This window comes from Astatotilapia calliptera, chromosome 18 (assembly GCF_900246225.1).
Source record: "Astatotilapia calliptera chromosome 18, fAstCal1.2, whole genome shotgun sequence".
Classification (NCBI taxonomy): domain Eukaryota; kingdom Metazoa; phylum Chordata; class Actinopteri; order Cichliformes; family Cichlidae; genus Astatotilapia; species Astatotilapia calliptera.
The window spans coordinates 5,515,242-5,627,527 of NC_039319.1; the positions used below are offsets into that span (position 1 = coordinate 5,515,242).

At 39.7% G+C, this 112,286-nt stretch overlaps 1 protein-coding gene across 1 annotated transcript; it reads right to left on the bottom strand.

The window, feature by feature from the left end:
- Window positions 1–30,555: 30,555 nt before the first annotated feature.
- vipr2 (vasoactive intestinal peptide receptor 2) lies at window positions 30,556–101,875 on the bottom strand. The gene is made up of 13 exons (XM_026149467.1): window positions 101,573–101,875; window positions 71,136–71,241; window positions 60,356–60,469; window positions 55,221–55,312; window positions 42,767–42,864; window positions 42,517–42,649; window positions 40,146–40,296; window positions 39,127–39,187; window positions 36,864–36,933; window positions 35,192–35,283; window positions 33,206–33,335; window positions 33,066–33,107; window positions 30,556–31,907 (listed from the first exon to the last, which is right to left on the bottom strand). Exons 1-13 carry the CDS (start codon window positions 101,621–101,623, stop codon window positions 31,737–31,739), a joined length of 1,311 nt encoding a protein of 436 aa, XP_026005252.1. The 5' UTR covers window positions 101,624–101,875; the 3' UTR covers window positions 30,556–31,736.
- Between the last annotated feature and the right edge of the window lie 10,411 nt (window positions 101,876–112,286).

A 112,286-nucleotide genomic window follows, 5' to 3' on the forward strand; every position in this document is an offset into this window, starting at 1 on the left:
AGTGCATGCAAACTTATAAGGAACTCCAAGGAAAACACAACACAGCTTCACAGCCTGTATCACTGTCTCGTGCTTTGTGACCCACTTTTTCAAACTTCTTATGACCGCAGGGCAAAACAGTCTTCATGTTTCTGAACGTGTTGGAGTTTTAAAGAACAGCTTTGAAATTCTCATGAGCTGTTCGCACAAAAGAAAAACCACCATCATAATGTGGCTATCCTTTTGGCGCCAGCTGTGGGCTCATAGCTGGAGCTGAACAAAACTCCCTGATAACAACTGTGTTTAGACTGTTCTTCCCACTCTATGCAAGGTCACCTGGGTTGGCTGGTAGACTGCTTACTTAGCCTGGCAGGGCGAAGGACACTATCTCAGCTGAACTATGGACACGCACACACATATACTTACACTGATAAGCACTCACTCATCCCCCCTCCCCTTCCAACGCCTTCGATGCTTGTATCCTCCTGGGGAACACGGTCGGGTTTGGGCCCCCGCTGGAGAGTCGGCGCACTGGCAGGATGGCTGCTGTTGCCTAGGATTACTCCTCATCCCCTACCCACCCCTGTTGCTGGTCACGTGCTCTATAATGTTGTACTGTGGACATTTATGTGCTTTCTGTGCAGAGGAGTTTTTTTGTTTCCTGTTCTCATGCTGTCCTCCTATAGCCCTTTTTTCCCTCTTGTACTTTCCCATTGTAGTGTACATTTCAGTGGTTTTTCTGTAATGCAACCGTTCTCTGACTTGTATCCCCATGTGATGTCTGTGTTGTGTGTGTAAGGTCGGGGGCGGGTTCATTCCACTGCAGGGCCACCTGCCACTGCATGTGGCGAATAAAAATTTGAACTTGAACATGACACACTTTTGTGTTCTATTTTTCAGTGGAAGCACTTTTATGGAAATTAAGATATTTTAAAGCCAAATAGCAGCTACTTTTAGCCATGCTGGCATGGCGGTGTCAGTCAGTTGGTCTGCCACTTTCACCACGACAGTTGTGCAGACTTTTGTGCTGCCCAGAGAATTTAGCGGGTTTTTGTTCTGTCAAAAAACTTGAAGGTGAATGGGTGCAAATATCGACAATTTTATCTTTTAACAATTTTTGATGCATTTCCTGCATTATTGTTGAGTTTGTATTCACAGCTGAAATCCATCCCTGGATGCTGTGGTTGCAAGGTAAGTGTCATATCTCCCAAAAAGCCCACCGAAAACATCTTTGTATAACCTACTGAGCATTCAACACATCTGTCAGCTGCTGATAAACAGTTAGAAACTACATTCAAAAAGTTGAGGCCCCAGAAACACAGGATGGAACAAGTACAGTTTTTAAGAAGAAGAAGCAGCTAAAAACACAGCCCGTAAACCTGCCCCGAGTTCGTACTGTGAACAGTTTTTGTCATTTTAACATAAAACCTCTTATAAAACTACAGCAACTGTTTATTGTTACCAATTAGGTTAATTTGTTGCAGTCTAAGGCAGATGTGTATTTCAAGAGTGTGGAAGGCAACACGATGAGCTAAATAACCTACATTATATTTTAAAAAGGAGACAAATATTAGCTTGGAGGCCTGTCTGATGAGATCTGTAATGTGCAAACTGGGACTTGGAAAATGAGATCATTTACTTTAAACTCATAAAAAGAAATATGCAACTTGTGACTTATTTAGGTCGTTGTCATTCCCAGGGCATGAGTTAATACAGTTAATAATGTTTTGTTAAAGCAATTGGTGTCGATCATTTACCCACAAAATGTTTTTTGGTGGAAATGCTTCATGCACAAGTATTATTATACCATATATTAATATTTATGTCAGTTTTCCAGTGTGAAGTGGTACCGATGAGAAACTGATATTTTTAATTCAGTAGTTTCTATAGATTCAATCTAATAGCTGTTAGCTCTTTGACCTAGCCAGAAGGTAAAGAAAGTAAAAAGCAAGTGAAAATAAAATGAAATAAATCCGCAACTGGACAAAAAAAGCAAAACATAAAATCAAGGTCTCCTGGCGGACCAGTTTATTTCTTTGTGGTCAGTATCATCATGTTTGACATGTCAAGGCACCAAACTAAGACAGAGGTGGCTTATAAAACACTACACTACATCAGCTTATATGGACCTGTGCACGCTCATTAATAAGAAAAAATGTTTCTACATTGTGAACAAATGTGACAACGTTGTCAGCTTTTACCAACTCAGATGTCTTCAGTCTGAACTTACTGTTATTACACTTTAGAAAGTTGCCTTTGAGCAAATGTACCACCCCACAAGTCTCGACCTGGATGGACCGAACTGGAAGCTGTTTCTCCATCTTGCTTTGAAGTTGTGTTTGTTTCAGACACCCCCTGAAAACTGCCCACCTATACTGTTTCTTTCTTCCCCCTTTTCTCCTGTTTAATTCATGTACAGCGGGACACTTTTGTCTTTGGGGATGAGCTGAATGGTGATGTGTTCTTCCTCTGGGTTGTCCCAATTTTGGTTATTTGGAGAGACTGCAGACCATTTTGACTGCATACCACCCTTCTTTTCAGCAAACAATATAAGTTGAGAGTGCTCAAGAATATGGGAGAATATAGAGGATGTAACCTTAAAAAGGCTTCCAGCCAGTTGTGTTGAAATAGTGATTTAACCTTGAGAGACCACATTACTTTAGAGGCAGAGCAGGGACGTTTGTGACTTCATGGCTCTGTTTGCATTCATCATACCAAAACAGTGCTTACCTTAATGTAAGCACTTTTGATTTTTCATTTTTATGTTAAAACAAGCTTCATCATCACACTTCAAACTGATCTTTGTGCCATGTTTGGCTGCCTGAGAAAGGACTTATCCCTTGAAACTGGACTTGCTGGACACTTCATTGTTTACCAGAGATCAGTACCAGAGATATAGTATTTGGGTACATGTTTATTTGTCTTTTTATAAGGAACCCCATTAGCTTCCACAACAGTGGTTGCTAGTCTTTCTGGGGCCCAAACTATCAAATACAATCAAATAAGATATTACACAATAAAGTGGATACTAAATATCCGCATAACTTGACTCTTACATCCACAGTAAGGTTTTACAGTTGTGAAGCATATAAATATTTATATTTATATAATAATAACAAGTTTCCATTACAAATGACATTGCCCTTTTACAGTATTTCTAATAAATTAAATTTAAAAGCTGCCTAAATAGGCTTTTAAGTGATTTTTAAAATTATGAATAGAAGCCAATTCTCTAATTGCATAAGGCAACTCATTCCAGTGAAAAGATGCTCTAAATATAACAGAGTTTTTCAAAAAGTTACTTTTAACTCGAGGAGTTAGTAAATTGCGGTTTGTTGAAAATCGTGTACTGATTATGTATTTCATCTGGATGCTGCGACTGAGCAGAAAAACAATATGGTGTGTTTAACAGTATTGCTTTCTTTAAAAATACAAGTAAGCCATAGTATAATTTAGCTTGTACAGAAAGCCAAGAAAGTTTATCATGGATTTTATTGATATTTGTATAATATGAACACCTTAACACTAATCTGGCCGCCTTGTTCTGGACTAACTGAAGTCTGTTCAGATCGGTCTTATTAGCTGCTGACCAAATGATTGAACAGTACTCTAGATGAGATAATACTAGTGCATTAATGACATTTTTCATAACTGAAGAAGTAATATAAAAGCTTTTCCTGGCCATAGCTATGCCCTGTGCAGGAACTCCAGCAACACTTGAGGTAAGATGAACACTTTAATAATTGACCAACGCGTTTCGGCTTGTGGCCTTCATCAGGGTCATAATAGCTATGCCCTGCCCCAATTTTAATAGTCAATGTGCTGCGACCATGAAAGGTGGTGGTTTATGGTATGATAAGTAATTTAATCTGGGTGACCTGTTCTAATACCGATCCAGCTATGGAAAGATTTAGTTGTGGGCTGCTGACTAAGCGTACTCTACTTCCTATGAACATATATTTGGATTTGGATACATTTAAGCAAATCGTGTTGTAATACACTTGTCATTTCGACACAGTTGCCACATGGTAGAATCATCAGCATACATTACAAGATGAGATTTATCCAGGACATACGGCAAATCATTCGTGAAAACTGAATAGAGAAATGGACCGAGACAGCAAACATAGATCAAAATATAGTTCAGCCATTTTCTTATTCAGCATTGTTAGAAAACAAACAAACTCTGCTGGTTCTGGAAAAATTCTGAAAGTTTCAAACACCTTAAACTTTTCATAAATAGCTGAAGGAATTAGGAAATGTGCTAGACTTAGAGAAAATTAAATACACAACGTTAAACAAAGCAAAGCTTAAACAAAGCTTTCCAAAAATCTGGTTACCCATCAGCAGTCTGATTGAAACATTGAAATTAATTTAATGACGTTACAGATTAATGATGTCATACAGTATGAACACTTAAAAGTAATGATGTAATTTAGTCTGTCAGTCCATCACTGTTCTGTTTAACAATCAATGTGTTTTTATATATTTGTATTTTAGACCCATTTTGTTCACTTGAACTTCAAACCAGGTTTTTAATCCAGCTGTATGTCAGGAGTCAAATGCAGAACATTTAATTACAATGAGTGTTTTATTTCTCGCCATTGTTGTTCTGGGCTGTGGAAAGTGACTTTGTTTTGCGTGCATGTCAAAGCTTTTTGTGTTTTTTGTTTGCTGAAATCATTGACATTTTTGCTTTCACCCCAATGCAATGGTGGCGAGTCGAGTTCAGTTTGTGAAACTGCACAGCAAAAATAAATGACATTCAACCATTCAAAAGCAACACCTCTCTCTAAAAAGATCATGCATGTTAATGAATAATCCTCTGAACCCACTGCCACAAGTACGAAGCTCCCCATTCGGTTAAATCTATTAACATTCAATATAAAGAAATGAGACCATCAACGATTGTCAGGTTCACTCGGTGTGTTCACAAAGCCAAAAACAAAACGTGATCAGTTTTTGACACAGTGCGAAAAAAATGATGTGATGCTAATGTAGAAATGATCCTTTTCAGTTTGCAAGTCTGCATTTGAGTTCACTGACTATGTCAGGGTGTGCTGAAAGAAGACCCAAATGATGGACACAAAGAGGTTAAAGAAAACAATCCTTTTATTGGCTGATACAAAAGCCCTTCAAAAAGAAAGAAATGAACAAAAAGAAAGAGAAAAGAGTGGCAGATATTATTATCTGTCTAACCCTGGAAACAGCGAAGAAGACTCAAAGAGGAAGATGTGCATCCTTCCTTTTTTTCCTTTTTTAAAATTAGTTTTTAATTTTGTTTTAGCTTACTATAAATACCTTGGCAACTAGTCTGTCACATAGGTGAGACACCTAATGCATAATAACCAGAGATTAACTTACAGAATCTAACAAAATTAGATTTTCATGTGACTTCAATAAGGAAGATGTGTTCCATCATTTTCATTTCTCATTTCTCTCCGTGCACTACAGACCCTCTGACAAAAACACCCAAACACACACTGTGCCTGCAGCGAGGAGCACTCAGACCTTTACATTGGCAAAACCAGACAACCACTCCATGAATGCATGGCTCAACATAGGAAAACTAAATTAACCCTTGTGTGGTGTTCGTATTTTTGTTACTCAGCCAGTGTTCATGGGTCTGGTGGACCCGCTAGAGTTTTGGCTTTCCAAATTAACACTATCAAACAATTTTATGTTAAATTACTCAACAGATGTTTACTTCATCCCAATTACAAGACATATGAACAGCAAACATGGTTAATTTTTTCCCTTTACCTTTGTTAGATCACATTTATGAATTAATGTGCTTCTCGTTTTTCTTTTATATAAAATGTTATAAATAAATCAGTTATAATCAAGTGGAGTGAGTGGAAAGACACAACACATTTACACGTGAAAAAATAATTAATTGTTTAATTTTTCTTTTGAAAAAAACTGAACACGGGTCTCACAGACCCGAACACCATACAAGGGTTAAACAGAGCAAAACTAACTTTCATATTATCTCACATTTTCACATTATGTTATAACTCCTCCACTGAACCAACAACATCGCGACCAAAGCTGTCAGACTACAGAGTAGCAGTACCTCAATAGTTTGGCTCTGCCCACAGCTGACAACAGACTCTGTGCAGGTAGAAGTCCACACCTGTTAGTGGACCTTTAACATGCTATGACCACTGAACCCTTTCCCCTTCAGCTAGAAACCTGCACTTAAAAGAGAAATGACATTATTTAGAGGATGTAAGGGTTGATAGATGGTTTAAGAGAGGGCATCTGTGTCCACCATCGTTGAAAGGAACTGGTTGGTTACAGCATCAACTATCAGCCATCTACGATGAAGTCTTGAGATACTTTTCCAGGTCTTTCAACCCCCACTCACATCAGTTGACCTCAAAAGCTGGCATAAAGTCTTACAGAGGCTTCACATGTTTGCCCCGGTGATGGTGACCTAACATTTTTCCCATCCTGGCACTTGACGACTAACATGATTGATAGTGGGTCACTCACCCTCAGGACAATCTCAGGGCTCCCCATGAGCTGTTTTACAAGTGAAAAAACATATTGATGAACCTACAGATGCATAGTTCTCTTTTTAAAGCACTCAAGATGACTGCGACCTGGATGACTGAGAACCTACACAGACACGCTCCATCATCTTCTGTCTCCATTAGTTGTGGTGATGTGGGCTATTCTTAGTGTGCTTTTTTTCTTCATCCCGTCCATTTAGCCATGCTTTCAGAGGAATCTCATTCAAACTTTTTTGTCCAATCAGCTATCTGAAGACATTCTTAGAGCCAATCAGCCCCCTTCTTTGAATGCATCATATCTGTCTGCGCTGTGCCTGTCACTCCTTCTCAGGCGTCTGTCTGTGCAGCCTCGCTGGTCTCCACCTTTGCTCCCTTTGGGTTATTTCCAAAATCTCAATCAGCCATCTGCTTATGCCGCTCCATCACCACCCACATGTAGACTGTGGGGAGTCTCATCACCATCTCCTGCCTTCATCTGTGATTCTGTTCTATGATGCTGCTTCTCACAGGAGTCTAACCACAAAATGTAGCGTTTTGCATCTTCTCATTTTTAATTTACATTTTAACCTTTTCTTATAAATGATAGATTCAAACCAGCATCTAACATTTCCTATATAATCTGCACAGCTCGGGGGTGGTCATATGAAACATTGAAACCGCACAGAAGTTTCAAGAGAGTTTAATTAAAAAACAAAAACTGGTATTTATAAAAAATACTTTAATGTGAGGGATATTCATATCTCAGAAATTATTGCTCATTTCAATTATTTAGCATTCTTTGATCACTGATGTTGTTTACCTGCAGACTTTTAAGCCTAACGTGCAGATTAATGCTGTCGCTGTGTTCTCACTGCAGGTTTTCTGACAAAAGGTGGACAAAGAAATGAGAATTTCAAGAGCGAGGAACATTTGTTAGTAATTCATCCTTTGATAATACATATTGCGCTTGTTCTTTCATGTGCGTTGTCTCTCTCTGGGTTGTATTTTTCACATTGTTATGCATTTTATTGTAAGTATCATTTATAGAATAGCAGAAGAATTCAGAGAAAAAATTTTATAATTGTAAGTGGCAACTATAATAAACTCTCGATGTTATTAAATGTTAGATACAGTCTGTCTTGTACTTATTAAATCAGCAATGATAGACTAAAGGCACCTTCAGAAGCTTTATAGGGCACATCTTTCCACAGAGAACAGAATCTCCTCTTTTTCTCAGAGCTCCCTGCCAGGAGGTACTAATTTGCTGTCAGACAGCTCTGAGGGACCATCCATAATCAGAGAAAAAAGATTCTTTCATGTGTGACAGCGACAGTGAGTGGTGATGTTATCCTGAGGACGCCAGCCAGGCCTGTGTGTGTGTGGTGTGTGTGTCTACCAAAGACATATTGACTCTAACGCAGTCTGACATGAGAATCCAGCAGGCTTCACTGCAGTTACAACACAGACTTCCCATCTATCACTGAAATGTTTGATAGCCAATTTGGACTGAGTGTTTGATGCCTTTTCCATAATCTGTCCTCATCTTTATGGGAAGTACACAACCAGAGACAGGCTGCAGCTCATTTTCATCCTGAGGCATTCGTCGATGTTTTTAGTTTTACTGTTACGTACAGCGCCTTTACATATTGACCACCAAGAGATACAGGCCGTGTTTCAGAAGTCTGCAAAGGCTCTTTCACAGGAGGTGGTGGCAGGTTTGTCAGCCAGCTGAGTTTGGTTTGCATCACATTTGGACAGTTTGTGTTTTCACTTAGGTTCATCTTCTTCCACTTCCTTTTTTACTTGTGTCAACAACACTTTTACTAGCTGACTAGATCTTGGCATTAAAATGAGTTGGATAAGGTTAGAGAAAAAAACAAAAACAAAGCAATAGCATTCACTGACGTGTAAAAGCTGGAGATATTCACTCATGCTATAACGTCACATGCTGCCATGCTTCTCAGAATCTTATTCTATCTTACATTTATCTCATTTAGCCTATAGGAACACCTCATGATCCCACAGGAGGCACCGGAAAACTTTGCAGTTCTTTAGATGTTGTTCTGGGTTCTTTTGTGGCCTCCTGGATGAGCTTGTTGATTATTCAAAGTACTTTCGAACTGTTTGTCAAGGAACAGAATTTAGATTTTAAAAAATGCTCACACAAACTGTGGGGAAATTATAACTAATATGGTTAAAAATACGTTTTTATGTGAGAACTTTTGGCTTCATCACGTTATGTACAAAAAGTGAAAGACCTGGAGGAAGTACAATCACATCAGCAGTGTGATGATGCTGTGGTTAGCTCTTGTGCTGCACAGCAAGAAGGTCCTGGGTTCTCCTCCCACTGCATAAATAGGCTGTTTTGCTTATACATACATGTTGCAGTTTCATTTAAAACAATTTTAAAGATGCAAATTTAACAGATTCTGCATGCAAATGGCTTAATTTAGAGCTCAGCAAACCAAATGGACAGTCTCTTTTTTTTTTTTCCCTTTTTCCCCTTTCATCGATGTCCAAGATACACCGAATAGAAATGAGACTAAAATTGAAAAATCAGTATTACTCTCTTTCCTCTGCATACAAAATATGTATTTCACTGCTGTTCCAAAAGAAGCTAAATTTAAATCTAAAAAGCCTTTTTGCCGTTTTCACTGCACTTGATGCTTGTTCATTTGAATTTCTGTTCACTTTGCAAAAGGCTCACAGAGATCCTTGAAGAAAAGGATGTAACAGCCCCATTTGTTGACAGGGCCAAGGTCAACAGAAACACAGAGAACAAATCTGACTTTCATTTGAATCGATTGGTTTGAACTTGCTGCAAGGTGATGAGGTAGAGTGTTGACTCAAATGATTGACAGTCGCCTGATAGTTGCAGGTTTGGCCACGGTCTCAGACACTTCTCAGCTGTCATTGGCTGAAACAGAGTGACAGCTCACCCTACGACCCCTCTGGTCTTTACCATAACAACGTGTTCCCGCACGTGACCTTTGAACCCTGGCAATGTCAAGCGTCCACCAGCCAGGGACTGCCCACGCCGGGCTGTCAGACTTATCAACCATTCACTGTTGCATGCTCAAATACATGCCATCTCGTCCCCTCAGAGCTCTCTTAGACTCACATTATTCAAGTGACATGCAGAGATCACATCAGAGAAAAGAGCGCTGGCTGAAACGTCTCCTTTTCTTAAGTGTTATTTCCGGTGTTCCAGTGTGACCGGGAGTGAGAGTGCTCTCAAACCAGCACTGCAAATTTTAAACCCTAACCTCATATTTTTGGCCTGTTGTTCTAATTTTACAAACTAAACATGCCTGCTGGGTTTGAAATATTATCTTACTGCTTGCTGATCAAAACAAATGCAGCCGTGCATTGATAAATAAAAGTCTGGCTGAAGGCTGTGTAGAAAAGAAAGAGATTGGCAGAATTTCAAGAAGTCACAGGCATCTAATATCCGCTCCCTGCACCTGCTTATGCAGTGGAAATGATGCATTTTGAGAGATAATGGCATCCATCACATCACGTCCTCTCTCATTACATCCTGTCAGTTCATGTTAACAGATACCAACACAGAGATAAAGCTGTAAGTGTATAAAACACTATTACAACTTACAAAAATAAATGACCTGGTTTTACTGAACAGTAGGTGACAGCAGATGACTCATAACTCATAACAGTTATATGGATGCATGAGTGTTTTTTTATGATCGTTTTCAAGCACATGTTGCTTTCATTTCACAGACACAATAGAGAAATACTGGATTTACAGAGAGTCTAAACTGTATGATAGCCATCACAGAATAAATGGAGAAAATGATCCTAATGTAAAACTTTTGTAAAGTTAGAAAACAAGGAAATGATCATTTCTCTACAAATCTCTTATATTTTGCAAAACATCAGTTACTCCAAAGTTACAACTGAGGTTATTATTAATCTTTGTAATAAATATGATGTAGTGCATCTAATAAAAATTATTTATATGCTATTATAAAATTGAAACCAATCTTTTAATACCAGTTTTGAATAAACATGTATATGCAAGCAGGTGGGATGACGGCAGGGGCAAAACTGAAGTGAAGACCAAAAATGCACGCTGTTTTGTTTCATTCTTATTTCTCCGACTGTTTCTAACATTTAGAGATCAAGACTGTGTTTGAACTAGTTTTCAGGAGAAAATGTTGATTTGGGTCAAAATATGAAGGGTTTGGGAGTGAAACTGGTCTCATTATTGCCACAATGAATATGCTACATGATCCTAACTAAAGGACGACCTGTCTTTATCTCTGAAACTGAATTATTGCTGTTGCTGTTGTTTATTAAGTCAGCAGCATCACAGCCATTGATGTGTTTCACAAGAGCTCCATAAAGTCATTGAAATGTGTTGTTAATTTGCAGTGGATTTATTTATATTATTTAACTGGAGTGGCCTATATGGGCCCTTTAAAAAAATGTACTTACATCAAATTCCCAATGAATTTACAGTCAGTAAATACAGACTAAAGATCTCTTCAATGTAGCTGTGACTTGACAAATCCCGGTTGAAGATATATTCTTAAATGTGCAAAGTTCCTTTTGTATATCTCAACTAAAAATACAAATCAAAACGTATATAAAGTGGAGACAAGTCCCAATTTGATCATCCAGAAGACTGTGGTTCATGTTCATTTTTCCATTTTGTTTTGTTTTCTTCTCTTTATGCAGATTCATTTTTATTTTCACCTGATTTTTACCTTTGCTTTCACTGGCTCTTTGGTTAGATTCAAAGAAAGGAAACTACGTGGATAGGTTTAGTAAAACAGTGTGGTTTGGGTTAAAATGGTAAAACCAAGGAGAATAAAAATGCTTTTTATATAGTCAAATAAAACCGTTCAGTATCAGAACGTTTAAGTTTTATAAATGCTGTTTTATATAATGCTATAATTCTAAATGAATCCCTGAGCATGCAGGGAAAAATAGCTGAAATAACATCAGTACATACTGATGCAAACTCATACTTGCAGTGTGGAAACAGTTAAAATGTTTATGAGCAGTCAGCACTCAGCTACAATGCTGCATTTCATGCAGGGGTTTTCTGCACTGTGGGTGAACCTATGGACATGTAAACATGAAATGTCCTAGCTGACCTAAAAGTGTCAGAGCAGCTTACACAAACAAATGAGACGCAGTGACCTTGAACCACGAAGGACAAGAATTTTTCTGCCACTGTTTTTAATCATTTTATTCTTAGTTTTCTCTTATGAATCAAATATTTACCCTAAACCTCCTGAGATGTACGTGAAATTCAAAGACATACAGCTGCTTGTTGGACCTAGCCTGGAGCTCATTGTGAAGTGTTTATTCTATGTAGGCATGTCCAGCACAAATAATTAAAATCAAGGGGTTCAAGTAGTTAAAATGTATGAGGTGTTAGCCGGAATATAATAAGAAATTAGGATCTGAATAGTGATGTATTCTGAAATGCAACAGTAACAGCTGATGTGGCAAATTCAGAATATGTGGCCCACAGCAACAATTCATTTTTTTAAAAGTAAGGAAAGCAAACTTTGAGTGTGTAATGTTTGGTTTCTTTCCAGTTGGAATTATCTGCACAAGTGCTACAAGCAAAAAAAATAAAACCCCCAAACTGCAATTCCTTTCTGTCTGATCTGCAGAGTATGCAGCAAAAATATTGAGGTTTGTGAGGACCCAAGCACAGATTTATGCAGATGCAAACTGGAGTAAACGAAACAACCAATTTAGTAGGCAGTAAAAAATAAAGGATGTAAGGGTTAATAATTCCTAGTAACAGAAACCTACACAGGAGAAAGAAATGTAGGAAACACGACCACTGACATACAGGATACACTAGGAACAACACACAGACACAAGAGTAAGTTGAACAGGACACAAGAGAAAACTAAATAAGACAAGAGACTAACTAGAAACATGAATAACAGAACTTTGGGAAACAGACGCAGGACCAGGACACTTTCATCTTAATATGGTACATTACTATCAGCACCAGCAGACTTCAGGTGGATTAGCTTTTATGGGAAAAATTCAGATTCCTCTCACATGGAACTGACAAGACTCCTATTTGCAATAATGAAGGTTTTTACTATGAAAACTGGAAAGTAGTTATTTTCTAACACAATCAGTAAAAGCTGTAATCAAAGCAAGTTGCTTTAAAAGTCAAGAGCGTGTCTCCCTGTAAGAAGAAATTCTTATTAAAAGTCACAAAAAAATGGTACTTCTAAAATACAAAAACCTCTAAAAAAGATACCTGTATTTCTAGACTCAGTGGGATTTGATGTTTCCCAGAATACTTTTGTTATTTGTGTTTATTGTAAAATAAAATCAGTAAAATTAGCTTTAAATCATTAAGAATTGCAAACTTTGCCCTTGAGTAATCATGCTTTTAAACTCAGTATCAAAGTAATTCATCAGTAATTATCAGTACATTCAAATGTAATGGAGCTTATGGAAGAACATGACAAAAACAACCTGACACAGAGTTGAGCAGCAAAATCCAAATTAAGTTCTGCATAAAAAATCCAACAAGTAAATATAATTAATGCAAAAAGATAAATAAAAGGCAAAAAGACTCACAAGGAGATCAGACCCATATGGAAAAGAAATAAAATAAAAAAAACAACTTAAAAAAACTTATAAAAAGACTTGCATCAGCTTTAGCTTGCTTCATATAGTGATTCATATAAGGCTTATATGATTTACTCATGAAAGTGGCCACTTCCCAGTTAAACAGATGTTTGGTGCAGACAGATGGAGCAGCCAGATGGCTGACTCCTCATGCGCACTGATCTGTTTCTCACTAGTTAACCAACTGCTAATTTGAAAACATGCCGTTTGAAATGTGGCCACGGGATAATTCAAGTGGATCGCTGAGTGAAGGAACTGAATGAGAAAGTGACACCATCTTACTACAGTGATTCCATCCATGAGGAATAACGTTTTCATGCATTATACAATTGTAGGACAACATAGCAGAATAATGATCCAAATAACAGAGCACAAAAAGCAGCAGATGTGTTTAAACAGGAATGATCCATATTCACACAAGACGTGAGAAAAGGCCAAGCCTGCACATGTCTGAGTTTTCATTAAGTGGCATAAATTATCTGTCAAGAAAGTTAAATATGGATTTGAAAGGGTTTTAAAGTTATGCACTATGATGGCGTTTTAAGCTTGAATTTGGCTGAAGACCAGGGGTTATCAGAATAAGGGGTAGATTGTATGGTGTGTAAAAGATGGATACAGCCAGTGTGATGCCAGCCATCAAGCTGAGCATTTCTTCTGTCATCATCATGTTTTGAAACTACATGTGATGAATGAGGGGCAGTTCTTACTGGGAAACCAAGAACCACTTATTTATGAGATAGGTCCACCCTAAAACATGCCCTCCGAAAGCGTTTAGTCCAGTCACAGTTCAAGGCAGCACAGAATCATTTTCCCATTGATTTGTAATACCAGGTGATAGTGGGGAAGTAGAACTCAATAAGAAATAAAAACAGAATCGAATGCAATCTCACAGACTTGCATTTCATATACAATAGAACACAGAAAACAGAACAAAAGTGAGAAATTGCACCATTTTAAAAAAAGACTGGTGCATTTAAAAAGAAAGTAAATGGTACAAAAAAAGAAACAATTTGCAACTAATTAGATTGATTGTTAACTTGTCATTAACATGATTGGATATAAAAAGAGCTTTTTAAAAGAGGCAGTTTCTCAGAAGTAAAGATGGTAAAAGGCTCAACTATTCACAATGTGGGCTAAATATATATATTACACTTAATATATATATTAAAATTACACTGTGACAGTTAAACATCTGTATCAGTTACAGTTTATTAAATGTCAGGAGTCAGTTAAATATCTTCAGGGTTGAATGTTTTTGACATTTACGTTACAGCCTTGATTAACACTGTTCACTTCCTCAGTCTCCTATTTTCATTTTTGCCAGCTAAAGAAAATGTTATAAAGAGTCAGTTTCCCCCTCTGGAAGACCGTAGTTTTCATACACAACAACCAGCGATGTGAAGTGCTCAGTCATCACCCTAACAGGGACCCCCTCATCCAGCCAGCCTGTTCCCTCTCAATTAGCAGCATCTTTGCCTCAAGTGACTCTGTCAGCTCCAATCAAGGCAGCCCGTCTTCTCAGAGATGACTGAACATCCAGCTCGCCTCCTCAAGGCTGGGCTCCAAGGACAAAAGAGCCAGCACGTCAAGAAGACATGAGAATGGATAAAAGTGAAGAAAACACGGGGAAATTACTAAAAGCCTAAATATGTTTCTTTTTATGCATGCATGTTCCATCTCTGATGCTAAGAGTCATTCATTTTTAATAGGACTGGGATTTTTGGAAGTTATAGTTGTAAAACTGTAGTTCGTTATCTTTTTAACACTGGTGTTTTGTTAGACATGATGCTCACGGTAAATTAAATCAGTGTTGTGGCATGTTTGCACATGTAGTTTAAGTAGCATACAGGGGAAATTAGCTTTAAAATATCTGGAACAAAGTTTCCAGACTTCTAACACAGTTTCAATCAGATTTGATTAATGCTGTTTTTAAGCAGTTATGTTCCTGTGACAGTTAAGATGAAAATTATGGGTCCTGCTCTGTTTATTTCGCTATTAGCACAGTCTAATCACCAAAGGATGTCCACAATGGCTTCTGAGTGCTGAGACGTGCTTCAAGAAGGACTTTGGTATATACAAATGCAATATTTATGATAACTCTGTTTACCCTCATAGCCAGGTATTAGAGTGGGATTTGGCAGGTTGGGGAATCCTGAAGCTGTTTTTAAAATTTGAGAAAATCATGCCTGGATGCTTTTCATGGCTGCCCTTTCTCATACTGCACGGAACATCTGGCTTCAGATGCTTTCTCATTACTGGAAATACTCTCCCACTCACTAGGTGCAAATGAACCACATAATCAGCAGCGCTACTCACATATCGACACAATCCAACATCACACTGGCTTTTTACTATGGTTAAGGGGAAATTAATCTTCCTCCAACATTTACAGTCTGATGTATAAAGTATAAAGTTTGGCACGCTTTATAATCAAAACCATTAACAGACTAAAACTCAGACTGATGACTACTAACCTAACAGTAGCCCACTCTGCATTAGGTCAAGTTATATTTATTTTAAAGTACAACACCGTATGTCAAACAAAAAAAATTGTTCCCTATTCTCACAGAGAAAGAAACACACTAATAAAGTGGCTGGCTTATTAAAAATCTAAACTTACACCATTGCTTTTTCAATTTTTGTTCTTTTTTCCATCTTCAGGATTAAAGTTGTCAGACTATGTTAAGGTTCTCCGTCATCCAGGTCATGGTAGTCTAACAAGCTTGGAAAGAAAAGCGTCTGGACTAACTTAAGTTTCTTGAAGACGTTTCACCTCTCATCTGAGAAGCTTCTTCAGTTCTAAGAGCAACTGAGACAGAGATGTTCACATGTTGGACAGAGAGACAGATGGTGTGAAAGACTGTGAATGACCATCTTTGAACAGAGGCGGAGGCTTACGACACCAACTGTCTGACATCTATAATCCAGTTTTGGGATCCTGTTACGTCTGGTTCGGTTTGGGTAAGACGGAAAAACAGCCGAGTCCGTGTAGGTGACAAACATAGTGATTTTATTGCACACTTCTAAGACAGAAGCATGGGAAGACAAGCGTACAGCCACAGATCTCCAAAGAGTGGACCGCTCCCCATCCTTATATAACCCATGATCCCATGATGACGTAACACAGTCAGACCTTACTGGAAATGATAACAGTTTTGGGCCTGTTCAGAGAGTTTACCTAATATGGACATCAACTGCTAGTTGTTAGAGAAAACAAGTGTGTATTACATTCGTGCCTTTTGTGAAAGTATATCTGTCAGAAAACTGTCCTCAGACAACCCTCCTATTCTTACTAAGGGTGTGTGTACACATTCATGTGTTGTATAAGAGCGTGCATGTACTTTCAAGGCCTGTGTACGTGCAGAACGGAACATGGAACCAAGGCAGGGTCCAGCAGGCCCCACAGGCTTCTGAGTGATTACAGAACTGTGAAACAGCTTTAAGCAAATAACATGAATAGTACAGAACAACAATAGACTGATTAGAGTACTGATAATCTGTGTAGATTAATGTTAACCTAGATATGGTTCAAAGATTATTCTGTCAACTGGTTCAACAATGGTAAATGATTGATGATTGATACTTCTGATTATAACTGTGATCATAAGAATACAAAATAAAATATCTCCTGGTCACATTCCTCCTCTTTGGGCTGGCTTGCCAGCCCAACTCACACCAGGATTTATTTCCAAACCAAACAAACACGTTATGACACTTATCAATCCCAACGCCTCCGTTGTTTTCCAATTTTCCCACAACCCAGCTGTTCTTTTAGCTTCGGACTCGAGTTTCAGGCTGACACGCTTCAGGCCCCTTTACCACCTCCTCTTGGAGTGAAGAAACGCCCTCGGATTCTTCTTTCTTCGACTTCCGGGGTTATACCACCCTTCAGTCGCTACACAAATCTGTGTGTTTGTTGTCCGTTGTCACCGCCGTGTCCCCCTTTTTGCCAAAAGCCTCTCGAACCACGTTGGTCTCTGGTGTTCCTAGTTTTAGCCAACCCCTTCCTGGTTATTGCTGTGGTTATGGGATCCATCTTCCCAAGGAGCCCCAAGGCCATGACACTTGACCCCAGTTGCTGTGAAGGGTCCCCATATCTCCGTGTCCCCGTCTGGCGTCTGTTCCCTTCTCTGCAAGAGACAGAAAGCCAACACCTCTCCTGCGCTGGCTCTCCTAACCTAATGTCGTTGACTTTGTTTATTCCAATCCTATGCCATGCTTATGTGTGTAAGCGTGCATGCATTTAACCCTCTGCACGTGAAGTCAATAGCTCCAATATATCAATCCGATCCGTTGTCGGATGAAGCTTTTGACCTTCCCAGACTACGTGCCAGCTCCTTATAAGCACATTTGCAAGGTGTGTATAAAAACGAACAACAGACCTCAAACAAATTGGGCATTCTCAATTCTAACATGAGTGTAGTACTCAGTTTCTGATCATCTAATTATGCTTCTCACTCGTTCCCTAAATTGTCTAGAAACCTTTTAATTTTGCCATACCTAAATTATTAAAACACAGACCAAATGATATACCCCCTATATAGCTTTTGGCCTTTATGAGCACACTTCAATAATGAGCAACAACCTGCAATCCGTACCAAAAAATCTTCATGGTCCCACCTGCAATTAAAGATCAGATGCATTTTATACCTGTTTTAATTCCTCCTTATATAGAACCTCCTCAGTTTCAGGTTAGTAGCGATTAGTCTCAATCAATCGTTCTAGTTGTATTTTGCAATTCAGCTAAAAAGCAAACCTGTTAAAGTAAACAGCTTATTTACAACCACCTGCAAATCATAAGAGTAATAAACGGTTCAGCACAACAGACAAGTATCATGTTCAGGTTTCCCCAATCATTAAACCACTATTATTGCCAGAATTTGCTTTATTCACCCTTTGGGCAATGTTATTCCAAGAGAGAGAGAGCCCCTAATGGCCAGTTAGTGGGCTCTAGGTCAAACTGTCCCCAAATTTGTTATTTGTTATTATTACTTGTTTCCATGTCACTTGTCTGTTTTCTACTGCACCCCTCTCACCAAAGCAAAGCAAACATCAGCAGCACATTGACCGTAGTCAGCCATCCTCATTCCATAGGTGCTATAAAACATTTCCTGTAAAAGAATCACAGTTTTCAAGACAGGGTGTGTCTCCCCCAACACTCTCACCAGAATACAGTGTAATAGCATCCCCCACTCCTAACCCATAAACACCGTTTCTTCACACATCCGCCCAGAAATCCTGTAATAGAAAAACATTAAAACTGTAACCCTGTAGGGAAGAAAATGTAAATGGTAACGCTGCGCAGTTACCTCTGTAAACAACACAAGACACAAAAATGGCATTTAAAGGTTCACTCATCCTCGAATATTTTGTCATCCTTCTACTCCTGTAAAAGAAACACACATAAATTCATCCACCCTTTTATCCTATCTAGGTGGAGGTGGTTAACCTTGAGTCATGGTCAAGTCTTGTCATCTTTTACCAGTCAGTCCGTTTGTTTTTATTCCCAGTCTTTCATCCATTCATCCATTCTTTCTTTCTTTGCTGATAGTGAAACCTGTCGTCGCATTTAGTTTCCACACTCAGCAAAATGACGTCATCTCAAAAAGAAAACAAGAACTTGAATTTGGATTACCTCGCTGAATCCTTTTTTAGACAGGGACTCTCGTTTCTAATTGTCCCCACAAGTGTTTCCTCCAGAACCCATTTCAATGCGGAGAAACTCACTTACAACAATTTTCTCGCCGACGTGTAATGCTTGTAATTTCCGTTGTGCAGATCTGCTTAAAGAAAAGATTCACAAACAAAAATCAGTGCACTGTTCAAAATATAAAACAAAATAAAATGAAAAATAACAAAAACAAAATGCAGACGCCCGGGTCTTAGGACTTGTCACTGAATATTCCTCCCATCAATAAAAATACCAAACCTAAACCTACACAGAGTCAAATCAACACCACCTCAACCTTTTCATATTCATAAACCTATATGTTTTGCGTTCGTGAAACAAAATTGAACCATTAAGTAATTTGAGCTCTTGAAATGTTTTAATTCTCTTAATTCTGCCAGTTTATTTCAACACTTATTCAATGACTTTTATTCAACTGCTACTTGGTCACTCGAATTTTACCTGTTCAAATTGCCTAGGGTTCAACAAAGTCTAGATCCCCGTTATCATGAACCTTGAACGGTGTACGATGATTTACTTACAGTATTTTAGAATCATCACTCAACCTAGCTCTACTACTGGCACTGCGTGACTTTTTCTCACACTGGAAACCAGAATTTAGTACAGAACTTTAATGCCTCAGGCAATCGTGCTCAAAGGCTGTCCCCCCTTCTCTTCTTCTTTGTCCGTGTGTTCCTCCTTTATTAAATCTCCATCACAATGACGTGGCGCTCTGAAATAAAACTCACACTGTTAGTTCCTCGTTTTCACTCTGCACCACTGCTCAGAGTGTTTTCTTTTCTTTTTAGTGTACAGTAAACAATTAAGTCGAGGCCTTAAGCCCCAGATATCTCGCACGGGCATCGTTTTCATAACCAAACCGCTCCGGACTCTGCTCCCCAGACCACACAAATGCCCTCTGGACTTATTATTATAGCAAATTCTGTATTTGACGTTGTCGTGTGCAGCATTGAGCCTTTGTCAGTAAAGCATTCTTCATTGCAGCAGCTGGAGCATTGTGTGTCACTTCTTAGTAAATTAAATCAACATTTTGATTTTAGTGCATGGGTATGTATCAGTTTTTACTCCCTTAGCGAGTGCATAAGTGTTCATGTGTGTGTTTCTCTTCATTCTAAGTAGGCGCATGCAGAAGTGTGTATTCGTGTGTTGGTGTATGTTTGTGTTCATCACCTTCCTGTTCTGTAGTTTAGGTAAACCAGCGGCCTGACGCATGGCCTAGGGTCCTCCCCTCCTCTTAGGGTCTGTTTTCATCCGTTGTTGCAGCTGCCTGCATCTTCTCCTTGTACCTTGACCCTTTTGCTTCTGTATGGTCTTTCAGGGTTTACTCCTGCTGTTGGAGCTTTGCGTCAAGTCTGACGACCTCCTGCTCCAGCAAGCTTCCGCCTGATTACAAGTCCTGTACGTGAAGCTCCAAGTCTGACTGATGAGTTCAATTAGCAGCCAGCTCCTCCGGAGCCATGCTCAATTTCTGTTCTGATGCCTTGAGCTCTTACTGAGGGCAAACACCTCAGAGTCTTTCCTTCCACGTCAGATTGGAGTCTGTTTATGTTGTCCTTACTCTGCTCCACGGCCTTCTGCAGCTCTTCCGTTCGGCTCTTCTCAGAGGTCAGCATTCTTTTGCTCACCGCCCCTTTTCCTCCGGGCTTAATGCGCGTCTCGTCACAGCTCTGTCAGCTGACGCAGCCTGGGAATTTCCCCCGTGTAGTGAAACGGGCTTTAGGTTTAGTGCTCTCCGTCTCTGCTGCATGAGATCGCTCTTTTGCAGCACTGTTGACATCCTCAAATTGTTGTTGTGAGTCCAGCTGCTGTGGCCTTCAGGGGTCAAAGGGTCAAAAATGGTCGCGGAGAGGGCAACGATGGTAGAGGGGAGGGTAGGAGTCCAGGTCAGCTTCGGCTTTCAGAAAAAACAAAAACAAAACAAAACAGGCGAACAGGAAAATGATGTTGTGTTGGCTGAGATCTCGTCTCCCCCCTTTTTTGTTTTTTTTTTTTTCACCATATAATCAACTCATAACCCCTCAAGTTGACAGGACAACACAGGTACGTGTTAAAATTCTTAAGATCCTGCTTAGAAACCTAAAAAAGGAATTTCCTATCATTCAGTAGTCATTTGTCTTAAACAATCAACAAAAACATGTCCCAATTCGACCCTCTTAACCACTAAATTTGTCGTGTCCTCACTTAATCATCAGACCAATGTCTTTCTCTTTTGACGTTACGTCGTTGTCCTGCAACCCAAAGGGTTTATTTGTCAGTAATGTATAAACTATATCATTTAAAAACAGGTGTATGTTAAGTGTCGCTACTTTAACCTTGCATGTACGTGCACATGTATGTAAGCTGTTTCTTCATTGCATGTATGGGTGCGTCTGTATATGGGTTAATTTAACTTTTTCTCAAACGAGGCATTTCTCTAACACGCACATGTGTCTGTTCCACACACTTCTCATACCTTTCTCTGGTTGTGTGTGGTTTTATTTGTTTCAGTGATTTACCAGGAACATCTTTTCCTTTTCTCCATGTCTTCCGCCAGAGGTTAACACTGGTGAGATTCAGGGACACAGCACCCAGAGCAGTTCAGCGAGAAAAACCTGCCTCAAACTACATTCTCTCTTTTTTGTTTTTCCGGGAGGGGTGAGGACAACTCTGGTGTCCAGCCGTGAATTTTAGCCAAAGCTTGGCCTGTCTTCTGCTGCCGCACTCAGGTTTCCAGGTTAAGAAAAAACACCTGTATGAAGACACTAAACATACATTTAGTATTTGTATAAACATAACTGCCTAAATCATTGAACTCTTGAGGAGGGTGGATTTCAGAATCAGAATCAAAATCAAAAACTTTATTGTCATTGTCTTGAGACCAACGAAATTAAGAATGGTCCCCGATCATTGCATCCTCCCTAGCAATATCAAAAAATAAACAAAACAATAAAATTCAATAAATAAAATAGATAGAATACTTAACATACTAAGTATTCCCACAGTCATGCTCCAGACCGTGCATAGATTAACACAAGAGTGGCATGGTGGACATTTTTGTAGTATTCAGATGTGTTATTGCAGTTGGGTAACAGCTGTGTTTGAGTCTATTAGTCCTTGCTCTGATTGCCCTGTACCGTCTGACTTAGGGCAACAGTTCGAACATGGAGTGGCCAGGATGTAAGGTGTCTTTTATGATGTTTTGGGCCTTTCTAAAACAGTGGGCGTTGTTTGACTCTTTACTAACTTTAAACCCCACCATAACAATTTCTCACTCACAAACTTCTGTGCATCCATTTAATCATGCGAAGCCAGCACAAAATCACACACATACCCCTACAGCAAAGCTTTAACATAACCACAATGCAACTCCTCCCTTAAACGGGAGAAATCACCCTAATTCACCCAACTCTATATAAAACGTCAAACAAAGATAAACCACAAACATTTCTACACTTCTGTGTCTTCCACGCAGCACAATAGGCAGAAAAACACCGATTACTCACAGTCTACAACAAAAGAAAAACCTGCTCTTTTCACAACTCTCACAGCTAAAGTCAAAACTCTTACCCAGTGCCTCTGAAATAATAAAAAAATCACCTAATACTCGGTTACTCTTTTCACTCGCTCCCTCTCACTCCCTTCTTCCTCATACAGCATACACGCTCGCTCCCGCGGACCCGCTCGGCCCCGCGGGCTCACTCGGCCCCCACCTTTTTTTCTCTCACAGAGACAGAGAGAGAGACCCTTTTCCTTTTTTTTATTTCTCCAGCACACATACACACACAGAATCCCAACTGAGAGAAAGAGGGAGAGAAGAGAAAAGAGTTGTAGAGAGGAAGTTTTTTAGCAGGAGTTTCAGATCTAACAGATTTATACAACTTATTTACACACACCGGTAATTTATAATCTATATACACACGGGCCCGCATAGACGTCATACCAGAAGAGGTTACTCCTATCTTTTTTGACTAATTTAAAAGCACCTATAGCCCAGGCCTCGCCTTGCTGGTCAATACACGCCTCGGGAACGCCCTCCCGATAGCGCTCAAATTCCTAAAAAACACCATATGCCAGAACAACTTTATCTCAGTTCTCTATTTCTCTGCTGGTGTTGCTAAATTTTTTGACTAATTTAAAAGCATCTTTCAGCCCAGAGCCTCGCTCTTGCTGATCAATTACCCGTTTCAAGTACGCCGCCTTGAAAACGGCCTCATTACTAAGTTCTAGTACTTTAAAACTGCTTCCCCGCCCGGACACCCGGAACTCCACCAGCTGCGTGAAAGGCAATGAAATCCTGGCTCACGCTTTTGGCTATACTTAAAGTTCACAAGCTCCTGACGTTTAAATAGGAGGCAGCCGGTCCGCGACTCTACCTGCCAATTAATGCAGTAGAAGGCAATCACTCATAGATTACCTGGCCATTAAGGGCGTCCCAACATTCCCTCGGTAGGCCAACCGAGCTTAAACATACAACGCGTCCGTTGCATGTGGCGTCTGCCAAAACGCTGAACAACTGCATTCCTAGGGGCCGCGCCCCAGTCCTAAATTAAATTTACTTATTTTAAAAGCCTCACTGTGGGTACCCTGCCCTCCAGCTTAATTACCTGAGACCCAAAACCGCGTTTTTGCTACTCAATCAAAACCAAATTAACCCTACACTACCGATTGACTGGCTGGCATTCCCAGTCAACCCACATTTAACCTCTTAAACCGTATTTATTTATTTCCACACACCTTAAACCGTATTAACTCAAACACATAACTTCTTAACTCAAAATTCACCCCCAAAATGAACAACAATGAATTTAGTCAGACTACTATGCCCTATTTTACAACTAATTAGTCAAGATCACTATGGACCAACGCCAGAAGCCCAGACTGAGTGAATATTATTTAATTAAATTTAGTTTTAACTTCCAATATAGCGCCTTTGGATAAAAATCAACAGGTGGCACTCACCTTTTCTTATGACGCCTGGCGTCACTCAGACAGGCTGCTGGCCTCCGCCCCTGTTTGTCACCCACACGATAGCTGCAAGCTCCCCTCCTCTCCAACCGGAGTTTCGGCACCAAGTTGTTACGTCTGGTTCGGTTTGGGTAAGACGGAAAAACAGCCGAGTCCGTGTAGGTGACAAACATAGTGATTTTATTGCACACTTCTAAGACAGAAGCATGGGAAGACAAGCGTACAGCCACAGATCTCCAAAGAGTGGACCGCTCCCCATCCTTATATAACCCATGATCCCATGATGACGTAACACAGTCAGACCTTACTGGAAATGATAACAGTTTTGGGCCTGTTCAGAGAGTTTACCTAATATGGACATCAACTGCTAGTTGTTAGAGAAAACAAGTGTGTATTACATTCGTGCCTTTTGTGAAAGTATATCTGTCAGAAAACTGTCCTCAGACAACCCTCCTATTCTTACTAAGGGTGTGTGTACACATTCATGTGTTGTATAAGAGCGTGCATGTACTTTCAAGGCCTGTGTACGTGCAGAACGGAACATGGAACCAAGGCAGGGTCCAGCAGGCCCCACAGGCTTCTGAGTGATTACAGAACTGTGAAACAGCTTTAAGCAAATAACATGAATAGTACAGAACAACAATAGACTGATTAGAGTACTGATAATCTGTGTAGATTAATGTTAACCTAGATATGGTTCAAAGATTATTCTGTCAACTGGTTCAACAATGGTAAATGATTGATGATTGATACTTCTGATTATAACTGTGATCATAAGAATACAAAATAAAATATCTCCTGGTCACAATCCCTTCCCAGACGCCTTTACAACCGCTCACATCCTGGGTCATTTGATCTCAGGAAATCACATGATAGGGTGGGGCTAGGTTTTACCAATTGGTTCACCTGAATCCTTGGCTGATTGTGACCTACACCCGTTTTCACACCTTGGTTTGTGTGATTAGGTAGAGGATCAGCAGGTCTATGACCCTCTAGGGGACACTCCCATAGGCTTAAAATCTGGGACTTTCCACCAATAGCTCTTAGAACTGAAGAAGCTTCTCAGATGACAGCTGAAACGTCTTCAAGTTACTTAAATAAGTCCTAACACTTTTCTTTCTAAGCTCCTTAGAAAAGTTTTCAGGCATTTAACTGTGTTAATAAAGTTTTTTGACATTATTTTGGACAAAACTATCAGATTTTTGTGTCTATTCATCAAAGGTCTTGAGCCCACATTAAATCATAGCTCCTTAATGCCTAGTCCAGTTTGCATAAAGCAACAGTGCCATCTTTGTGACTTTGCTTTTATTTAACTCACAGACATGAATGCATGTCTGGTCCTGCATGTTGGATTGTTAATTGAAACCGGCAGCACTTATCGGAAAACCTCATCGGGGCTCAGGCAGCACAGCTGCAGGGCATTTAATAGTTTGTAAATGTAGCTGCAGACGTCATTTTGGCCCAGTCGATGTTTCATACTGCTGTGGTGTTTATTCTTCATTACCACCCAGACAAATATATATAAGCTATTTAGTCATCCAAACATGATCAATAGATCCAGTTTGGTGAGTGAAATCAGCTGAAAAGACTTTAGCGCACGGCACTTGTATTCACGACTAGTTTCTTCGACTAAAGCGTGTAATCTACACACTAATTAGTTCAAAAAGTCCTTAAAGCAGAACATTCGGACTTTTCTTCAGTTGAATTTTAAACCTTTTAAGCAATGTTAAAAAAATCGAATCAATGCAACACGGCTCTTTACTCTGACTGTAAGCAACCACATATTGGTAGAAATTTTATTCACGACTGTTCCTCAAACACAATATACAATATATTACAAGTCATGGCAAAGATCATGTCATTTGCATAATATGTCTCTTCCATTTTATTGATCTAATATTTCTATTTCTTTGAAAGAATTCAGTATTTGTGTCTGAAGCATGAGATGAAATCCATGATGCATTACTCTAATTAAAATCTGTTACATGTGAACTTCAGCTAAGGAGTCAGAGTGACCACAGTTCACTGCCCATGCTGTTTTTCTCTTATCTGATGAGAGGAATTCATCCTAATTAGAGGGCAGATAAAGGACATTTGTTAGACAGCATTGTGTAAGATGATTGGACCACCGATACAGTCTGTTTGTTTTGACAATAATATCATTACTCAAACAAACATTCATCTTCATTGCAGCTTTCAGATTTTAGCAACGTATAAAAGAGCAGTTCGAGACTACATACCTTCACCAACACGAGGCAGGAACTGAGTCCGTCAGTCTGGATTAGCTTCTGATATTTCCAAGACATCAAGACAGTGTGCCCAATTAGAATTTTAATAACCCTTGCACTAAATATATATATGAAAAAGAGTGTAACCCAGGATTTCATAAGCTTGTTATGATGTGTTTACTTGATAGGTTAGTAAGCGTCCACTGTGAGAAACCAAAGTTGTTTTAAACAACTTTTGCTTTGTTCTGATCAACCTTCAACCGCTGAAACTTTATAAAAGACTAAATAAACCAGAAGCAACAAAAGCAGTGCACAGAATCTGTTTATTTTTTTAATTTTCATTCAAGCTGTGCTTCCATTTCAATGTCCTTGTCACATGTTCGGATGTCTTTTAAAAGAAAACAGTCACTAATTTCCAACCACATCAATCAACAATGAGCTGCAAAAGAGTTTTCAACAGGCTAAAAATAATAATAATTGCAACATTTGAAATGTGCTGAAGGAGAGACTGCTTTAACACATTTTAGGAATCTTCTTTTGGGCTTTGTGAACCACAATGGAGAACTGCCTGCTTATTTGGGTACCAAATAAGAAAACAGGTAAAGGTAAAGACCAATTCATGGTTTCTGCGGACTAAACTCAAACAAGCAGATCTGAACATGTTATGTGCACTAGCAAAGGAGTCTATCGTGAATATGGTGAAGGCTGGATATTTTTAAAGTTCATTATAAAATGTAGTATTCCATAAATGGATACCATAAAGTACACTCTTTGTGTGAGCTGAAGAAGCCAACACATCAAATTTTAACCTTTGATGGTGTAACGGTGCACAACCTGTTTTTTATGTGCAATATTGCTAGAAGAGACAGACACAACCACACACACAAATAGCAACCAAAAACAAGATGTGGAAGTGTCATCAATAAAATATACATGGTGGAAATTTATGTGGTGCAAAAACCAGGTTTTTATGTAAGTTTTTTGGCACATATTCCGTTGTTTCCCTCTGAGGACCCAAAATTTGGGCTGTGCATGAATTTCCTCACAGCTGGCTATGTGGCCTCTTCAACATGGAAACCATGAACTGGCCTTGAGTCAGACTCTAAAATGAATAAATTATAATAAGGCCAGTAGCTACTGTTCTCAGGTGGAATAAAAGCTTCCACGACATTTATACAGCTAGGCTCATTCCTGTTTGAGATGAAGACAGTATCAGCACTGAAGGGGCCACCAACTGCTGGGATACGCTTTAGATTGTGTAGATCAGGAGTCTCCAACTCCAGTCCTCGAGAGCTACTCTCCTTCAGCTTTAAGATGCATCCCTTTTCCAACACAACTGAATCGAATGATTGGCTTGTTACCAGGCCTTTGCTAAACTTGATGGCCTGCTGAAGAGGTAATTCAACCATTTCATTCAGCTGTGTTGGAGCAGGGATGCATCTAAAATCTGCAGGACCAAAGCTCTCGAGGTCTGGGCTGGTGTAGATACTATAATGGGTTCAAAGATTTTAAAAGTAGTTTTCAGAGTCTTTGAATCACTTGAGGCTATTAGTAATGATGATAATTACACAATTTGCAAGCTTTTGAATGGTTTTGGTTCAGATTAGTTTAAGGAAGAAATGGATAAAACCAACCCCAGTGACTTCAAATGATTTTGAACTGCAAACAAGTTTGGCCCAAGTGTCTAGAATTTTCAATGTAATAAATGTTACCACCCAGAAATCATGTTCCTATCATTGAGGGGACAGACAAACAAGCAATATTAAATAAAATGCAAATTTCCAGAGAGTTACATTCACACAGTGCAATGCTTACAATGGTAGCCTTTATCAATCATCTTTTGCATGACATTCATGGTGTCTAAGTACAAATACATGTGTTCAGGCGACATGATTCGTAGCATCACGTCAGTCAACATTAAATATGAATTCACTCGGCAAGTCAACACTGTGTGGTGTATATGGTTTTGTAGACTCTCAATCATTTGTAGTCACATAGATGTTAAATGACACACTGAGTAACATAGTGACATCTTTTAAGGTACTTGGTAACACTTTCATTAAGGCAACAGCTTTGTTTTGAAATTACAACTGAAATTTCTGTACAATTAAACAAGTTGTTTAGTTAAATTAATCGACATTGATTTCAATAGATGATCACTTGTTTAAATCGTTATTTAAACATGACCAGGTACAGCTTGTTAAGTGGGAACATTTACTTATTTAGTTTCTGTTTAAGGACCAAATAATTTTTTGACAAAATCAGCAGCAGCTGAGCTAAAACCTTAGTATGGACACCTGTACCCACCTGCTACTAAAACTGTTAATAAATATCTTAGACTAAATGATTGCTGTGTTTTTGTTTTGGTGTGTGAGGACATTTCATCTCTCTTTCAAGACGCTTGTTGGGTTGAGTTGGGAGTGTGGGATGAATTGCCTGGTGGGGTTCTTAAGACTGCATTCTAGGTTACTGAGACCTGGTGTTTTAAGCCGCCACCTCTGTTTAGTGCTAACTGTTTACAGGAGATACAGACGGCCTATTTTACTCCTGTCACAGACACAGATGAGTCTGTCCTGTTGAGCTGGCTCTTTATGTTGTACCATGCATCTGACTGGTTGTAGGTGGATGACAATGACGAAACAGAGGGATGATATTTCTTCACAAACCAAAAAGTAATCCAGTAATCCAAGGTAACTAAATCCAAGTACTTAAAACTACCATGAAGTGGATTACTAAGAAACTACAAAGACATGTTACCATGAAGAACACAGTTGTCGTTATCTATACTATTCAAACATGCTTTATCTTTTTGCCCCCTCTTTTTTTGTCATTTCCTTTTCTGTCCCTTTCCAAATTTTTAACAAAGCACCATTTGCACCATAGACAGTGAATCCATGCTGCAAGTCTGCTCTTTAGGCATCTCCCTGTCTGTCTAATAAGTTCCCATAAAATAAAAGCATGAATAAAATCCCCAAAATAACTCTTGAAAGAGTAAAGCATCATACATTCCTAGTAACGTAATATATAGTATTTTGTATCATCTGCTGATATGCAGAGGATACCATAAAAATGTAATAAATAATAATCGCTTTAAAAACAAAACAGAAATTTCAAGACTCATCTCTGCCTCAGTGTTGTTCACCCTGCAAAACACATTGAAATAAGTTTGGACAAATATCTGATCTCCTTCTAAGTTCTTCAAATTTTATGGACCAGATTATTTGCTGCTGCAAGTATGACTTTACCTCGATGTTTATGTGTATTTTATTAACTATATTTTGTGACACAACGCAAGAACTGAATGCTGATTTAAAATATAGGGACACACACATACACTTAAATTAAAGGTTTGAAGAGGAAACTACTAAAAATAATTCTGTATGCCTTAAATCAAGTGTCACCAGAACTTTTTGTATTGTGCTGACCATTAAATACAACATGTTAAAGAAAAATATAGCACATTGCAAAAAGCAAAAGTTTTCATTTTTTCGCGTTTTGTCTTGACAAAATATACAATTAGAATCTACAAGAAATCACACGTTAACAGCCGTTTACCAAAAGCAATCAAAAAAAGTCAAACACTGAGGATTTCATGCAACTACCACAAAACACTGGTTGCATGAATAAAACCAACATAAAGTAAAACATTTCATAGTTACTTGTATCCACCAGGCACTTCTGCATTAAGTGGTGACGGCCTGGAGGTTCTTCTGCTGAAACACATTAAATGTGTTTTGAAGCGAATTTCTATCATATAAACCTCTTTTTATGTAAGTAATTTTAAAGACAACATTATTTCCCAACACAGGCTCTCACGAACACGTCATCTTGTTAATTAAATGACATCTTTAAAGTGCTCGTCTGTGTTGTGTCTTTAGAACAGGTCACCGAGCACTGTGCCAAAACCATCAGAGCATGGATGAAGAGTTTGGAGCATGCTCAGGACTTCTCAGTGACAGCAGTTTGTTGACTGTGCATTAAAATGAAAGTGTTTACCAATGGTTTTGTTTTGTTTTTAACCATAAGCCCAGAAACACTGAGCTCATGTGCTGACCTGGGTCAAAATTTCGACTTATTCTTACCAGTAATTTTAAGTATCAAATGGGTGGGTGTGGCCACTGTGGACTAGTAAATGATTCACTGAAGTGACAAGTTGTCACCTTTCCCTGTATATTTGTAAAAAATCAATCATTAAAACTGACCTTTATGTGAAATGGTTCGAAAAAAAAAAACTAGGAGAAGCTTATTAAAAGAACAGCTAGAGACACTAGAAGTAAAAACCTAATGTTTAAAAAAATATTTACAAATCAATTTTTACAACTTTATTTTTTTTTTAAATTTACATAACCAAGTTTTTCTATTTAAATGATAATAAATGTACTACCTATGGCCTCCAAAAGGGATAACATATGCCCAAATTTGGGTTTGGAGACAGCTGTGGTAAAAAGGCAACAACAATGACTTGGTACTGGAAGCAAATGCTGTGTTAAAGTTGGGTTTGGACACCAGCATTTCTCACAGATTTTTGGAAATATTCCCATTAGGACCCAGTATGCAAACACAACAGCAACTGACAGGAGGGTGGCGAAACACAAGAGGCTTTAATCAGGAATTTGATAACTTAAGGTGCTTTACAGAGTGACAGCCAGCTAGGAGCACCAAACAACAGGAGAACATTTGGAGGCTAAGAGTCTATTTTTCTAAGACAAACACCATGGAGAGGGAACAGATGGACTCAATCAAGACAATAATGAGAATAGGAAATTAAAAAAGATTGGAATTAAAATCGACCACATTAAGATCATTCTTTCAAAGCAGGGATTAAACTGAAACAGGGTGAGGAACAAACTCACACAGACACCTGTGATAAGGCTGGGAGAACACAGGAGGCACATGGAAAAGGATTGAAAACATATAAGAAAGAACTAAGGTGAGTAGTTTTGCGGGATTTAATGACAGGACTGTCACTTTGCTGCGTTATTGCATACAGCATGCACGTTCTGGAAACTAAATCCTGACACGGCTACCATGAATTTTAGGTCAGTATCAAACAAAAAAGTATTGCAAGGTTTCCCATAGCCAATCTATTATATTTTACAACATGGCTCCAAAATGACAGCTGGTAAGACTGCAGCACAGTATTACCAGCGGTGTTAAATCGCACAGCAGGCAACAGTTATATAAAGATTTGTATACTGAAACAATCACCTGTTTTGCTTTCTGTTAAAGACAGCAAAAATGGTTCTGTTTTTTTTTGCATTTTTTGCAAGAGCCAATTTAAAGTCTGCAGCACCTAGATCATGCTGTTTCTATTACACATATATGTTTGTTCAAAAATATAGATTTCAATGCATGCAACATTCAAGTATATACATTTTATATCTCATCTGTGCACAAAGTTCCAGGTAAAACAGTTTAAGGACGTTGCACATGTTTTTCTCTGCTCACGCAGCAGACATCATAGCATAAAGACTGCAAAAAAAAAAAAAAAAAGGCTCTTAGCAGCAAACACAGTAAACCTCACTGGACAGATCTGAAAAGTTTTTGATCCACTAATGAGAAACTTGAAGGCTTGCAGAGATTTGTAAAGCTAAAACCAAAATCTGCACTACAATGATGTGCAGGTCCCACCCTTGTGGTACTTCATCTCAAAGTACTACTTTTTTGTATTTTCCTAATAACTTTGTAAAACTATTGGACCCAGGTCAATCTTAAGACTGCATTTTTTTGTATGTTTGTTTGTGTGTCAAAGACCTCGTGTTCTCACAGCACCGAGGTCTCTGTCTGCAGAATGGACTGGGTTCTGGAGTTGCTGTGAAACTGCACCATGTGCTGTGAACCGTTTCTGGAGGCGAAGGTGTTGTTGTGGCGATTCCTGCTCAGACGACAGTTCAGATACATGCTCCGCCATTTTCTTTTTAGCTCACCTTGAACCTTCAGGAACAGGTAAAATAAAAAAAATTTAATAATTTGGATCACCTAAACACCAATATAGCTAAAAAACTTGATCCAGTTAGTCAATGCATCTCATCTGCCACTTCTGGGGGATACTAAAAAATGGGAGACACAGCCGTGTGTGTGTGTGTGTGTGTGTGTGTGTGTGTGTGTGTGTTTAAATAATTTGATCCATTTGGTCCAGCAACATTTGGCATGATTATGTCTGATTATCTGTGTGATCATCTTATATAAGCCAGGATAAATCAGCCTGCTTAGTTGGTGGAAAATTCAGTTTCCCATTCCCCAGTTTCAGTTGGAGCTCGGGGTTGCAGAATGGTGGCAAGAAGAATGCTGTGAGACCAAATTTAGAAAATCTTTCTCAGCATTTGCATCAATGAGCACCTTCCACTTTAGGAAAAGAACAAGGAAAAGATGCTTCCTTGTTATTTTGTATCCAGTTGATCAAATTGCCTGAGTGGCATCTTAAATCTATAAATACTTTCCTCCTTTTTGATATCTGCCATTCATCTTTGTTTTTCTTCATATTCTCCATGAGTATCTATGGAGAACATAAAACTTTGCTACAGTTCAATCACTACCTCATTCCAAATATTAATCACACATATCAGTTACATGCACAGTAATTATTTGGGATCCCGGGCAGCTTCTAACTGATTGAGCGGAACTTCCTCCATCTGTCAAATTCACCACTCACCAGTATTTATGATAATGTAATGGAACACATCATGATACATCCAATGATTTTACATAAAGTCAAAAGGTGTGACAAATTCAGCTAACACAGTGTAGCTAAGTTTATTAATGAATGGAGTCTGACTGGCAGATAGAAGGAGGACACTCAGCAATCAACACTTTGCAGATTTTAATTTTAAACACTTTTTAATAAACGAATATAAGGAAAACACGTTTTAGCTCCAACAAATGTAATTTATTAAATGTTTCTATGAAAGTTTGACAAAATTAAGCAAAACAGGCACACTATCAGTTGAGTATAGAAACATTCATGGATAGATTTTCTATTTTGCCTCACAGAAATCACTTTCATTCAAATGTTTTACTGTTTAATCAATTTGGCTGCTCATTAAAATGACTAAATCCATACTTTGTATTTTATCAGTTCACCTGATAACTTACCTCACTGTTCAGGAAACAGTAGAGAATGGCCACGACCAGACCCTAAAAAAACAAACACTTAATGAAGTAAAGTTTTTTCAGAAAAGTTTCAGCATCGCTGCTTTAAAGGATCAATAAGGTGAAAGACACTTGTTCAGCACCTGAAAAGATCCAAGGGCAAGGTCAAAAAATATTTTATAATCTTCTGCGATGGATTCACTGAGAGTCACGAAGACCACATAGTGGATGCCAAACAAAGGAATCAGCAGGAGTGTGGATTTGGCCAGCCTCCTGAGAGAGAAACAGTCATATACAATTATTTTATGATACAATTTAAGAATAAGACATGATGCAGTGTTTCTTTTAATTGTTAATTACAAGACCGATGCAATAAATCAGTTAAACATGGATGACTAGGGTGCCTAATTCGTCTGACACGGATTCTTTTGTAGGTGGTCCAAACATACTTCACCATACTCTGCTCACCTGGGCCTTGCAGCCTGTAAAAACAAGCATCTGTATTCACTCTTTCTGCTGTCTCAGTGTTAAACATAAAAATACACCCAATGGTAATGTGAGGCAGTGAAATAGTGGAAAGATCTAAGGAGCTTGGAAAGAAAAGCGTCTGGACTTATTGAAGTTGCTTGAAGACGTTTCATCTCTCACTGAAGTGTCTTCAGTTCAAAGCGCAAATGGAGGAAAGTCACAGATTTATGTGGACATAAACAAAGAAGCCTGTCGGACTTTTTTAAAACTGAGCTCGAACTGTTCTCTTGAATTGAGATAACTCGCTGCATCTGCTGTCCAGGGTTCTGCTGGGAGGCTCACACCATCAACAAATCTGATATCAGAAGTAATCTTTCCAAAAACCCTTTACATCCCACTGCAATCAGACTACTAAATGCACCCATCCATCTGTGCTCTAACACCACGCTTGCTCATGAGTATGGATTTATTTCCAGGGTGATACCAAAGTATTCCCAAGCCAATTAAGCCAGTCAGTTGTAGTGTTTCCCACTTCTGCTCCAGGGTCTCCTCCTGGCTGGACATGCTTGAAAGTCCTCTGCTAATTTGTCTTTATTTATTATTTTATTTATAATATATGTTATTCTATTTCTTTGTGTATTTATTGTATGCACATTCCTCTTTTTGACTTGTCACATTTTTGTAGGACTTTAATAAATTCTTAAAACTTTGCCATCAACCTTCTTTTGTGTTGACATCTTCAGCACTGCTGCTGCACGTAGATCAAGGATCTGTTCACTACACTTTGTTGGCTGTTTGGCATCAGTTTGGCTCATTTAAGGAACTTTCTTGGATACAATTCCTATTTGTCTCTTTCACACTGTGATTATGAGTTCATAGAAAACCCCATATAAAAATAAATTGACATTGTTGGGCAAAGCCTCTCAACAGTGGAAATCTCAAAAAGTAAGAAAGAAAAGTCGCACTTTTCCACGTGGCATCGGGATACAAGTGGACAATCAAACTGCTCATGCAGCACACTCCCAAAGAAAACGGTAAAATCCTCTTTTCCTTCATCACTCCCAAGCTGTCAAGTGTCAGCTCAGTCTTCACCTACACCAACAAGAGATCCTGCAGTGAAACAAATTGGGCTTACCCACCACCTCTCGCCACTAAATCGTGGATCCCTGTGGACATGAAGAATACCTGACAGCTCAGCACGAGTAAGATTTCACCGGAGAGGAAAACTGCCTGAAGATTAAACAAAGCAAAGCCTTAAACAGACACTAAACTGCAGAGAAAATGTGGCTCCATAAAGGAACAAAGGTTCCCCCCCGTTTCATAAGAGCAGCATCCTGAAACGCTGTCTTGTCGAATGAGCGTTAGCGTCACTCTTATCTCAGTCAGCAATACTAGAGGATAAAAAATGGTCTTGGTGTCTCAGATGATCATGTTTTATACTTTGAAGAATTTAGCTGACTCTTTTATCCACAGCAGCTTTTACTGACTGAGCAGGTGTCATTTACTTGATGACACAACAGTTGACACAACCTGTCACCTTTTGTTAACTTGGCTTCAAGTGCATGTTGGAAAAAAATGAAAATATAACAAAACGAGGATCCAGGAAGGCAGAGGTGCGGTTTCCTTTGTGCTCATGCTGAGAGCATCAAATCGAATCCTACCTGTACTGTGATTGGTCATTGCCGCCCACGTCAGGACACCTCAGCTTCTGAACCAAGATCCGAATGATGCAGATGAACTGAATGAAGTTTACCTTGGGGGGAGTGAAAAAATAACTTATAATCCATAAGGGGTGATTTTTATTTTGCTGTGTTCGATACTTTGCCACCCACCAAATCCAAGAAATAGGAGGTCATGATATAAACGCAATTTAAAACAGGAAGGCCTTGTTCTATATAAAAAGCAGCCTACTTTATTCTTTTTTTAAAAAATGAGGGATTTGTGTCTCATCATTGAACAGAGATTTTTTTTGCTTGTTAGGCAAATGTATAAAGTTCTTCCTTAAATACGTAAAAAAAAAACCCAGACTGAACTTGTTTTCTGTTACAGTTATTTTCTGTTGTTTCAGATCTTTTTTAAACATTACAAACTGAAATAATTTAGCAAAAATTAGCAAAATATCTCTATCGCTGCATAATGCCATCATTCTAATGTTTAGTGTTGTGTTTTTCCTGCTAGCTAAAAGGCGATCATCAGAGAACTTCTAATATAATCTAGAGCTCCTGTTCTCTGGACCTCTGGTTCCTTAGGCGAAACAGTCCAGAATGAATGGGATCCTATGGTGCTGTAGTCCAAACACAGACCTTTTGGCAGGCAAACATTTTCCTCTCACACTTCTCATCATGTCTGTGACAGAAGAAGGTGACAAAATATAGTCCTGAGGAAAGAAAATATTTTCACAAGACTCTGTGCAGAAATTAAGAGAGTAAGTATCTGCCAGCTGGTCTGACCACATCTATAAAAACAGAAGTTTTGCTACTTTGTTGGTCTGGTGTATTTGTGTGTTAACAATATGCCGCAATCTTCTCAGGGGTGGACGTCCCAGAAAATTGACTGTGCTGTACTCAGAAATTGCCCTGCACCCTACAACCATATAACATGGGTACTGGTCGCAGTTAAAATATTATGAATATATATGAACATTTAAGTTAGGCTACATCTTTGCAGTTGGCTGATACAAAGCACTGCATGCTGTAGGTCACTGATGCCTGAGACATACTGATTTAAAAAAATTTGAGGGAGGGAAGCTGATTTATTATCCTTTAGGATGTTGTAGAGTGGATAAAATGGTCTGTGAGCCACCTCTGTCCCTCGGGCCATATTATATCCATGTATGCCTTTAAAGGATGAAAGAGATTATGGTGGGCTGTCACTCAGCAGGGCAGCAGGAATGCACTCAGCGGGAATTCCTATGAAGTTAACACCTTGAGACATGAGGTACTAACACATCACACTGCTGTTTTTGGACATTACACAGAACGCTTGGTCATGAGTATGAACTTATTTAAGACTTTCTTTCAGGTTTTAAAAGATCTTAAAATCAAAAGGCTCACAAACTCTAACACTTTAGTGAAATATACCGGGAGAAACAACTGTAATATCATCCGGTAATGCTGTTTGCTGTCTTCTTGATACATTTTATTTTTCTTCAGATTTAAAAAATGTGAATAAGGTCAAAGACAGATATTGTTTCACATGACGGGCTTATTTGTTTTCCACTTTATGTTTTCAGTACTTGTTTTTTCTAATCAACCAGTTTTTCATTATAGGCAACTGAATGCTTTTTTAACCAATACGCAAAATCTGCAGGTAAAAATGAAAGCAATGGCTTACCATAATGGAGAATCCAATTGGTCCGTTGATCACCCAGTTGGGTATGGGTTGGTCATTTGTTTCCCAGCACCTGAAGGTCACACAAAAATATGAATGTAATAGTTATGTAAATATTATATATAACAGTAATAAAAAATGGGCATTTTAAAAAACAGAGGAAGTGCTAGTGGACCAATAAATGTTGAATCACTGCAAAAAGTACCATAAGATGGAAAGAACCTGGTCTTCACTGCTTAACTTGAGCACTAGTAATTTATCTACAAATTTGGAGGAAGCCAGATGGTAATAGATCCCATCTTACTGACTCCTTTTGTGAGAAAACATAATTCTAACTCTATGTTTGATCTCTACTAATGAAGCTCATTTCTGCTGCAGGCAATCCTGTGACCTTCACTTAAAGTCCAAACCTTTACGTGGGGCGTAGATCAGCTAATAAACATTCCAGTTTATAGTGACAGTGTCAATATTATAACTGAGCCCCCAATGTGCCAATCAATCTCTTTTGATTTCACCTATGTAAAAAGGTACAAGTTTGAAATCTCAAGGTTCTTTTAGATAGATCACAAGCCTGAATGACTACAGACGTGTCTCAAATCCCCACCACCACCACCACAACCATACCCCAATTAGGCAATGCTGTTAACATGGCACTGCACTTCATCCTCCAGCACATAGACCTCCAGTAACTTATGTCTGGTTATTTCCGTAGACTTTAATTCCTATCAGACTCTCAGATCTTTAGCAACAGATCTCCCCAAGGCTGTGTACACTCTCCCCTGCTTTTCTCCTTGCATACCAACCGCTGCACCTCCAGTCACCAGTCTGTCAAACACCCGAAGTTCACAATAGACACCACCCTCATCAAACTCATCTCAAGGATATGTGTGAGGGTGCACTGACAACCTTATGACCAATTCAGAGACAACAGCCAGGAGCTCTGTGCTGTTAAATCAGTGGGGATGATTGGGGTCTTCAGGAGGATCCCATGCCCAACATAAGCCTGCATGACTGCCTGGTGGATACTGTAGGTCTTGGGAGATGAAGACTTCAAAGTTGAGGCAAAACATCAGCTCCCTCATTACAAGACCACAGCAGAGGATGCACCTCCTGCAGCAGCTGAGGAAACCTAAACTCTGAAGTCAGTGGTGGGATACTCCAACTCCTCCTCCCTTGAATCACATCCTCTGGCAGGAGGCTGCGGTCCATCAGGACCAATACTGCATGGTACAGTTTCTTTCCATCTTTATCACTTTATTATTAATGTTAACACTCCCATAATCAGACCATTAAAATCTTCACAATGGACTCCATTGCATGCCGTAAATATTGAGTATTTTTACAAAATGTATATGTTCTTATGGTTCTTATGACCAAAACCATTTTGTTCATTTGGGTCAAACTCTTCACTCTCTTAAGGTCATCGTGTCTTTGGGGGTAAAATGACACATTTAAATATGACAGATTGTCCTAACAATTAAATATTTAAGCTTTCTGGATATTTGGATGGTATGGTTCAATGAAATAAAAGTCAAGGAAACTAAATGACTCACTGTTGTGACTTAGTCTCAGTCTTCTTCTTGGCTTTGGTAATGAACTTAAAACTTAACAAATTTCATTATCATTCTCCTCACACTCTGGAGTGATGTCCTTACTGTCCTTTGCTATCAGACCCTGCCTCAGTAATTGTTATAGACTTGTTTCAGAAGCTTGTTTTTATAGTTCGCCTACACGGCATGACTCATAGATAATGAGCTGCAGTGCCAGTTGCAATAACGTGCAACAAAAGCCAAACGCCACCAGGTTCCTGTGATGACATCTCAAAGCAAACCCTGTCAGCTAAGTTATCCAATAAAGTGCACTTTGACATGTGAGATATTTCTCTTATTAATTGAAAAACTGGGCCCCCTTCCTGCATGGTAATGAATAACAGTCTAATCAATAAAATGCAATTTGAGGCCCTAACGAAAAAACAGAGGCAGTGGCTGTTGAATACCAATGCATGCCTCTCTTTAATGTAACTGGAGCTGCCTAACTTCTGTCAACCTTTAAAGGAGAATATAATAAACAGCTCCAGAGAGAGCATGACACATAGACACATGTCAACTTGAAGAAAAACAAATTGCAGACAGACATTCAGTCAGAATGTAAATCTATTTAGTAAAATATAATCCATGTATGTTTAACAGACTTTATATAGTTCATAAATAACAAACCTGGACTGCGTTTCTATGGTGATAACTCACTCTCTGATTGTTACACTTACCCCGTGTCTTCCAGATAAATCCTCGTTATCACCCACGCAGACACAAACACAGTGGGGATTCCTGTCAACAACCATGAAGTATAGAAAATATTATCACATCGTGTTTGCATTTCTTATTTTTTTTATTGCTAGTTACGATTTAATCTTTCTGAGTAAAGTAATGTGAGTTCCATCCATGTATTAAGACTCTAAACAGATTGCTTCAGTGTATATTAAGGCTTTTAATTGTTTGTTGATAAATTCCATCTCAAGCTCAAAACTAGACGGTGTTATACTGTCTTTCAGAGGAGGAAAAATGGAAATAAAAGATGAACATTGCTTCTGGAAACTAACAACCAGCAGGGGAGAAATCCTCTGTTTGGGAAAAGATGTCCCATGGGGATTACCATGACAGTTTCTCAGTCAGACCTAATCTTTTCTAACATCTGGTTTTAAAATACCAAGAAGGCAACAGCAGAAAGGCTCAGTTCAGTTATTATGCAACTTCACTAAGGTCTCTTTTCCATTAGTACCTAATAGGATCGCCTCGCCACGACTCGACTCGGATTAGCTGGCTTTCCATTACCATCGAGTAGCAGCAGCACTGCAGACCACGCCCCACCGCAGTTAGCTTCAGCATTAATGCACAGCTTTTACTTTGTACTTTTTCCCTAGCAACCAGAGGTTGTTGGTGGTTTGCCAACCAGTCTGTGTCCTTGTTTAACTGAAGCCAAACCACGTTGAGCATATATGAAGTTTCTCCTTTTCCTTTACCTTGAGCCATTTGGTGAACTTGTAACTTTTCAGTCAAGCATTATATCAAGTTTGAATCCGTAGGATAACAAATGTAGCACGGTATTGTTGAATTTGAGGGAAAAAACATTTGGCTTATTTGCTTAAATAGCTGCCTAAAGTAATGAGAGCTCTGATATCTAATCAAAATCATAACTAAGCTGCTAAACCTGCAGCTATAACAGAGTGAAAGCTCCCACGTGGCCATTTGACTCAAAATCAAATAAAGAATAAGAAAATGTACCTACCCCAGCCGATGAACATGTAGACAATAAAGTGTCGATTTTCAGAGAAAATGACAACCAGCAGAGTGTGGAGGTACAAACCCTCCACCAGCAGCCAGAAGAAGTTGGCCATAATGAAATACTGGAAAAACACCAGGCTGGCTTTACATCCCACCTAAAGAGAACACAGAAAGAGTACAAAGATGTTAAATAGGCTTTGTGTATACTTAAACTATATAATATCAGCCTTGACTGTACATCGCTGACTGTATGTGGTTAATTGTAACCATGAGCACAGTGTAGGATAATCATGTATTTATACTTAGTATTCTGATATGTGGGTATACATTTCCATTTTTCCACTGGATCTGTCAGAGAGTTCACCCAGAGCAGATTATGACGTCACAAGCACCGAGCAGATGAGTGCATAAAGGTCAGAGTGCCCTGACAATCAGGGTGAGTGGAGGAGGAACGTCATGAGGGAAGAGTCAGGCAGCTACTGAGGCAAGGAGAGTATCAGATGTCAGCTTTCTGCTGTCAGTTTATTAGCTGAAACTAATACAACAGTCATGAATTAAAACCCGCCTTCATGAAGGTATAACTGGATGATACTTTTGTGGTGTTTCTGGTTTAAAGCTAGTGTGTTTATCAGTCTGTGTAAAGCGCATCAGTGAGCATACATACATACAGAAATAACAGAAACAGGTTGCAAATTTTGTCCTTTATCTTTTGCCCGCCACACTGCTCTGAACAAGCTGCGATCTTCCTAAGTCGGGATTTATAACGTATTGAAATGACGCAAAGGGTAATGGCGCAGATCGGTGAAATATCCACCCTGTTCTAATCCAAGAGTATGACTGTTGTTATCCTGTCAGATGCATTTGGTGCTTTTTGCATTGACAGAAATATTAGCGATAACAGACTTCATCTAGAGGCAGAGAAAGTTTGCATCGCCATAGAAGGTTCGGAGGTGGCAGTTTAAGTGCCAAGTTTGCCAGACAGAAAACTCAGTAAGGCATACTCCTTTCTGGAGAAAAACACCCCTTGTGCAACATCAGCCCTGCAGAATGAAAGACCTGCAGTAAACATACTAGGAGTAGGTCTAAAATTAGAGTTGGTTGTGTCAGCCTGGGAAAATTGACATTAACATCACTCAAGTGGGAAAAGGAACATGGAAAATAGGCAATAACAAAAAAGTTGCAGAGTTACTGATGCCACACTAAAACATTGCAGATAAATATTTGGTTGATTGCATGAAAAATTAGATCAGTGCCACAAATCTATTCAAATGTTGACTGTGCATTGTAATATGGTTTTAGGTCATAACAGTTAATTGCTATCCAAATAGAATGATCTAGTTTATAGTAATTCTAATAAATCAGGCAAAGCACCCGGTAAAATACAATATCCTTGTCTTTGTAATGTCCAGGTTATTTTCATGTTCCAATTTTTTAAAGTGTACTAACGCAACAAAGTCGGAAGAATCTCATTCCAAAATGGGAAATCCTACTATCCAAGGAGCACATGGATGCAAGGTTAGAGCACACCAGAGCACCAATGCCAGGGATACCGAGTATCTGTGAGACACCTGTAGCTTTGACAACATTGTATTATCAATGCTTTGGCAATGAAGCTGGGCAGCAATGCAGGCTTTTCTATACACATCAGTGCTGGGTAACTTATAAAAACAACAGTGTAACACTAGGGCATAGTTTCACATACTCTTGCTCACTCACTCAGCACAAAAGTGTCTATTACGCAGTGAAGATGGTGCACAGTTTGCCCCACGGAAGCTTTAAGGATTTTCAGGCTTTTGGATTTGCTCCCATGTTTGTGTGGCTCACTGTATATCCCGGGTGTATTAGGAGGACTGGGTACCAGATTACAACCTAACTCCTCGTGCGTTTAATGAAAGCTGCTCAGTGGTGCATGCAGTAAAGCTTTTTTTTCTTCTTGTCCACACTTCTTCCTTGATGTTCTGCATGCTTCCACAGTTTTAGGACCAGAAAGCACGCAGGCTACTGGCCCTCTCAGCTAAGCAGATAGGGAGCATGCGTGACTGGCTGTTGTCTCACCGAACACATGAATGGGCTAACTGCCAGAAAATTCTGCAGAGCCACCTTCAGAAAATGATTACTTGAATCTGAAGAACAAACTGTCACAGCAGAACGTTTGACAGTTTGAGATGTTAATTTCATATCTGAAGCATGCAGACCTAATTCCCATTTATTATTTCATGCTTTAAACTTTGTCAGGCTTTACGCTGAAACATTTTTCCCGTTGTGACAGTTCTGCTGTTAACACATGAGTGTGTAGCTTTCTGTACTCAGTGCTGCATTGTTGGCTTCCCTCGGGATATGACTCTGCTCGCTGAGGACAGAGGTGGTGACCTCACCAGTGATGGCTGGTTTGAGCAGTGCGAGTTTCGGTTGAAGAGGATGTCGTCTTTCACCAACACCGCCACGGCTCTCAGAATGAAGGAGAAGAAGAGATTGAGGTGGATGTAGTTTCTGGTGCAGTGGAGCTTCCTGCAAACATGTTGGTAATGAAAGAAATGTAGCATAGTGCAGTAAATGTTAAATAAAGATGCTACTTTTTTTTATCTTAATGTTCTGATTTAATAATATTTTAGTATTCAGTCTTACCTGAATAGGCAGAGGATGGCGCACCCTGTAGTGAGGGCAATTAAAGACAGACTGTGACCCAGAGTGTACAACGTCTGCACGACCACGTAGAAGACCAGCTGCAGACAAAGGGGGAAAAAGAGCTTTTGTTAAATTATTAATGCATGTATATCATCCTTAACATATCACTAAACTGGGCCTCAAATTGAGGTGAAGATTGTGAAGCATATTACATTGCCAAAAGTATTTGCTCGTCTGCCTTCATGTGCATGTGAACTCGAGTGACATTCCACTCTTAATCTGCAAGGTTTAATATATCAGCCCACCCTTTGCTGCTATAACAGTTTCAACTCTTCTGGGAAGCTTTTCCACAGGGGTTAGGAGTGTGTTTACTGGATGGCTCGCAGTCTTGGGGTTGAGGTCAAGCCTGTCATGCTCATCCACAGCTTTATGGACCTTGTTTTTTTGCACTGGGGCACAGTCATGTTGGAACAGAAATGAGCCATCTCCAATCTGTTCCCACAAAGTTGGGAGCATGAACTCCCAAAAAACAACCCCACATCATGATCCCCCATCCACCAAACTTTACGCTTGGAACAAGTGCAGTCAGACAAGTTTTGCATCCACCAAACCCAGACTCATCTTTGGACTGTCAAATGGAGAAGCACGATTGTCACTCCATTCTCCACTGCTCTAAAGTGCGTGGCAGCATGCTTCACATTGTTGCATCTGATGCTTAGCATAATGCCAGATGATGTAAGGCTTGGAATCAGGTGCTCAGCCATGAAATCTTATTTATAGAGCTTAAATATAACTATCCGTTGTGTTGCTGAATTATGAAAAATCAAAAATAACTGATGATTTCCAATGCACTTTTATGTAGTTTGAGGTCTTTTATGTAAGTAACACTTACATGTTTTTTATTACAAATACTAAAGCAACAGAAAAATAATCACATAATTCTTGAGGGTCAGATGGGAATGTTTTCCAGTTTTAGATGAAATGACTCTATTCAAAGGGAGATTTGTTTGGGCAGCGTGAGACAGAACCTAACACTCGGTGTCTCACACCAAAAATGTGAGAGTTGGCAATCCTGCATCAACAGCTGTCAAACTGCAGGCAAGTGTAATCACAATAAATCACTTTGATTTAACAGAAATTCTGGACAGAAACATACGCAGTATGTGGCTGAATAAACAATGATAAAAGTGCTTTAAACAAATCAGTGTTTTGAAATTTGGCGTAGACACAAGTACTGACTAAGTGTGTGTTTAATTTGAAGATAAGATAAGATGTGCTTTATTCCTGGGAAATTCCAAACTAGCTCAATAAGGAATGATTTACCATATCAGTGTTACCATTCCTGATATTTGCATGCTTCACATGTGTTGTACTTATTTGTGTTTGTTTGTTTATTTGTTTATTTATAAGGAACCCCAATTTGTAGCATTATTTCTGTTCTGTTTTAGAGAAACCTTAGACAAGATAAGAGTTAAGATAATATATCATATTACAGAAACAATAATTCTATTAAATTCAAACTTAATCTAATGCTGACTGCTTTTATTATTATTTCAACTTTATTAAAAACTGTAGATCTGATGATATCAAATTTGCTCTGAGGAAGATTTGTGTCTAAATCAAATGAAAAAGAGGACGTTAGTGACAAGAGGGGGTGTGGTGGAGAGAGCACGGGATTAATAGAGACAGAGTGAGAGAGGCAGGACAACACAATGGGCGATTCAGCTGCACTATTCGTGACCCAAAACGGGTCACGAATAACAAGTGAACAGGATGAAGCTGCGGTCACACAACAGTAGCCAAAATATATGAACACAATGGAGGACAGGTGTTTCAATTCACAGCTAAGTTGTTCTCCGTGTCAGGAAAAAAGGCACCAAAATTTAAAACTGAAAACTAATTTAGACTCTGTGATTTTTAGAATCTGCACTTGTCATCAGCTCACATGAACTGGTGCACAGTTTGATCCATACATTTGTAAGAGAAACTGAAGCCCTACCCCATACCCTAAACTTAGCTAAAGACGTGGTGAGGACCATAACCATACACAGGAGGAAGAATCTAATCTCGAATGCTTGAAACACTCAACAACAAAACTAACAAAAGGCAGGAACAAAAGGGTTTGCACAAAACTGGCAGGAGAACCTATGAATCCAACAGACTAACCTAACCTTAAAAACTGAGGAAGAAGGAAACTGACAAAAGTTAAGGGCCGAGTTGGAAAAGCTGACAAGGCTGAAGAACGGATGATTTAACAAAGAAAACAAAGATTTTTATTTTTTTTCTCCCCCCCTTTCTCACTGTCCCTCTCCCCTTCTGTTTTTCCTTTCCTTCCTCTTTCTTTCTCCCTTTCCTATCTCTCACTCATGTCTGTCCCGTCTGTAACATCTGAAAATAAAATATAATAAATAATAAAAACAAAGGTCGATCAAATGGACCAATACGGCAATGCCACGATGATCCATTTGGCAAAGTAAATCCATTGGGTATCCTTGTTGGTCTTCAGACAACAATTCTGATGGCTAAAGAACCAAATGGGACAGGCCAAAAAAAAGAAAAAACAACAACAAAGAAAACGCTTTTTCCTTCATATCAAAAATGGGAAAAGGTTAAAAGATTTCGTTTTTTCCAGTTATTCAGGAAGAATACTGAGTGTACTGAAAAGTACATTCATATATATTGAGTAGTTGGTTGGGCTCCTTTATCATTAATTATTCATTACTGTATTAGTGTGGCATCACATGGAGGTGATCAGCTTGTGTCAAAGCTAAGAAGGTATTGAAGTTTACTTTTATTGTAGCATTTAGCTTTTCTGTATGTTTGTCAGGTGTTTCTTATTTTCCTCTTGACAATAATCCATAGATTTTTCATGGGTTCAGTAACATTATAGTCAACAAACTATGTTGCGATAACTTTGGCACTGAATGCAGGTACTACACCCTGCAGGAAAAGGAAATGTCCATCTCCATAAAGCTTGTAAGCAGAGGGAATCATGATGTGCTCTAAAATGTCCCGGTAGATGAATGTACTGACTTCAGATAAAACACAACGACCCGGCCACCATCAACACCAGCTGACAACTAGGAATGTTTAAAGTCCGGGGCCCAAATATCTCTTCCACTGCTTTACCACTCTTCCTCCAGAATCAAGGACTGTGACTTGCAGTCCTGTCTGTGAACAGCTCTCTGTGGACAGCCAGCCATTTAGCCAGGACCTTCTTTGGTTTAGCCTCCATATTGTGGGATGCAGTGATCAACATCTGGACAACTGTCGAGTCCGCAGTGTTCCCAATGACTGTGGTTGTGTGTACTGAGCTAAACTGAGAGATACATGACATTTACACTGTTTTAATTTGCTGAAACTCTAAATTAAATATTACAATAATTTTAAATAACAGAGGCAGGCGAACCGGCATAAACAGAGAGACAAGACAGAAGACAGCGCATGCAGGAAACACTGGGGGAAATGCTAATAATACTTCTATTGATTATATACAGCAAAAAAACAGGGTCAAAAAACTGAAACTCTGCAACACTACAAATAGTCATGGGAAAAACAGTTAAGTCAAGACTAGAGCAAAGACGCAAAATATTAACAAAACCCCAAATGTCAACATAAAGTACTCAGGACTACGAGATATTAACTAGAGATGGACCGATCCGATATTACGTATCGGTATCGGTCCGATACTGACCTAAATGACTGGATCGGATATCGGAGAAAAATAAAAAATGTAATCCGATCCATTAAATATCACGAAAGCACCTCACAAAACTTGCAACAGGCCGTAACTCACCTCAGAACGTTAGCATGTCGGAGCAGTATGCATCACGTGATAGAGCAGCTGTGGCATGCGGGACCTGTCGGTGGTCTGGATAGCATTTGGAGCTTCGCTAGCAACCCGGCATTTCATCTCCGACAAAGTTATCCCCGAGAGAAGTAAAGCAAGTGTGTAAGTCCATCTCTGAATGTTTGTAAAGCATTCCTGCGTTAAGCTTAACGAGCGACTGCCTCTCGCTCTCCGGCTGCTACTTCAATCGTGAAACTGCTTAAATGATCAGCTGATCGGCTTTTCTGTCGGGAGTCCGTCTTTGTTTTTGGCCCACTTTGCACCAGAAAGAGGAAACCAGCGGCTGAACAACAGCAGCACGTTTAAGCTTGATCAGCTGTTGTTAGAATTTATTTAATATTACTTTCTACACCAGGATCTTTTTCTACGTAGCTGACGCTGGTAACTGTGCAGGGGCGGATCTAGCAAAGTTTAGCCAGGGGGGCCGATAGGGCAGGGAAAAGGGGGCACAAAGACATACTTTTCTTTCTTATTCTCATTTAAAATGTCTAGCTTTTAATAAATAATTATCTGACACACAAAGTTTTAATTTGATGTAAAATGAATAGAAGTCAATTACTGTATATAGTGACTATTAAGTCTAATATATATACCCTAGTAAGCTATAGTACTTTTTCCTTTGGGAAGGTACCATCTGTGCAGTCTGCAATTTTGTTGAAGAAAGATGTTGAATCTATTTAATATTTCTTGAAAAATAATTGATTTCTGTGCATTTTTTTTCACACTGCATCAAATTAAGGTTGATTACGTCGATTAAGCATCATGAGGTGGCGCGTGAGGGGTGGTTCCCTATTTTTTATTTATTTATTTTTGTTGTTGCTGGGAGTTGGAACCCTATTAGTTAGGTTGCTTAATATTTACGCTAAGTACTCTTTAAAATACCAGAATAGGGAGGATGGTGTAGGTCTAAGTTTATTAGATTGATCAGTATTGCTGAACTATTAAATATTTTTTTTGTACACAGGTATAACAGAATAGCTTTAGTGTAGTTGTTGTTTTAAACTTGAGTATGAACTTGCAGACTTGCAAAATGCAGCAAGATATTTTAAAAAACAGTTTTGTTGATTAAAAAACACTATATCGGATTCATATTGGTATCGGCAGATATCCAAATTTATGATATCGGTATCGGTATCGGACATAAAAAAGTGGTATCGTGCCATCTCTAATATTAACTGTATGAAACAAATCAGGTTTCCGATATGAATCAAGTAGCTACACCCCCCAACATGTTGTTGTTGTTATTTGTTATTCCATGTTTAGTAGTAAAACGTAGTCAGTATCTATCTCTGTGTCTATCGGCAATTAGGGGCTGGTTATCAAATAACTTCCTGCTTCTAAATACTGATAAGACAGAGTTGATTGACACCGGCCACAAAAATTTCAATACTTGTCTCAAAATTTTATCTTGAAAATTGGTGACTATGTCATAAATTGCAGGGACAAGGTTAAAAACTTAGGCGTGTGGTTCGCCAGGGTACTGTCGTTCGAATGTCATGTAAAAGAGACAACAAAGACCGCCTTTTATCACTTAAGGAACATTGCCAAAATCTGTTTTATCTAGCGACACTGCAGAGGTTCTTCTCCATGCATGTGTGTCTTCACATATCGATTATTGTAATGCTCTCCTTTCTGGGCTACCAAAGAAAGGTTTTAGAGGTTTACAGATGTTGCAAAATGCAGCTGCTCGCATTTTAACTAAAACTGGAAAATTTAAGCACATTACCCCTGAACTAAAATTCCTTCATTGGCTACCTTGTCAGGTTCAAGCAGATTTTAAGGTCCTGCTGCTCACTTCCAATTCTTTAAATGGTTTGGCGCCTTCATACCTCCCCGACCTTTTGCACCTTTATGTTCCATCCTGTCCTCTAAGAACTTTTAAAAGGCCAGAATCCTGGCCTTTTAAAAGTTCTTAGAGCCAGAAGACTATAAAAGACTATTGAAGAGTGTGGGGTTTTCTTCTCGTGCCCCATTTTTGTAGAACAACTTCCCTGAAGATATTAGACAGACATGCTCTGTGGAGGTTTTTAAAGCTGATTGAAGACCTACTTGTTCACCGTTTTTAAATTTTTATTATGTTTTTAACTTGTTATTGTGTTTTTAACTTGTATTGCTATGTGTTGCTTTTATTTATTTATCTCTTTATTTTCAAATAGCTGTACAGCACTTTGTTTGAAAGTGCTTTATAAATAAACTTATTATTATTATTATTATTATTATTATTATTATTATTCTGAGTCACTGCTTAAGGGGAATTTGACTCAGTTACTTAATGACGACACATTAATAGACATTTCACCCTAAAAACAGGAAAACTGCAGGTGGGTAGCAGCGATGTGAAACAATAGACAATTACAAAAATGGACGAAATCACTGTTGGCAACCCAAAATGGGTGGGAAAATACCAAATGATAGCAAAGATTACTGTTCCCAGATATATGACAGGTTCAATGCTGTAAAAAGTTACCAAGGCAAAGGGAGTTTGGTCCACTAGTGACTGTCAACTACAAAGCAACAGGCAACACAGCCATGGAGGAAGGGATTTCTGATCTATAATGCTGCCAGCCACCAGGGGGTGCTGTACTGGTTTTGCTTCTGGTAAGCTGGCATGTCATCCCTAATATACTAATGCTAATTTTGCTGACATTCAGTTGGAAGCATTTTAACCAGCACTAAGCATCAGAACTTATTTCACTGCATCTTATAGTGGACTTGACTGTTTGTACTTCACAGCAAACTCAAATCAACGTCATGGCGGCACCAAGGGAAATAAACAATGAAGCAAAAGATAATTTGAATAATTTGTTGAATAAACTTCATGAGTAAAGAACAAAGAGAAGAAAAGATCTGAAAGTATTTTATTTCTACTCTATTGTACTTTATGTGGTGTGTTTATCACCCACTGCTGTTTGGCAGTTATTTTATTCTCTGCAGTACATGTGGTCTGTATTCTCTGTAACCTCCTGACCTGCTTTCAGCATGGATTGCAAAATGGCTTGTAATGTGTCAGCGTTAATTAACTGGGTCAAATTCCTTTTACTCTGTAATTTAGAAAAAGGAAGCAGTGACAGGCGATTTGACCTTTTTTCCTTCAACCTAGCGAAAGTTTCATAAAAGCAAAGACCCAAGGACAAATTCCTGCAACGAATTATTTGTACAAGAATGAAAAACTGACAAAAGTGATGTCTTAGACATTAGTTTAACCCACAAGAAGTGGGAGGTGTAACACAGTTTAGTGTTTCAGGAAAGAACGTGAAAAACACCAGGAAATTCTAACAGAATTATAAAGTAAATAATGAAACAACAATACCAGAAAATTTACACAAAATGTGTTGTTGTGGACATGTAACTGATTACAAAGAAGCAGGTGGGTTTCATGCAGAAATGTGTCTGGTCTCTCTCCTCCTGCGTGATCACGAAGCACAAAATTATTATTTACAGTCTAATTTTAACATTGTTCATTTGTGGTCTGATTTTTTGGTGGATAAAATATGGGTCTTTGTGTTTGAGCACAGATGTGATGCAATAAGGCCTTTGTGTTTTGTAGAACCCCATTATACCCTTAGTGCTGGAGGAGAAAAGCGAGCAACATTTATTCTTGTTTGAAAGATTTTAGTATCTGTTGCATTACAAAAGAAAACAAAACAAATGAAATCCGACCATACATGGTCCGTCACAGGCTCCCACTCCCTGCCTCTCTCTTTTCGTCTCTCTCTCTCTGTTTGCGCTGTTATCTTGTTTCCTCAGAAAAAGATGCTGTAGGTTGAATTTCTTCCACTGGCTTCTTTCGGCAAGAACATCAAAGAGTGTTTGTTTGACGAGAAGCCAGGATGCCAGACTTCAGTCAGAAAGGGAAGGTCCAGTCCTGTTCGGGAGACGTGTCCCAAACCATTTATCATCACTCCTCCTTACCTCAACCACAACTGTGCCTCTTCACAGGGTTCCCACCCTTCTAGGAATTCTTTTTTTCCAGTGACACAGGGCACAAGAAGTTGGATGGAATGTTTTTTTCTCTGTGTAATAAAATGGACCATACCATGTTACATGAAGTTTCCCTTTTTAGCTCACAGCTGCTTTGCCATGCTGCAGTAACATAACTCAAATCCTTGTTCATAAAAGTAAAAAGTGTTTGTTTTTCTGAACACTGCATCTGCTAATCATAAGGAAACTGTTCAACATTTCTTCTGCATTTCATGATAACACTGACTTCAGTTTAAAATAAGTCATTGAAATGTAGATTTATACAAATAAAAGTATGTGAGTGCCTCTGGTGTCCGATGCCAAGTGCAAAATTAGATGTTTTTATAATCATGAAACTACAGTGACAGTGACTCAGGTTATATTACCATGAAATAATCTTGATTCTTGTTTCCCGCTGAGTTTCAAACCTGGATTGCTGCCCGGGTGCTGCCAAACTGCAGCAACAGCGAGCCATGCACGATGCACGATGCACTTCAGCGTGTAATATGGTTTAAATGGCATTTCGCTGCAATATCTCCAGTATATCGTAGACAGATCGGATCCAACCGACAATTGGGAACTATAAACAAAAACCTTTACTCTGTCTGGAAAAGCATACAAAGAAAGATATTTTTCCCCTTTATTTGGTGAAGTCTTGATATTTTAATGAAATTTTAAATAGACTCAGCTGAATGAAAGGTTTTTAAAATGTTATGGTTTGACCTTGAGTCTTTGTGAAAATCACAAGGACAGCCGGGGCACTACTTGTCTAGTGTGGGATGACCTTGTAATATAGAGATTTCTGTGGAAGGATCATCTTCAAAAGTAGATTACCTTACCTGTTGTAACACGTGCTCATGTCAATTTCTATAATTAGTGTATTCTTATTTAAAAAGGAAACTCTTATGTAATTCCTTATTTTCTTATTCCTTATTTTATGTCATCTACTTACTGTTTCAATGGCTGCTGCCCAAAATAAACTTGGACAAGGTTTCAAATATTGATGTCAGTGTATGTGCGAGTAATCCTTATGAGCCCAAACCTCAGACTTCTCTGAACACGAAACAGTTACAGACATTTCTTTTCTACTCTGGGCTCTATGTTAAATAAGACATCTCAGATACACAGCCCTGGCTGTGCACACAGACTTTCTGTTTAGTAAGGAAAAATGTATATGTATGTCACTATATGCAAATTTGTAAAACAGATTAATATCTAAATAGAATTCATTCCTTTGTTTGGACACAGCAAAGCCCAAACATCCAGGTGAAGAGTTCATCAGTTCATCAGCATTAAACTTGTATTTCTAAAACTACAACACTGACTATGTGTGAAAACGCTACAATAAGCCACCAGAAAAGATGCGAATAAAAAACAGGCATCATTTAGCTGCTTTCCATCTTTTTCTTTCTGTTTGCTTTTTCCCCAGTGAGCTGTAGTAAAACCTGTAAACTACTTTAATCAGTATTCCCATGTTCAAAATTCTCCTGCATACTTTACATTAAAGACTAAGGAGCTTGGACAGAAAAGCATCTGGACTTTCCCAGCTCCTTAGACTACAATGGCTTGGATGACTCAGAACCTTCACAGACATATTGCAGTTTACATTAAAGACACTTTTTTGGCAGCTGCCTGAAAAACGCTGGATTCTTTTTCCCTTTTTCAACTTTCAGTGAACAGTGAGAAATAAAACAGAACATTTCTCTTCCTTTATAAAGTAAAACGTCTTTGATTTTAGCTCAGTTTAATTACGCTGCAAAAAAAATGTATGACTTCTGTCCATGAGACATTCCCAACCTACCAAAGTGTTTTTAAGTGAGTGAATGTGTATTGGTTTATTTCCCCCATAGGGTTTTAGTCCTAATCCCTCTCTTGTTTGAATTATAAAAGCTCACTTTCTATTTATGTTTTGTTAAAATAATGTTAAGTTCTCAGGTCTTTGAACCCTTTCAGACACCTGCTCAACCATTTCTTTCTTTGATATGCAAAATGACAAAAAGAAGATGGACAGCTGATGCGACGACAGTGCCGTATTATTCCCGAGTACCTCTCTACTCCCTACTGAAGACAAGAAAGACAGAAAGGGAAGAGTGTGAACCGAGAAGCCGTGCAGAGCCAAAACTGAAAAGAGAGATGGATGAACAATTGCACAAGCACAATGGGCGATTCAGGATACACAGTCGAGACCCAAACTGAACCACAGAAGAGTGGAAGAAGAGGGGAGCAGCAATTACCACAGCAGAGGCCAAAAAAGGCCACACTCAACACACCAAAAACTCCAGTTTGGTGACCTGTCAGGACGACCCAAGCTGAACCTAATTGTAAAGGAAGTCATTTGGCATCTGTCCTGCAAAACTATTGTTTAATCAGCATTTCAGTAACTGTATTTCAATATGTAGTTAAAACCTTAAAATGTTCCTGTTGTGCAATCAATTTGATGTCTGTGTAGGATGAGCAGGGAACCTCACAGACGCCTGTTACCTCTTAGTTTGGTTTGGACTACATCAATTAAATACAGTGAAGCTTATGCTCAATAAGGAGGAAGTGTAATCACTCATCTGCCTGCTTTCCCAGGCGTTAGAGTGTTTGTCTGTTCTTTACATCACTACCACTTTCCCACACTGGCAGTCTCAGTACTGACATCATTACTCTCATCTAATCATGTTAGTGCACATCTTCTTTGAACCAATCAGCTCAAAGAAGGCGTGCAAGACTAAGCCTAGTGTAAATCCATGTTCTCTATCATTCTTCCTCCCAGACTCTCATTTCTGCAGCCCACCTCTTCCCCATCTCCACCTCACAGACGCCTCAGTCAGAGCTCCATCCATCCTCAGTCTTCACCAACAGCATAAAAACTCGTCACTGCTGGAATTTTGTTTTGTCGTGTTGGGTCATTGGAACCTAATCCCCTTATCATGAAGTAAATCCTGTTCAATTCTTGCAAGTGACCTTATTGAAATAATATATACAATTCGCTGCCTTCCACTGTAACATAAGGAACTGGAACACATGCCTACTTTTTACTACACTTAGGGGTTGTTCCGAGCACAGTGCAACTTCTCCACTTTCCCAGTTGTTTGCTATGGCATTGCCAGGTTTTTACACTGTGCTAAAAGAACGGAGCATCTTTTTTAGCGCTAAGTGTTTGGCTATTTTATTTCAGGTCAGCATCTAGTGAAACACTGCACTCCACATAATCCTCCTCCTCTGTAAATATCCATGTCTGCCCAGCTGAGATCCACAAAGTATCATAATATTGATGTAGAAAGTTCATTTTTTGATGATGAATCATTTGAAAATGTCCAGGGAGCGATGGAAGAAAAACAAGACGCAGTTAGAGTGAGCTGTTAGATGAAGAGCTGCAGGATATTGGCTGCATACCTCCAATTACTCTGTGCCATGCTGTTTGCAGACACATGTCCTGTGCTGTCCTGCTTGACTCCTACTAAAGTTGCAAAGTTTTTCTTGCAATCATAAGAACGGAGCATCTTTTTTAGCACTAAGTGTTTCTCTTGCAATCGTAATTTAACTCAAAGTCTGCCAGAAAAACAATTGCAATGTAATGATAACAAAGTTTCAGATTCTGTGCTCAGACCATGAAAATTGTGCTGTACATGCACATGTACATGTGCATCTCTTGAGACTAGTTTAGGTATGTTTTGGGACTTTTTGACGCCTGTACATTACAGTTATACATTCACAAAAAGTGATTCTCTCATACTGAACGTTTCATCTGTGTGGACAAATTCACCACCACTTTCCTCTGCTTGAAAACAGAGCTAGATATAACTCAGAGGCGACAAGACCAAGTGTCTGATACAGCGATGGAGGCGTGCTGTGCAAAAGTCTTGAGCTCCTCACTTCACATTTTCAAGGAAAAGTGGGAAAAGGTGCCGTGATTTATTGAAACGTGCAAACATACATGGTGGTACAGTATATAAGGCAAACTGCAAACTGAATGTGCACATGTAGTGGAGACCATCTTAAAAAATGATTGTAGATGCCATGCTACAGGTAGATGGGATACCAAACATAGAAGAAAAAGAAGAATTAGCAACATGTTGTATCACCTTGTGGCTATTTTGTACAGATATGAATACAATGTGTGTAGAAATATTTGCAAACCACCGGCCCGTTCCTATTCCAAGATACCCGACTGTCTGAAATGCATAGAATTCAACCAAAGCAATCTTATAGTGGCAGTGTAGTTAAACTGTATGACCTGAAAGCCGTTCAGAAAATTTCCTACCTAGATAAATGGCTGCTATTATACAGATATTCTGGGAAACATAAAATGACGACCCTTTAACACCAAATTGCTTCTAGAGGAAGGCTAATGGTGTTTTTTGTCCATTAAACGACACAAAAAACTAGACAGCAGAGCGCGCAGACACCAAATTGCTCACATTTAAACACGTATCACTCTACTGTTGGGCATATTGACCTTTTAAAGAAGCAGTCTTTCACCACTAACTGGTGTTAATTAACAGCCAACCCCGCGGGCTTCGTCAATTAGGGGCCACTAATGGTCCATGTTGGGGTCGCAGCTTCTTTTCCTGTTCCACAGTCAGAATTCATTAACATCCAGGTGACATTTACGACACACAAAAGAACAAAAAGCAGCAGTTAAGATGTTTACTGTACCTTATCCTGGCTCGTGTCTGCCCCACACACACTGGTTATGTTTGGGAAAACATCAGACCATCCAGCTGTTGTACAGTTTCTGCTAATGTTACCTGCAGGAGAAGAAATGCACACACAACTCAGTCTCTCTTTAAGCATATTCAAAAATAAATACAGACCACTTTTTCCTGCTTTGTCCTTTTTTAGCAAACAGAAAAAAAAATGTAGGTTTCACTGTGTCAGGTTTTGCTAATACTTCCTGGGGGTTTTTGCCTCTGTTCTTTGATTTGAGCCCAATCAGAGAGGTCAGTCTTTGTTTGTTCTCAATGGTCGATGCTAAGAACCCCTGAATTAATGTGGGTGTCATTTTTATTTGTTTAACAATCCTTTGTTTCTGTAAGTTTTCATTAAACTTTGCACATAAAAACATAACCAAATGGCAAAAAGCAGATTCCCTCCTCACACTCCAGTCTCCCCCCATTGTCCAAACATCTGAGTGCTTTATGGCTAACTGCAACACACTCATCTTCAAAGAACACAATTTGCATTTTCTTTATGAACTCTGAATCCAAATCCCTGCAAAGACATAAAGTCATAGAAGACAAGAAATATGTACAAGACTCAAATGAAAATGTATAACTTTTTTTTTACACCACATCAGGCTTGTTTGGTTACATTCAATTAAATTTAAGCACGTGAAACAGGTTTCAAAATAGTTGTTTGGTAGTGTTCTTGTAATCAGAGGGATTTATTTTACTTCACTAAATGTCATGAAGACAGAATTTTTGTAGACTGGTTGAGGGCTTTGTAAGCTTGTAGGTGAAATGGTTGTATGAAGCTCACATTTTTGAGTCAATTAAAAGCTTAATGCAATTCTCATTTCCCATTTGTGGCCCTAAGTGAAACTCGGTTTCTCATCCCTGACTTAATTCAATTTTAAGGTTTATTCCTGAGGAGGACCTTGATAGTTGGTCATCTATATTGAGTCTGAGCCAAAAATAAGAAAAACTGCTCATCTAAATGCACATTTAAATCACACCAACATCTCTAATGTCATCAGTGACCAATAATCTGACTTTTTCTGGGGATTCGCTGGCAGCGGGGCACCCTTAGAATTTTCTCTTTTTGTTAGGTTTGTTCATCCAAGCACTCCAAGCCATATTCACTCAACTCTTAACTGAGCAAATTTATGATGAATCACTCATTTCAGTTTGATAGAAGTATTTTGTAGCATATCAGTGTTTCAATGAATTTTAGTACTAAAAATGAGTGGCCACTGTGAAGTTGGATGCTAAAAATATCTTTGTAAAGCATAATATATGAGAGCCAGTCAAAATGATTTGTCATGTAGAATGAGAGGATAGTATAGCCTACAGTAGACGTTACACTGACAGATGCTACTGGACAGAAAGCCACATGAAACTCTAGAGGGAGCCATCAGGCATGCACATTCCCAAAATGTTAAAAATGGAAAGTTTGCATTACAAATTGTCACAAAATTTAGGTTATTGCTTATGTTCCCACAGTGTAAAAACACCATCAGTGTGTCTAAAATGAATAGCATGCACAGTGGACAGTGAACCCCTGAGGCAAACTTGCAGGGGGGTGCCAGTGCCAAAATCTCTGCAGTGCACGGCAAGTTCATCCTCCTTTTGTAAATTCCCAGTAAAAAGCACGAAGCATCATTTGTGCGCTGACTGGAAGTAACATCAGCATACTTCTGCCTCACTACACACTCAACAAACCCGGTCCACTGTATCACAGAGGGGGGAGACACAGTTGAAGCTAAGACACCGATTCATTAAGCAACAGTGATTTGCATGTACAGCATGATTACTTGCAACATTTGAGCTGCGTGCACTGCTGTGTTCGCTCTAAATATAACAGCAGTCTTGAACACAAGTGGTCACCGATGTGCAGAAGTCAGCCAGAGATGTGGATTAAAGCTTTGGCAAATACAGCATGCAGTTGAGAAAAATGGGGGGGGGTGTTCAGATCTTTTACTGAAGTAAAAGTATTAACATCACACTGTGACAGCACTCAGCTTGTTTAAGTATAATGAGCACAGTGTGGCTGAAAAATAAAAAAAAATAAAGCTTTAAATGCAGGGGAAACGACTGCTTTCAATATTTGTATATGGATTCAACTGCCAATTTTTATTAAAGATTTACTCGACATTTTCCATCTAAACTCACCTTTACAAGATTTTTTTCCTTTAAGATTATAGGAAACGTGAAAAAAATCAGAAGACTCAAACTATTTATGTCTTCATGAAAACCAACTTAAAAATGAACTTCTCTTAAATAATAGTATAACTGAATAGACTCTACTTGTTCTGAGTATTTACTTGTTTGGTTAAATCCATAAAAGCATTCATGGCTCTGTCACATGGTGATTGAATGGTGACCGCGCAAAATCTATTGGCAACCACTTTGAATCAAAAGTCAGTTGCACAAGTTGTCTGGTGGGAGGCAACATGTCTTCAAACAACTGCAGTCCAGCTCAGACCGACTACAATCGCTGGTGAACGGGTTTGCAAATTAATTGAAGTGTAATTCATAAACTAAATTGGCAGCACGATGCAATCAGTCTGAGGCAGTCAAGGCAGCAAAGTTATCAACTGACCGTATTCTGGTTTTAATTCCTGACCCTCGGTCATTTTGCTGCTAATTTACCGTCCTGCAAAATTCTGTTTTGGTTTCAAATTAAGTTCTGAGTGGACTCTAAATAAAATAGATCTTTATTGTTACTGTTACAAGAAGAATGAAAGACAGTTTGGCATCTCTCTGTTAGCAGTATGTAGATTTTTACATTAAAATTCTTTTAGAATAGAGAGAATAAAGAGAAACCATTAAGTCGACTTAAAGGTAAAGAAATGTATGTAATAATATAAGTATATACACAGATTTGTACAAGTTATATACAGGTTATATATGCCATATAAAGGAGCAGTTGCAAAACAAGGAGCAAATCCACACAGGGCGAGGAAATCTACAGTTGTAGCTCATCAATCTTGTTGTTTAGTGACCGTGAGCTGGTGAGGAAAAGACTCGGAAAAGCCATTCTGTGTGGGTTAGCCCTTAGCTTAGCCCTGATTATTAATCTCTGGCTCTCTTCCACAGTGTTTCTTTTATCCCGTCTTCCTTCTCTCACCCCAACCGGTTGTGGCAGATGGCCCCGCCCCTCCCCGAGCCTGGTTCTGTTGGAGGTTTCTTCCTGTTAAAAGTGAGTTTTTCCTTCCCACTCTTGCCAAAGTGCTTGCTCATAGGAGGCCATATGATTGTTGGGGTTTTCTCTATTTTCTAACTGTAACTGAAAATTAAGTAGTTGAACTGTGAATTTCTGTGTATATAGACAGCAAGTGATTTATAACCAATTTACCACAGTTAAATACAACATTATCACAAACAGACTACATTCAATTGTCAGTTTGACCCTATTTAATCACAAACTGATATCAGACTGACAGACACCAAAGTCACTTTGAAGAAGTTCATTGTAGTAATTTTGGTCGTCTCCAACTGTTGTTTTCCATAGTGTGACATTACCATAATTTCTAAACTGATGGTGAGTTGATCTTGATTGAAATACTTAAATAATTAAATTGTCTGATGAACAGTTTTTTTAATGGCTATTTTTGATATCTGAGAAACTACACAATATTCACATTTAGGAGGCCATAAAAAACATAAAATATATTTTCTTTCAGTTTACTGATCAGTCATCTAAACAGTTGTAAAGTAAAGTAAAGTAAAAAAAACAGGCTTCTAAGATTGGAGACATTTAGTGTAAAAGTGGGGTAAAAAAAATGACAAGCTGGAACAAAACTGTGGGAAGAGCTAGGTGACAAATCTCTGTTGGGTCGGGTGTTTTTAAATTTTTCTCTTAAAATGTTAAAATTGTGCAGTGCCGGCTCACCAATTTTATGGACACTGACACACCACTCAGTTGTGTAGTTATGTCTCAAGTACAAGTGACAAGTTGTCATTTTTTTTTGTGCACGTTTAATGTTGCAAAGTCATTTATTTTCTGAGTTATTATTGTTTTTCCCCCTTTTTTTAGTTCTGTTTACTTAGTTAAACTAAACCTCTCGCGATGCTATAATTAGCAGTATGAAGGTGAGCTGCCTAAAATTAATGTAGACTAAAAGTAAATAAAGAGTTTCTCTTTCAAAGTTGAATTCATGGCTTTCTCACTGGTTTCGTTTAAATGACAGAAAAAAAGTATTCGGTAACTCCAGGAAGGATGTCTTTACCATTTCAGTAAAACGTAATAACTGTAGGGTGTCTGTATCTGTCCCAGACAGGGGAAGCGTCAGGGTGAGCTTTGGCTCCGAACAAGCCGCTGGGCGCTTGCATAATGTTTAGTCATCAATGTAAATCAGAGCACACTCAGAGCGGAAACCCAAACTGCCATCTGGTCACTGGCTGGAAAATCTGATGGATTCAGGAGGGAATCCACTGACTGCACACATTCACACAACTGGGAGATGAACAATGTCAAACAGGGACAGAGAGCCTTGAGTATTAATGCTGAACCCATCTGGTGAGTGACTTAAGTGCAGCTCTAGATAATGTGAAAAGTTATCTGCAGATATTTAAGCCTGGTATCATTATATCATTATATTACAGGAGCAGCCTCATAGAAAGTGAACAAATGGAGGAAGAAATTCTGTACAAAAAGAACATTTTTTAAAAGGTCTGCTTCTCTTCATGCTCCAAATTTCATTGTATGTTTTTTGTGTGAATGTTTTTGTAAAGCAGCTGCAAAACAAAAGTAATGGAGCAGAAGAATGCTCAAGTAATGTATAAACACATCAGTTTTTACTTTAACTCTGATGTCTGTGTTTTCATGGCAGTCCTTCAGTGTAAGGGGAGATTAGGACAAATTGTTACCCATACACTCTAATGACAAAATTGACCTTAGTAAGACTGAAGTGTACACTCACAGAAATCATAACAATGGTTTAAGTGAGTTACTGCATTCCAGTGTTATGTTAATATAAGACTATAGTCATGTGATCAGCAGTTTAGGCAAATAGCTACCAAAATATGGACTTTTAAATGTCATTTTTCCTCAACTTATTTATCTGCAGAAACACAAAAACATCAGTTAAAGAGATCCTTTACATTCATTTATGAATTAACCGTACTCACCATCTCTGCCAAACACAGTCCTGAGGACTCGAGGGCAGGGGATGGTCACGGTCTCTCCAAACTCCGCTCGCTCCCAGCATGCTATGCTGTCCCAGTCTCCTTTGCATCCGGGGCCTGTGAACGGTGGGTAGTTAGGTTTAGAAGATTTTCACCTTGAAGTATACATTTAAAATTCCTCTTTAGAAACAAACATAAAAAAAGGCAGCAGCACCTCTCACTTGCTAAAAGTACATTTTTGCATTTGTGAGTGGATGCACGAACTGTGTGAAGTTGTTGCCTCAGTGACACAGTAGCTCCTCTGGCTCATGACCCATCACTATACAAAGATTATTGCAATGTGTCAGATAACGATATAAAGTTATAAGCTTTACTGTCACTGGTTGGCTGTACTGCACAAACTGATGAGAAAGAAAATTGACTGAGCGGTCAAGGAGGCTTGGAAACAGTCTTATCCAGGACAAACTCATCTCTAAAATCTGACCAATACTCAGGGAGGAGTTTAACAACCTTAACCTTAAGCACTTTTCAGGTGTAGACCCATTAAGTCGACTACAGATAGGTAGACAAACTGAGTGGTCACCATTGCATAAACATGTTGGTGTTTCAGCCGGATTTGTTAAGAAACACTGGTAGACATACAGACCACAATACTGGAGGGATACTGGGGTATTCCCAGACCAGCCAAGAGATGCAATGCTTCCAGGATGTCCTGGGTCTTCCCCAGGGAATCCTTCTTCCAAATGGACATGCCATGAGGTGCCCAGTCAGACCTTCAAGCTACATCAGCAACAGCTCTACTCTGAGCGCCTCCAAAATAACCAAGTTCCTCCCTTTTTCTCAAAAAGTGAGTTTATACACCCTGAAGCTCATTTCCACAGCTTGCATCTGCAATCTGTCACAACCAACAAGGTGAGGCTGCAAATGCAGAGTGATTTGTCACTCAGCTCACGCAGCTTTGTCTGCATAATCGGTCAAGTCAGTCTCCCACTCTGGAATATCTCTCCAAGCTCTTAAGCGTGAGCCTTAATGGGTGTGAAAGTGCTGATGGCAAACTGAGCAGTCATATCGGCTTTTTAGCAACAGATGAATGGAGACGGCGTGCTTATTAAACGCACCCCTCCTCCCCAACACCCCTGCTAAACATCCATGCTGCATGAGCATCACACACACACACACCTTTTAATACAATAACATATTAAATCAGTTTTTCTTATTAACTTGTTTGTGTGACTAGAGGGGGTGGATATGAGCTTCTACAGAAATAATCCTCCTCTTCTCCCCGATTGAGTGCACCTCTGTAAACACCTTCATCCATAGTGAAACAAGACAGAAAGAACATGAAAATTTGAAGCTCACAATTTTCAATTTGTTTTTTCTTTTCATATTATTTCCTGTTTCTCATGTTGGTTTTATTTTTTTCTGTATTGCATTTAATCCTTTCCTTTGATTCTTTATTTCTTGCTATGCAGTCATCTTTGAGTCTATTCTACATTTATTTTCTGTCTTTAATTGTCTTATCGTCACATGCGTTTCCTGTTTTACTTCCCCTGTCTTTTCCTTATCTGTTTTATTGTTATGTTATTGCAGCATATCATACAATATTTATTTATCCTTCTTGCCTTCATGTCATATTATGACTTTCTCTTTGTGCAATTGTCTGTTTCCTGTTAAAAGACTCACTTTTTCTTATGTGTTATTAACTTCTATATTATAAAGGTTTAAAACTCCAGAGATGGGAAGGTTTTCAGGTATCTGTACTCTACTTGATTATTTTATACAGTATTTTACTGTCATTACTTTGGTCCTTATCATACGACTGTCGTAAAAGACAGAGATCAAAGAAACATATTCAAATGAAAAATCATATAATTTATGCATCAGTAATTGTACCATACGCAGGGATTCAAGTGGGTCAGAATCATCCGGAACAGCATTGGAGGTGCAGAATAAGTTGTGGGTGTGGCACAATCTAGCTACCTAGAAGAGGAGGTAAAATCAACCACCTTCAATGTGAACAGAAACAAGAGCTCGTTTTCTTCTTTTTTGCTCTATTTTTCTCTCCTGGTGTTCAATGTAACACACATTCAAGCTGAAAACATTCAGTCTAATCAGAAATTAATGTGAAGGAAGTTTCTTGCCCCTTAATATTTTATTAAGCGACTAGGAATTTATTAAAGAATTATTATTATTAACATAGAAGGTAAAGGTTCAGCAGTCCAAAATACTTGGCGGAAGAGCTGCTTTTTGATGAATCAGTATCAGTTTGTTTTTTTTAACGCTGTTCTTTTACTTTAGTGATGAATGTTTGTACTGTTGCCACCTCTGCTGAACGCATGCCCTGGTCTCCCGTGTATGGGTCCTTGATTCTGAAATGGTTACATTTCCTTCCTTTGTGAATTTGGCCTAGCTTCCAAATGTAGGAACCAAAGCTTATTCTTGTCAAGACCTCTCTGTAAATAATCTGCAAGACGAAAATGCTAAATTCAGACACCATCCTTCCTTTAGAGTACTAAAAAGAGGAACAGCCAGGGGGTGGAGGGGGTGACGGTGAGAAGAAAAGTCGTAAAAGATGGGAAATAACAGACAGAGAGAGCAAAAGAGGGCAAAAAAGGAGAGATGAAAGAGTGAGAGAACAAATGTCTTTGGGTAAAATGGCTCAAACACAGATTTGAACTCATTGGTGCATGAAGAAAACTCCATCTACCCGCTAAGTGATCCATCCTTTCTCTGAGCGCTTTCATAAAAACACATCAGAGGACCAGTTTTTAAGTGACCAGGCGGCAAAAGCACAGCAGTACACATCTGGAGGGATGTCGTCTTTCTCTGCTTTATGGTCTTTTTTTTTTTAAATTTCCCAGTCAGTACAAAGTAAAGGGTGACTGAGCCTTTTGGATTTCATGCAGTGAGTTTTTAAAAGTGACTTATGTATAAGTGGGTAAATATATTCCATTAACCTCCTTCAGTTACAGACATGTTTTAAGGAAAACTTTGCTAAAACTCCATTTTTGCTTCAATTTGACATGCAAAAGTTTCCAAATACTCGCAAATGTCAGAGTTGGTTGGCACTTTATTTCAGACAATTTTGACACAAATGATGTGTTCGGTGGTGGCCAAGTCAGTGAGGGATCACAACATGACATTATAGACTTTGTGATTTCAAGCTGCCCCTGATGAAAAATGACCAGTGTGAAAGAATCTGTCATATCTTTGGTTTAGCATTCAAACCCACAAGCTCAAGTTGACTTAGAAGAGGTTTGAAGTTGTCCATCTAAAGACTGAGTGTCAAAAAAATGAAGATGGTTGAAAATATACATCAAACTTGCTGTTGTATCCAAGTTTATTTGATTCATGCTGCACAGTGTGGCTTGCAATAAACTTGCCGAATTCAAAGTGCCTGAGGAGTACTTTGCACAGTTTTCCATATTTTCCATATTTCATATTTGATACATACAGTTTTGTTTTAATTTGTCAACTGGTTCAATAAACTATTTCATTTCATGTGGCAGTTTGTTTAATGAAGGCAGCTGAGGCTGCACAACCTGAAACAAACTGAGTCTGGTGATTGGTCACTGCAGCACACACAGTAAAAGGCTCATTGCCCCAGGGTGGAGGTCTGAGCAATACATGAGACCCTTTCTATTCCTTCTATAAAGCTCCTCCCATTCTGACGTTTGAAACATTTTAAAAATCGACACATGCACATGGACACTTTGCAATAACGTACACTTGCAACAGTCCTGATTATTACTACAGTTTTACTTATAATCGGTTCTTTGTTATCACTTAGATGATTTAAGGATACATGTAAGCAAAAGCAGCATATGAAACTAAAACAAGAAGTATGAAAAAATAGTCATCACTCTGGAAATGGTCTTCTTTTTTCATGCCTCGTTCTTTAGAGAGGTCGTCACAGCGGCTATATCTGCATATCTGATGCCCATCATGATACTGCCATCCCCATTTATGCAGACTTGGGACCAGCAGTGGCTCATGTCCCCCAGCTGACACAGCCACCCATGTTTGCTGACCAGGTTGAGTGGAAGTAACCCAAAAATAGGCTAACTAACGCTGAGGATAGACACTAAATATGATGACAGACAGAGGGCAATCATGTGTATTACAGTATATATTATTGAAATGTTATTTAAGGGATCAGCATAGACCTCAGAATCAAATTAAACTTAAGGTCCATTTAGAAACATTTTTGCTACTTTTAAAGGTCAAATGTGAGATTCTTGGTTTTCACCAGGGCTGAGCGAGTTAAATGTCAACTGTTTTGTGTCAAAACATTAGCGGGGCTACAGCATCAGATAAGATCCTTAGAGATTAGTTATAATAAAACTGCTCTCCCCAGCAGATTTGACCCCGCAGAGGTTTTCAGCCGTGTTAAATCTTTGTTCTCGTTCGTGTCATTGAGCTTTAATTAACACAGCAGGAGCGTCCAAACTCACATCACAGATGAGGAAAGTCAGACTCGTCAATGCTGTGCAAACTGTTTTGGGCTTGAACATAACAAAATAATATTTTTATGAGCTTTTCATAGACAAACTGTGCATTATGCATGCAGACTTTTGTGCATTTTAGACATAGATGCGTAGTTTAAACTTTAATGATGGAAAGGGAAAGTTTGCTCAAGATTTTCTGGCTAATAGAAACATCACTGGAGACGTTTCAAATGTGCTTCTGTTGGATCTGGTGACTTTCACTGAGAAGATGGTACACTGTGGTCATAAGGGATGGACATCAACACGCAGGTAGGCTATGGTGTTGGTACTTAGGGGCTCAAAGTATGTCAAGAAAAGCAAAAAAAAGCGATGGAGATTGATTGCGTTACACCACCAAAAGCCTGTCTCTTTAGTACAAGGCAGGAGGCCTCCATACTTTCATGCTGTTTACAGAAAATTCTAATAGTACTATCCGAAAGTCGCAGCACAAATTGAGACTCATGGGATCAGGAAATATTACCTTATATTGTCCAGTTCGGCTGATTCTTTACGAACCGTAGCCTCAGTTTCTCATTTCTTAGCAGACAAGACTGCCCGTGTCAGCGATTACCCAGTGACAATCGGTGCGGTCTTTTGCTGCTGCTTCAAGGATCAATGTGTTGCACATTCAGAGATGCTCTTCTGCAAACTTTGGTTGTAGCAAGTGGTTGTTTGAGTAATTTTGCATTCCTATCAGCTCAAAGCAGTCCTTCTCTTACAGCTGATAAAGTATTTTTGCCACTTACCTGAAAGTTTCTATTTTTTGGAGGATTCTTAGTAAAGCCTAGTGACAGTTGTGCTGGAAAATCATAACATATCAACAGTTCTTTAATACTCGGACCAGCCCATCTTTCAAGTCACTTACATCACCTTTATAGCCCTTTCTTATGCTTGTTTTGAACTTCATCAGCTTGTCTTGACCATGTCTTCATACCTACATCTGTTGAGTCGCTGCCATGTGATTGTCTGATTAGACATTTGCATTAATGAGCAGAAGAACAGGTGTACCTAACAAAATGGTCAGTAAGTGTATGTGTGACGTCGGCATCATTCCTCGTATACTTGCTTGCACTTTCCCAGTGGAGGGGGTCTTGATGCATTCTCAATCATCCAGGAAAGTAAATCTCCAAAAGTTGATTCTGTTCATCTGGACGTTGCGTTTTGTGACGTCCAGATGAACAGAATCAACTTTTGGTGATTTCCCAGTGGAGGATTGAAAGGAATACCCATCGGATTATTATTCTTATTCTATTAAGACATTTCATGACTCGAGGAAGTAACAATATTGGGCTTTTTTTTTTTTTTTTTTTTTTTTTTTTTTTAAAATAGCAGCATAAACCTAGCTTAGGTTCTTCACAAAAATGTTCACCTGTTGCTACAGAATCAAACCATTTTTAAATGTAATAAAATGATCCTGCCATTTTAAATGACACATGCAGAGTTGATGTTTATTATTGTTTAAAAAACATCATTATATACAGGATGTAATGAGACTGGATGAGAGTGCCACCCGTGCTCCATGCATTAGAGTTACACTGTTGCAATATGATGTTGTATAAATTGCATTTAAATAAATTGTACACAATATAAAAGAGGTAGCTATACCACATGTATCCCTGCCCACGGCTATTGCACGAATCATGGTATTGGCATGTGAAGTGACATATTGCATAAAATATAATAAAATATTATAGAGAGGAGTGACATGTAACTCAAACATGTGGCAGGGGAGGTGGGAGCAGACTGAACAATACTCTGGGATCTAGAGAAGTAGAATTTTGTTTCCAGTGTCTCGGAGAGAGGCAAGAGGACAGCCAATTATTTTTTAGTCCATATCGATGACCTTCTGTAGACCTTTTTTTAGTCACCACTGAGCATCCAGCATACCACAGCACACCACAATGTGAGGCAGTATGTTAAGACACTTCCTACTGTGGAGCGGTTAAAGGTCACCAGAGCTTTACTTCAGGATTCTGAGAAAGTGTAAGAGTTGCTGCGCCTGCAGACCAGGAGAGACTGTCTGTTCTGCAGATTTCCAGGAATTCAAATCTGTGGTCCACACAGTCTCAATTCATCAAGATGGGGAGGGGGACTATCCTGCAGCTGAGTTCTTTTATTTGTTTATTTATTTATTTTAATTTTTGGTCAGCTTATGGACCTCCTCTCTCTAAGCAGACTAAAGGAGGAGTCGGACTAATATTGATATACTTCAAAATTTGAAACACGTGTGCTACAGATGTTCTGACGTTAATGGTACTGTATATTATTATAACATCTGACACAATTTGCATAGAAACTACTCACTCAGAACATTAAAATACATCACCAGATTTACTATGTTGTATTAAGTATGTCCCAGCTGAGGTTCAAACACATAAACTGTCTCCATCTGTTTACATTTTTGACTGCGGTGGCCGGATGACGGATGATTCGACTTTTTCACTATCCCTCACTATGTTTCATGTGGCTCAGGGGCGAAGAGGTTAGAGATTTTTATATCACCAACTCTCAGTCCAGTATTTCTCATTATTTTTATGTAAAAGTGGTGGATTTTTCTTTATGGATCATTAAAAACGCTTACTTTACACTTAGTTTAGTTCAACAAAAATATATAATCAAAAGCTCTTTAAAGGCTTTTCTCTTCAATTTTCTCCCGACTCCTTTCTGTTTTGTACTTTCTGAGCTGTGAACTTCATCAGAGGACCACATTCGGTGTATTTTCTGTGGTAATTAGCCTCTTTTGCAGATGGGCACGTAGGAAGATAAAGTCTGGGTGAGACTAATCAGCTATTTTGAAAGCATAAGTCAACATTTGGGAAAAACTGCTGAGCTGCTTTTATATGCAGCACTGATGAAAAGAGAACAGAACTGTTAGCCTGGCCATGTCCAAAGTGAGGTCATCAAGGCAGAAGTCTTTGTACACAACCACAGAGGACTTCAAAGGAAATCAATGCGTGAAAGAACTGAAGACTTTCAGCTTTAAATCAAGGGGTATTACAAAAGTTTTGCAGTTTAATTCTTAGCTACCAGTCAGTGTTGTGTACATATCCAAAACAGAGGCTTGTTCTCAGTCGGTTCAAACATTTTTCAAACCTGCTCCTCTTGACAGCACTATTATTAAAGACCACCAGAAGCAATATCTTACGATCTTCAGACAAGAGACCCGACCAAACCTTGAGGTAAGATTATTTTGTCACATCAATAAAAGTCAAGCTTGTGTTGTAAATGATAAACAACAGCGTCCTGCAGGATCCTTGGCAGAAAAACTTACACACAAACTCATGTAATCAAATGATAATGAATTAATAGCAAGTCTGGGTTTCAGAAGAGCGCTTGGGTGTTTTTGGAGAAAATGTTTTTGAAGAAAATGCCTCGTTGCTGTCACAAATCACCCCTGACACTCGTCTCCGCCCTGCTCCACTCTCGTCTTCACCTCTCTTGTGAACTGTCTGTTGCTTCAGATGTTTTTCCCCAAGCGTTTAAACCTTCTCTATGTTCTACTCTTTGCACGTTTACCTATCTCAGTCTAATTTCAGGGTGTCAAAGCGTGGCCCACAGGCTAATGGTGGCACTTGTTAATATATTATTATAGTAAAAGATTTACTACTGTGTTTAACTCTAAGGATCAAGAATAAAGAAGTGTTTCTCTTTTGTTGAACCACCACAGCAGCTCCCTGAGCAGCAGACGTCCATGGTTATCATCCTCTGGGCTAAATCTGGTCATTGCATGCATCAGCCTCTGTGGATTCAATTACTGTGTTAAAATTTTCCTCAAAACAGAAATTAAAGATATTTCATATGGGAAACTGCCCTTAAACAAAACTTTATTCAACAGTGAGGTTAATAATCATTACAATCAGGACCTGTGAGGGGTAAGTCTCTGTTTTCTTTTTTGTTTTGTTTGATTCAAGTTTAGATGGATAGTTGGCCATTTCAACACTATAATTGAACCCGCAGGCACTGAGGCTGCAGACACTTAACTAACTTAATTTATTTAAGTTAAATTTTAGGTAGCACAATGTGCCACTGGAAGAAAATCAGCCCTTACAAAAATAAATGATTATTTGTCATTTTTATTGTAGATCACAAAGTAACCCAAAAGTTTGAGCAGCAGTCTATACTTCAGGATAACAGGCTAAATTTGTGATTCGTTTTTTTCCTGAATTTGGCAGAAACAATCACACATCTGTCGTGATTTAATTCAGGAATGATTTCGTGTGAATCCATTCCCAGCTGCAGAGATTGCACAGATTTTCAGTGCACTCGGTGAAAGCTAAGTGACCTTTACGAAAGCTTTTCATGTTGTGTAGAAAACATGGCTGGACAGAAGACAAAATATGGGCTTAAACTGCGTTATGAGATCTAATCATGTTCTCACATGGTGTGATTACATGTACACACTGTATGCAGGGTCCTTCGTGCTTTTGCATATCAGCCTTCAGACTGCAGGGTTTACTTTTGCAAATGTTTTCTCTTTATCTGAGCCTATTTCAGTGGAACAAAAAGCAAAACTTCAACTTTATAAAAAGAAAATGAATAATTATAAAAGTTCATTTGAAAGTTTGACTCAAAGCAAACACTAAATTACTGATAACCCGATAGCTAAATGCCTGAGGGATTTCCTTCTAAGGACCGCCAGGAGAACTGCTGTACTAAACGCTGCATTGGAGCTGGAGTTGTTCAACTACAATACAAGAGACACACTATATAAGTAGCTGAATGATATCAATGATATGAATAACTTTTGCAAGTGGAACCCGGTTAGCTTACAAATAAGGAAAGGAAGGACAGGAAATTAGCTGGTTAGCAATAATTTTAGTTTCATGATAAGAATGAAGGAATTTATCACAACTAAAGATATTTAATCAATCCTGGGCAAAAAATCAAAAATATAAAATACAAATAAATTCCAAACAGTGACGTTGCCACAGCTCTTTAACATTTATACCAATCATTAAGCTGCGAATACTCGCTGCAGCAAGAAGTGTCACCAACAGGCAAAACCTCAGTATTAGCACTTGTATAGAAGAAGATGTTTCCTATACCAGTCAAAACCTGAATCAAAGAAATAAGAGCTGCCACTACATGAAAGCACAGTTTGCACCAGCAGATGTGACTTCAGTTTCTGTGTCCTCACCATTCAAGAGGGCAAACGCGGCAAAAATAATTGTCCCAGAAAACAATCTTGGAAATCGTGCCAGAGGTCAAATAGACCAAAAGATTCCCCCCATCACTTTTTCCTAATAACGTTTCCTTCACTTTGAAAACCTTCATAAAGAAAGGAAAGGAGAAATTTATAAAGACTTAGGGAGGAAAATGCAGTGCACCAAGTCTTTACTTAGACAAGGCTCTTTGATGTGACAGTGAATGTTCTTGATGAGGGTCTGCTATGCTGAAACTTTGTCCCAAGTATAAATTACAAAGAGCACATCAGAAACTTAACTCCATTGGCTATGATGCTGTTTGATATCACTCACATACAGAGGACAGCCTGTAAAAATAACATTTTATTTGTAATGTTAAAGAAAAGTCTATAAAACGAGATGCAATGCTTGTCACATTCTCATCCCGTCTGCTGACATTTCCTCTTCCCACAGGAGACATGATCCAGTATAACTCCTGCCTTTTAATTAATGACAGTCTTAAAGGCTGGGCAGTATAGCAATGTGCAAAACTAATGCAAAGTGAGTTATGATAAACCTTACATTCATGTTGACCATCTTAAAATAGATCATAATCTTTATAAAGCTTATTTATATAAGCTTTTAAGCTTATATAAGCTGATTTTATTACAGCAGCATGACACTCATAGTTCACCTTTGGGTTTATCAGCCTTTCACTGAAGGTTCATAACCTATCAGGATGTCATGGCTTATAAAACAGAAAACACTGTTAATTAACATCTACACAATTTGTGCTGCTTCCCATGAATTATCTCATTTTCTTTCCTTTAGTATTTAGAGACTCGGTCTGCAGAGTGAAAGCTTTCCACAGCCACAGGTGTTAGCAAACCGGTGTGCATGAATGAATACGCAGGATAATTAGATCAGTTGCACCAGATGTTGATCCCTAATGCAGTCAGCATAATGGATGATCGAGGGAGCTAATTTTGGTATTTCCTCAAACACCTGTTGTCGGGGGAAAGGCAACGTTAGCATGAGCCATGGAGCCACAACGGCCACGTTAATGCTTGAAACAAGCCAGATTTAAAGATTCTGTCCAGCTACACAAAGTTTTTCCAAGTTACTGTTAGAAGATATCTGGTTTCTAACAGTTGTGCTTTGAGTGATTGTGACCTTTATAGCTGCTGTTGGCCTGCTTCTCCCTCAGCTTCTTTATGCACTCGGCCTGGTCTCTCTCCACCTCCAGCAGGAAGTTACAGGTTGGATGTCGGCCGTCAACCTGCAGTGGAAGCAATAAAAAGAATACAAATTGTAGATTAAATATTTAGGCTATGTCAACCTTAAAACAGTCTGAGAGTGTGAAGGAAATCAGGTGTCCATATCAACAAAGATGAAAACTGTTATACACTGTCTTTAACACATTTTCTTACACACGTGGCAACAACTATATTAGCAGCTACCAAGAAACTTTTTGGAATTTATTTGCATTTTCTTTTTACATCCATCTGACAGAATAATGCTTTAATGGCAGACAATCCCCTCATGTCCACTGTGCACGTGCAAGCAAGCTCCTGCATATACACAGTCCAGATCTGCTGCTGCTTAAGATAAGACACTTGTAAATAAAACTACAAGGAGCAATGAGGACTCTGGCACCTTGGTATACGTCACGCTCAGGCACGCTGTGGTTGAGGAGAAATGCCAGCGGATCGTGTTGCAGTAGAGGCATCTCATGCAGTCACTTTAATGAAATTTAATTGACTGTGGAATAAATGAGTTATTTATCACTTTGTGTTCTCATTAGGTGGCTCTGGAGAATTTCCAGTTATTATTTGTCATATTGCTTCATATCACATCTGAAACCCTCAATGAAAATGTTATGCAGTAAATCTTTATATTGTCAGCAAACATAACTTCCTGTTGTCACTAGGTGGCACCACGACTATGACTAAAGGTCAATTAGTTTGTCTCCTTAGTTTTCGCAGTTTTGCATTGTCAGCATAGCTGGACTGGCCATCGGGCCGATGGTGATTTTTCGTTTTTACAGGTCTAAACAATCGAAGGTTTGTCCAGATGCTGGCCGATGTGTAAAAATAACTCAGTTGTTTGGTGGTGGCTATGGCGGCGCTTCCACAGAGGCCAGCAGGTGGATGAGGGAAAGGGGAGGCAGGAGGAGCAGAGACCCGAGGCGGCCGCCGGTCCGAGTGTCAGGTGAACTGAACTTCAGGTAAGAAGTTATGACCTGCAGTCTATCTGGGTCAGATATAAACCAAGTTTAGGTGGAGTTTATTTTCGTTGTGCTGACTTCTTACAGTCAGTTACAATAACTCGTACTGCGTACTAGCTAGCATGACGGAGTTTCTATACAGCTGGGCAGGTGCTATGATCTTACTGATAGTGAACTTTATTTAATTCATAAGGTTAGTTAGTAGAGTTGCCAACCGTCCCGTACAAACATAATCGTCCCGCATTCAGAGAAAATATTAACTAACTATTAACCCAATTAATTGGGTCCACTCCTGCCTGCACACAGCCTTCACATAACATATTAAGATCTGAACTTTATTTAGATTACTTTTAAGGTGGACGTGATCAACCTGTGAGGAGTACATCAAAGGATTGCTACAACTGTCGCACATAGATAGTTTGTGGCAAATCAGATAAGGCGGTAAGTTGTTGGTGGCTTTGATCAAACTGCTCGGATCAGTGGATTAAAGTGTAAAAACTGTCATTTCATTAAATATCGTCATACATCGTTTATACCAGGACCAGATTGGACAATGTATGTCTGAATCACTGCAAATTTTGTGCTGAATAATCAGAGGTCCCAGAGATGTTTCTGTACATTGTGGGACGTTACATGTGTACATGTGTACCAAATTTCAATTCAAAGTATGTTTCTCAGGCATATTTTACAACCCCCTTGTGCAAAACCCATGAAATGCATGAATATCACCAGACCTGATATGTGTGCAAAATTTCATGATTTGAGGCCATGGTTATGCACTCACAAAAATGGTAAATGGCCTGTATCTGTATAGCGCTTTACAAAAATAACCAAAACTAAAAGAACAATGACCATAATGACCATTAGCAGATTGTATGAATGACTTGTGTTTCTGAAATAATTGTGCAAACTTCTCACTTAAAATCCATGAATCCACATGGTAGGATTTGTAAAGAATTTATTCGTAAATTAGGGTGGAAAATAAGTATTTGGTCACCTCAAACAAGGAAAATCTCTGGCTCTCACAGACCTGTAACGTCTTCTGTAAGAAGCTTTTCTGTCCCCCACTCGTTACCTGTATGAATGGCACCTGTTTGAACTCATCATCTGTATAAAAGACACCTGTCCACAGCCTCAAACAGTCAGACTCCAAACTCCGCCATGGCCAAGACCAAAGAGCGGTCGGAGGACACCAGGAAAAGTATTGTAGACCTGCACCAGACTGGGAAGAGTGAATCTACAATAGGCAAGCAGCTTGGTGTGAAAAAATCAACTGTGGGAGCAATCATCAGAAAATGGAAGACATACAAGACCACTGATAATCTCCCTCGATCTAGGGCTCCACGCAAGATCTCATCCCGTGGGGTCAAAATGATCATGAGAACGGTGAGCAAAGATCCCAGAACCACACGGGGGGACCTGGTGAATGACCTGCAGAGAGCTGGGACCAAAGTAACAAAGGTCACCATCAGTAACACACTACAACGGCAGGGAATCAAATCCCGCAGTGCCAGACGTGTTCCGCTGCTGAAGCCAGTGCATGTCCAGGCCCGTCTGAAGTTTGCCAGAGAGCACATGGATGATACAGCAGAGGATTGGGAGAATGTCATGTGGTCAGATGAAACCAAAGTAGAACTTTTTGGTATAAACTCAACTCGTCGTGTTTGGAGGAAGAAGAATACTGAGTTGCATCCCAAGAACACCATACCTACTGTGAAGCATGGGGGTGGAAACATCATGCTATGGGGCTGTTTTTCTGCCAAGGGGACAGGACGACTGATCCGTGTTAAGGACAGAATGAATGGGGCCATGTATCGTGAGATTTTGAGCCAAAACCTCCTTCCATCAGTGAGAACTTTGAAGATGAAACGAGGCTGGGTCTTCCAACATGACAATGATCCAAAACACACCGCCCGGGCAACAAAGGAGTGGCTCCGTAAGAAGCATTTGAAAGTCCTGGAGTGGCCTAGCCAGTCTCCAGACCTCAACCCCATAGAAAATCTGTGGCGGGAGTTGAAAGTCTGTGTTGCTCGGCGACAGCCCCAAAACATCACTGCTCTCGAGAAGATCTGCATGGAGGAATGGGCCAAAATACCAGCTACTGTGTGTGCAAACCTGGTAAAGACCTATAGTAAACGTTTGACCTCTGTTATTGCCAACAAAGGTTATGTTACAAAGTATTGAGTTGTATTTTTGTTATTGACCAAATACTTATTTTCCACCCTGATTTACGAATGAATTCTTTACAAATCCTACCATGTGGATTCATGGATTTTTTTTTTCACATTCTGTCTCTCACAGTTGAAGTGTACCTCTGGTGCAAATTACTGACCTCTGTCATCATTTTAGGTGGGGGAACTTGCACAATCGGTGGCTGACTAAATACTTTTTTGCCCCACTGTAAGTCCATCCATCTATTTTCCTAACTGTTTATCCAGTGCAGCGTTGCAATGGGCCTGGAGCCAGTCCAGCAAAAATCCACCCTAACATAAAATAGGATGGTAGCGTAAACTCTATGTGCAGAGTTCAGAAGACAGTCATTTTACAACACTGCCAAAAACTGATATTATTCCAAACCATTTGCAACATTTATTTTACACAATATGTTTGCATTTTTCTTCACATTCGTTAGAGATGGATGAAAGTGTTATAAGCTCATACACAGAGGAGAGCGAGGGTTATGATAGACAGATGAACAGAAGGTCAAGATAAGCTGCTTAAACCAACCAGCCAGCACTCCCTCTCTTAATATTTGTGTGTGTTTAAACAGAGGAGAGGCACATGAATCAACAGCGCGTAAATCCTGAGGAGGAAATTGTGATCGAGCCAAACGGCACATGACAAATGAATAACCATCTTCTATATTTTAAGTCATAATAGCACCTGTAATCAAACATGTTCTGCACTGTGTCTGTGTCTGATCTGATTTTAGTAGTATCACTGACTCATGTAAACTCCACAGCCTCGTTACTGCAGTTACACGAGTAAAGTTCTTGCATCAACAACACAGAAAAACTACCATTAACAATTAATTTGTTGCTTTTACTGAGTCAGCACAAATAAAACACTTTAAATTTTAACACTTGTGCAAAGTTTTATTCATATCACTTTGAATATAGATTTACCTCAGAGTAAAATATCCAATTCAAGTATTTTACGACTACGTGTCATTTCTCTTATTTTGCTCTTTAATAGGATCAACAGTTTTTAAACAGCTCCCAATGTCCATCACTCAATCAAAATCTCCCATAGAGGCTGCAGCTTTTTATCCCCTGGCATGAAGCAAGGCTGGGCATCATCCAGACAGCACACACAAGCATGCACACAGACTTACACAACTATGAGCTTGAAGTGGCAGCTGAACTGCGATTTGACGCATCAAACACAGAATATTATCCAAATGTGAGCAATAGATTATTATTCAAAAACAAACTCAGAGATCCTCAAAAGTCTCCTGTCAAACCAAATTAGCTGAGATGAACGCAGCTAAAAATGAACGTGGGAATGACAGACGTGTTTCAGAAAGTTGTCGGTAATGTGACTAAAACCAAACACTTCATTTACTGGACAAAGGGTGAGGTCAAACACACAGAAACATTTGATATGTATGTAAAGGTGGAAACCAATAAAAGTTGTACAAAACATAGTAAACGCTTGAGTATTCCCATCAGCATGCACTATTTTTGTCTTTGACAGTTCTTACACCTCATGAATGAACAAATATACCAGAAAACACACAAATAGAAAGTCTTAGCTTAGCAGATTAGCTTGGGTGAAAGACCGAAAGTTTAGGCACACAACGATGTGTGCCACTGGTAAAGTTTCTGGGCTGCCTTTCCTCATAACAGCCATCCCTCAAGATTTTCTCCATTTAAAGCAATGCATTATTAGGGATTGTAACATCGAGTCATTTTACTGAATCAGTAGACAGTTCAAAAACATTCCCACACCACTCGTGCTGATGAGTCCAAAAAAGGAAGAAAAAAGTCCATGAGTGACGAAACCTTTAACTTTTTTTATTTCACTACGTATCTTTGAAATGTTTTTATATTACATAAGCACTTTGGCTAGAAAATCCAAATCCAACATTATGTTAATTTTGTAAATCATGGTTCCATGTAAACACACAATCAAGCAGGATATGATGAAAGGTGAGGCTAGCTTGGTACTGTATGAGCTTGTAGTGTCTCTCAGTTATCAGTAAGCTCTATATTACAGCGGGTTATTTAATCATTCCTAATACCAACATGGCAACAGTGACAAGGCTCAGCTTGAAGCTTCTAACTAATGGGTGATATCAGGCAGCACATCATTTCCTTTTTCATCAGAGCCTTTTTGCTTGCCAGCAGTTGTTTAGGTAATGGATAAACTCTAAGAAATGGATATACACCAGACTGAACTGTTGTTACAGCTGCCAGCAAAACTGTCACCTATTTACATCTGAAAAAAAATGATTTTAATGTCCGGATGGAGACATGGTTTTGGTTTGGTCTTCTTCGGTTTGTCTCTCACACACTCAGGTAAGTCGATTTATGTCAGGTGTCGCTTTAATGTGCTCCAACCAGAACCGCTTCTTCTTCCATTTTAGTCTGCCAACTCTTTCCTCTCTGCTTTTTCATCTTCTGAAGACATATTAAAGGTACAGTCAGTAGCAGGTTTGGCGCCCTGGGCGAACACTCCCTCTTACTCTTCTTATATTTATTGTTTGTTTACTTGCACTGCTGTAACTGGAGCCTCGTCTCGTCTCTCTATATACTGGACTGTATGTAGCGGAGATGACAATAAGGTTTACTTTGACTTCAGCAGTGAATAATAGTGTATAAAATTTAGAAAAAACATCGGTGCAAATGATAAGTCTGTATCATAATGTCTGGTGTTTTCGTTGATATGTCTAATCTCCTGACAATAAGTAATCACAACAATATCGCCATGTTTATGCACACACATCAGAGGTTACACAAAGTTTATGACTGTGCATCAATTTGTTGGAAGACATAACCACACACTAAATCAATGTATATTTACGACTACAATAAATAAGCAGTAACTATCTTACTGGACCTGTAAGGTCCTTGTTCCCACACCTGTCTGAGAGCTGTGCATGGACATGCAGCATGAATAGCATACTTTACAGCTCGGCTGACATATTCATCATAGTTGCACCAGACAGTTCAAATGCTCCATGTTACAGAAGTTTGTATGTATGTCGGACAAATGCTGAAAACAAAAACTCCACTGGATGGACGGGGAACACGGTGACACCTTGGAAATTTTCATGTCAATTTCAGGCTAAGTGCTTGTGACCTTCATTGCAGGGCATGTCAAATCCAATAGCACACCATTTGCTCACTCACTTACTCAGCAGGCTGGAAAGTATACAACAACTAGACAGTGCGACACAAAGAAGTCGAATTAATGAGTTTACCGCGATGAAGATACAGCAGAGTCTGGACATGCTGGGCAGCCAGACACAGAAAACAATATGTGCACGTGGTTTAACATTTCTAACCTCACATAGACCCATGGTGTGTTATCTTCAAAAGTTTGCAGCATTTTAAAAAATTTCTTTAGGACAAACTTAAAAGAAATTAGAAAACATCCAAGGTTTGAAAAGAGGGGCCAGTGCTCAAGTGTCTTAAACCTGCTTTTATCCTGTTTGTTGACACACATCTGCAGTAAATCACATTTTTTATTTTATTTTTTTCCTTTGATTTCCTTTCCTGCTTTGTTAAGACGTAAGTTACATTTAGTTCGTTCGTATCCCATTAGCCTTGTTTGCTAAAAGCACATATGCAAGCAGCATAAGAATAGAGGAAATCAGGAATAAAGAACCAGACTTAATACTGTTTTATCTTTGCAATTGATATCGATGCACCTACATCCACAAATTAAGCTTTGGGAACAAGGTCAGGTGTGACTGAGTAATCTCTCGCTAGCACACATGTTACTCTTCCTATGGAAAGTGAGAAATAAACTCCTCGTGTTTCCCTCGGTCTCTCTCGTCTCTCTGCCAGTGTGCAGAGCTTAACATACTTTTGTTGTAATTTTTGGTCCACTGCACACTAAGTGATTGGTGTTAAAGCCAGTGGATACATGCACTACACGAATCAAGTGCAACATAAGATAAGATAATGTGAGATAAAATTATTCCTCTAGGAGAAAATCAGCAGGAGAAAATTGATTTATCTACTACTGCATCAACAGGAGAAAATGTTAAACATCACAGTAAAACCCACTTCAGTAAAGTGTGCCAGCTATCTTTATTAACCTGATCACCCTGTGTGTGTATATATAAAGTGTTGTCTTGCCTTTACCCTTTGTCATGATGTGTGTTATCCTGCCTGGTGTCGTCTCCTTCTGTTTCTTCTGTGACTTCTTCTGGTTTTGGCTTCATGTTTTAGACTTTATGCACTGGCGCCTGCCTAAAAAACGTCTCTTCTTGTGTTATTTCACTTGCTTCCTGCATCTTATTATCCTGCACATTATGACAGTCCAGTTCTTTTGCTGATTAGTCCTCAACACAAAGCATTCTGTTTTTAGTGCTTATTAGTTTTCCTGGTATTTGAATGTCTGTAAGAAATCTCACGCCACCCATCTCGCTGCTGCGGTAATATGTCAATAAAAGCTCAAACTGAAAATGTAGTGCTGGTGGAGTGTGAACAAGGCAGGGAACTGGGTGCCAACTCATTAAATTGATTGGTTTCATTTTATATTATAAGTATCTTTGTCCTTTTAAGTATATTTCACTGAGGTAATGTTATGATTTAGCAATGTAAAACACTGAACTGAACTAAGCCCTGGTGACCTGTTTTACGTCCACTAAGTCTCACGGCAATCTCACAAATGTCTCATGAAATATTTGGTCTGGACCAAACGACACCACTATCGTAACTAAAGCAGACACCACCTGTGTTATAGCAGATGCACTAATTGGTTCGATGACAGCTGCTTCTCCACAAAGCTGCCTCCAGCATGATGCAGATCCAGAATCTACTCTAATCGGTAGATGATAATGACTAACTCAAGTTAGCCAAAGGAAATGCAAACAAGGGCATTACTCTTTCAACACACAGCTCTGCAAACAGCAAACAAATTGCTGAGGTAGTGTCTGAAATTTTCATAGGATATTTGATTTTTCTTCCACTGGTTTGATATTCTCTGGATTGTCCACGTGAGGATCTTAAATCTGCAGATCATGGTTGATGAACTTATTTTATTCAAGAGACAAAGAATTCTGTCCTTTTTGATGTTCTTTCAGCAAAAGGATCAACGAGAAAGTTCCAACAATACAAACAAGCACAAGGAAGTGTTTGAGTAAAAACCAAAAACCAAAAAAAGTAATGCAGAAACACTTCTGTATATAAGTTCTGGCATAAATGAATAGCAATAAATAAATAAATAAATAACAGCAAGTGAATTTTTATTAAAAGTCTCCTTTTAGTTAATGACAGAGCTATCTAAATGCTAATGAATCGGTCTTATCAGCTCTTTTTCCTAATGTGTTTTCGTGCTCTGGCTTCAATCAGCAGTGATGCACACCACTAGCTGGCCACCATCAAATGAGCTTTAGGAGATGATGATGCTGCCCTGAGTTTACCTTTACTCAGTTTGATTTTATGGCAGAGGTTGGCCCCAAGAACGAGCGGTAAAAGAGCTGCAGTGACAAAGAAAAGAAAAGAAAACTAATGAAGTATGAGAAACTCCCAGAATCAGCAGCAGAAACTCCCCAGCAGGCTGTAAATACAGTGGGGGAAATAATTATTTGCTAAAAGTTTGCTCATTTGCATAAGAAATAAACACTCTCTAATTTCTTTGGTCGTTTCAATTCAACCAAATTTCAGAAAAAACACATTACATAAATGTTATAAAGCAATTTGCATGTCATTGCAAGCAAACATGACTTAGTACTCGGTGGAGAAACCCTTTCTGCAAGCACAGCAGTTAGACGTTTCTTGTAGTTGGTCAGCTGGTTTGCGCGTATCTCAGGGGGGATTTTGGACCACTCTTTACAGCAACTCTAAATCCTTTAGTTTTTTGGCAACTCAAGGTTTTAGCTTCCTTCACAGAAGGAAGAATATAGAACTGAGGTCTGAAAACTAGGTAATAAACCCCATGACGTCAATGAGCCTCTTCTTTAGCCACTTCTTTGCTGTCATATAGGAAGAACCATGCATCATCTTTTCTTTTTCAGGAGGTTCTTGTATGGTACATGGCCTCGTCCAATGGCTCCTTAAAGTCACCCTTCTCCCTTAGCAGAAAAAAAAACTCCAAAACATAATGTTTCCACCTCCATACTTGACTTTTGGGATGGTGTTCTTTGGATCATATTCAGCATTATTCTTCCTTCAAACACGTTGGGTCAAAAATGCCCTGAATTCAATTTTGGTTCATCTGACCACAGCCCTTTCTCCTACACCTTCTTTTAACAATTTAGATGCTTATTAAGCAAATCTAAGATCGGCCTGTACATATTTCTTCTTGTATGCCCTGCAAGATTTCAGTGCATTAGGGCGTAATGTGTTGCTGATTGTGTAACTGCCTTCAGCTCATTAACAAGCTAGTGATCATTATCACCCAATGAAGTAAGATCCTCAAGGATGCCGAACAGAGGGTGACCGATGATCATTTTATATTTCTGCCACTTCAAAATACAGGGAGTGCAGAATTATTAGGCAAGTTGTATTTTTGAGGAATAATTTTATTATTGAACAACAACCATTGTCAGGGGTAGACATTTGTTCAAACACAAGTAAGAGAAATGAGACACTGTAGACCGAAACGTGCGCACGGGTGAATGTCTCTGAGAAGACACACACACCGAGTGCAGGCTTGCTTGCTTTATTTATAGTGAAAGTCAGTTACATAGTACTTCCTCTTTTAACTGAAAAGGGAGAGGTCAGGCATTATCTCAGCTTATCTGACCTTGCACACATACACTGAAAATAACAATGCAGAAGTATATCATGCTTATCTGACATCACACACTGAGGTAAGGAATGCATTATGTTCTCTTTAACAATAAGCTTGGTTATGTGAAAATATATGAACACACAGAATATAAGGCACACTTGATTATATTGTATTATAGAGATTTGGTTATATTGTATAATGTAGAAAAATCTCTTAACAACCATGTTCTCAATGAACCCAAAAAACTCATTAATATCAAAGCTGAATGTTTTTGGAAGTAGTTTTTAGTTTGTTTTTAGTTTTAGCTATTTTAGGGGGATATCTGTGTGTGCAGGTGACTATTACTGTGCATAATTATTAGGCAACTTAACAAAAAACAAATATATACCCATTTCAATTATTTATTTTTACCAGTGAAACCAATATAACATCTCCACATTCACAAATATACATTTCTGACATTCAAAAACAAAACAAAAACAAATCAGCGACCAATATAGCCACCTTTCTTTGCAAGGACACTCAAAGGACCCTACGCTGTGTCACTGCATCATTCTATGTTTGGCACTGATCACCACCTGCACTCATGTATATATCTTTCAACGTAGCACTCTTAATTCTTATTCTCATGTATATATCTCATGTATATCTCATGCACATATCTTTCCACGTAGCACTTTTAATTCTTATCCCTACTTTTATTTTTTTCCATGTCTATTTAAGTGCTATTTATGACAGCATGTTTGCACTGAAGCACCGCAGCAATTTCCTAATGTTGTAAACCTGCTCAACATTTGGCAATAAACCCCTTTCTGATTCTGATTCTGAAAAGCCTGCCATCCATGGATTCTGTCAGTGTTTTGATCTGTTCACCATCAACATTGCGTGCAGCAGCAACCACAGCCTCCCAGACACTGTTCAGAGAGGTGTACTGTTTTCCCTCCTTGTAAATCTCACATTTGATGATGGACCACAGGTTCTCAATGGGGTTCAGATCAGGTGAACAAGGAGGCCATGTCATTAGTTTTTCTTCTTTTATACCCTTTCTTGCCAGCCACGCTGTGGAGTACTTGGACGTGTGTGATGGAGCATTGTCCTGCATGAAAATCATGTTTTTCTTGAAGGATGCAGACTTCTTCCTGTACCACTGCTTGAAGAAGGTGTCTTCCAGAAACTGGCAGTAGGACTGGGAGTTGAGCTTGACTCCATCCTCAACCCGAAAAGGCCCCACAAGCTCATCTTTGATGATACCAGCCCAAACCAGTACTCCACCTCCACCTTGCTGGCGTCTGAGTCGGACTGGAGCTCTCTGCCCTTTACCAATCCAGCCACGGGCCCATCCATCTGGCCCATCAAGACTCACTCTCATTTCATCAGTCCATAAAACCTTAGAAAAATCAGTCTTGAGATATTTCTTGGCCCAGTCCTGACGTTTCAGCTTGTGTGTCTTGTTCAGTGGTGGTCGTCTTTCAGCCTTTCTTACCTTGGCCATGTCTCTGAGTATTGCACACCTTGTGCTTTTGGGCACTCCAGTGATGTTGCAGCTCTGAAATATGGCCAAACTGATGGCAAGTGGCATCTTGGCAGCTGCACGCTTGACTTTTCTCAGTTCATGGGCAGTTATTTTGTGCCTTGGTTTTTCCACACGCTCCTTGCGATCCTGTTGACTATTTTGAATGAAACGCTTGATTGTTCGATGATCACGCTTCAGAAGCTTTGCAATTTTGAGACTGCTGCATCCCTCTGCAAGATATCTCACTATTTTTGACTTTTCTGAGCCTGTCAAGTCCTTCTTTTGACCCATTTTGCCAAAGGAAAGGATGTTGCCTAATAATTATGCACACCTGATATAGGGTGTTGATGTCATTAGACCACACCCCTTCTCATTACAGAGATGCACATCACCTAATATGCTTAATTGGTAGTAGGCTTTCGAGCCTATACAGCTTGGAGTAAGACAACATGCATGAAGAGGATGATGTGGACAAAATACTCATTTGCCTAATAATTCTGCACTCCCTGTAAGAAAACCAGCAGTTGTCACTTTCTCACCGTCTTCTAGCCCTCTGCATGTCTACAGTCTTCTCCCTGAAGCCCCTTGACAGCTGTTTGGTCTTTGCCCGCGGTGCTGGAGAGACTGGATTGGAAGAAATTGATTCTGTGGAGAAGTGTGCTTTATATGCAGCTTCATCTGTAATTGATTGATTGATTGATTGATCTGTGGAAACCAGAATTCTTCCTGAGTTGTAAGAATACAAATACTTATTTCAAAGGATGAAATGCAAATCAGTTTGCAACTTTTATGTAATTTGAGTTGTTTTTCTGGATCTTTGGTCGATCTGCTGTCTCACTTCATTAAATTTAAACTATGATAAAAATTAGAGACTTGTCATTTCTTCGTTAGTGAGCCACTTACAAACTCAGCAGGGTGATCAGATAATTATTTCCCCCACTACACTAACTACTAAACACAAGCAGAAAGTTAAGATGATTTAAAACAATGTACCAAGTGTGCTGTCACGTGACTCCTCCCTGTCCATTCTGGAACATGGAAACATGGAGGAAAATTCAAACAGTAAGCAAAATGTGCAACCCAAGCAGCTTGCACCAAATAACAATAACGTGTCTGTTGAATTGACATATATTTGGCTTTAGTAAAGACAACATTGAACAAAAAGATGAAAACAGAAAGCCTGAAGTCTCAGAGTGAAAGTGTGATAAGCTCACAAAGGCCCTGTGCGACTTCCAGATACAGACTGGTGATGGCTAACCAACAGGACATAGAAGTGATGGACGGATGGTTTCAAACCCGCTGTAACAGCACTGTGCATCAGGACTGTTCTTCATGCTGCTTTGGATGTCAAAAATAGCTTTTACTTACCTATATTCCTTTAACTTTTAAAATATCTTTCGCTTGGCAAATGTCTGCAACTAATGCCTAAATAAGTAGCAGTACAAGGGAAAAAAAATCCTGAACTGATGATTACATGCCATTACGTCTTCAGATGGACATGATTTATGTCCAAAGGACAGAAAATACGTAAGTGGGTACATTTTTACCGAAGAAGGTAGAAAAGGCGACAAAACTAAAAATGTCTTCAAAATAATCCTCATAAGTGTATTTCTGAAATCTACGGATGTCTTGATGCACTCTCTCACCAACTGTGTGCTTTCTGTTAACGTCATGAAATTAAAAAATAAAAAAATAAAAATCAGCAGCACAGTTTAAAAAGGTGAAAAGCTGAAGAACAAACTTAGCATTTCCCCTGATAATGTCAGGTGAAAAAGAACAAAAATGAGGACTGTTTAATTACTTATCACGTCTCTTTCACTCATCCCAAGCAGGAAATCATGTTTAAAACAGAAACGTCAAAAGGAAGAAAGATTTTTAAAGTCAGCTAGAACAAAAAAGCCTGGCTACTTCCTACACAAACTCAGACTTCTTCCTCACCAGGAGGGCAGCATCTCTTATCGCTGAAGCAATTCAAACAGCACTTTCATTAACTGTCTGATCCACAATCAACCTGACACTATTAAATGCAGCAGCCCTTATTATAGCTTGAATAAAGCTTAAATTATCTGTCAGTTCATCACTATGACAAAACCCTTTCATGCTGTCAAACTGTTTTCAAAATATTACATTGTTTCTGAAGACATTAATTGTTGCTTATTTATTCGTTGTGTATTGGTTGGCTGAGCGGAACATTGTTACCATCCCTCTTAAATAGCTACATGTCCTGAATATGCTGTCAGAACAGGTCTTACTTGGCCAGGAATAATCTCTAATAAGCCTTTCCACCTTAACGGTGTGGCTGCTACTGCCTAACCTAAACCAGGTTTCACGTCTCACCACCAAAAAACGGGAGCCTGTTTCAGAAAGTAAGCACCACAAGTCGACAAAAAGTTCAGAGCCACCGACAGCAAAGACCGACAAATGCTGAACACATATTCTGTCTGCCATCATTTTCTTTTCTCAGCTTCAGCCAGTGAAGGGAATATAATAATCAATTCTCAAATTGTGGGTTGGTTCTCAAAAGGCACCTGAGATAAAACCTGCTCTGAACCAGCAGCACTACAGTACTCAGACCCCAAGACATTAGCAGCAGATCTTTTACATCCTGCAGTCTCTCAACACTCTCTGCACACTTCATGGTTTGTTTTACCTCAGACTCAAGTTGAGATTCATCCCTGATAAACCAAACACATCCCGGGACCTTCACCTCTTTTTTAGTTTGGCTGGAACAATTTGATGAATGGACTGGTTCTTATATACTGTAGTGCTTTTCTACTCTACCCGAGCACTCAGAGTCTGATTCACCTCTCATTTACAAAAGCACATTTTTTCCCTATGCTTCAGAGCTTTCTATTTAACACACACATACATACTCTCATGGATGCATCGGAGAGCAACTTGGTGTTAGTACCTTGCCCATGGATATTTGGCATGCAGACTGGAGCAGCCAGGGATCGAACCTTGTGACCTGCTCTGCAGTCACCCCAGTCATCTCAGACACCATTACTTTACCAGTTAAATCACCTGAGACTGTGCTGCTGTATGACATGTTGCTGATACCTGAATCACATTTCTCACGTTAGCCTCGACTAACTGTGATATCAGACATTAACAAAACGAAAACTGCGTTTGTGTAACAGCTGCCCAAGATAGTCCTAAAACACCGTTCACAGTCCTTATCAGAGTCTCTGTGTTTGTGGCCAGCAAAGACTATTAAAAGAAAGGGTTCACGCAGTGCATCCAATTAAACAGATAGTGGAAAATGTTGGATTGTGGTTTCCCTTATCACAGTAATCACACTGCAGGGGAGACTCACAGCTCAGTCAAGCTTCTGCGTTTCTCACAGTTTACTTGATAACATCTCACAGTTACATGTGACATGGGAGCTTAATTTTAATATGAGTTGTGATAAGAAAACCAAATAGGTCTCGACTTCAGCAGCTTTTGCTAAAATCACATTATACAGTATAAATCTAACTGGGTCTGCTGAAGCTTCACAGCCTCGGTCACAGGCGCTCTGCAGGGCAGGTAGCACCAAAGAGGGAGCAGGCTCCCACTCATTTATTTCCAACTGCCCCAAATGTATGTTATATAAATAAAACAAGACCCTGTAAGAATCTGCAGAAATCACTGCTGACCTCTGATTTCACCCTGAAGCAAAGCTCCAACCAGGCTTCACCATCTGCTCCAGGGTTGCTCCGTCACTGTGATTTTAACGCCACTGCCACACGCAGCATTCTCACTCAGCTTTTTATCAGTTTTTATAGTAATACCAATGAACAAAGTGCTAATCTGGAATTTAAAAAAACATTTTCTCACATTGCTTTAGGTGTTAAGTACCTTTTTGCATTATCGTGCTGATGGAGTGCATTAGATACAATTAACTGACACTGTACATTATGTACACTCATATACAGCATGCATTAGGTCCCTCCAGTGATGCAGCAGTTAACACATTTGTTTGGTAAGTGCAAGCTTGTTGGTTCAATTCCAGGCAGAGACACAAATCTGCTTTAGGATCGTGTCAGAAAGGGCATCCTCAGTAAAACTGCCAAATCAAACCTGTGGAGCTTCTTACTGTGGTGACCATTTGTGGCAAAGGAGAAGCTGAAAGTAACTTTCTATACTGCAGTTTGTGCTATTAAATGTTATCCATCCATCTGTTTGTCTAGTTCAGGGGCCTGGCAGCTTATCCCAGCTTTCATTTGGCAAGAGGCAGGATACACCTTGGACAAGTCAAGAGACACACTGTGGCCAATCACCAATGAGCACCTCGTGCATGTCTATAGACTGTGGGAAGAAGCGAAAGCAACCAGAGTGAACCCACACAGACACGAGGAGGACGAGGAAAGACCCCAGAGATTTGTGACTTGGACCTTTAACTTTGAGTAGTAGTGACAGGCTTTGGATCCAGGCAACTAACAATGTGATCACATGATATGCACCAAATCTGTGAGGAGAACTGTGATTCAGACCATGGATTGCGATTCTGTTCTGATATTATCCTCTAACTGAGAGTATTACTGAGAACAAAAGCAGGAAAAAAATGTGTTTGGGACAATAAACAGTGTTGATCCTATTTAGTTCTATTTAACAGATGCTCTTATCCAGCCTGGTTTACAGTTGAATTTTAAACCAGATTAAAAAAATAGACTGCAACGCTCACAGCGCAAAAGCAAGTGCGGGTCAAAAAAAGTACAAGGCGAGACAAATAGTGCATTTCATATGCTGGTGTAGATTCAAGGTGGTGTTTCACGGAGAAGGAAACAACCCAGCTTAAAGCAGGGGGAGGAATTACAGCACTATGCTTTTTCATAATGGGCTATGCCTCACTGCTCAGCTGTGGCCTAAATACAAAGACAACAAACAGTTCTCTACAATGAGATTAAAAGAAGGGTGAATCACTTCAAACGCCACTAAATTAAAGGTTTTCTGACCATATTAATTGTTTGAGATAAGTTTTGAAGAATCGTCTGAGGGATCAAGAAGAGCAGAAAAGACTTTCTATTATCTCACCTGCAGGTTTTCCAACTACTGTTCCACTGAATGTAAAATGTTGCATTTTACTGATTTTTAAAAGAAAAAGAAATAAAACTATGACAGAGACCTTCCAACTTGAACCTTAGTCAGAGACACTGAACAGAAGGGGTGGACAAATGGATAAACCAAACAGAGAACGAATTTCTGGCAAAACAACCTCACATCAAACGCACATAAGTCTGTGTCTTCTAAAACTTTCACTGTTTCTAAAGTCATTTTTGTGCTTTGTAAAGTCTTTCCAGCTACGACCCAGTATTAACAATTTCCCCTCTTTGTAGCGCGCTATGAATACGAAATTAAGCAATCAAGCTGTGATTGAAGTGCAAAGATTTAGCTTCAATTCAAGGGTCTGCCAAAATCGGCGCAGTGACAGTTATGAATTATAACCTTTTAAAAGTGATGCAACTTTCACTGGGTCCAAAGTGAAACACAAGAAAAGCATTTTGAAATCTTTTTTGTCATCAGTGACTGAACTCTATAAACCATGGATGTCACGAAAGTCTCGGTTTTGATGCAAACCTTTGGTCTTTTTGGTCTTAAAAAAAGCTCTTAAGTTGCTTCCAGTTATGTTTTGGGTCATTGTCTTTCTGTTTCTTTACTTGAAAGCGCCGTCGCATCAATTTTTTAACAATCGAGTGAATCTGAGCACAAAGTATGACTCCTTCCACTCAAGAATTCATCCTGCTATCAGCAGCCACATCGTCCAACACCAGTGATCCAGCAATCGCTGATCCGGCCTCTCTTTTTACCTCTTTGCTCTTTTCATTTTCTTTTCAGCCTAATGAAAGCCTCCTTCACTTTATATGATGCCTATTTGCACCGCATATTGACAGGCACCGTGAAAAGCTAGTGCATGCACAGTCTTTTGCTGTGCTCGCTCCTCCTGTGTGAGTGTATATCAACAGCACGCTCAGGCTCTATGAGTAAAGGCTTCCTTACTTCGTGGCTTGTTCCTATCATTTCCATGCGCCTCTCCTCCTGTGCCCCAGATTCCTCTCATATGTCACCCAGCCAGCCAGAAAGCCAGACCTCCTGAAAATCTCTTCACTGGAAATTAACCTGCCTGCCTCAGACTTTTCCACAGTAAGACCTTGTTGCCCATCGTCTGATTTGCTAATAAAATACCTAAACTGATACCTACAAGTCCACCTTCTACATCGTTGAGTTATTCACTGCGACTTTCCCCATTTGTGAAATTACCTGCTCCGTGTCACCAGATCAAAAAAAGCTTCAATATGTGGAACCACAAATACCTGAAAACACTATTCGTTTTAACGCATCTCTTTGTATCTTCTGTCTCCAAACTGTAAATGTTACAATTTCATTTAAATGTCACACCACACTTTCGCTTTGTGACACCTTACAAAAATATTTTCTTCTTTATCTCAACAACCGTGGAAAACATAAAAGAGGTTTATGATCCCAAAGGTGGAACACAATTCTGCTATTTCTCTACTGAAGAGAAAACAGAGTCAAACGCGGCGCGCTGACAACAGGATCCGCTATCGCTACACAGCCTGGCAGTAAAATGTCAATACATTTCCATATAAGAAAGAGCAGCTGCAGCTTTCTGTTTTCACTGCTACATGATCGGATCATGAGTCACTAGTGAGTCATCCGGTTTGCCTCTCTGAAAAGACCACCAAGCACCTCAATTATCACCTAAGCACCAATAATTAAGGCGCAGCTTACAGCATCCGCTTAGTGGACTCTTGTGTGCACTGCTCTGAGGTTTAGATGCTCTAGGTTTTCATTTCTTAGAGACAAAGCACTCAACTATATTTTAAAAAGATAACAGTGATAAGGAGACAGTTACACTTTTATAAAAGAATATATTTGCTAAATAATTCAGCACTCTAGGTGAAAGAGGTTCACTGTGATTCAGTGACATCACTACTGGTACAGCTGATGTCACTTCCTCTTAAGGGTGATAGTTTTTTCATAATGCACGCTCCCAAACTAATCTCACACTTTTTCTTTACTCATTCTGCAACATTTTCTCAATTTTTCAGCATCCCTGCTGTTTCATCAGTAGAGAATGACTCCTGGTGGTAGAAGCCACAGCGAAAATCAACCCGTGGATCATCTCACGCTCACCTTCATCAATTCATCCATCCATTCTCTTCCACTTAACCAATTCAGAGTTGAGGGGAGAGCTGGAGCCTATCCCAGCTGCCACAGGGCAAGAGGCAGGGTACCCCCTGGACAGGCCACCAGTCTGTCACAAGCTTCAAGCCATCCACAGTTGCAATCACACTCACACCTACGGCGAATTTAGGATCACCAACTAACCTGATCCAACTAACTTTGGACCTCCTTGCTGTGAGGCAATAGTGCTAACCACTGTTCAGCTAACCTCTGATGTCCTAAAAAGAAATTCCCATCAACCAATTCCCAAACTCCATTAAATAGATGTATAAAAAGAAGTATGATGTTAATGTAAGTTGAGGTGAATGAATGTTATCGCTGTCTATAACAATCAATTTCAACAGCAGGTGCTCCACTTGTTTGCACAAACAAGCTTCTTCTCTGATTCAGTTCAGTTCAGTTTTATTTATACAGCACCAAACCACAACAGTCGACTCAAGGCCCTTTAAAATTGTCAGGTAGACCCTACAATAATGCATACAGGGAAAAACCCAACATTCACATGAACCCCTATGAGAAAGCACTTTGGCGACATTGGGAAGAACAAACTCCCTTTTTTTTTTTTTTTTTGCGCCTGTCCCGTTTGGCTCTTTTGCCATCAGAATTGTTGTCTAAAGGCAAAGAAAGATGCCCAACGGATTTACTTTACCAAACTGACCATCCCAGCCTTGCCATAATGGTCCATTTGATTCACCTTTTATTGTTTATTTTATTTTCACTTACTGAATATGGGACAGACTTGACTGGAGGAAAGAAGGGGAGAAAGAAAGAGGGAAAGAGAAACAACTGAGAAGAGGGACGGGGGAGAAGGGCAAAAACCAAAAACCAACAGAATGGGCAGGAAAAGAAAAAAAAAAAAAAGAAGAAGAAAAAAAATGCATATATCAATCACCTGGATCACCTGCTGAGAAAGAAAAAAGAAAACAAGCAGAAGAAAACAAGAGTAATAGAATAAACAGCATCACAATGATATATGGGAATATGACAGTAAATACTAAATGTTAAACATTATTGTGCAGCACATAAGATCAACAGAACACAGTGTGCTTTGAGGTAGGAGCCAAAAAGGGTGTAGTTTGTGGGTGTGATCACCCGTGTGTACACCTGTGAGCATGGACGCGCTTGTTTTTTGTTTTTTAAAAGGTTCCTTCATGTAATAATCTGCTAGAGGGTGTGGGGGGGCCACAGCCCCGTCCTCCAGGGCATGAAGCAGGTATGGAGGAGATCAAAACTCCAGACATCCAGAGGCCCCCAGAACACAAGAGACCAAGGAAGACCAACAGAGGGGCAGCCGCGCCACTGTCCCGGAAAGAGCTGAGGAGAGTCCCAGATGAGGGCTCACTCAGCAGCCGCGGAGCAGAAGCCAGGGGGAGTTGCAGTGACGCGCCCGTGAGCTCCGCCGGCAGCCAGCTGTGCCTGAGTGACCGAGCCCCAGGCCGAGAGGCCGGGGGCACCCCACCTCCGAAGTGGCCCGAGCGAGCCCCAGGCTCCAGGCCCCGACAAGCGGCCGCCAAGGAGTGAGCCGGTGTGTACCTGGACGCCCATCCCCGGACACAAAGAACCACCAACGCACCGATGTCTGAGGGAGTCCGCCACTGGCAGGGGAAGTGGTGGTAGGGGGAGATAGGCCTCCATACCTTGGAGGGCCTAAGATGTCCCCAGAGAGGTGGCGCCTGACACCCAACCTGACATATAGACACAGACATACAGGCACACACAGATACAAACATCCATTCCCACCCTCATGCTCTCATATGCACTTACTCCACACTCAACCGACGTGGAGACAGACATAAAGAGACGTTGTACACACGATCACACTCCCCAAGCGTACTCTAAGCCCCGGGTCTAGGTACCCTTGCCCCTGGAGGGGGGGGAACTGCACCCAGACCCAGGTGGTGTTACCCTTTTCCCTGCGGTGGGGGGAGGCAGACCGCCCCGACTCCGCAGCAGCAGGAAGGCCCCACACTCCAGACCGCAGTCAGACAGCCAACTCCTCCTCCTAGCCCCCCTGCTCCAGCAGGTCGCAGAGAATGGGGGTGAGAGAAGACTCCAAACCTCCCTCCACCCGCTCATTGTAATGTTGATGCATGTGTGTTCTAAGGTGCATTTAAAACCCAGGAGGGCATGGAGCTACCTGCCAGAGAGCAGCAGGTAAGCGCATGGTCCCTCCTGCTGGCCCTCAATGTCTACATGTATTTAACATTGAGAGGTGGGCAACGACGCCAGGGGTGAGGTGTACACCCTGATGGTACTTTGGACTCCGTGTATCGTGCCCACCCCCAAGATCCTATATGTATGTGTAATGAGAATGTGAGTAATGTGAATGTCTAAGTTGTGGGATAAAATTGAGGCAGAGGCAGCCAGAAGGGGACGGGGACGGGGGGGGGGGGGGGGGGGGTAGCCTCCTCTGCACCCTGGTGACATACCCCTACTCCAAGGCCCTGTGGTTGTGGTGGAGCGGGAAGAGGGAGGCAGCTGGAGATGGGGAGGGAAGGAAGGGAGGGGCAAGTGACCCCTCCCTGGGGCCAGCTCCCCGGCTGACCCCAGTAGGCAAACTCCCTTTTAACAGGAAGAAACCTCCAGCAGAACCAGGCTCAGGGAGGGGCGGGGCCATCTGCTGCGACTAGTTGAAGTGAGGGTTCTCTGATGAACTGCAACCTCCAAACTAACAGTAACAGAAAGTTCTTGGGTTTGAAGAAGGACCCAGTCTTATCATTTATGTCTACTAATCTTAATTTTGCTGTTTTATACAGTACTGTGTATCACTTAGTGTGCTGTACTGATAATGTTGAGTCATTTAAAGGCTGTTGAGTGCCAAAAATGGCATTTTAATTGTTTTCAAGTTGGCTGCTTTGTAAAACACAAGTTGGAAACATGTTACACCCACAAAGTTTGAATTCACAATTCTGCAGCAGTTTGTATTTTTAGATATGTTCAGTGAGATGTTATGCTGATGAAACATCAAAGCCATACTTGAATCTTGTGGGGGGTGTTTGGGGAGAAAAAAAGGCTTAGAGCAGTTTTTCTGTCTCCTCTTAAAGAGCTTTTTTTTTTATTATTATTTTTTGTTTTTGTTGTGTTTGTACTTTTTCAGAGGAGTGTGTAGGTTTTCTTACTGCTACAGTGGGAGTCGGGCTTGTATATACACCTTCTTTACTGATGCTTTCATTGCTGGTTGTTGAAAAGAGATGCTTGAATTCATGGATATTAAAGATCTAATTGGATCAATTATTTTATGACAGCACTGAGAGCACAGCATTGTGGGTGGGGTGTGGGTTTTGTGGATGCTGAAACTTGCTGATCCCCCTGGAGGTGGGCTCTTATTCGCCCTATGTCCTCGATCAGCCCTGCCAGCTCACTGCATAGGTGATCACATACAGCAGGTGCTTAGGACTGTCATTTGCCATTCACAATAAATAACACACACTTTGTGAAGAACATGAGCGTGCTTTTGAGGTCAATGCTCAAAAAAAACAGCGTGAGCCTACTGGATTCTTTTGGATCACATTCACATCTGTAGTGCGGTTCGTTTATACATTTGAAGTACAAAATAAAACATATTTTATGATGTATCAGTTTCTGCGCTCACATGCCAGGAGTTTGTCTGCTTGGTTTTATTAATTTTGGCAGGTTAAAATGCTGTAATTCAAGCCATGGTGCAGACTAAACAAGTGACCCAAGAGTACCAGGAAATGGGACTCTTGAATTTCTTCCATTTGCATGAAGCATAAATACTCATACATTTACATTTGTTCACGTGTATTAGCCTGTCTATGATGATTAGCCTGTAGAAAGAGTTATCTCAAATCATTTGCATTTGAAGGTCAACTGTAGTTAATGAAACTAAAGAGAAAACTGTAAAGGATGGTTAGACACAGAGGACAGAGGTAGAAGGGCAGTAAGTCTTGAAACACAGTGTACCTCAGGATACTTGTAATGTGCCGGTGCTCACTGCCAAGTGAGGGGGGAAAACTTTTGCTGCAAAGAGTGGGATCTTTTGATCTCATGTATATGTAGATGAGAGTAATCCCAGCTGTGTCGAAGGACAAAATGTTTTATTTTGGTCTTGGAGTTTCCCTAAAATTGACTAGAAGAGAACAGTCTGATTGATCCAGCTGAATGTCTCACTCAACCTCTCCTTATCTATGCACAGCTTTGCAACTCCCTTAACTCTTTATGGCATAGATTCAACAAGGTGTTGAAAAGTATCCTGAAAGATTTTGGTTCACATTGACAATAGCATCACATGCTATTGTCAATGTGCATGCTGCTTATTTCCAGTTCCACCACCTCCCACAGGGGCTCTGTTAGAGTGAGATCCTGTGATTGTTAAGGACAATGAACTCATAACCATGTTCATAAAACCTGTTTGATACAGTGCATTAGCAGCTGTCTGAAAATGAGTACACTCTCGTCATAAATGGATGCACGTGGTCAGCAACAATAGTCAGGAAGTGTTTAACAATGATCTTGTCAAAATCAATGGAATTATGGACACAGTCAGATTTTGATTCAGCATACAATACCATCAGGAAAGCCTTCATTTTTCAGCATGATCCCAAACACACTGATAATACAGTAAAAGCATACCTGGATAGAAAAACGCACAGTGGAACACTTTCAGGCGTGGATTATTCTCACCAGAGTTGCAGTCGCCTTTTTTGCTGCCTTGTCTAAACCATGCTGTTCACAGTACTAGTGCTTTGTGTGTTCTGGGGAATTAGCAAAATATAAGTATAGCATCATATATACAATACTGTATATATAAGTATATACAGTATTGTATATGCTAGTGACTAAATGCAGGATCATGATACAGATACAGGCTGTTACTGGGATTTGTTGTTCCTCTGATCTCTGTGTTAGTAGCGAGTGCAAATTTCCCGTAGAGTCACAAAAGTCACATTAGTAGGAAATGTGTCAGGTCCAAATAAAATGAAATTATTTTTAACTGTCAAATGTCAGTCTGTAAAATAATGAACTGTTAAAACTGTTAATGTTAAAATTCAAATTATGACCTGCGAATTGAGTCTTGACTAGAAATGCTTATTATTAATCACTCAGTATAACTCTTTCTGACAGTCGATCTTTCAAATGAACACATTAGGTGCGATAAAGTGCGGTATGAGGTCTGAGCAATATCTGACTCTTAAGTACAGGCTGAGCTGATCTACAAAGCCTGTTCACTTGCTTTTAGTTCCTTTGTACTGAAGCTGGCAGTAAATCACTCACAGGGTGTCGTGAGGTTCCCCACCAATCTGGAGCTGAACAGCTAAAATGAATATTTGCAGCCCCCAATAAAGAACAAGGGAAAAGAAAAATATTTTAACACTTGCAGAAATAGTATTTCTGATATGTCCAGAAAATATGAAACTGTACTAATAATCTTTATTTAAATAAATTGCAGTCTGTGTCTCTCTTTTCTTTTTGTTGGAAGTTGATTTAAACATATAATGTAAGGAGTCTATTAATCTCTGCTTTTTGTTTGGTTTGGGATTTATACCACAATGAAAATAATGTTACTTTGAACCAACTTAGAAAAATTACTCTAATTTGATAAATGTGTTAGTTTTACTCAGACAACAATTCTGATTTGATTGAAACTCTAAATTTCTATTTAAAATAAGTCAAAAAATATTTATTTTATTCAGAATTATTAATGTACATTGAAAAAACAAAAAGATAATTTTAAAAAAAAATTCACTTTGGTAAATTGAATGAGTTACAAATACATTTGTCCTTTAGACGTGTTCTGATATAAAATGTTGCTCAACAAATCTTCACAAAAATCTATTTTATTCCTTAAAAAATTCACCACAAACAAAAGCTATAGTTTTACAAAGAAAGCCAATTTCTTTAAGGTGAAACCAGATTTTGTCACAATGAATTTGCGAGATGCAAAGAAAAATTCTCCTTTGAAGAACCAAATGTAATATGGTGCATTTTTACAACATAAAGCACTGAACTCTGCTATTTACAACAGTTAAAAGTATAACAATTGATAAGTTAAAGAAAAAAAACACACCAGACAAAATGAAGCAAAAAGCTTTCCCTTCCCAACCCCCACCAAACCCCTCTTTCTAAACAATTCAATTCAGCATATTTTTGAACTTCTCACATTTAAACATTAGACTGGTAATGTAACAGCTATTAACATTTCTAACACTACGCAAACATGGCTACCTAAATTAAAGGAATATAATACAAATAAGCTATAAAAGACAAAAAAAAAAGATGTCTCTTTGGCTGATCCTGGGTTTGTGTCATTTTCTTTGGTTCGATCTCCGTGAACAGCTTCTGCAGTTTTTCAAAGGTGTATTTGAGCTCTCTAGGTTGAGAGTATAAATCCGTCCAGAACTCGTGTGCATGTTCACTGCTGAGCGAGGTGGTGGACACAGGAATCAGTGCCGAGCAATGCGAGTGGCATCGAACAGTCATGCGACACGATCGCCTTTGACTTGAAGTACATATTTACTTAAGGACAAATTGTCAGCTCCATACGGTCGTCCTCATTCTGGACGATCTTGTGAGCGGCCCTTTGAAGCCAGACTTTAAGGAACGGGAGTTCTTGTACTTGAAATGGCTCAGGAGTGACGGCATGTGGAACAGTATTACAGGGTTACTCCATCAAGGACTCAGAGAAATCCTTGCCATATAATGCACAACCGATTATCTCTCTTATTACAATGCTAGAAATTATTGTTCATTGTTGGAATACAAGTGATTTGATGATGTATAGAGCCCCACAGCATGACCTGGACAAAGCAGCACAACAGGTGTCTGCTGCCTCCAGATCATGTGTTAGCCCTTTCCATCACTGCTCAGCCTGGGACACTTTCAATACTGGCTGAAGAAACATTTAATCTTTCCCTTCCCCTCCAGACAGCACTATGTGCCATGTAATCTTGCTTCTTGGAAGCCGGACCAATTCTCTCATGTTCTGTTGCTACAACTCTGAGAAACATCCACTTAGAAGTACGTGAATAAGCCCGCAGCTGGAAGTCCGACCTTTCAGCAAGCTATAAGACATAAACAGCAGACTGTTTTCATCATACAGCTTTATTAGTTTGCCATTATCAAAAAGGAAAAAAAATCCAAACACACAGTCCAAACACAATTCTGTTTTCCCAAAAGTCACAAAAAAAGATTTTGAATTAACGTACCGTACTGGCCACGGCTTATCTGTCACGCAGAGATAACCACTGCATTTTTTTGGAGACCTACAAAGTCTGCTTTGGGACGCTGCAATGGCATAACATGCAGGTTTATCAGTTTTGCATCTTGTTTTGTTTATGTTTTCCTCTCTCATTATTCATTTCATTTTCACTCACTTTTTACCTTCGCTCACTGCTTATGTTTAGGTAATGAAAGGTGCTCCTTGATGTTTAGGTGCTGAAATGCGCTTTATTAGGTTTTTTGACTAAAAGCTACTTCATTTGGGTTAGATTGATAAAAGATTGTGGACTGGATTAAAACACCCTGCACACAGAAAACTGACAGACTTGGGAGTGACAGGCACGTCTTACAGCGCTAACCCAGTGTGTCATGTGCCACGACCAAAGGACATCTTGTGAGACACGCCGGCGGCTTGGAAAAAACTGCATTATTCGGTCAAAAGATTCTGTGAAAGCTGATTGAGGGAAAATCAGCTTCACATAAAACACCAGCGAGGGATTTCAGTTCTGATACTTTATTCCCCACGTTCCTTAGTTAGCTCTGAGAAATTATCCCAAAGAAAGAAGCTTGTGATATTTTTTTTTATTTTCATCTTCAGCTTCCATCTTTACAAGCTTCATTATGTTTCTGCTCCACGCTTGCCAAACACCATCTGTCACTCAAACAGTGTGGGCTTTGATCTCGTCTTCTACGGCTTTTCTCTGCAAAGTATGGGCATATTAGAGCTGGATATATCCAAACATTACTTGCTCACCCAGCATTAAAAAAAATTCCCTGATGTTTTGTGTTTGTGTTTTTTTCCTAATAATATAAAAGAATGTCAACAGAAATGAGATGAAGTTTGAAAACCTGCAGTGCAAAAGTTTTCTAAATGAGTCCTCCTCTGCTACGAGGATGAACTCTCATCAGACTATAGCACGACTTTTTGCACCCCAGGGTAAATATCCCTGGTTGGATCCAGTCATGTTGCAGTCCAGACAGATGAGCTTAATATACCACTGTGGCCTTCACACCTGAGTCCCTGCTGTTCTCTCGTGCATTGAGGCTACTGAGAGACACGCACAGTATGAGGAAATGTAGGAAATACTACCTCATCAACTCTTTATTATTCTCTTGAATTTTCCATCTGTCACGTTGGTGTATTGATTCTAAGTCGATGCCAGCTTCTTGTTTTTACTTTCTTTTCCCACTGCTGATGTCCGTGTTTATCTGCTCACAGTATATTCTGTACAAACCTAACATCCATACAACCAACATATTTACTTCAAAGGAACTGATTTTTACTCAGAAGGAGAAAAGCATTCGTGAGGTTGATATCTGTAGCTTCAGTTACATATAAACTCTTATTAGAGCTACAACCAGGAATATTCCATTAGTGGCTCATATACTGATTAATCATTAATCCAATTATAATTTTCAATCCACTTTAGTTTACTGTATATGAAAGAAGATAACCATCACTTTTAGAAGTGGAACTAGAAAAACTTTGGCATTAGGTGATACCAGACTGATTGATTTTAACTGATAATTAAATCTTTTTATTTTCTCAGAGATATTTTTATTAGATTGAAGCAACAAAGAAAAAGAGATACAAACAGAATTATTACACGACAAGCAAGTAGATTTCAATGATTGTTTGAGCTGACATAATAGAATACAGATTAATGACGCATTCACATATCTTTTAATTGCTTTTATCAGTTTACCCCCTACCCATACCACACAGTAGCCCCATCCCTGAAGCCAGGTTGAGAAAACAAAAACCAAAACAAGAAACACCGCCACAAATACAACAGGACAAAACAGAACAAAATAAAACAAACACACAAATAAATATAAAAAAAAAAAAGAGAAAAAAAAGGAAAGAAAATCTACATTATCAGTATTGGGGGTGATTTACTGAGAAATGCTGGAGGTCGGTTCACAAGTTCTTCAGGAATTGTCCCCACAAAAAAACTTATCACTGGTATTACTAATCGCATAACAGATCTTTTCAAGGCTCAGATAGTACATAAGGTCCCTCAGCCATTGAGCATGGGTGGGCAAAGGAGCACCCATCCATCTTAGTAGGATCGCACATCTAGCCAGAAGAGAGGCAAAAGAGAGTGTGCCACACTGTGACGAGGTCAACCTTGCATCAGCCTCCCCACTGGTGCCAAAAAGCACAACTAATGGATTAGGATCCATATGGTATCCAAGAATTAGGGATAAGGTTTGAAATATGTCTGTCCAGAATCCTTCAAGGCTAGGGCACATCCAGAACATATGGATAAGGGGGGAAAAAACTTTAATTAATAAATTATGAATCATTTCAAAAAAATCTTTATAGCTCACTTTTTTAATCTAAGTGGATTAAATTGACTTTATATCACCTCTTGTTTTTGTGAGATTAGCCTTATTTCCTGAATGCTACCAAAACAACCTGCACCACATGCAGAGTTGTGGACAGTTATCCTGGCAACATCAAGGTCATTCTCCACAGCTGGAGACATTGGGTGAAAACAGAGAGTATTCTTAGTGTGAACATAATGTTCAAACTGTAAATAAGTGGAATGAAAAATGAAAATGTTTTCTCAAAAGCCCTGAAAGAATGAGCACAATTTACTGGTTTGTTTAAGTATATTTCATCTGATACTCGTTTGGCACACTAAAGTAAGACCATGAAAGTTGTGCATCCCTCCATTTATGACTCAAGAATCAGCTTTATGTCAACAATTTATTCAGAATCAAATTGCAGCTTCACAAATCCAAATCAGACTGAAATGAATCTGATCCAGTTAAACTCAGACAACATGTTTTATGATGCAGTACATATCCTGGATCTCTAGTTCATGATGGCTAAAGCAGGAGGTTTTTGTCTATTTAAGGGAAGGAAAATGCAAAATTGCACTGATGCAAAAAATCCTGTTTCTATAAGCAAAAAACAACAGACTTGCTCAAAACCCACCAAATACATTAAAAGCATCGCTGCATTTTCAGCTGTCATGTATAACATCAGTCACCCACAGTAATGTATAAATATAAGGTTTGCATATTTAGAGAAAAGCTACACTGATTTAGACCAAGCTCCAGTGACTCTATTTGGACTCATTATTGTGAGGACGCAAGAATAAAACAAACTAAATTCACGTTAAAAGCCATCAGAGGTTGAAGCTAAAACCCAGCGAGAGGAGCTGTTGTGTATTTGGAGTGGCAGCATTTGTCTGTCAGATGATTAAACTGTGGCATTTGTTTTGTGTGATGTGAACATTTTTACAGCTCCATCTGCTTTTAGTCAAAGGAGGAGGGGGCTGCTGGGAAAAGAGCGAGAGCGCACTTCCACTGTTTATCCTGCGGGGTGGATCCACACAGAAGGGCAGATAATGTATGAGAGGCAAAAAAAGTGGGTTAATATCTGGAGGATTCCTCAGAAAGAACAACATGAAGTGAGAGATTATGTCTACAAATTATCTTCATTAATGAAACTCTACAAAACAGCTTCAGCAGATATGAGGTTTAAAGCTACAATTAATGATTATTCTAATTATTAAATGCCCATAAAAGCACAATTAATCATTTTTGCTAGGAAGAAGTCTGCAAATATTAATTTATTAATAATTCCCCAGATTCCTGATCAGATTTTTTGCCAATTAACTAATTAGAAAAACCCAGCACACTTCTATTTAAAAAAAATGACTTCATGAAATCTGTCACTAACCCAGCAAATACTCACATTACCTGCTATCATCATCAGAAATGTTATTTAATGGTTAATCTATGAAAATATACCAACTCAGTTCATCAGCCAATTCATTTATCATCGTTTGAGCTTTAAGAAGCAGATTTTATTACCTCGGGTTAAACACAATGACCTTACTGAGCATAAAATCGATTTAATGTCACATTATTCTTCATTTGAGCTGAAACCACCTTATTTCAAAGAAATTGTTTTGTCTAAAACTTGTGAAAATATAAATTCATTGAAGGAAACGTAAAGGCATAAAAACTCCACAAAATTAAAAAATAAAAAGCTTAACACATCAAACGTCAAAGGTTAAAGAGAAGTTCATCATAAAACACTCGCTTTTCTTGTTTCAATATCAAACAAGTATCGAATCGTACTACTGTAATGTCAGTTCGGACTTCCTCCCCACTAATTGGTGCAGTTAGAGAAATAATCGATGAGTAATTACCCATCAGTGAACAAGTCAAAAGATAATTTCAACTGAAAATAATTCTTCAGCTCTTAGAGCGCTGGTGACCGTTCTCACACCTCTTCGTGACATTGAACAGACCATACAATGAATGAAGCTGACACCGTAACTTTACAATCACGAATCATCACGCTCAGCAAAAGGCAACAAAATACCACGAAGAAGGATAACCTGTCATACAACTTTAAGAACATCTAATAACAACAATGTTATCAGCGAAATGTGACCGCAAACTTTTCCTCCACCAGAAGGCTAATCAGCATCAAAGAGTGCAATAATAAAATATAAGCATCAGCTGTTAATGTGGGAATACTCAGTGTAATTTCTTATATCGCGGAAGTCTTCAGTATGTGAACGGTTTTCTGAATCATTTAGAAGCACTACAGAAAAAAAGACTCACCGTGAGCGGACAGGTTGACAGACACAAGGTGACAAAGAGCAAACTTTTCATGTTTACTCCTCAGCTGGAAGCCAGTGAGCTGTCCTAACAGGAGGAATTTGGGTTAAAACACTTCATTTAAACTCCTGTTAAGAGTTTTGATCCGGGTAAAAAAACAAAAAAAACTTTAAACATTTTTTTTATTCCATGAACGATATCGAGAGAAAAAGAGCCCAGTCTGCGGTGTCCTCTAACCACGCTGCTCGCTTCCACTGAGCTGAATGTGCGGACAGATCATTTACCCGCAGCTGACTTCTACTGTCAAGTTCACAATCGCATGGAATCACATTTCCGGTACGGGCTTTCAAAATAAAAGACAATAGTGTCACAATATCTGATTCTCACGGCAAAAGCTTTTCTCATAATCAAAAAAATGTCACATACACTTAAATGCCACTTCATTATTTACACATTACTGTGCTATACCCCCTTTTGCTTTAATTCTTCTTGGTCTATATTGATGAGATCATATCACACCAGTGATGAGAATCTCCTGTTCCTCCACATCCCAAAGTTCCTTAATTGGATTGAGATCTGGTGACTGTGGAGGCCATTTGAGTCATGTTCAAGAAATCAGTTTGAGGTGGTTCCACCTTTGTGACATGATGCCGCATGCAATTGCAGGCAGCCATCAGAAGATGCGTACCCAATCATCAGCATTGGGGTTGTTACTCCAAAAAGTTACATAAAAGTTAAGTAAGTAATTTGTTACACTACTCGCTACTCTGTAATAGGAGCTCAAATGCACTGTCACATATTTATAACTAACAAAGTAAACTTCAGCCTTCAGTCTAACACGGCAACATTAATCGGATGCGGAACCTTATACCGGATTGAGGAAGTTGGAACAGTTGGTTGACAGTATGGGATGGGTGCTCTCTGGCATCTCCTGGTGTAGGTGTCCTGAAGTGGGGGGAGAGCAATCCTGCAGCAGCGTTCTGCTGTACAGATCACTTTCTGAGGAGCTTTTTGGTCCTTAGCACAGCTGTTCCCAAACCAGGATGTGATGGTGATGTTCTCTGTGAGGATGCTCTCCACAGCGCCTGTATAGAAAATCCTGAGGATCTCTGGAAGTCAGGAAGTCCAATCAGATTTTTAAAATACTTAGATCAGCCCCACTGGTATCAGTCGCTATGCCACATCCAAAGTCACTTGAATCACCGTTTTTAACCATTCTGATGCCCAGTTTGAACTTTAGCAGGTCATCTTGAGTTGTTGCCGTGTAATTGTGTCATCAGATATTTGCTAACGAGGAGCTGAACAGGTATACCTAATGAAATGGCAGTGAGTTTATGACATCTAAAAAGTAGTATTCAAATTTTATTCCATTTACTGTTTGTTTTCTGTCTTTAATGAAATATACTCAAATATAGGTGCAGAAAATAAAACACATAAACATGGCGTTCCCAAAGTGTACAATTACAGAGAGAATCACAGGTAATAGAGAATTCTAAGGAAAACAGTTGAACTCATAACAGAAGCTCCACAAAACGTAACACCTGCCATCAATGCGATGTCGACTGAAACACATGGAGGAGGAGGCAGAGAGAGTTCGGGTACAAGGCCACCAGCTGGCAGCTAACTGTTCTGATATACTGTGATTTAATGTCCACTGACCATTAGCTTACATAACCGTTTCCTCGTTCTATTTTTCACATTCTCTGTCCAAAGGAGGACATGCATCTTGGTTTTCTGTCCCTTTGTGTTAGGCCTGTGATGGACTGGTGACCTGTCCAGGATGTACCCTGCCTCTAACTCTATGACAGCTGGAATAAGCAACAACTCCCCCCATGACCCTAAGTTTGATAAGAGCCTATTTTGCAGTGTTAAGAAAATAATTCCTGCCACTGCGTTATGTGCAGTATTATCATATTTATGTTAATCATATGATGTCCATATTTCATTTTTAAATTGTGAGTACCAGAATATCATGAAACCCATAAAGTAATACAGAATTAATCACATTCATAAAAAGTTGTATATAGCACTACTCTTCACTAACTCGCTAACCTGTGACGAAGGGGCACAAGTACATTTTGTCACAAGTTAAAATGCCTGTAATTAAGCTCATGCTCAATCAAACATGGGGGGGTCATCAAGCATCTGAATGGTTCGCCAGCTCTGAACCTTGCTGAAAGTTATGGCAGAGCTGAACAGCACTGGGTTGTGAGCGCACCACAGCACTAAAGGATGTCAGGTCCTCAGTCGTGTCACTGTCATGGAGTCAGTTTATGACAGCTTGGTCAGACACATGCATGTTAGTAGTCCACTGGAGGGTGTTTTGTACGTACTGCTCCTTCTGTTCTATTGGTCATAAAGGAGCAGATACTGGTCCTGCTGCTGGGTTGATGCCTGTTCTCCTGTAACGGCCAAGCTCCTGTTCTAGTAAAAACATCGTAAAATTTCATATGGAAGGAGGTGGCGTACCTTTGCAACCTTTTCATGCTACCAGTACTACAGCACATCATACATATATATATTATTCTAGTACAGTTGGTGTGGAGCGGAATAAATAGCTATTCTACTCTATTTTATTAATGTCATGAACTGGTGGAAATTTGAGAATGGGACCCAAAAGCAGACTCAATACACGAGTTGAACTATTTACAAGGTTTATTTAATAATTGGGAATTTGAACAAGAACATGGTTAGAAACTGAAACTTAAACAGGGGACCTACAGCCGAGGAAGGTTGAAAGCGGAGAAACACTAAAACACAGGGAGTGCACAGAGAGCAAAGTAACTGGGAGCTCTGCAACAGAGGAGAGGGAGGTTACCGGGCAGGAAGGCGAGAGAATGACCAGAGGTGAGTACTGCCGTGGGGTGTGCTTACTTGCAGACTGCAGGTGGTGAATCCTGGGGTAGGTGTCTCTGAGAGTGTCCAGTAGGGTGAGCACAGTGAAGGAGGATATCCAGTCTCAGAGGAGTGGCAATACACAGAAGGGCAGTCAGGTGAATATGAGGTCAGTATGGAAGTCCTTAGTTTGATATCTGACTGTAGTAGTTGGAGCAATTCGGACCAGCACTGACAGGAGGAGAATCTGGTAGGAACTGAGGACAGAGAGCAGTATTAGATACAGGACAGAGGACCATGGAACTCAACACTGGGAAACCAAATTACTACCAGAGGTAGTAAGACCAACTGGTGATGAGAAGCAGACAGTGCTGGTTTAAAAATCCTCCTTCTGGTTGTTCCTGGGTGAGGAGCAGGTGAGGCGCCAAAAACCCCACATTGGAGGATGAACCAGCAATCTCTCGCACACCTGAAAAAATCCAGATGCTCTCGCGGAACATGACACTTGAGTAGTGTACCATTTTTTTCCTTGTGAAAGTAACACACGCACACTCTGTCACAGGAACCCTCGATCTGTGGGTAAAAGGCAGCCGTCATCCCCGCCCCACATGGGCGGAGCTATCAGCTCTCTCAGAGTGGTAAATGGGCTAGTTGTTAGTCTTGCTCTCATCGCATGTTCCCTGTGTGTAAGTCTATTTCTCCTGGTATCTCTATTGACTCCAACAACCCCTGATCACTCCCTGACATTCACCTTTTCAGGAACACCATTTCTCCTGCTATGGATTAAACTCACCCACCAGATCACCACCACTCCTCCTTGTGCCTGCCCACCCTCTCATCAGTAACTCCTGGATCCAAGGATTCTCCTCCACCCCCCTTGGTTCCCGGAGTTCCACTTCCTTCCCTGAATTCACTGCTCAATCAATCCTCTCCTTCTCTAGATCCAGCCAGCCCTTATGCTGCCTGCCTCCACTCCACTTGCCTATCTCTCTCCCAGTTAAAGTCTTTTCCAAGTGACCCTTAGTTTCCTTTTGCACATATTTAAGAAATTATTGTTTTTCTCGGTTTTTTGTTAAAGTAAATAAAATATCGCAAAGCTTATTCTGTGTCCCCCTGTCTTGCCTGAGTCCTGCACTTGACTCCAACAAAGTTTGAAACTATGACAGACTCCCTTTTAAAACATTAGATAACTGGACCTAATCCCAAACATTAATTCTTCTGCCATCCAAATGACTCAGTGTTAGAAATATTGCCTTGGCTGCTTAGTAAAAGGCTTTGGAAATAATTTAACACCAGAATAATTTGGACTGACTCCAGAATAAAAAGTTTTAAATTCACAACAAAGACATTGGATAATTAAGTAAGCAGACTATTTTAATTCGTGTCTGTTCTTTAGCAAATTCCTTTCTTCCAAATTATACTATTAAAAAATCCACATTGTGAGAATGAATTACTTGAATTTGACAGCTTTTATTATATCGACTGTTTCTAACAGCAGGGAACAGTTTGTTCATCAAACAGCTCTTATGTCTTTTTCTTATATTTGCGTCTGTTTCCACTGCAGTGAATGGATGTTTTTATATAATACATTTTCAATTCACACACAGACTCACAGCTGCACTGGGTAGTGATTAAACAACTTTGTCATCATCTCACAAATGATGCTCCCACAAAGTTTGTATCCTTTACTACTACAATTTTCATCTTAGTTCTGACCTCTGGAATCATTTATTTAAGTCTACGGTGCTGCAGCAGCACCTTGGTAATGGTTTGTCCCATCCCAAAACTAACTAAATACTGTTAACCGCTGTCTTCAGCATTAAAGCAGTGTATTCTTGGCCCATATATTACCTCACCTCACCTCTTTCTTTGTGTAGATTACTATCATCATTAAAGAGTGGTGTTCCAATAAATATGATATCAATAAGCATCACAAATGCCCACTTAAAAATAAGAATACTGTGTTTGTTCTTTCTGCTGTTACCAAGTGGGGAAAAAAGAGCTTTAGTCTAAATCTGGCTGCCTTCAAAGTGCACAAGAAAAAAAACTAAGAGGTAATAATAATAACAACAACAACGACAATAATAGTAATAGTAATAATAACAATAAATTTTATTTGAAAGTGCCTTTCAAAACACTCAAGGACACTGTACACAGCAGAATAATAAAAGCACATAAAAGCAAGCAGTTTTCACAATCATAAAAGCGTAAGACATAAAACTAATTTAAAACAAGAGTGGAGAGGTTATGTGGGATGAGTTATTTTGAACCAGTGATTTTTGAGTTGGGACTTAAAGAGAGAGAAGGAAGAGATATTTCTTAAATCAGGAGGTAGGGAATTCCAGAGTCAAGGAGCAGAGCAGCTGAATGCCCTGCACCCCATAGTGGCAAAATGGGGAGAGGGGACAGAGAGAGAAAGAGAAGAAGATCTGAGACACTGAGATGAAGCGGTGATCTGAACCAGATCAGAGAGATATGGAGGGGAGAGATGATGAATAGCCTTAAATGTGTACAAGAGTATTTTGAAATTGATGCAATATTTGACCCGGAGCCAATGAAGCTGCTGCAGGACAGGAGGGATGTGATGATAGAAGGGGTCCTGGTCATAATACGAGCAGCAGTGTTCTGGACACGTTGGAGCTTGTGGATGGAGTTTAGAGTAAGACCAAAAAGAAGAGAGTTGCAGTGATCGATCCAGGAAGTAACAAGGCTGTGAACAAGAATGGCAGTGGCATGTGGGGTGAGAAAAATTCCTGACCCCCTGACCTCAGGAACATCAGTTCATTCCCTCTTTTTTTTCTTTGTTTATTAGAAACAAAGAAAAGTTTTGGTTCAGAAAAACACAGAAAAAGAACAACACTGACTCTTGATAGAAGACGCAATATTCAGTGGCGAGTACTTTGTATATCAATCAATGACCTCCTAACAAAGAGGTTGCGACCCTTCAACCTTCCTTATTCACAAATTATGTGACATTCAGCGTTCGCTTGTCTTTAAATAAAGACTTGAAGTGAACTGTGAACACTGAAACCGTTTGGAGTTTTTTGTTTATATTTGTAATTAATTGGCCCTCAGTGCCCACTGTGAAGTGCAATTCACAGGTCCCCCACTTCTCTCACTACCATTACAACAGTGACACTTGCAATCAGGCATCTTTTCATCCCCATCACATTTTTGTGCTGTGAATACAATCAGAGCTATAGAAAGATGTTGTGTGACACACAACAGGCTAAGCAGAACAATGGGTCAAACTGGGGCCTGCTTGTTCACATGTGAAGAGGATAGTGTGATCCTACCAAACTGCAAAGTCTCATTACATCCATTCATCTTCCTCATAACAACTTGTAATGCTCTCATCCTACTTTTACTTCTACTGGATGGATGGATAGATGGATGGATCTTGTGTTTACATTTAGCCTTTTCTGCAAAATATTAAAAATGTCATCCCCCTTTTTTGTCAGCTGAGAAAGATAGAAAATGACTATGAGCAATCTGCTCAGAGTGGTATCAGCACGTCTCCCCCAGTGCATCTCATACTGCCCATTTCAGTGTCTGCTCTTGCTCCCCCTTGTCAGACCCAAATGCACAACAAAGGATGGTTTTGGTAGAAAAGAAGTTCACAGGCAGCAAGCTGAGCCATAATACAGAAAACAGGCACACGCGAAGCATGAGCGAGAGACAAATTGCTTGAAAGCCATGGCACAAAAAGAACCACAGTCAAAATGGCAATGTGAACGGGGAGCACCAACCCGTCCCTACTGGTCGCTTGTTATGTTGGTTTCCACCATGGAAATGTGGATGTTTCTGAGTATAAGAGGAGGATACTTTTCATTCATGTTCTGTAAACAGCTCCTTTATAATTGCAGCGTTTGTTTTTCCAGTGTTAGAAGTGGGTCGAGACCGTAGCTAACGTCATATACACCGCCTGACTCAGATTACTACAGCTCTGACCTTTTAAGTGAAATTAGTTTGGTGCCTCTGACCCTCCCATGAAGGTACATGGATTTATACCCCACCACCAGAGGGTTTGAGAAATTAATCATAATAGCAAAATGGCAATTTGGGCGAGAACAAATGTTGCAGTGTATTTCAGCAAGAGGAAACTAAATAATTTATTAACATGTATCACCCTGGATCAGCTGCATGTGTTTTTTTATTACCTCAAATATAAAAGAAATGTCAATTTTCTGCATGTCTAAGGTTAATTTCTATATCTGCTGCAATAAAATGTCTTTCCAGTTGTAGGTTGCTTGTTGCCATATTTTCTATGCTACTAATGATTGGAGTGGTCACATTCTCTACATAGGTATGGCTAATACATATGCTCAGTGATATGATAATCACTGAAATAAAAAATAAGTACTCTAAATACAGAGTTTGACATTCAGCAGAAAAACTGAAAACTAATAAACTCTGGGAGAAAAATAATTTTTGAAACTTTATTAATATGGTTAAACTTTAACTTCAAATATTGAGTGTTCTTCACTGTATACTGTAATTGGGATGGACGTGTTTTCCTCATTTTGTAACAGCCAGGAACAAATGACCGTCCCAGATAGTGTAATGACCCCCATAGGTTAAAACGACAGCAACCAATTTTGCTGTTTCCAAGAAGTAATTTTGGCTTCATCGGTTTTGTGTAGCAGATGGCTTTAATAATAATTAACATCCTCTTGACACTCATGCCAGAGGACACGAGTCAGAAAATAAACATTAACAACAAATAACATTAACAACTGTAGTTCTTACCAGAAAGTGGATCCAGAGCAAAATAAAAAATGTGAGATAATAATAATAACAATAATAATAACAATCACAATCATTATCATCATTTATTACATACAAGCAGATGATTTTATAGACTGGCATGGCAGCTGCTGTCAGTTGTGTAATCATGCTTTCCCTGTTTCAGTGGTCCTCTGGGATCGGTCAAGGAGAGCTGAGCTGAGCTGAGCTGAGCTGGAGCAGCAGAAAAGGAGCCGGCTAAGCCGAGCTGACGTGGCTGAAACAGCCTCTGTTCTGTATATACATACACACACATATATATATTTAAATATATATATACACATATATACATATAAACATTAAAGATATTAAAGATGGCGCCGGTGAGGTCGGCTGCCGTCACGACTGCTCCGACCACTTTTTCTTTGTCTTTGTTTTTTAAGTTAGTTTTCAGCGTTTCTAAATCGGCAAAATCATCACCATTGGGTACATTAGGTATGACAGTGACACTCTTGTTTCTATTGGTATACAATGTACTCACAATTCGAAGTTTTTAACTCCGGATCCGAGCTGGCCGAGTGAGATCTCGAGGGAGAACAAAGGGAAGCGGCGGCGGCCTAGAGGGAAGCGAGCCGGCGTCAGGAACAGGCTGAGAGCTCGTGCACACCGCACACCTCTGCCTAGCATCCTGCTCGCCAACGTCCAGTCACTGGAGAACAAGCTTGATGACCTCAGGGCCAGGATAAAGTTCCAGAGAGACATTCGGGACTGCAATCTCCTCTGCTTCACCGAGACATGGCTGAACCCAGCGGTGCCGGACCACGCCATCCAGCCGGCCGAGTTCTTCTCGGTTCACCGCATGGACAGGACACGGGACTCGGGGAAGTCAAGGGGAGGCGGCGTGTGTTTAATGGTGAACAACAACTGGTGCAACAGTGCGAACGTTGTTCCTCTCACACGCTCCTGCACACCAAATCTGGAACTACTGTCCATCATGTGTCGTCCTTTTTATCTACCTCGGGAATTTACATCGGTCATTGTAAGTGCCGTTTATATTCCACCACAAGCGGACACGGTCACCGCCTTATGCGAGCTGCATGAGGCACTCACACAGCACCAGACACAACACCGGGACGCTGCGCTTATTGTGACGGGGGACTTTAATAGCGCCAACCTCAAACGCGCAGCGCCGAACTTTTATCAACACATCACCTGCCCCACCAGGGGTGAAAGGACACTGGACCACTGCTACACTACGGTCAAGGACGGCTACAAGGCACAATCCCGCCCCCCGTTTGGCAAATCTGATCACGCCGCCATCTTCCTCATGCCAAAATACAAACAAAGGCTGAAACAGGAAGTTCCGGTTCAGAGGAAGGTCGCGCGCTGGACGGATCAATCGGTGGCCGCGTTACAGGACGCACTCGATGACGCAGACTGGGGCATGTTCAGAAACAGCTCCGACGATGACGTCAACATGTTTACGGAAGCGGTTGTGGGATTCATCGGGAAACTAGCGGATGATACCGTGGAGACAAAGACTATCACAACGTTTCCCAACCAGAAGCCGTGGGTGGATAAAACCATCCGCGACGCTCTGAGATCCCGCACCGCTGCCTACAACACGGGACTCATGACGGGGGACATGGACCCGTACAAAGCCGCGTCATATAACGTGCGGAGGGCGGTGAAAGAGGCGAAGCAGCGCTACGGGAGGAAACTAGAGTCACAACTCCAACAGAGTGACTCTAGGAGCCTGTGGCGGGGACTAAGGACAATAACGGACTATAAAGCACCAACAACCGGTATGACGAACGCGGCCGTGACTCTGGCAGACGAGCTGAACACTTTCTATGCTCGCTTCGAGGCTGCAGCTAAGGTCTCCAACAATGCTAGTGTTAGCGGCGCTAACGGCTGCAGACAGGAAGATACTGCCAGCACCGGAAACGTGCTCGTCATCTCCGAGCATGAAGTAAGGAGAGCCTTCAAGAGAGTGAACACCAGGAAAGCAGCAGGACCAGACGGCATCCCAGGTCGTATCCTAAGAGACTGCGCATACCAGCTAGCTCCTGTGTTCACTGAGATATTCAACATCTCTTTATCTCAGTCGGTGATCCCCACATGCTTCAAAGAGTCCATCATTGTTCCTGTCCCGAAGAAACCCCACCCTGCTTCTCTCAATGACTATCGCCCTGTAGCCCTCACCTCAGTAGTGATGAAGTGCTTTGAACACCTGGTCAGAGACTTCATCATTTCTTCACTACCAGACACACTGGACCCACTACAGTTTGCTTACCGTCCAAATCGTTCCACAGACGATGCCATCTCTCATCTCCTCCACACATCACTCACTCACTTGGACACTAGAAGGGGGAATTATGTTAAAATGCTCTTCATAGACTACAGCTCTGCATTTAACACCATAATTCCCTCCACACTCACCACCAAGCTGGAGCATCTGGGACTCAGCTCATCTATGTGTCAGTGGATCTCCAACTTCCTAACTGGCAGACCACAGGCAGTAAGGATGGGCGGACATGTCTCAGCCTCCACCACTCTCAGCACTGGAGCCCCCCAGGGGTGTGTTCTGAGCCCCCTGCTGTACTCTTTGTACACATATGACTGTGTGGCCACTACCAGCTCCACCACCATCATCAAGTTTGCTGACGACACCGTCGTGGTGGGCCTGATCTCTGATAACAACGAGACGGCCTACCTGAAGGAGATTAGGAATCTGGAGAACTGGTGCCAGAGGAACAACCTCCTTCTAAACGTCAGTAAGATAAAGGAGCTGATAGTGGACTTCAGCACTAAGCAGGAGAGGAACTACCAGACCCCCGTCATCAACGAGTGCCCAGTGGAGAGAGTGGACAGCTTCAAATACCTCGGAGTTCACATCACGCAGGACCTGTCATGGTCCTGTCACATCAACACCGTGGTGAAAAAGGCCCGTCAGCGTCTCTACCACCTCAGACGCTTGAGAGACTTCCAACTGCCCTCCAAGGTGCTCAGGAACTTTTACTCGTGCACCATAGAGAGCATCCTGGCGGGAAACATCTTAACCTGGTTCGGGAACAGCACCATGCAGGACAGACGAGCTCTACAGAGGGTTGTGCGGTCAGCTGAGCGCACCATCCGCTCCGAGCTCCCTGACCTG

Coding starts and splice junctions, on each gene's coding strand:
- vipr2 (XM_026149467.1), bottom strand. CDS start 101,623: ATGAAAAGTTTGCTCTTTGTCACCTTGTGTCTGTCAACCTGTCCGCTC. Junction 60,470..71,135: donor GGCCAACAGCAGCTATAAAG/GTCACAATCACT, acceptor CACCGTTCACAG/GCCCCGGATGCAAAGGAGAC. Junction 40,297..42,516: donor GCTCAAACCAGCCATCACTG/GTGAGGTCACCA, acceptor TGTTCTCTTTAG/GTGGGATGTAAAGCCAGCCT.